Consider the following 138,644-nt stretch of genomic DNA (forward strand, 5'->3'; position numbering starts at 1 on the left):
TTTATTTTTTCTTTTCAGTAATGTTGCAGCAAACATCCCGTCACAGAATGAACAAATCCCTTGAAAAGAAAAAAGGGACGACAGGTTGAAGCCAAAGGCATATAAGAGACCCCTCCCCAAAACTTTGGACGCTTTTTCAATCAATTATATAAAAAAATATACTATATATATATATATTATATATATTTTAAATCATTATAACAATTATTTGTTAAAAATGATCACATTATTGAACCTTGATAAATACAATATTTTACAGTTTCTGAGAAATTATTCTTTTCACATCATTCTCTTTCTCACGCAAACAACATGTGTAAAACCTGTGACAAACACATTTTTAAAAAACAACAACAACAATTTGGGTGGGATTGGACGTGCACCAGGAGTGAGTCACAAGAGCCCGAACAGACCAGGTGAGCGCCCGCCCAGCGCCCCTTCTATCAATTTTTACAGCTCAGGCTGATCAAGGATAGTCTCCAGTGTTGTCTTTTCGGTCCGAACCAAGATGGCATCTCGGCGTAGCTCACACCAGAAGTCATCTCGGCGTTACTCACACCTCAGGCTGGACATCAGTATTGTACCTTCTAGGGAGGCCAGTTCAAGCTCAGCACAAAGCCTTCCAGGTGTTTTCAGTATTCATTTTAGTGCGATTTTTATTCTTGTAGACTTTTTGGCCATTTAATTCCGGACCGTGCTTCAAAATAGTATGCTTCTCCAAGGGTTTGGAAACCCGCAGCAGAACAGGGAATATTGCATTTATTCCATATGGAAGCTGATTGCAGAGATCAGCAAGGTTTTCATTCACTATTATGTTGAAATTTCGAGTTGAGAAATGACCCGTTGAACCACCGTCTCTGTGTTTTGGTGTGGGTTTGTATTTCTTGCGTGCGGCTGAACTTTTAGTCCAGGAATGATTCAATCATTGAGACGAGCACATTGTTCAAAATCATCTGCCTTATGTTGTGGTATTTGAATCTTCTCTTCTATTTCTTTGTGTATTTGTTGATTATCTTTGATATTCTGTTGCTATGGCTCGATTACCCCTGAAATGTCTCAAGTTTCTTCTGCAAGTCCCATGAAGTCTTTTTTGATTTCTGTCATTTCTTTTTGCACATCTTCCAAGTTTTTTATCAGTTCATTCAGCATTTTCTCATCTTTTTTCTCTATTTTGTAATCCATCATATCTGTCATGATTGCCCATTGCCCTCACCTGTGCCCGCTCGTTTGGCGCCAGCTGCTGCTCGTTGCCTGGTTCCCCTCCTATTTAAACTCAACGCATTCTTTCACTCCATGTCAGTCCGTCAGCGAACGTCCGCACATGCAAGACGAGCACTATTTAACTTTGGCTCCCGTCTGTCCTGTCCTGTGCTTGCCTGTATCCTGCTCGTATGCCCCTGGCTTCCCGATCGTCTCCGGGTCCCTCATTTTTTTTTTCCTTCCTTCGACCACGCTCCATTCTCCCGCCTCAGCTACTCAACCCGTATTTGCCCACCGACTACGCTCTGATCTCCCGGCTACTCGACTTGTTCCTGACCACGCTCCGATCCCGTGAGCTCCCTGCTCCTCCTGCCCAGCGATCACCAGATTGCTAGCGCTTGCTTTCCCGTACCTGATTTCTCAGCTTCCGCAATAAAGTTTGTTGTGAAACGTCACGCATTTGGGTCTACCATCTGTTCTGGTTTTGACAATATCAAAGAAATCCTGGCTTTTAAATCGCTTTTTCATATCTGTTTGCTTTCCTTGTTTTTATCTGTTGTAGGTTCGTAAGAATGATTCTCCCCACAAAAAAACACAAAAGCAGCAGAAAAAACAAAATTCAAAAGCGATTAAATAGTGAAAAGTAGAAAAAAATTACGGAGGAGTTTGAAGATGTGACCATTCCCGTGAGACTCCGGAAGAAGAATGAAGTACATAAAAATCACGCAGTTTATAGAACACGACAATCTGGAGCGCTTTTGAGTAATTATCAAATCCAAGAAAATTAATTGACCTCATATTTTGAACAAGCCATACAGATATAGACATGTACTGTAATTCTAGAATGACGCAGTCTCTTCTTATCAACTGAGAACAGCATCAAGGGTCACCATCTACCACAAATATTGAGGTTAAGGGGATTCAAATAACATACCAAGTTTTTTTGTTATGAGGGTTTTAGCCTTTGACAGTGACTTTTATATGGTTTTAGGTCATAAAACACATTGCAGCAGGATGAAAGTACAATAGTTCACATCAGTATACTGACTGTTGAATACTTTCAGTTTTTGTCGATACCAGAACAGAGACAGGACCCACTTGCGTTACGTTTCTCTCAGTTTTATTGGAAAAAGGAAAGGATTGCATCCACGATCCGGTGATCGCTGGGCTCGGGAAGCAGGTCGCTCTGAACGCGGAAGTGGGACTTCCGTGGCGAGCGATGGTGATGTCTGGAACGGAAAAACGGGTCAGTAGCCAGGACGGGAGAGCAAAAACGTGGTCGGGTCGAAAAAGGGCTTGCTTAGAGCAAACTGGGGTTCGCAAACGGACTGACAACAGGTGACAGAAAGGAGTGGGTTTAAATAGGGACAGGGAGCCAATCAGAGTCCGAGGCAGTTGGCACCAAAGGAGCGGGCACAGGAGCATCACATCAGTAATCATGACAGTTTTATCTCTCTTACAAGAGATGTTGTGACCTATTAAAAAATGGTGTGGTTTGTAAATAAATAACCCCTAAAATTAATTTTTTTTAAAAAACAACAACCAAAAAACGAGTTACTATTTAAATCAACTCATTTTTTCCAAACCCACCAAAAATAGTTTTTTGTTGACATCATTTGTAAAAATGTCTCATCTCATCTCATTAGCTGCACCGCTTATCCGCAGTAGGGTCGCGGGGGTGCTGGAGCCCATCCCAGCAATCATTGGGCAGTGGGCAGGGGACACCCTGAACTGTTTGCCAGCCAATCGCTGGGCACACAGGGACCCACAACTCGCTAGCTCATTAACACCTAGGGACAATTCGGACCGGCCAATCCACCTGAAATGCATGTTTTTGGAATGTGGGAGGAAACCGGAGTGCCCGGAGGAAACCCACGCAAGCACGGGGAGAACATACAAACTCCGCACAGGAAGTCCGGTAGCTGGATTTGAACCCACACAGGTGGTTCCCAAGACCTTAGAACTGGGCCGCACACGAGCTAACCACTGCGCTGCTGCGCTGCCCTTGTAAAAAATGTGTTGTTTGTAAATAAGCATTAAAAAACTACAACTAAAAGTGAAATGTTTGTCCCACATAACCCCTCAAAATCAAATTAATTTCTTGTGATGCTTAATGAAATTTGCTCAAAATAACTAACAAACATTTTTATAAAAAAATCCCTCAAATCTGAAACAATTGAAAAATTGTATTTTTTGCATATAAATAACTGAAAGAAAAAAAAAGTTTTTGGGCCAAAACATCGCACTAAAAACTGAATTACTGTTTGAAATAGTTTATGCCTTGTGATCCTTTTGTGACTGACCAGAAACGGACACAGGACCCAATAGCGCTCGTTTTCTCAGTTCTTATTGATAAAGAGGGAAAGTAAGGCTTGCTTCCACGATCCGATGGCCGTGTCTGGAGAAGAGGATCGGAAACAGGCGGGAATAGCAAGTCGTTGGCCGGGACTGGAGATCAAAGGCGGTGTCAAGTTCGTAAGCGAGGACGGTAGCAGGAGGCAGGCAAATAACGGGGCAAAACAGGTCAGGTAACAGGCAGGCAGAACGGGGCGAAGTCAGGTCCGGAAACAGGTTGGCAACAAAGATAAGGCAGAAAAAAGCAGGGCAGGAACGGAGTCAGACAAAAAGGCTTACTGAGCTGGAAGCAACAGTTTGCATAACTGGGGGTTTAAAAAGAGAGTATCAGCCAATCAGCTGTCCGGGCTAATAGCGCCAATTAAGCCGTCGCAGCTGCGCTCAATCGGCAATCATGACACCTTTATTTGAACAACCACCCCCTCCACCCCAAAACCTGAGTTAAATCTAATCAACCAAAATCCATGTTTATTTTTTCAAACCCATCACATTCAATCGTCGTTCGAGGAGAACAATTTCAAAATGATTTCTCATGTAAATGAATAACCAATAAAAAAACAAAAACAAAAACAAAACCCACGATCTGTCATGACACCACAGCCACGGGACCTGGACTCTTTTTAAACTCCCGTCTTCCGAACGGAACCCTTCAGACCGTCTGCGAATGTTCTCAGCTAGGCAAGCCTTTGTACCCTCCGACCCGATCCTGCCCTGTTTCCTGCCTGATACCCGTTGCCGACCTATTTACTGGACCTGTTTCTGTTTTTGCTCCTCTGCCCCGGCCATCAACCTGTTTTTCTCGCTGCCAACGACTACCCTCGCTCGACACGGAAGTGCCACTTCCGCGTTCCTGCCATCTGCTACCCGTGACCGACGATCATCGGATCGTGGATGCAAGTACTGTTCTCTTTCTTATTAAAAACGGAGTCAAACGAACGCTATTGGGTCCAGTGTCCGTTCCTGGTCTGTGACACGATCGTTTCAAAATAACCTCTCAAAACAGAATTACTGTTTAAAAATAATGATTCCTTTGTGATCCTTCAAGAAATATTTTTTGAACAATCAGTAGAAAAAAAAAATCTTGGAAAAAATTCCTCAAATATGAGGGTGAACATCCTCATTCCCTCATTAGCCGTACCGCTTATCCTCATTAGGGTCGCGGGGGGGCTGGAGCCCATCCCAGCCATCTCCGGGCAGTGGGCAGGGGACACCCTGAACTGGTTGCCAGCCGTTTGCAGGGCACACGGGGACAGACAACTCACTCGCTCAGTCACACCTAGGGACAATTTGGACCGGCCAATTCACCTGAAATGCATGTTTGTGGAATGTGGGAGGAAACCGGAGTGCCTGGAGGAAACCCACGCAAGCACGGGGAGAACATACAAACTCCGCACAGGAAGTCTGGAGCTGGATTTGAACCCACGCAGGAGGTTCCCATGACATGAACTGTGCCGCACAAGCGCTAACCACTGCGCCGCCGTGCTGCCCTTGAAGGTGAACAATTAAAAACAATTGTTGATTGTAAACAGATAACCCCCCCCCTCCAAATAAATAAATAAATGAATAAATAGATAAATAAACACACACACACACAAAAAAGATTCGTCCAAAAGAACTGGCTGGATTGGCATTGTTTAAAATATTATTTTTTGATCATTTTTAAAATAATTTTATTTTTAATGTTCAGAAACAAAAAGTTTTAAAACAATCTTCTGAAAATTAATAAAATTGTGAATATGTGATATTTTTTTTTTCATTTGTAAACAAATAACCGATAAAAAACGTTTTTTTTAAAAAGTAATTATTAGTCAAAAGCCACCCCCCAAAATTGAAATCTTGTTAAAATATGTAATATTTTGTGAGCCTTTATGAAATACATTTTGTTGACTATATCAAGCAAAAACATTCAGACAATCCCTCTATTTATTTACAGATAAAGGCAAAAAGGGTCTGGCAACTATCTAAACAAAGCCAATGTTTACACTTTGATAAAAAAGAAATACAATCTCATAACCCTTCAAGGGGAAGTCAACTTTGCCATCCGGATATGTGTCATGGCTCAATTCTCCTAAAAGTAAAGTCTCATGTTAAAGTGGAGTTGTGTTGGAAGCGTGAAGTGCATTCCAGTAGTCATGAGGCTGAGCTGAGTCACAAGCTGAGAGAGAGAGCAAAAAAGAGAAGCTGAATCCAAATTCGAAAGTCTGATCCAGCTGCTTTTAGGTATTGGCGTGACTTACGAGCCTCTTTTTTAGCAACACTAAAATTCATTTGACATGAAGAACTTTGCACAGGGGGGCAGGTAAGAGATCTCTTTTTCTCTAAATCTGTAAAGCTGATCTTTTTTTATCGTAGCTTTAATTCCCGATAGTGTTTAATGATCTAAACAGGGGTCAGCAACCTTTCTGAGGATGAGAACTACTTTTTTTTGTTACAGATTATCACAAAAGGCTACCAGTTGAATGTGAATTCCTAAAATCACAACTTATCACGTGACTATATTGTTACAATGTTATCGAGAGATTGTAATTATTAAAGGACGAGTAAAAATACGCCCAGTCAACAACTAAAACATGAAGCCGGTTATAAATCCAATTTCCTAGAAAATCACAATGACCCATTACTGATGAGGTATTTAAACAACTAATTCTCGGGCTACAGAGGTGTTCTTTTTTCTTTTTTGTATGATTATTTCGATACATCTAATAAAGGTGAACGTCGAAAGGGTGGGACTATCTCTATAAAAAATGCTTTTCTCCTTTTTAGTTTGTTTGCTCTTTTGTCTGTTGTTACACAGACATTGAGGTGGATATGTCGTGTATTCTATTGCCATGTCTTATGTAATTAAATACAATTTTAATAATAACAAATTAACCCCAAACATTAACAGAACACCAGACCCCAACATAACCTCCCCCTTGGATACCATACGGCCCAAAAAAAAGAAAAGAAAAAAAACTGACGGAGGCTGCAGTAACGGGACGTCTTAATGTCCTTACACCTCGTGGCCGAGAAAGGAAACCAGGCGCAGCCGAGGGGCTTTCTCTGTGCTGCCGAGATAGGAGCCAATAGACGCTGGGACAGGGATGTGGAAGCCTCCCACTGGGTCTTTTGGTGGTCGGGTCATTCTTTTGAGTTCCTGCTTCCCCCCACATGTGTCCATCACCCCATAAACTTAAGATTAATTCATGTATTTTTTTGTTCAAAGTCTTGTTAGTGTTTTTAACTCTGTAATGCCCGACCCCAGAAATATTGGTCAGAAAATTCAGATTTTTTGAAAATGAAAGCTTTAAAGAATTGGGAAAAAATATTTGTAATGTGTCTTCATATTGGTATCATATATGATACCAGAGGATTTGCCTATCATTCTAATTATAGAACAACAACCTTATCCTTTTTTAGTTTTCATACTGCCACCTTTAACAGTAGCTCTTGTTTTTTAATGAAAAATATTAAAGAAATTAACATTGTTCAACAAGAAACTTGGGCTTTGTTAAAGTGCTACCTTATTTTTCCATTTATTGTGTAACCAAGTCGTAACCATGAATGAAAACAGCAGTCCCGGCAAAAACATCAGCCTATATTTTTTCAAATTGCTAACTTCGCGTTTTTATGCCATGTGGTAAGCATGGAAACAGTTACTGTCCTTGTACAGGCAGAGATGGACATTGCATTTCCACAGCGCAAATACGAATAGTGACCTATCCAGTGCCTTCACCTTTGACTCTTTTCCACCATATCTCTTATGACATCTGGAGGCACTGTGGTCCATCGACACCTTTTCTTTGGTCGTTCGTGTGATGGTGTGGAATGTGGCTGAGAGGAAACTATTGGAGGGGAGAGTGGTCTGCCAACCCTGACTTCTCAATAGCATAAAGTTTTTCTCTCTGTCCAGTGCCTTCATGCCTCGTTAATACAGTGACCAAGAAGTGCACCTGTGACAGCATGCCATCTATTATACAAGTACCATCTTACGGTCTGAAGCTGTATTTGTACAGGGTGGACAACGTATCCAGAACATCCATACCACCCATGAATCTCTTGTATGTTTCCACAATGGATGGTCTAGGAAACATCAATTATGTGTTTTGTCTTCGGATCTCAGCGTCTCACATGGTCGAGGGGTGCAATGCCAACAAAAGAGGACACCAGTTGACAGACTTGTCTCAATACCGAACAACTATAGCATTGTTTTGGTTGATTTTATAATTCATTGACCCTCTTTCCAGTTGCTTCAGGTCCTATCCACCCATCATGGTGCAGTTTGGTGTCCTGTTAATTCTGATGGTGTAAATGAAGTATATCCCTCTGTAGCAGGTGCTCCAACAATGGAAGTGATGTAAAATAGTTATCTGCAAAAACTCAGCAGATAGTACACAAGGGTGTTTTGAAGAAAGTTTTTATCAATATGGTGATATGGCAATGTAGGGTCACCGGATAAAATGTTGACGTGCATGTCATTATTCTACTTTTTTTATTTTATCTAAATTAATTTCACTTTAATAATAATGAATCAATGGATATATTTTTTTCCAAGCCCTATTAGTTTCTGTTTTACTTTAACCTAATAAAATGTTTTGCTCTTAAAGATCTTCCGCTTTTTGTCCAGATTACATAATAATAGTTACAGTTTGTGGTTTGCCTCAATTCCGTTTTAAAAGTACATTATCCATCTAAAATAAAAAATGTTCTTCTCTTTTTTTGTAAAAGTGTATTTCTGTCATAACAGCGCAAGATACATATTTTTACACACATTTACATGATTGCTATATTATCATTATTTTTTAAACAAGTTCCCATATAACTTTTTTACATATTTTTATTGTTTTTGCCTGACAAATTACAATTTTGAAACGGTAAGAGGTAATCTTCTCAACTAAAATGTATCATGTAAGGACGTGAAAATAATACATTCATAAGTTTCAGTTGTATTTTTTAAATCCAAAAATTGTATAAACCTTAACAATAAACAGGAAACATTTAGTATTGTAATATTTATATTCAAAATGAAAAACCTTTAAAAAAATGTGAAATGGTGTAATAATGATCATTAAAATAAATTTGACACTCAATCATGTTAGGACACATATTCTGTGATTTGATTGTATAATTGTTAGATTTTTACTCATTTCTTACCAAAGTTTCCACACCACCTTGACACACTACATTGTTTTTACCTAACCAACTTAAAATTTGGACGTTGTAAGTAGTATTATGTAATTTCAAGTCAAAATCTTGTTTTCATTAGTTTCACATGTTTAATCTTTTAATCTTAAAGAATATACGGTTGAACAAAAACCAATCACTCAATCAATCGATCAAAACTTTTTTTTGTCCCCAGGGGGCGATTATAAAAGCACACAAGTAGCATACAACACCCACCCACATACATATAATAATGCAATGTTCCAATGTTCGACCGTAAAGTGCTGAAGTCCATACAATAAATAAGACTGAATAAAATGTTCAAAAGAGAATAAAATGTATTAAAGGTACCAAAATAAATGAGTTCCAATATAAACGAGTTAATGCATTGTCGTGAATAATGCAGGGGCAGAACACTACTGAAAACTAGGGGGCGGGGGCTGCGAGTTCAGGTGCTGAGCAGCCCTGGGGATGAAGCCAGTCTTCCTCCTTTGAGTCTTTCACCTAAGAAGTGAGGCTGCATGGTGTTGAATGCTGAAGAAAAGTCTGAATACAGAAGTCTGGCTGTGGTGCTGGGGGTATCCAAATGCCTGTGGATGGTATCAAGGATGAAAATCTTAGCATCATCAATCCCTCTACCAGCCCGATAAGCGAACTGAAGAGGATCCATCAACGGGTCGGTTGCTTTGGTGATGTGACCTTTTATGATCCTCTCCATGGCCTTCGTCACCAGGGAGGTGAGAGCCACAGGTCTCAAGTCGTTGAGCACATTGGTGATGCCCTTCTTCGGGATCGGGATCACTGTGGAGTGTTTCCATGACCCGGGGACTGTGCTGCTGGTCAATTGTGTGGTAATTTTGGTTCTCTTGAGGGCTCTCACCACCTCTTCTGTGCTGATGGCGAGGTCAGGATAAAGATGGTCGGATCTGAGTTTGGAGATGGCTGACTTGAGTTAGGTGGTGTTGTCTTTTTCAAATCTGGTGAAAAAAGAGTTGAGGTAAAAAAAACGTGCATTCATGTGAAAATGACCATGCAAAATGTGAGACATTTATAAAAAATGTGAATTCAATCTTATTTAAGTACACTTATCCTGTGTTGTTAATCCCCTTTACAATAAACGTTACCGTTTTTTTTATTTAAAGAAGAAGCTCTGGCATATGAATGTTTTTCGTGCCATATATTGCTGTCATACCTTTTCTGTGCTGATCAATACAAAATATTTCTACCTACCTTGGTCATATCCCTCAAGTGGGGTGACCGACAGCAAGACAAACACATACAATAACAAGAAAATAAAAATGGGAAAAAAATAGCAAAAAAAAAAACCCCACACACAAACATTTTTGGACCACAAGTTAGGCACCTCTGCACCTAAGTTGGTCATGCTTTCGTCCCTCCAGATGAAACGGGACACAAGAAAGCGGCCATGTCACTCGGGTCAGGGTGACACAACACACTCTTTTGTTCAACAGCAGGGCCCGACAGCTTTCACTGGTTTACCCCTGCCGCATCATACAGGTGCCCTGCCCATCCCTTAGAATGCGTCCAAATATCCCACTATCCTTTTACAACACCTCTCCACTCATTCCTATCCTAACAAGAGCTCTAGCTTCCACTAGATTTAGACCTCTTTCCTGCACTGCACTCATAACACCATCCATCCACGTCAACCGCGGTCTCCTTCCATTGACTTCTGCTCTGTAGATCCTCTTCAACATTCGCTCCTCATCCATCCTCTCAGTGAGTCCAAACCAACCGAGTACTCTCTTATCCACACGCTTGCTCAGATCCACTACTACTCCAGTCCTGTCTCTCACAATTTCATTTCACAATCTATCCAAACTTGTCACTCCTAACATGCTCCTCCAACACTTCATCTCAAAAACATTTAATTCCCTCTCAAATCTGCGTTCAGGCTCCAAGTCTCTGCACCATACAACACAGTCGGCACTATAGCACTCTCATACAGTCCCCTCTTAACATCCATACTCATACTCTTGTTGTTCATCACTCTCCACAGAGCACCCAAAACCTTGCTTCCTTGATTCACTTTGTGCAATACCTCGCACTCCATTCCACCAACTGCAACCACATCACAACCCTAGTACCTAAAAGCTTTCAACTTCTTCCAGCACCTGTTCATGCAACCTTATTTCTAACGCCATGCCCACTCCACCACGTGAACACTTCATCACCTTACTCTTCCCAACATTCACACATAACTTACGCCTATCACACACTCTTCCAAACTCCATTAAGAACCTTTTCAATGTTTCCTCAGAATCAGCCACAAGCGCTGTGTCATCTGCAAACAACTGACTTACCTGCCACACCGTTCCACTGTTATTGATCGTCTCTACACCTCTGCCAAATACTCTTGCATTCACCTCTTTCGCCACGCCATCCATGTACACATTAAACAGCCATGGTGACATCACACACCCCTGTCTCACACCAGTTAACACAGGGAACCACTCACTTGTCTCACTCCCTACTCTCACACAAGCTCTTCAATGCTTCCAACAACTTTCCACCCACTCCATACATTACTTGCCACAATGCCTCTCTATCAATTCTGTTATACGCCTTTTCCAAGTCCATGATAGCCAAATAAACATCATTACCTTTTGCAAAATATTTCTCACACACCTGTCGTACTGCAAACACCTGATCCACACATCCTCTTCCTTTCCTGAAACCACTCTGCTCCTCCATCACCACCTCATTTGTTCTTCCTCTCACTCTCTTAATCAAGACTCTTCTATACAGCTTACCCGGCACAGACAACAAACTGATACCTCTCGAATTGCTACATTCATAATAATCAACTTTACCCTTATACAATGACACAACACATGCACTACACCAATCAACAGGAACCACACCACTTAAAAAGCATACATTCAACAAGCGTACTAACCAGTCAATCATGGCTGTGCCACTTTTTTTCAAGCATTCAGCAGTACAACCATCCAACCCAGGTGCCTTCCCCCTTTTCATTTCTTTCATTGCCTCTTGCACTTCCCATGTTTCCACAGGCTTCACATTTGAGTCACCCAACACGGGCATTCTCTCCATACTATCGATTGCCTCGACTCTCACTTCTCTTCCATCCTCCACATTTAGCAACTCCTCAAAATACTCAGCCCATCTCGTCCTGACTGCACTACCGCTAACCAGCAATCTACCATCCCTATCATTCACTTTCTCTTCCTTTCCGGACTCGCTCTTTCTTACTCTTTTCACTTCTTTACAGAACACTTTTCTCTTTTCCTCAAAGTTCACTCCTATCTTTCAACACCATTCATCATTTGTTTTCCTTTTCACTGCTTCTATTGTCGCTTTTACCAACCTTTATACCTTTCATACGCATCACCACTCTTGTCTTGCAGCCACTCCTCAAAGGCACGTCTCTTTTTTGTCACAGCCTCTGATACCTCATCATTCCACCATTCACTTCCTTTCCTAATACCTCGACAGACTTTTCTCATTCCACACACCTCTTTTGCACTCCTCAACACTGCCTCTTTAAACCACTTCCATTCCATTTCCACACTCTCAATTTCTCTTCTACTAATCTGTTCATACTCTTCCCTTATCCTCTCTTTAAACTCTCTCCTTTTCTGCCTTATCCAACTCTGACATTTTCACCTCTTTCCTCACACTCTTCTTACAACTCGCCCTCCACGATCCATCTATTCTCAGTTTTCCTTCCACATAAAAATGATCAGACATACCACTCATTTCACCTCTGTAAACATGCACATCCAACAATCTTTTTAACATCCCTTTCCAAACGACCACAAACTCCATCAGTGCTCTGTCCACCATCTCACCACCATCCACTCTGACAAAGGTATACTTATTCACGTCCCTCTTTTTAGACAATTTATTTGCAATCACCAACTCATTTTCCACACATCACACACAATCACCACAATCAATTTCTTCCCACTCTCATTTCTTCCTGGTATTCCATATCTACCAATCACATTTTCAACCGTTTCATCACCCACTCTCGCATTCAGGTCACCTAGTATTACCACTTTCCACCCTTCTTTCGCACTTGCCACACATTCGGACAGGTCCTTCCAAAACTCCTCTCTCTCCTCAGCGCTTCTTTCTAAACCAGGTCCATATGCACTTATGAACGTCCATACTTCTAAACCCCACTTCAACCTCACCCACATCAATCTGGAAGATACCTCTTTCCACTCCACCAGTTTTTCTTTTGCTTTCTCACTCACAAGCACAGCCACTCCTTCTCTAGCATGTCCACCCTTAACTCTAGACTTTCTACCATACATACCTCCAAGCTGTAATTCACCCTTTCCTTTCATCTTTGTTTCACTCAAGGCTAACACATCAACCTTCCTTTTAGTCATCATCCTTTCGATTTCCTCTTTCTTCCACTCAGTCGCTTTACTTCTACATCCTCTCACATTTAGTGACCCTATACCTAGGGTTTGCGAGACCTTTCGGTCTCCCGCCCCCCTTTCTTTGCCTTGCTGTCTCTTAGGGAGTAGAGATAGAGAGGAGAGGATCCCCAGTCCCCTAGCTCCCTCCACTTTAGTTGCCTATTACGACATGCAGCGGACCACTGTGGGAGAATTCTCTTACCTCTCTTACCTCTCACGAGGAGAGGGCCCATCACCGCAGGGCACACATATAAAATATGGCTAGAATATCAATTTCCCTTTTTTATGTAGTCCCATGATAGCCATTGACACGCTAGCTAAGTGTGTCACACCTCTTTGTGTTCAACGGTCATCTGTTGACTCTTATTTTCTTTTCTTTTTTACAATGACTTGTTCTTCTTTTCATCAAATGAGGAATCAGTTTGTTGTCTTCCGAGCAGATGGTGAACAAGATTTGTGAAGATCACAGGATGGAAGAGAGCTACATTGATGAAACCCAATCACTAGTGAACAATCAACACAACTGGAAAAATGGTAATGTAAGATTAAAAAACAAAACAAAATATGCTTGTGCTATTAATCCCATTTTCTTTTCCCTAGGTCAGTGTGTCATGGTATTTCCGAGCCATTCTCTCCTAAACCCCACCTTTGATCTCTCCATATGCAGCTCCTCGTTGGCGAGGAAAGGCTTTCAGGTTCCCCACACAGATCAGGAAAAAAAAATCAATATCAGTGTGGGATCATCCTTAATATCGTTTGACTTTTGGTTTTGTGTTAGATTCCGATCTCAGATATCGAGGCTCCTCTGAAAACAGTCCTGGAAGTTCCTTCAGTCAGAAGGTTCCTGATTTTTAACTCGTCCCTCTTCCAGTTTGTAATGGCGCCGGTAAGGGAAATAAATAGGAAAACCTGTTTTTCTCCCAAAAAATTTTCTAATTGTAAGTATTATTCTTCACATTAGCAGCGATCTTTAAAAATGTTCGTTTTAAAGGTAAAACATATAGAAAAAATACTTAGAGTGAGCTAAATCGTCCAAAAAAGGAGGAACATTTACTTGTATTTCAAAATACTTTTTCCTCGTTTAACTAGTTCTGATTTAAAAGTTTTAAGATTCATCTCTGATTTGAAGTTTAAAAGAAAGATGCTTTAAATAGGCTTTCAATTTTTTAAAGTGGCCTTGAGTCAATTATACCTTTACAGAGGTTTTAACTTCTGAGCAAACTGCGTTAAATCTGCTCTTAAGTCTTAAAGTGGCATTGACTCGGAGTTAAAGCGTTAAAGTTTTCTCAACTCCTAAAAGACACAACTGCAAAACTAATTTAGTTTTCAAAGCTGATTTAACTTCATGGGTAGAACTGCTTTAAAGATTTACCGCTCACACTTTAGAAAGCATATTTAGGAAGATTTGACTTAAGCTCAAACTGCTTTAAAAAACTTTAAATCAAATAGATTACAAATCTTACTTTAAACTTTTAAAGGAGTTTTAACTCTGGAGTTAAAGCTGCTTTGAAGCTCAAGTCAGTTTTACAGGGGCTTTGACTAAGATTTAAAACTTTAGAGTCGTTTTAAGTGTAAATTTGAGCCATTATAAATCTGTTTTAAAGTTTGAAAACAGTTCTAACTTAAAGTCAAATCTTGAAAGCAGTACTAACTTGAGAGTAAAAGCAACTTAGAAGCAGCATTTAGTTTTAAAGTTAGACTCATGTTTTAAAACTTTAACACTGTGATCAAAGCTTTAAAAGTGGTTGAACTCCGAGTTTAAGCTTTAAAGCCGGAGTTAAACCAATTTAAATCTGCTTTCAAAATTTTATAGAGGCTTTGGACCAAAATTAAAGCTTTAAAACAATACCAACTCTTGAGTTAAAACACTTTGAAGATGCTCTCAAAGTTTTAAAGCGGTTTGACTCAGTTAAACCTTTAAAGCAGTTCTGCTTCCACAGTGGGTTTTAATGTGACTTTTATTGACGCTTCACCTTTATTTCGTGCTAGCATACTAGGTGATCGACGTTAACTTCCCTTGCAGTTTCTGTACGTGGTCTTGTGGTGCGCCATCTTTTCCATGCTGCGCCTCTTCATGACCTTGAGCGACCTCTGGGTCTTGTGCCTGAGCGTCAGTCTGATAGCCATCTTTCTCACCACGGCTATCATCTTCGTTCTCCACCACAACAAAAAGGAGGTAGCGTGAAACGCAATCTTGTTCAGAGTTTGTCGGGATTCAAACCTATTCTCATTGGCGTCAGATCAACATGAATGTGGACGTGCGGCTGATCCAGGCAAATGAGATGATGCTCAAGCACAAGCTGCTGGTGGGCGTGGCTGACTGGGTGTCTAACTGCAAAGGGAGCATGGAGGTTTGACAATCAATCTGTACATTCAGCATAAATCACTTTAAAGCCCCAGTGTGTAAAATTTGACCACTAGATGGCACAGTATTGTCTAATGCGTAGCAGGAAGATGGCAGGCAAACATGGCAGCGACTTCTCGGTAGGGATTCCACAAAAGAAAAAAGAAAAAAAGAAATTCAAATTTCCCGGGCTATGAATTCTAACAAAAATTATTTTCGGTATGATAGTTCAAACATGTTTGCCTACTATTCAAATTATTGTTTTTTTTATCTAAACAAATGTTTTTTTACCACTAGGTCCCTTTGAATAGGGGGGAAACAAAAACAATTCTCACCATGTATGTTTGCTATGTGATATTTGGAGTCATGTAGTTGGGAAGTAACAAATCATTCATTGAAAAAATGTGTGGAAAAAGCACCGACCTCTACATTTATTATATGAATATACTCTGCCTGGAGAGAGAAGGGCACCACCAGACTGTACTTGCACGTGACACACCACAGGAAATGGTGCCCTTACGACCAGTGTGGTTAAGGGATCCAACCATACTTTTTGTGAAATAAAAATATACTATAGATGTTAAACTAACTGCCAATTGGTTTTGAATTATCATCATTTAATATAATCAGTTTAATTTTTGCAGTGTCAAATGTATCATCAATACAAAATAAATGTCTCCTTGGGAGATTCAAATTTCGGATGATTTTTCTAATTTTACTGGAAAAATATGTAAAAGAATGGTAATATGAAATAAATATAACACGAAAGAAAAAAAGTCTACATTAAATATAATATTTCAAAATTAGAAAATAAAAAAGCAATGTTTTGCTTAAATATTACTGGTAGTAGGCCTACTGGACTTTGCACATGCAATACCTCTTTCATTTTACATATTTTTTAATTTTACGTAAGAAACCAAAACATTCAATATTTGTTTCCCTTTTTATTTTAATAGAAAATACTTGTATGTTAAAATTAGATAAATATTAAATAAACATTCAATGGAAGAAGAAATGGCAGCACGGCGGATGAGTGCTTAGCACATTTGCGGCCAGTTTTGAGGTCATGGGTTTAAATCCAGCTACCATGCAGCCTTCCTGTGCAGTTTGCATGATCTTCCCGTGCTTGCGTGGGTTTTCTCTGGGCACTCCGGTTTCCTCCCACATTCCAAAATGATGAATGTCAGGTTAATTGGCTGGTTCAAATTGTCCCTAGGAGTGAGTTTTCTGTCTCTATGTGTGCTCTGCGATTGGCTTGCAAACACTTCAGGGTGTCCTGGAGGTGGCTGGTATGAGCTCCAGCAACCCATGATCCTACTGAGGATAAGCGGTGCACATACAGGATGGATGGATGAAAGAAATAAAACTATCTGATATGGTATGATCTTTTTTGTAAGTTTTAAGATTTTTTTAAGAGGTGGAACATTTTTTTCAGCTGAAACAATAAGGCATGTTAGGCAAATTTGCTGACCAGGGCACTATTATTTATCTTGTGCCACTTATCCTCAGTAGGTTCGCGGGGGTGCTGGAGCCAATCCCATCCATTTTCGGCCAGTGGGCAGGGGATACCCTGAACTGGTTACCAGCCAGTCACAGGGCACACAGAGACAGACAACTCACTCGCTGATTTACACCTAGGGACAATTAGGACCAGCCAATTAACCTGACGAGCATGTTTGCAATGTGGGAGGAAACCGGAGTGCCCGGAGGAAACCCACGCAGGCACGTAGAGAACATGCAAACTCTGCACTGGGAGGCTGTAGTAGCTGTATTTTAACTGTGGGGCTGTGCGCTCGCCAACCAGCTGCTTAAAAAACAAACAAATAAATAAATGAATAAATACAAATAAGAAAAATCAAAAAAATAATACCAATCTTCTTTCCTACTAAAACAACATTACAGTATCTAAAAATAAGGCAAAATAATAAAAATGCTTGTCTTATTTATGAAGGAAAACAGAGCATATTAAAATTAAAAAAATACTCTTGATGTTTTTTTTTTAAAAGAAGAACTGACTGATCATATTTTGCCTTTTTTTAGCTGTATTTTCTGTACTGGGATATGGCTGGTTGTTTGCAAAGGCTGACTGAGACAATGGAGGAGCACAATTTAGCAGGCATTGACACTTGGGTGAGTTATCAAAAGAAAAAAAAGAAACATTTTACAAGATTTTTGTTTTCTGATTTGACTGTTTGATCAGAGCAAGCTTAAAAAGAAGATGTCCCATCTGGTCCTGGTGGCCGAAGTCCAGAGCGTTGACAAGGAAGGTGAAAGTCATCTGGGTGCAGAGCTAGATTTGGGGGAGACAAGACCTCTTATGAGAAACAAAAGCAGCACATCCTCGACTGCTAATTCTTCTAAAGTCACAAACAACTATAGTCTCATCCCAGATGCATCTTTGCCTGCTCAGGTGCAGTGAAAATTTAAATCCTGCTGCAGATAGCAAAAATAGACCTGCTTTTACATGGTAACAATTCAATTCAAAAGAAAAACAGGACTGTTTCATTTTTTGGTGCAAAACAACAAACATATATGCGCAATGGTTAGCGCGTCCGCGGCACAATTCTGAGGTCATTAGATCGAACCTCCTGTGTGGAGATTGCATGTTCTCCCCGTGCTTGTGCGGGTTTCCTCCCACATTCCCAAAAAAACCCATGCATTTCAGGTTAATTGGCTAGTTCAAATTGTCCCTAGGTGAGAATGAGCGAGTGAGTTGTTTGTCCCCGTGTGCCCTGCGACTGGCTGGCAACCAGTTCAGGGTGTCCCATGCCCACTGCCCGAAGATAGCTGGGATGGGCTCCAGCACCCCCGCGACCCTACTGAGGATAAGCAGTGCCGATAATGGATGCATGGATATGCCTAAAAAATGGAGAGCAGTACTCTAAATATGTTTTTAAATGTGCAATGCAAAACCATAAAATAACACATACATTAAGATAAAGAAATGTCAAATGTCTTTTAATAAATCAAAAAGCAAGATTATTTTTCCACATCAATTTACTGAATTTTTTTCATCTTTTTTACCTGAACTTTGTGCCGTACACCATGAAATGCTTAAGTCCAGTTCAAAATAAGGAAACGAGATTAGAAAAGAAGGGTGTCACGGCAGCTGCATGGTTAGTGCGCAGCCCATGGTGCAGAGGTCCAGGGTTCAAGTCCAGCCACCGCAGCCTCCCCGTGTGGAGTTTGCATGATCTCCTCATGCCTGCGTGGGTTTCCCCCAGGCACTCGAATTTTCTCCCACATTCCAAAAACATGCATGTCAGGTTAATTGGCCGGTCCAAATTGTCCCTTGGTGTGAATGAGCGACTGAGTTGTCTGTGTCTGTGTGCCCTGCGACTGGCTGGCAACCGGTTCAGGGTGTCCCCTGCCCACTGCCTGAAGATAGCTGGGATGGGCTCCAGCACCCCCCTACCCTTCTGAGGATAAGTGTTGCAAATAATGGATGGATGGATAAGAAATATATATAAATTTTAGAGATAAAAATATTTAAATTATTACCATAATACCTAAAATGAGCAAAATTATCTGCTAACAGAACTAAAAAAAAAAGTAGACTTGGAAAAATTGTTATGTCTAACTGACTGTTTTACTTACTCACCTCAAAAAGTCCCTTGAAACCATCCTCATCTCATCTCATCTCATCAGCTACACCGCTTATCCTCAGTAGGGTCGCGGGGTTGCTGGAGCCCATCCCAGCAATCATCGGGCAGTGGGCATGGGACACCCTGAACTGGTTGCCAGCCAATCGCAGGGCACACGGAGACAGACAACTCACTCGCTCATTCACACCTAGGGACAATTTGGACCGGCCAATTCACCTGAAATGCATGTTTTTGGAATGTGGGAGGAAACCGGAGTGCCCGGAGGAAACCCACGCAAGCACGGGGAGAACATACAAACTCCGCACAGGAAGTCTGGAGCTGGATTTGAACCCACGCAGGAGGTTCCCAAGACATGAACTGTGCCGCACATGCGCTAACCACTGCGCCGCCGTGCTGCCCTTGAAACCATCCTGTTGCCGGCAAAACACTATTTTGTCTCCCTGGAACTCTTTAACCAAACTCGACCTAGTTTCCTGACACCAAAATGTTGGAAAAACTTGTGCAAGTAGCAATTAACAGGATATGTTTGACATACAAAAATCTGCAAATATTCAATAATTTCTGCAAGGCTAATTCTGATAATATTACCTTTCTGATTTTGCTATAGGTTCGAGCCCACCAGCTTTTGATGACCTACAGCGCCGCCTACGTGAAGCTGCTGGTAACTGAAAGTCTACCTGTGACGTCGCAACATCGTCTCCGAGAACCAAGCGACCACTGCTACACTGCGCCTATCTGCCTCTGCCAATTCATCAAACATAACATTCTTGAATAGCACAAAATAACGGAGGAAAACATTAAGACGCAAAATCCAAGTGGTTAGAAAATTTCTAGGGATGTACAATAATGATCCGAACAATAACAGCCAATTATGATGTCACAGTTACCAGGCTGATTAGAAAAAAGACCAAGATAATTAGTCACTTGACGCACTTGACAATAATTCCTCATTCATCACCATCAATGAGGTCAAAAAAATCCGCTAAGTAGTCCTCGACCCATTTTGAAATCGCACTCTAATCCCACAAAAATAGTAAAACCAAGGATAATGGATCTCTGCTGTCCGGGAGCAGTTCATTTTAGGTGGACCACAATGGCACGCTTCAGCAGCCTGAACCCCCCAAAAATTCGTCCAGCCTGCCCCTGCTCTCGTCCATACTTGGGTCGAAATAATGGAATGTGGCCACAACCAAGCAGTTAAATTTAGGGTGTCAGAATGGAACATCTCTGGTCAAAAGTGCCTTCTGCCGTCCACTCTTGCAGCATTATGGGATTGGAGATAATGGATCAAGGCTGCACAAGTGCAATTCAATTTTTAGCGGAAATACAGTGGCAAAAAAAGAACTACCAGGCCCGACAGAACTGCGCTCTGCTGGTCCCTGCTCGCAGAAATATGCGATAGGAGATATTGGATCACAGCTTTTTGGTGGACTTAACGGCAAAAAAGAGCTGCTAGACCTGAGAAAAGTGTGCTCTGCCGGTCCCCGCATGCAGCAATATTGGTTTAGGGATAATGGATCGCGAAATATTGTTTAACTGGCGATGCACTGACTGTCCGAAAGTAGGAAGCAAGAGTTTGCAAAGGGTTACAATATAGTACCAAAAATGGATTGCAGCTGCACAAGTACAAACAGCAAAAAATAGACCCCACATCCAACAAAAATCCGCTCTAACAGCCCCTGCTCACACCAATCATGGATAATGGATAATTTTTTTTTTTCATTCCAAGTCCAGCATTCTGTTTTGAAAAAACTTCCTCAGTTATCGGTACTGGTCTTCAGAGGCAGGATTTTATCTGTGTTGGTGGGAAAAAACATTCATCGTGCATCCTTAAAAAGTTCTGTATTTTTCACCTGAGTTTGTTTTGATTTGTGATTTGTTTTGAACTCATATTCGTTTTGAAGGAAAACAAATGTTACATTTAGCAACTGAAATATTAGTCTGTATCAGTCTGGTTTCTTTTATTTAAGCGCTATATAAAGGAGCGAGGCGCAGGGCTAAGCAGCGTGAGGCCAAGCTGAACAATTTTAGAGACGCTGGTTTTCTTCGGGAGGCTAAACAACCATCTGTGATCCTGTACGTACAAGACTGGCTTGGCTTCGGTCTTTCAATTTCAAATTTCCTTTCCATATCTAACCATTTTGGAGTTTTTTCTGACTACGTAATACAATAACTGTACTTGTACTCGTGTATCAAGGCCAAGATACTGATACCAAGCGATTATGAGACTTGTTTCCGTAGTGCAGTGGTGAGCAAAATCACCGAACATGTGAAAAGTCCCCGGTCTGAGAATGGGTGGAAACCTTTGTTGGCCTGGAGAGGGATGGACTCCACCAGGCTGAGTTTGCTCAAGACACACCGCAGGAAATGGTGCCCCAACGACCCGAGTGGCTAAGGATCTTCCGCATAATTTAGCTGCTTTTTTTCTAAATACATTTATATGTTACTAACATCCATCCATCATCTGCACCAGTTATTCTCAGTAGGGTCACGGGGGTGGTGGGGCCAAGCCTATCCATTTTCTGGCAGTGGGCAGGGAACACCCTGAACCGGTTGCCAGCCAGTCACAGGGACAGATAATTTGCTCGCTCATTTACACCTAGGGACAATTTGGACCGGCCAATTAACCTGACATGCACGTTTTTGGAATGTGGGGGGAAACTGGAGTGCCAGGAGGAAACCCACGCAATCACAGGGAGAACATGCAAACTCCACACAGGAGGTTCAATCTCATGACCCCAGAACTGTGCCGCCGTGCTGCCCATGTTACTAACACTTAAAATAAAAAAATAAAATAAAGTAGGGTTCCAACCACTCATAAACGAGTTAAATTCAAGACATTTTAAGACTTTTTTTTAAATGCCTTTTGAAATCAAATTTAAAACCAAGTCGACAAAAAAAAAAACAATTAAACTAACAAAAGCAAAAAAACACAAACATTTCTTGCACATAATACATTTTGCTTCGTGCACATTACCTGGCACAGCTTTTAGCCATAGTGAAAAACAATTGTCGGACAGCCAAAATAAACACTTTTCCATGGTCCAAAGTATTTGTCCAAAATTGCTATGTGTATAGTGGGTAGACCTAAGACATGCGTCTACTATAAAGGCCTCATTGAAACCACATCACCGTTTTGATGGTTCTGTTGAAGTCACACCATGTTGCCACGAAAGTAAATCAGTGAATTATTCAAAAAGACAATTGATAAATGTTACATAATCATTTTGGTTTAAAATAATAAAAATCTTATTAATGTGTTCACATTTTAAAAATTGGATTAAAGACATTTTATTGCCAATTAAGGCTTTATTTTTAGAGTAGGACCCTAGTGTGGATAAGAGGCACAGAAAATGGATAGAAACAATTTAAGACTTGGGCGAAATAAAAAAAGAATAACAGTTTGACAAAATAAACACCAATACAACCTTGTTCCAAATAATTGATCAGAAAGAAAGTAAAATAATTATGTAGAAGCTATAACAATTTATTCCAATTCATTTTCATAATGCAACCCATTCACATCATATTTTAAATACAGTAAATGCATTCATATTTACTTTTTTTTTAATGTCACTTTTTGTATTGTAGGTCATATATTTTAATTATTAAACCGATATCAAAATGGAGAACTACTGTAATTATTACTACTGACTTTAAGTGCCTCATTGTCCTCCTTTACCATGTCTGTGTCACAGAAGGAAGGCTGAAAAGAGATTTTTTCTTCTGAATTACAACCCTAGCATTTGTTTTCTTGCTGCATTGGTAATTAATTAAAATGATTGGTTCTTTACCTAAGAGTTTTAGGCGAAAATAATTTATGAACGTGTTCAATAAAACGTTGATTATTTATACTGCAATATAGATTTTTTTTAGCACGAGGGTTTCCATTTCGTACTATTCATTGAATTCATCAGTTGTAAAATGGAAACAATTCTTAGACATCTATCAATATTGCATTTTCCACTCTCTGCTTTCCCATGAGAGCGGTGACTCAGCGTGACCGCGTCTCTCATTGGTGCTGAATGACAAATTTACACGATCAAGGACAAAAGCCTAAGAATAACGAAAACATGGACAAGATAAGGGAGACACAGTTGTGATAGCGAATGAGAGTGGGAAAAAGATATGTGCATGAAAACAGGTCAGCTAAAAATAGCTTTTTAGCGCAAGGTTGGCGAGAAACACACACAAAGGTGCAAGAAAAAACACACACACACCCGAAGAAAAAGACACCGTCCCCTGTAAGTTGTCATTCTAGGACCGCAATTCGTTTATTTTATTCATGACTCAAAACAGCCCGACACTTGTGCAACACATATGTTAATAAATAATTACAATTTAACAAAACAAACCAGTAACCTTCCTCAGTTCCATGACAAGGTAGAAAGAATAAATCAAGCAAACAATAATCTGGAGGAGAGCCTTGCATCAAAAAGCGAGGTACTAAAGAACCTGCAGCTGAGAATGACTTTAAACTAGATACCGTCGCTATCATGGGAATAAAACGACTGTAATCCCTTGCTTACCTCGAGTTTTGGGGACCAAAACCCCCTGCAATACTCGCAAATCCGTGAAGAAGCCCATACTATATTTAACATAAGCTCTGCTCGCAGCAATAGTCATCCGAGGATAACGGATCGCGGATGCACGGGAACTGTTCATTTTAGGCAAAAAGAAGAGAAAAAAAGCTGCCACGCACGACACACATTTGCTCTTTCTGCCCCCACTCTCAGCAAAAGTAGACAGAGGATAATGGATTGCGGCCAAAACTGCATTTCATTTAAGGCAAGCCACAATGGCACACTTTAGCAACCCAAAACAGCAGCCTCTGCTCTCAACAATAATTGACTGAGTATAAGAGATTGCTACCAAAATAGTGCAGTTCATTCGAGGCGGGCCACCATGGCACGCTCCCCACCAAAAAAGGGTGTCTGCACAAGTGCAGTTCATTTATGCGTAAATACAAGAACAGCAAAAAAACAAAACAAAGAAAAAACAGCCGGCAGGCCTGACAAGAGTGAGCTATGCTGGGTCCTGCTCGCAGCAATATGGAATTTGGGATCAAGGCTCGGGGCCCCACGAGTGGAGTTCACTTATTGGTGGACCGAATGGCAAAAAACAGACGCATGGTCTGAAAAAAATGTGTTCTGCTGCCCCTCTGCTCGCAGGCATATGCGATTGGAGATAATGATTTGACTAATATGCACAGAGGCCGTAAAGTATGAAGCGTGAGGTAGCGAGGGATTGCAGTACTTCTAACATTTTTTAAAACCTTTTTAAAGTCACATGACAGCGATGCTATGATAGTTATGAACCACTTTGTACGAGCACGCTTATATCTTCGCAACGTGGAGGCGCATTTCATGCTTCATACTGCCTGTTGACTTGATCATGGATTTAAATAAGTCCTTATCATGAAAAATACTTCCTGAAAGTACGTTTTCAACATACGTTCATATCATTTTTTACTTCAATACTATATGACACTAATTAGTGAAACCTCTAACAAATCTTGTCATATATTGCAGTCTTTCAATAATAATTTAACCGTTACATAATAACAACATTCCAACTCACATTCATACCTATGGATAATTAGCGTCTTTAACTAATTATCTATAGGCGCCCAATAATCCTAATAAGTAGCAAAAGATAGCCATATTGAAATTATTTCTCAATGTTTTCCCTGCAAGCAAAATTTATCATTAATCAATAATTTTTTGGGGGGAGATACCGTAAGCTTATAAATCCCAGCGATTCTTAATCATTGAACATTGCAGGCAAGATAATCATTATTTGTGTACAATGGTGCCCTGAAATACACCTTCCTGTAACTTAAACTTTTTTTAATTTACAAAAATCAAGGGAATCCATATTAATATGTTCCTGACTGCGATATCTATTTGGAAAAAAAATCAGTCTATAAAGTTGCATTCAATATAATAAAGACATTTGATTTAATGTAGTGGGCAGCACGGCGGCGCAGTGGTTAGCGCTTGTGCGGCACAGTTCATGTCATGGGAACCTGTCGTGGGTTCAAATCCAGCTCCAGACTTCCTGTGCGGAGTTTGTATGTTCTCCCCGTGCTTGCGTGGGTTTCCTCCGGGCACTCTGGTTTCCTCCCACATTCCAAAAACATGCATTTCAGGTAAATTGGCCGGTCCAAATTGTCCCTAGGTGTGAATGAGCGAATGAGTTGTCTGTCCCTGTGTGCCCTGCAATTGGCTGGCAACCAGTTCAGGGTGTCCCCTGCCCATTGCCCGGAGATGGCTGGGATGGGCTCCAGCCCCCCCGCGACCCTAATGAGGATAAGCGGTACGGATGATGAGATGAGATTTAATGTAGTCATTTTTTTCTCTATTTCATATAAGACAGATCAAATAGAAATATATTGAAACAGTAATGCATTGTTATTTGCAAACAATACAGAAGAAATTGTTATGTAATAACTTGTGAAGCCCTTAGAGACTAATTGTGATTAAGGGCTATACAAATAAAAATGACTTGACTTGACTTGACTTGCTGAATGTATTTTTCTTTAATAATCATCTTTCAACTTGTGTTGCCTGACTTTTTTTCTGTATTTACTTTTAAAATCGTCGATAAGATTTTGCCAAAATATGAACCAGTAACTAGCATCATGCTAACAGGACCAAAGGCTACGCTTCATCAATCCTTATCATCAGAAGGACGGTATATCAAAAAAAGAAATTATGTAATTTCATTTGTTTCTTGTCTTGTAACAAGTTCAATCCTCTTAAAGTAAATTCATTGTAAACTTTGAAAAGAATCAACCTAGCTTGTATCAAAAATCCAGCTCACTTGTATCTCAAGGCACCACAATACAGTTTTTAAATAGTAATGACTGTCTATTTTTACCTAAATTACTATAATATATCATACAGGGAATGTAGGATATGTGAAAGTTTAGAAAAAAATCTTTAGGTCGAAGGTGAGTGAACAAAATTTCAACAAAGTGCTCCAAAGCAGTATAGGCAACATGAGTATTATTGTTATGTTCGTCTCTCATATCATAAACATTCATTTCTATTTTTTCCTGGTCCGGCAATGGTGATCAAACAATTGCTACAGCTCACACGTGCACACCAAGGCTCCATATTTAAGTAACAAAACTGAGATCGGCATGCAAGTTTATGTTGTCCCAAATTGCTACCGATTTGCATGTGGTGGCGAGGCGCAACACATTTGAAAACAGATATATCGATATCTACTACATTGAAACATTCGTTTGATATGTTGTATGGGCCTCCACTAATCTAAATAAATATTGTGTTTGTATGATATTAGTGTAGAAGCAATATTTTTCTGTTTTTATCCAACTCTGGAGCTGTCTTTTTGAAAGAAAGTTGCCCGGGACTAACAGTTTACCTGCTTCCCTGAAGCCTGATTGGGCATTCACTGAAATCCTAATGGCTGTGATCTCATGATATTTTCAGAGAAATGTTCATGGGGCTGGATTAAAAACTTACACGAACACAGAATGCCAGGTTTTGACTGGTAGGAAAAAAAGAAATTAATAAATAAAAGAACTAAAAACAAAAGGGGGGCAATAATGCTATGAAAAATGAGCAACAATTGGACACACTGACTTTGAGGAAAAAAAAAAGATGACTAATAGGGGCCCATTCAACATAAATATGTCAATTCCAACCTTTAAAGGGACAAACTGTATTATTCGACCACTAAATGTCGTTGTATTGTGTAATGCAACTGAAAATGATTGCTAATTAGGAAAAGGAAAACTACAAACTCCAGAGACTAAGTGACCGAAACGCACCATTTCACCTCTGACCTTTTTGTCTCATCTAAATGACGATTTTGGCTACCCGTAGCAGCAAGATGGCAGTTAATTTTTTCTGCTCCCATTTGGTGAGGCTTTGAGTATTAAAAGTAAGCATGTTTATATGATAGATCATGTATTTTTTGCTTATTAATTCAATTCATATTTTTTTTAAATATAGGAATTTTTTTTAACACCTGGAGGTGCTAAATTCAACACTGTCCCTTTAAGTTCTTGTTTTAGTCAGCTCAAACCTATAAAAAGATGCATTTATTGTCATGAACAGATGAAAAAAGCAGCATAATAGCTTATTTAAATTTAAGCCGATTTCAACACAAAGTAAATACATGTTCAATAAATATTTGCAAAAAAGTCCCAAAAATGTTGCATTTTATATATATTTATATATTATAGACAAATATTTATTTTGGGCCCCTAGCCTCTGTTTGGTGTGTTCAATGCGTATAGCCTTCACACTTGAATGTTTACTCTTGTACAAGCGATCAACAATGCAATAGCAGCACAATTTGGCACGATTATCCAACTTCCCAAATACACACTGGAAATAGATACTGGGTTAAATATGCGACATTTTGTGTCACCTGCAGCTGAGCGCAAATAAATATTATCTGAGTTTGTATTTGACGATTGGAATCCAACATTTTTATTTGTTTTGGGTCTGAACTCGGTTGTGTGTGCGTGTGTCGCACTTGTGTTTCCATGTAATTATCGAAGCCGGTGTTGACTTCCCTCTGTTTTTCCCCCCTCTCCTCATTACGGCTCCCAGTCGTCGTCGTGATGCTGTGAGGCGATGATGACCACCACGGTGAGGATGGTGCAGAGCACGATGGAGGCGATGCCCACAGCCAGGCTGATGAAGGAGAAGTTGCGGGCCTCGCGGGAGGCGATTTCCGCCGTCACCATGTCCCCTCGGGCGATGGCCGTGCGGACCTAAGTGATAAAGGAAAGTCATTAGAGAGAAGTGTGATATCCTCAACAACTTAGCTAGCCTTAACAGCCAGCCTCACAATCAACTGGCAGGAGAGTAGACCCTAGGTATATGGCGACCCCGCCTTAAGACGTTTTCACTTCATTGTGTTAAGTAAGATGTTTTTCTGACCCTCTTTAAGGCAATTTCGTCAACAACAGGTTATTGTTTGTGCACAAAAAGGGATCCAATTTAAACTTTGTGGTTTGTGCACATGCCTGCCTGCTATCGGTGGATGTCATATATAGTACAGGACTGCCATTGGTTGGCGTCCTCACCGCATGAAAATTCATATACCGACTTACACTTGGGCCCTCGTAACTCACTCGTTGGTTCAGGTCCAATCCCATTTCAAAATTTTCACGAGAGAACGACTATTTTTTACGCATTATATTTTGGTCAGAGAGTATGGAGGCAAAAGATTGGTAAAAAAAACTCAGGAACTTTAAAATATATGCGATTCAAACAGTGTAATCGTTGCTAAATTGACGCACAAATTATTGTTATAATGATATCATAATTTGTTAAAATGATTTACAGGAGAAAGTTTCAAAGTTTTTTGGTGGACGGGTCTCTTATGAGCCTTTGACTTCAGTCTGTCATGCATTTGTGCTTTTCGGGTGATTTGTTCATTTTTCGATGTAATGTTTGTTGCAACATGACTGAAAAGGAAAAATAAACGATAAATACTAGATTTATTTGCTAATGGGTCCCAAAGCTTGCAGTGATGCTAAAGAAAAAAGCAAAATAAAAAATGATTGCCATGGAAACAAAGCTTGCGATTATCAAGAAATACAAAGGCATACGAATCACTACCCTTGCCAAGTGGTATGGCTGCAGCCAATCGACTATCAGGACTTTTAATAAAAATAAGGAGACAAATAAGCAAGAAAATCCAAGCAGAAATATAATTACGGAAACAAAGCGTACAATGATCAAGAAATAATTAATCAAACATTAATGGTGTACTTTTGTTATTTTCAGGCCCCAAAAATCTAGTCATTTTTATAATTGTCAGAGGGGCCGCTTGGTGGCTGACTTGTTAGCACGTCCGCCTCACAGTTTTGAGGTCCCTAGTTCAAGCTACTGGTCTCCCTGTGTGGAGTTTGGATAATCTCCCTGCACTCCTCCCACATCCCCCCTAAAATTCATGGCAGGTTAATTGGTGGCTCCAAATTATCTGTAAGAATGAATATGTAAGTATTTTGTTGTCTGTCTCCCCTGTGATTGGCTGGCAATCAGTCCAGGGTGTCCCCACCCCACTGCCCGGCTGGGATGGGCACCAGCACCCTTGTAACCCTCGTGAGAATGAAGGGTTTTAAAGATGTCTGGATGATTGTTTCATTATGATACCTAACCAACGACTTGCCTTTCAGTTTCCACTTTAGAATTAAGTATGGTAATCAATTAAAAAAAAACCTTCTTTGTTATACACCCTGAGATTAAACTTATACAATTTCCCAGATAAAAATACATTAGAATATTATGTAATGAGTGGGCTCAGGGTAAACACAAACGGATCGATGTCAACAAGCATGCAGAAGGGAAAATGAACGGGCGGCACTGCATCTACGCAGCAATGTCAAGCCAGACGCAGACCTTGTCAGCTTCACTCAACTCAGAGCCAACTGAGCCGAGTGAGCAGGGTCACTAGAGAGATAGAAAAAAAGGAACATATCCCCTCCAGTTGCTCCCTAAATGGTAATGTTATGTAATGGAACTGTTGGCTGCATGTGCAACTGCACAGTCAAATGATCTATTTATAGCTAGCTTTACGGGTGAACATGAAATAATTTGTCGAGCTACAAATTTTGAATGAAATGCCATTCAGCTATTTGGAGGTCATGATGAATTTTGTACGTCTAATGCTGTCAATGGCAATGACAATGGGTTATATACAAAAAAGGCATTTAAAATAAATAGTTTTACATTTTAAAAGTGGATTGTCTTATATGTGCATTCCTAACATGCCACTCTGAGTAAAACTCACCTCAATTAATACAAATAAATACATGCATTTGGATTTTTTTTGTGGTTAAAATCTTAAAGGAGCTGGACTGAGTTTGGAACTTTTTTTACTCTCTAACACTATCTCCTGATTTGTGTCATCATTGCAGCCTTTGTCAGATTGTTCATGATGGCATGTACGTGCATTTTTTTTTAGACGCACTTGAGGTTGGGGTTCTGGTTGGCATTTGGACAGTATTTGAAGCACGCCTCGTCTTACTTTCAGCATTTTCATGCTACATTAATAAATAGAAAGAAAAAAAACGAGCATGAAGTCACTCTCAAACACTGTCCCCGATCCTCCTACCAAACGTGTTCAGCCCTGAACAGTTTTGCTGAAAGTAAGATGAAAGCAATAGGGCGCTTTGGACTAAGTTGGACATTGTAAACATATACTCAAAAGAGAAAATGTTAAACTTTTCAACCTTTTTAAAAAAACGATTCACAACCGTGTCAAATCTGTAAAATATCTTGGTGTATTGATAGATAATTCTAAAGATTTTGTATTTATTTATTTATTTATTTATTCAGCCAGTATAAACCACAAATATGATATATACAAGAAATCATTTAAAGGTACAGTGTGTTTAATTGGCTACCAGACGTCGCTGGTAGCCAAACGAGTGCTAAAAAAAAGCACAAGGAAGAGTACAAACTAACAATTTTAAAGTAACAAAACAGCTGCATTTTTCTTCTCAGTTTTTGCCTAAAATAATATACATTGTTCCTTAAGGTATTAATACTAGCTAGGCTAACTTAACTGACCTGTACCGCCTTAATGATGGCGATGATGCCAGTGGGCCAAAAGCAGCATACTGTAGTGAGCACAGCGATGGGCAGATAGTCGTGGGGCGGCCTTCGGTCCATTAGTGTGATGTTGGGGGGCATTTGCATTGGGTGAATCTGACCCGGTGGCATGGCGGGTTGGCCTCCTGCTGCAGGTATGAAGGGATGCGCCTACAACAGAAATTGGAAAGTTGGCAGTGTTTTGATGATGTTTCGAAATCCAGTTACATGACTCACCGAAGCCATGGGGTACACAGGAACATAAGCGGTGCAGGGCTGCAGCTGCAGAGGATACCCAGGGTGGATGTACCCCACAGGAGGATGAGGCAAGGTTCCTCCGGGGCCCTGAGTCTGGACTGTGTAGCCTTGTGGGGGCCCCGGGGCACCCATTGTGTTGCAAGGGAAAGGAGTTTCTTGGAGGTATCCCTCTGAGCCGGGGGGTGGCGCGGGATAGCAGGGTTGGGTGCCGAGTGGCATGTTGGGGTGCTGCGGGACGTTCGGGTCCTGAGGGCCCGGGATGTACGGAGGGGGCTGCATTGTCTGACGGCTGGAGTCGTCCAGGCCTTGGAGAAGAGGGAAAAAAGAAAGAGGACGAGTACCTCCAGTGATTACTTTGAGCCTAAATTGGCTTTTCACGGGGGATAAAGAATATGTGCATGTAACTACATTAGAACCCCAGGATATGGCAACCCCGCCCTACGATGTTTTCACTTAACAGTGTGGAATAAGATGTACTTGGCCTCTTTTTACGTCATTTTCCCGGCTATACGACCAAAACAACAAATTTGTTGCTTGCCTAAAAACTGTGTATATAGTTACATTTCTAAGATGTCTGTCTGTTATTGGTCAACTTCATATAAAATGCTGGTGCTGGTTTGCATCATGATCTCACGAAAATGCTGATATGCTATTGGCTGAATTACCTCCTGCAATGACTTTCTCTTTATTCTGTTTAGAATCTCATGTGCTTTATTTGTATAGACTTTGCAGCTCGGCCATATACAGTGGGACCTCGCTACTTCGCGCTTCGACGTTCGCGGGTCCAGAGCTTTGCGGGCCTGAAAAATGATAAAATAATATTTTTTAAAAAAAATTTTCAAGCACTTTTGAAGGGGCGTCACTACTTTGCGGATTTTCACTTTTCGCAGGTGGTTTGTGTCCCCATTAACCGGGTCTAAAAAGTAATGATATTAAAATAAAATAATTAAGAATTATTTATTTTTTTAAAGCATTTTTGAAGGGGCGTCGCTACTTCGTGGTTCCACGTTCGCGGGTTCAGAGCTTCGCAGGTCTAAAAAAATGTTAATAATAGAATAAAATAATCAAAGAAAAACAAAACAAAATTTTTTAAGCAGTTTTTAAGGCGCGCCGCTACTTCGCGGATTTTCACTTATCGCAGGTAGTTTTGGTCCCCATTAACCGCGATAACCGAGGTCACACTGTAGTTCTGTAGTTTTTGTACTGTATTTATTTGATTTGGGTCCCGAGGCTTGCCGTCATTGATGCTTAAGGGAGAGGCAAAAACATGATAACCATGGGTACAAACCTTGTGATTATAAAGAAGTATGAAAAAGGCACACAAATTTCTACACTTGCGAATCGAAGAACGGGACTAATATAAGAATATAAAGAGGCAGTTAAGGCGAATTAATCTTGTAAGGGCATTACAATCCTAGCAAGTGGAAATATAAAAATCAGTTTCATTTTTGATTGCCCGTTACCATCTACTTTCCACCTCTGCATCCACCTGCTACTCCTTTCGACCATCTCAAGTCATGACACATCAAAAGAAATTACATTTTATTTATTATTGAGTATTTGTTTATGGTGTTATTTAATTAAAGACAGTACTCATGCAGTAAGTAGTACTTAATGTTTACGATTTTGTTATTTTATTTTTCAGAAGGCATTGGCTGATTACCGTAGGATTGGCTATATGTCAATTTCACTTCACGATCCCCATCTCAAAACAGAATAATGTTGTATCCGGTGGATCTACTGTATATGCTTGTCGTATTGTCATATCCGTGTCTACAAATAAAACGATTGTTGCGACAAAGACATTTTGGTATGCTTGGTTCCTTCACTCTACCTCCAAAAGAAAGCCATCAAATGAGAGCTATAAAGGGCACGCAGCGCTGTTATTTCCCTGCTGGAAAATGACACCATTGATTGACATTTCATTAAATTAGCCCCATCCCCACCCCACCCCCCATCAAACTTTATAAAACGACCTCCATTCGCATTTAGGCAGAATATTCTATCAAAACACACCAACATGTGACTTGTGTTTCCAAAGAGGCGATGGGATGCGATCAACGTGAAGAACAGAGGACATGAGAGACAGAATGGGGAAGACTTTAAGGGACAAAGGGCAGAACAGCTGAGAGATTGAGGATGACGAATCCTGTTCATAATAGAGCGCCGATGTCCCTCATGCACAGATGGAGGTTGGACTAGAACAAGAGATTGGGAACATGGGCAAGGTCTAAAACAAGGACTCTAATGATCGAGGAATGACTTTCAATTAAAAAAAAAAACGTGAGAAATTGTAGCTTTGAGTAATAGAAAATAAATGTGTCCTCTGATAATACTTTTAAACGTTACACGTCCACATTACATTGATGTTCTATAATATAAACGATTTCATTTTTGAAAGATAACAATTATTATTTTCGGTAAACTGGTGAGAGAGACAATATTTTAGCTAATTAAATTAGCTAACATCGGTTAGGCAAACGTCAAAAGCTAAAATTGATATACTGTTTCATCCAAAATTTATTAACATACTTACAGAAACCCACAATCTCCCAAAATAAGTCACTGAATTTTAACAAAAAATTAAAAGGAGGTGTACTAGTTGCTTTAAAGGAAAGTGCGCCTCTGTACACGGTTCGATTTACGAAAAGCAATTCATCGTTATTCCACTTGATAATAACAGTCAAGCAGCTGTAACGCACTTTTGTGAGCCATGGTATTGTTTAGCATTTTTTTATTAATAATATTAATGGCAATCAATACCCCATTCCTAAAAATAACTAATTCCTAGTAAAAACAAAACAATAATTACAATTCATTAATTTCACCGAATAAGACACCAATGGCAACGCACGCCTTCAATGCATGGTTGGAATATAAATGAAAATTACAATACGGAAAGTAAAAAACGTACTTAATGTCGGTAAAGAAAAAATACACGATGTTGGCCTTGAGATTTTAAACCGTACATATGCGACCACGCAATTCATTGCCAGCCGTGATGACATTCTTAAATAATCAATTCTCACGATTATCACAGCATCATTATGCAAGCCTGACTGAAGGGGAATCGATTGCAGCAATTGTAAGTAAAATGAAACGAAAACTATTATCCATGTTCGCGTTTAATGTTTCTGTGCTGGTTGCACGCACCCACGCAACTGAGTGGGCTACAGATACGCACGTCGGATGAAGATAAAGGTTTCTAAAACAAAATAAATAAATAAACGGCACGTGCTTTTGCAAAAAAATAACGCGCAAAAATGGCTCCAAATATATATTTACCGTGTTTTTCCGACATGCCTAACAATCCTCCTTCCTTTTGAGTGGGGTTGTCACCACAAATATGAATAAAAATCTTTTCCGAAGATGTTCGATGGTGCAGAAATTCTATTCCGAAGGTTTGCAGGTCATCCTCAAGATGCTACCATCTTCAAGAGCGCAGATAACCTGAGCTCTGCCTCCCTGTGCGTGTATCTCTGCGCACAAGCATATAACGAGGTTTTTCTCCACTAACACGTCGGTGAATATGAAATCAATCAGCCAGCACGAGATGCTTGTCTTAAAGCGACAGCGTCTGCAAAAAAAGCAAACAAATAAAAAATACAAAACGCAGGAAACGAGCTGGAACGTCCAATTAGAACTCTATAAAAGGGCAGGATTAACCCCTATAAGGCATCCACCAGACCACCACCACCACAGAACAGACAAGTAGGAATACAGTACATTTACAATTGTAAAAAAAACGACAATTTTATATGTAGACAATCAATTTTCTGTCCACATAATTATTAACATATTTGTTGCAGTTTGGTGTGATGGAAATGGCCACTAAGGGCAGGAGAATGCATGCGTACACACACACACACACACACACACACACACACGCACACACGCACACACGCACACGCACACACTCTTAGAAAAGTTTCAAAGCGTTTGTGTTGAAGTCAAGCGTTTCTGTTGTCCAGTGGTTAGCACATTCGCACTAAACGTGAATGGTCCCTGGTGCAAGGTCGTGTGGACACATATGTTGTCCTGGAGAGGGTTGGTTGCCACCAGGCTGCACTTGCCCTAGACACACCACAGGAAATGGTGCCCCTACAACACCAGGGGTTAAGGGATCCAACCAACCAATGCTTGATGCATCCGATTTTTTTGTTGAATGTAGACTCTTTCCCTCATTTTCCAATACAGACGAAGCCAGTTGCTAAAGTTAGTGGTACTAGCTGTTAATGCTTATGATTTAGCTGGTGGCAAGACAACTGTAGGGGCTGCTATAATCAGCAGTTAGTTGTATTTGGATTACGTCCAATTTTAATCAATAACAAAGACAGCTATGCCTGCTAGTATTGGCATCTTATAAAGCTTGATGAGAAAAAGGACTGCTTTTTGAAGCTGAGAGAGAGCTTTTGTTACTGATTGGCGCAAAGGGCTACCAGTGTGGAATGAATTTCTAAACAAACATTTTATCATGTTATTACTGTTATTAGCAGGTTGTAACTATTAGAGGTAGAGTTAAAATAGGCTTGGTCAATCACAAAAATATACCAGATAGAAATCAAATTTCAAAGAAAATCGCAATGACCCCTCACTAGTGAGCTATTTTCAGGACCTTTCCGCGGGCTACTCTGGTGTTTTTGGGGGCAACCTTGTGCCCGCGGGCACCAAGTTGGAGACACCTGCTTAAGTACTTAGCTCTCTTTGTATTGTGCCCAATGTTTTCTGTAAAGTTAGCATTACCAGTTCTAACACTTTTCAATAAAAATAATTGTAGGGGCTGCTAGTGTTAGCTGTTATCTCCAATGGTTTTGAACAAAGAAGGCGCTAGGGCTACTAGCAATAGTGTCTAACTCCACTGCTTTTAGATAACTAAAAAAGAGCTAGGCCTGCAAGCATTAGCAGCGCCAACGTATATAAGTAGAAATAAATCTAGGGTTGCTAGAATAAGCGGCTAGCTCCAGTGGTTTCGAATGGAAAAAGAGCTCTGACTGCTAGCAATAGTAGCTGGATCCAATGCTTTTAGATAAAAACAGATCTTGGGCTGCTAGAATTTGCAGCTCTAAGATAGTGAAGTAGAAATAAAGCTAGGGCTGCTAGAATTAGCAGCTAGCGCCGATAATTTTTTAAGAGAAATAGAGTCATGTCTATTAGTATGAGCAGCTTTTACGTTTTTATTGGGAAAAAAAAAGCTCGGAATACTAGAATTAGTGGCCTGCTCCAATGCTTTAAAAAAATAAAAAAAAAATTAAAAAAAAGAACAGGCTGCTAGCTTTAGCAGAGACTTTCATAACCTATTGGCAGTCACACAGAATTCGTAACGAACTTATGGGAATTCCTGATGATCACGACCGGCTATTTGACACATTCCAACGTTCTAAAAAACAGAAACAGGCCTACCAGTGCATCAAGTGCAAGGTGCCCCTCTTCAGCAACTGCTCCATGGCTCATCAGATCCTCCAGGTAAGAATAATAATTTTTAGAACAAATCATGATTTTTCTTTCACTAGAGCATCTCTGGAGTAATGGTCAGTACTAGGGGTGGAAGATATGACAAAACAACAGAGGTGGGCAAACTACGGCCCGAGGGCCACATGCACGGCCCCCCGAATATGTTAGGTCCCCAAACAGGGACCTAATATATTATTTTGCTTTCATCCTGAAATAACAACATAGAAATTCTACAACTACTACGATAATAATACTATGATGCAAAAATACAACTAAAGAAATAATACAAAATTAGGGAAATACTACAAAAATACTACTTTAAAGATAATACGAAAATATTAAATACTGGGCAGCTCAGGAGGTAGAGTGCTCCTCTTGGTCGCAGGTTCAATTCCCGGCTCCTCTGAGTTAAATGTCGAAATGTCATTGGGCTAGACACTGAACCCTTAATGCCCCCGATAAGCTTTTCATGGTCTTTACCGCTATGGCTGTGTGAGTGTGTGTGTCTGAATGGGTAGGTGAAATGTGCTTTGGGAGATCTTCAATGACTTGAAAAGCAATTTATAGATGCAAACCATTAGCCCTTTTAAAACAGTTATCTGTCGTTATTGACCATCATAATGTTTAATAATCAATATATTTAAATAAAACAAAAACCTAAAGACCATTTTTTTCGGGCAAGACCTTCAGCACCACCGAGTGTCTATCCGTGCACACTTGTATGCATGAAATGATCCGTGCGGCTAGCAGGAGCTATCCTTCAGTGGGTGTAGAGAGAGGCGGTGAAGACAATGTCTCTGCGGATGGCGAGGGAAGCTTTCTCCATCTTGCTCCCCAGCACCGAGTCCCCCACAATGCGAGCGGCTTGGCGCACCTCCTTTAGCACCTCGTCCAGTCGCTGGATGCAGCGCACAACAGTGCCTTCCTGGACGTCCGTCAGCTGGGCAATCTCGGCAAACGGCTGCAGTCAACAAAAGATGATAAAGTTTGAATCATGTTTCCAATAACAATAGAAAAAGGTGATTTTATGAGGTAAGGTGGGAAATGCGGCTAAATATAGTTGGCTACTGTCGTCATGGCAACGAGTCTGCATTTGCATGAACGAGCATCGGACTCTTGTAATGGAGCACACGCCATAATGAATTTCTATTTGATTGTCCTCGAATGATTCATTTTGGTCGTAGCTAGGCAACAGCGTCGCTTACCATTCACACAGTTTTGAAAGGAAATTCCGACAGCAACTTTTTACTGCTACAAAAAATGTACCGTATTTTCCGCACTATAAGGCGCACCTAAAAGCCTTTATTTTTTTCAAAAGCTGACCATGCGCCTTATAATACAGTGCGCCTTATTTATGGATCAATATTAATCCGCAAAGTCTTGCAACTAACTTACTGCCGCCAACTAGATTTTCCCGCCAAGTAGTCCGCGGTGTATGCTGGGATTTATTTACCGGCGTTTCATTGTCTAACCAATGTGTCAATCATCATTTGAATCGATCACTATTGGCTAAAGTTATTCGGAGGTCAAGGGGCAGGACCTTTTTATCATTTACAGGCTGGCATTGGCTTAAACGGCAAAACAAAGCCTGCAATTGGCCAAAAAAGATGTGTCAATCATCAGTTGAATCGATCACTATTGGCTAAAGTTATTCGGAGGTCAAGAGGCGGATCCTTTTTATCATTTACAGGCTGGCATTGGTTTAAACGGCAAAACAAAGCCTGCAATTGGCCGAAAAAGATGAATGTGTATAGCACGTGGCTGACGGCATACAGAAAGCATTTTTTACTATACTGTATTTGTAAATATTTTATTCTCCTGGATTTACTACACTCACGGATATAAGAGGACCACGGCTGCACATTATTATGAACACAACGACTTCGGTGAGCTACTCCGGCTATATATCTTGTTTTAGACTGAACTCGATGTTTCTGTGATAAGCGGTGCAGATAATGGATGGAACGGAGTGTCTATTTTTAAATTAAACTCAATTCCAAGTGTTTATTGTCATATGCACAGTAAAGTTGCGAGCGAAAAAGAAAATAGAAACTAAAGAATGGTTGGCATTTCTTGAATCCCAAGACTTTAACCTTCCGATTGATGGAACGATGCATTTGAGTGACATCGTACGGACACCGCATCCGCACGTGTTCTCGACACATATTTGCGTCTTTGCAAGCTTTGGGAATATTAAGGGGGTAATAAGTTGGACTGAACTATCTGACTGTTTTGTCCACGTTCCCATTGTAGCGCCTTATAATCCGGTGCGTCTTATGTATGTCAAAAATAGGACCAAAAACTATTTTTTCGGGGTGCGCCCTATAACCCGGTGCGCCTTATGGTGCGGAAAATACGGTAATTGCTAAAAAATTGCAAAAAAAAAACAATTTGCAAAAAAAGAGGACTTTTTGTAGCACAAACAATACCGAAACATAAATTCACATATTCATATATTTACTGTTAACATGAATTTGTTTTGTCCTTAAAGTGAAAGTGTATTATATTACTACAAGATGGCCACTAGAGAAAGCCCAAAGGATGCCACCTAGCTATTAAATGTAAAAAAAAAAATATATATATATATATATATATATATATATATATATATATATATATATATATAAAAAAGAGTGTTCATTTTACCTCTGAAAAGTGATGGGTCCCGAGGACTCGCATGCTCAAAAATCTATGGGCCTCAACAGAGATCTATGGGTCCCCAAAATTTAGTGTTATCGGGGTTGAAATTGTAAATCGGCGACAAATATATAATATAAATCCATATATTCATTCAGTTTTAATCAACACAGTTTATTGGTAATACAAATCAGTTATCACTTCAAAATTTTCCGTTCACAATATTGTACATTATACAAAATAATTTTGCTGAAATATGAATCTATATATTCATGCAGTTTTAATCATCACAGTTAATTGGTAATACAAAGCAAGTTATCACTTCTTATTTTGCAGTTCATATATTCTTCGTGGTTTGCTGTCCCGCCACAGTTGTAATGCCTTCTCATGGTCCAATCCATTATCATCCTCCTCATAGCGTAACCAGGAATATAATTTAGTCCATTTTGGCAGAAAAGTCCTTTTCTTGCTAGGAGTATTCTTTTGTTTATTTTCTTTCGTCGAATCGTTCACTTCAACACACGTGTTTTCCTGCCTCCGCGATCTTCCGAAGAATTTCTCCGCAGTTTTTTCAAGCCGGAATTATTACCGTTGTTATCACTTTCTGCATTATGTTTCGACTTATTACTAACACTGAAGAAATTACCAATTTTGTGTTGATTTTCACCTTCCCTCGACGACAAGCACAACAATGACGTCATCTCGAAGCAACGAGATCTTGTTTGCCAAGATCGGCGTGCAGACGAAAACTCAAACCGCGAGACCAAAACAATGATGGCGGATCTGCCTGACGAAAAGTTTGGAGTGCGGTAAATCTTTTAAAAAAAAGTAATTGGGTAATAATGAAAATTTGGTGTCAAAAAGGTTGCGTCCCGGGGACGCACGTTGATTTGAGACCATGCGTCCCCAGCAAAAATGATGCGTCTAGGACGCAGGGACGCGGGCAAACGAGAACACTGATTATATATATATATATATATATATATATGCCCTGCGATTGGCTGGCAACCAGTTGAGGGTGTCCCCTGCCCATTGCCCAGAGATGGCTGGGATGGGCTCCAGCCCCCCCGCGGCCCTAATGAGGATAAGCGGTACGGCTAATGAGATGAGATGTATATAAATATATATATATATATATATATATATATATATATATAGAAGGAAACAATTGAAAAAAGGGGGAAATGCCTGAATGTGGAGACCATCACGTGAAGGGCTCAGCTGTGTGTAGTAAGTGCCCATTAAGTGCTAAAAGCACCACCGGGACTTGCTGGCTTCGGAAAATGGCAGCCTCTTTAAGTTGTATTATATAATACCACATTTCAACAAGCCTTTAAAAAATACGGTTTCTATTATATATGCTTATTATTTGAGTTAATTGTGTTTTATATAAATTAATCAAGAATTTTTACACCACTAGGGTATCGCTATATAAAACACACTTTAATAAAATGGAATTCTAAACTCACCATGCCTCTTGCCCAGCAGTATACCACTTCCGTCAGGCCGAACTTGAACTGGTCCACAAACTCTTCTGCTGTTTGTGATAACCCACAATCCCTTTGTAACTCTCCAATACGCTGGGCCACGGACAAAACTCGATCGATACCCTGAATTAAACAAAAAAATAAGTCAAGGAAAGTGTACACCGTCACAACTGGGTATAAATTGCAGAAAAATGCATCATTTTGCTGCTTACCTGAGCGGGATAAAAAGACACAGATGGAGGTCATAATTAATTTAAGAGTCGGTAAAGCACTTTCATGTAGCAGGAAAGCAGCAAAAGATGTATTTTAAGAAAAACAGGAGTGAATAGCAAAAACACAAGTGAATCATGATGTCATGCACATGTCCAGATTTTTCTAGTCTCTTTACAGTTCATGTATTTATATTTACAAAAATTAGCGGATTGGCCTACCAGTTTGATATGTAAAACAACAAATATCATATTATTGCTATGTTTTCACTAAGTTACTTATGTTATAACTGTTAGAAGTGGGGTCAAATCACAAATTTAAATCACATTGACAGTGTCTGAAATAACATCTGTCCGGCCGCCCGGGGCGTGCATCTTTTACGTCGGGCGGACAACTTGTAAAGCGCCTGTCCGGGTGACAGAAAAGAAAAAAAAAACAAATCCAAAAGATTTTTTTTTTTCAAATCAAACGTTTGCTTTATTCTGATTTCGAAATCTTAGTTCGGTTTGGAAATTTCGGAATTTCAGTTCGTTTGGCAATTTCCATACTTGGCAGCCAATCAGAAGCCTGCATCGAATAACTTCGTACTTCCGGACTTTCCAGGCGTTATAAGGTCGTGCATTTGCATATAATTTTTCAAAGTAGACGCACAGAGAACACAAGAAAAATTGATAAGTGGTTAAGAATAAAGCCAAAACCTCAGCTGCAAAAGAAAAATTCAAAAGAAGCTAAACAAATTAATGACGCTGCAAAACGTAAACGTACATTAAAAACATCGTAGAAAGTTCACGTGGCTTGTAGCAAACGACGCAAGGCAAACATTGCATGACTGAAGATGAGTAAACATGCTGATGGCAGATGGAAAACAGCGATGTCATATACATGCAATGAATGTTATGAGTAGATTTATAATAAACTTAATTTTAAAGAGTTGTTCTGTTATGTATTCTGATTATCAATCGTTAATACTTTGCAACAGTGTTGTTTTTTTGCGATTAGTCGTCTTTTTGTGTTTCAAGTTGTGAAAAATGGGGCAGGCAACTTTATGGCTGGGCAGGCAACTTTTCAGAGTTGTCTGCCCTGGTGTCCGGTAACTTTTTGTCATGAGTTTCAGACACTGACATTGACCTGGTATATACTAGATCAGGGGTGGTGACCACGCGGCTCTAGAGCCGCATGCGGCTCTTGGCCAATAAGAATGCGGCTTTTTCAAACCATATTTTCTATATACTGTGGCTCTTTGCCTCGTTTCATGTTTAGTTTTTTTCCCCCTCTTAAAACACACTTGAATCCATCAGAGTTAATAATAATAAATTATATTTTGAAATTAATTTGGCAGATTTGTTGTTTTTATGCTGCTCCGGAAACATAACTGACTGCCACTCATCTGCGTAGGTTACGTCTAATGCCGGTCAGTGCGTGGGGTGGCTCTTTGACTCTCACGGTTGAAAATTTCGGCTCTTTGGGTCAAACTTGTCCGCCATCCCTGTACTAGATGGTGTTGTTAAAGTCTGAGAATCACAGCTGGGGCTTATCTAAGTTTGTGTTAAAGTTTATATATATTTTCTTAATCTGATTTAATATTAAAAGGGCTGTAAAGAATTTGGAACTTTTCTACTTGCTGACCCTAGCCTTTGGCTTGTGTCATCATTGCAGCCTATGTCAAGCTCCTTATGTTGAGCGTGCAAGTATCTGCATTTCCAAGATGCGCTCGAATAAACTCTTGTTTTTTCATCCCTCTTGGGGTTTAGGTTAGCTTTTGACTGTACTTGAAAAAAACCTTCTCTAACTTTCACCAATTTCATGCTACACTAACGAAAAACTGCGGTGACCAGCATAAAGTCACTATCAAACCCTCGCGTTTTCTTCCTACCTAATGTGTTTCACGGCCTGGGCAGTAGATAGGCTCTGTAAAGGGAGAAAATTCATCCCCAATTTAAAAAAAAATGTATATTCGATTTAGCCATAAGGGACCCAAGAAATAAAGTGAATTACTGTACAGCATACCTGCCAACAGCACCGCTTTACGCATCAGACTACCGCTTTCGCTCCATGAAAACTCTATTGATTTTTTAAAAAAATCTATCGCTTTTTCAAATGTAAACAAAAAAAAAAAACCTTTGACTTGACGAGACTAGTATTTTAGTCTACAGCTGCTTGATTTTTGAAACGAGACTAAGTCTACGTGCATGAGTAAACCACTCTAATGATTGAATTAGATGTATATTTTGGTAGGTTTTGCAACTTGCTGTTCTTTTTATATTCTGAAGACGGCTTGCTTTTGGCGCGGAAAAATAGAGTGCATGATGAAATCTACCGCTTTTTAATATCAAAATGTTGGCATGTACGGTACAGTATTTCTAATATTCATGTATCAAACGCACAGCCGGCCACTGGCTGAGTGAGTCACACAAAGCAAAGGCAGTCAACACTCGTGCCTCACCTCCTGTAAAGTGTTGGTAATATGCGGCTCCACTTGCGTTTTCTGCGTAAAGACCAGACAGGATAGGAGGGCGGCGCTCTCCTCGGGGACAAGCGGGCTCAGCGCGTTTTCAAACAGCAGCTCAGTGAGCAGCAACTCGTGGCTGCTGATTTGACAAGCCACGCGGCCTTTCAGCTGCACCGCGCCACTGCTGTCCACGTACTGGAGCGACTGCAGCACCTGTTCATAAAAAAATATATATATTGCATGATGTTTCTAAATGACTTCAAATTGATGAAGATAAATGGATGCATGGATGTCTCTAAATTGATCAACTGTCTCTCCCTCCTTTTTGACATAGTTTGCATGAGGAAATTTGCTCTGAAGAGAGTGACAATCCAAAAGTGATACAAGTTAACCATTTGCTAGTAATCATATTTCATATTTTCATATCTATATTAAAATTATTTTATATTTGCAGCTACAAGTTGATACAGTATTATGAAATGCTCTTATCCAATCAAAGGGGAAAATCCCCGAAAGATAATAACAATAACAATAACAAGAATCCTCATGATTGGCAAACAAGAGAAATAATTTACAGGACAGTCATTGATGGCAAATAAATGGTTATTCTGTACAGGTTTTTATATTACTTTGGTAAGTAATATGCTATTAATTAGGGTTGCTTGATATATTTTAGACTGATACACAAATCTCGAGTGGTCATCAATGGCAATGCCATATAACAATAGCAATAGTACATAAAATTCGCTCCCTTCTCCATAAAAATACAGATATTTTTCAAAGAAATAACTTTGATAATATTTTCCCTAATGTTGCAATTATTTAGTTGAAATTAACGTTTTTTTTAAATTCCAGATTGCTGATTGTCAAAGACGATAGTATCAGATAATATCGCAAATTAGACTTTAAAAAGCCAGTATCGTCCCCCATACCTTGTATAGGTACTCATATATGCCTACTATTTCTTTTAGAAAATAGTTTCATTAGTGCAAACAGTTTTCAAGAAGTGTTCAGTCTGTTGACCCCGGTGTATGGTAACCCTGGGTTACGTGGTTTTTCACAATGTCTTGTCAGCCCCTATTTTTCCCGCTATATGAGATCAACAAAAAATCGTTTTGAGTGCCCCAAAAATGTATAGAATCCAAACTTTGCGGTGTTTGTGCGTCTGTGACGAGTTACGTCTCTAAGATGCCTGTCTGCTAACGGTTGGCATCTTATTAAATGCCAATGCTATCGGTTTGCTTTACTACATCATAAAAATGACAATATGCTCTTGGCTGAACTACCTCGCACAATGTTTGTTTCCCTTCATTGGGTTCAGAATCGCGTGTGCTTCGTAAAGATTATGTATCTCCGATACAATACTTAATTTCTAGTACTGTTTTTGTTATAGATCCATAGCTTGCAGTTATGCTAAAGGGGAAGCAAGAACAGAAACAAAACTTATCAAGAAATACAAAGAAGGCACACTAATAGCCCTGCTAAGTTTTAAGTCATAATCAATCAATGATGAATCAATAGGGACGTCTCCTCCCCCTTCTCTAGTCAACCAATAACATATATATATATATATATATATATATATATATATATATATATATATATATATATTTTTTTTTTTTTAAATGTTGTTCAATCAATAAATAGATGTGACAGAGAGTGCTAAGCCACGCCACTATAGTTAGCGTATCAGTGTATCACATGCAGAGAAAACAGGGCGGCCAAAACAACAGTGGGCGACTTTGTAGTAGCTATTCCTGATAGTTTAGCCATGTCATTTCTTCTTCATTAAGTAAACCTATCTCAAAAAACAGTTATACAGTGGTTTGCGAAACTATTTAGCCCCTTGACCCCAAGCGACTTGCAGCTGTAATCGCAGCAAAAGGTGGCGCAACAAAGTATTAACTCAATGAGGCTGAATAATTTAGCACACCCACTTTTTCGTTTTTTTATTTGTTAAAGAAGTTTAAAATATCCAATAAAGTGTGTTTCACTTCATGATTGTGTACCACTTTCAAATTACAGTTTTATTTATTGATGTTTGAAGTCTGAAATGTGGCAAAAGGTCACAAAGTTCATGGGGGCCAAATAGTTTCGCAAGCCACGGTATACATTTATATATTATAATACACATAATTATATTCCTGGCATTAAGGTATCCAAAGACACTAATAACCTTGTAATGTTGGCGATCTATGAGGAAGTCTTTAGCCCTGTACCAACTTCACATAGAAATTGTTTCAGATTTGTCAGCTCTGACGGACTCTTACTGCAAACGTAAAGAAGGTTATGTATGTTTTATTGTTTTCCCTTTTAAAAGACCTTAATGCGTTTTAGATATGTCACCAGACTCTTATTTTTTGGCGTATCTAATGCTATAAAAGAAGCAGCGTTTTCTTTAGGCTGTCTTTACAGATAACTTTAGAAGTTCATAACCTATGACAGAACAAACTCATTCCAAATGTTTTAAGGGGTTCCTTGGTTTCTATTGCAAGGTAATATACCAAATTAACGTGGCAGGGAAGAGCTAAAAGTCATGCTGGGAGGCTGATAGGCTGCTGTGTTATTACTGACCCAACAGCAATGTAAACTTCGATTTAATAAAAACAAAGCACTTACTGTAGAACAAATAACTTTGTTCCTTTTTCCCATCAATCATCTTCACATTGAGCATGCCTTTATCCACTTTAAACACTTCTCCAATGTATTTTTTGGCTGAGGAAATTGGACGATCGATGTTACAAGTGCCCCAGACACATCGTCGAACCATTTTTGATCCAAAACACTGTACTTACAAATGTTTCAGGTTACAAAGCTACTCCCTGAACGAAATAAATGCGCAAGTATAGGTGCCACTGCGGTCATGCGCACGTTCTGATTGGCTGAGAACAAGCGCTGTCAGATCTATTCATAAACACTAATATTACACATAAGTAGTACTTATTATATACTATTTTGTTATTTTAATGTTTTTAACTGGAGGTTTGGAATAAATTAGCTAATTACAATAGCTTCCTATCCTAATTATATGGCATTTTAACTTTGCGATCCCCACTGCAGAACGGATTCATGTCGTATCCTGGGGGTTTACTGTATATGAAAAACATATCTTTGGGGCGGCAGTGGCTCAGGAGGTAGAGCGATCGTTTTAGGATTAAGGGATCCCAGTTCGAATCCCGGCTTGTCCGTGTTACATGCCGAAGTGTCCTTGGGTAAGACACTGAAACCCCTAATACCCCCAATAAGCAGGTTAGCGTCTTACATGGCTGCGATACAAGGCCGCTATTGGGAAATGTGAAGCACACTGTAAAGCGCTTTGGGAAGTCATTGACTTGAAAAGCGCTATATGAATGCAGATCATTTCATTTCATTTCATATCGAACAAAACTGGAAAAAAAAAACCTTGATCCTCTGATGATACTCAGGTAGCAAAGATAATGACTGATCTGAGACCAGGAAAAGCAGCTTATCCAGCTCCTCTTGCACACTCATCCGCTCTTTAACTTTTGTGAACTGGAAAACCCAAACATGATTTTGTTGGGTTGGCGACATTAAACAAGAAACTTTGAAATTATGTTATTACAACACACCTGCTGTGCGAAAGTCGGTGAGTGGATGCAGTTGAATTTTTTCAGGCTGTTTTGCAGGGCACGGAGACGCATGGAGGCCTCCACCACTTCCATACTCTTCAGCTGCAGGTCATTGACGGGGTCCAGCATGGCCAAGCCCCCCGGGTCAGCTTCGGCCAACCGCATGAGCTCTTGGGTTGCTGTGGAGATGGCTTGTCCGGGTGGTTCAGTTCTAGAAAGTGAGATCTCGTCGTAATTTTTTGACAAAAAAAAACAAACAAAAACAGATGTTCAGATTGTTGACTTCCCAAACCTGAATCGGGGCTGCTGTCTCTTGTGATAATTATCAATGATCCTGTCAGGTATGACTTTAAGGGTTTTGACTGTGATGCCCGTAATGTCTTGAGGTTTTAATTTCTGCACTGTGTGGCTACATGGACCTGGGAAGAAAAAGAAAAATGGAATCATATATAATACTGCCAACAAAACGTGGTATGATTTCAATACAAAGGGAAAAATATTACTATTGCACTCAAAATATTCAATTTGCAATTAAAAAAACGTAAAAAATGAACGAGAAAAAAATAACATTTTTGGGAGGGTTTAGTCTGAATCCAAATGTGCGAACTAGAAGCTCTGTTGAATCAATACGTAAAAAAATACATGAATTTAGCTAACTGGAAAAGTTTACATTTTATTCTGAAAAAAGTGTCACACAAAAGGAAAAAAAATATGAAGTTGTGAGAGGGCTTTTAACTGTTACAATAAGAAAAAAAGGAGTTTTTAAAATGGAAATATAAAAAAAGGATTTAGGGATAAATGGAATCATATCTTATTTTTTAAACATTTATTTATGCTAAATATACATGCAGACATTTATATGTAATGCTACATTAAATCTATATTTGTTTTTATCACTTGACCATTTCATTAAATCGGTTTTGAAGCACTCAAAATAAAGAAGAGTAATATGCTATGCCCATTTAAAGCATTACATTTGACAATATTTAAATGTGATATTTTGCAATGAAAAATTCCAAACATGAGTGTATTTTCTTTAAGATATTTGATAATCAGCCTGATAGATAAGATAAATACATGATAAGTAAAATGTAAATACATAAAAATGCACAGATAAAAATGAGATAGTTAAAATGTAATTTACATTATTTGACTGTAAAATTGCAGTACACAATGTTTTATGAAAAATATATTTTTATGAAGGACTGGGCCACTAAAAGGAAACAGGGGACAAGAGGGGCCTCCAAGAAACAATTTGTATTTGTAGTACTTTAAAGAAAAAGAAACAAAATCTTTGAAATTCTTTTGCTGTGATGTTTTCAGTCACATGTTGCTAGGCAGGATTCTTAAGAGTTTAAATATTTGTTATTAAAAAAAAAAAAAAAAAAAAAACTGGAAATGTTTAAAAAAAAAAAAAAAAAAAAAAAAAAAAAAGGATATCTTTCATACATAAAATATGAAATGCCAGCAAAAGATATATTATGAGTTAGTTTCAGAACGATACAGATGCCCAAATCTGGAGTAGTCCAATACCACATACCAATACAATTAATATTATGTAGAGTTAAGCACTCGGCGCTCAATTCAAATCCATTTGACTGACCTTCAGGGATAAAGAGCGCCGGATTGTAGAGGTGAGGCAGAGCTTGAGTGTCGCCACTACTCCCTTCTTCCTCGTTGCCTTTGTCGCACATGATGAGTGTGGTGTAGGTGCGATTCACAGCATCACTGGACACCTGAAATAGAGGCAGGTGTGAATCTGGTGGATGCTCAAGCCACCACTTATGCTAAGTGAGACATATTAACACTGAAGCAGCTTTAAGTGTGAATTACAGCCAAGATCAGCCAAGCATAATTTCTCTAGCCAAGACCAAGAAAGTCAATATTTATGTGAATTTGGGGTGATTATATCATATACAAACACATACACATATACAGTGGAACCTCGCTAGTTCGCGGTTCCACTTTTGCGGGTTCAGAGCTTCGCGGATCTAAAAAATATACCTTACCTTCTCAACAAAAGCATTTATTGACTTGACGCCATTGAGCACGAGCTTATGTCAACTGAGGACACGGTGTGGACACTCTTATTGTGAAGGGGAGGCCCTGACACAATGCTTAGTCATGGTGAGTTACCGCTTCGCTCACCCCCCCCTCAACTCCTCCCACCTTACCCCCTTCTTATGTGGCGCTCAGTTTATCATGTAGGAATTCAGCGACGCGACGTAAGTATATTCTCTTCTGTCACATTTCATCTCAAGTTTGACTTTATTATACCAAAAGCGAGCAGTTGTTTGTTACACCCTAAACACGGCTAATTGTGTGTGGTTTCGTGTATTTGTTGTAAAAGCCGTTCGATGCCGCTAGCTAAAGTATGTTGTCATTGTCAGAAGGTAGCTCTTTCACTTTCATTAAAATGAACACAGACCATTTTTTTAACTGTTGTTTCCCAAAACGCTTCACAAACACTCATCAAATATCACATTATCACTGTTTTTATTTTCAATATGTAACCGGTAGTATTAACAAGCGAAATAAACTGCGATGGCTGCATGTGGTTGAGAGCGGTTAATACAATCATACTGAATGGTTCGTAGTGGTTTTGCCGCAGTCCTATTCCGTGTAAATTGATTATGTAAGACATGGCTACACTTAAGGGTCATGTTTTGGTACATTCAGTTCCAGTGTGAAGAGTTCTGGATGAGTCACCCAATAACTCCTTGCCATCATGCCAGCGATCACTTCGGTTTAATGGCGGGGGGTATACTGTATACAGTTTTTTAAGCATTTTTGAAGGGGCGCCGCTACTTAGCGGATTTTCAGTTTTCGCTTGTGGTCTCGATCCCCATTAACTGCGATAACCGAGGGATGACTGTATTTGTAAAAAAACAAAAACAAAGAAAGAAACTGTTACGTTCTACTAAATTATCCCCCCATCCCCCAAACTGGATCAATATATTAAAAAACATCCATATACAAATAGTCACTCTGTAAAAATAGCCTAAAACTGGATAGTTTAAAAAAAACAAACTGAATAATCAGTTTGTTATCAATACCTGCCTCATACAACTCTCCCAAAAGGTGGGCCCTCAAAACAATTTAGCTTTGCATAGAGCTACCTCTAACAAATTCTGTTACAAGAATCTCAACAAACCGCTGGCCTGAGGGGGGACTGCCCCCCTGACCGGTCTGAATGAAAGTTTTTGTACCACTGGAGGGCACTAAATATTAGACACTGTCCCTTTAAAAAACACATTGTATTTAGAATTTTTTTTTTGTTCTGGACCAACCCCGGGACACCCCCCAGCCACAATAACTGTATTGTCGGCTCCGGCTGGTGGCGACCTATCTACCTCGTCGTGCCCGAGGGGAGTGCGATCGTGGTGTGCCCGCCCCCCGCACCGCCGTCGACCCATATTATTCCATGTAAGTAAAGAAAAAAATATAAGGTGTGTTTATTCAAAAATACCCAAAAATCTGGTCGCCTCATACAAAAAACAGAATTTAGGATCAAACTGATCCAAGTACAGAATTGATCCATTTTTTTTGACCCAATGACTTTGAAAGCTTACTTGCAGAATAACACCCAATGCGTTGAGATGTTGCCTGTTGTTGACCACCACCACTCTGCCTACTGACAGAGCTTTTAACCCATTCATCGACTCCAGCGTAGCCCGCTGGAAAAAGCAGACATGAGGGTGGACTCGTGGTTATAGGAGTATCTGTAAAAAAATCAAGTTGAGTTGTGTGTTTGTAGCACCTGGAGGATGTCTCTTGTGGTCTGTAGCTCGGTGACTGTACGGTAGTAAGGTAACAAATCTGACAGCTGGCCCTCGCTGGCCACAGTGGGCAGAGTAGATAATGTCTCCTTTAGCTGGCTAATTTTTTTTTCATGTGCCTAGAGGAGCACAGAACGATAATTCTGCTATCAGCCACAGCTCATACCGGAAAACTCACACCCAAAAACTTTTGTATAATTAGTAAGCTTGTGAGCCCCCCATTTATTCATTCATTTTTTAATTTATCTGTTTTTATTACAGACAATTTACCGGTGGTAATAATGAAAACTATCGTTTACACCAGTATTTTTATTTTTTTTTGCACCAGACTAAGACGCTACACCAGGGGTAACTAACGTGGTGCTCACGAGCATCAGGTAGAACCCTCAGAGGCGCTGAGTAACCCGCAGTTCGGTTCTGTGAATAGCTCAGATGTTTTAATAGTTGACTGTGCCTATTTTTACCCTACTTCTAATAATTACAACCTGGTAATAACATAATAATAACAAAGTAACAACACGATAAGGTGTTATTTTAAGAATACATATCCGATTGGCGGGCCTGCATGCTAATCAGTAACAAATAAGTGGCTCTTAGCTTTGAATAGGTTGGTGACCCTTAATCTAGGGTTTCCTCTAGTAATTTATATGTCTGAGGGGCCACCAGGCTTTTCTTTCACCAGGCTAAAATGCTATACACATTAGAGAGAAATTTGGCTGCTAGCATTAGCGGCTAGTTTACCCAACATTTCAGCAAGCATTAGCAGTTAGCTTCCCACGTGGTACTACCAGCATTAGCAGCAAGCTCATTTATGAGAAAAATGTTGATGATCTAAAGAAGCAAACCATTTAAGTGCTGCTAATCAGGTACAATCTTTTTTTTTTGCCCATTTCAATTCAGTTTGTTGAGTTGCAACCTGAGTGTCTCTGTGGCTTTCAGAAAAACTTCTTTTCATCATGTCCGTCACATGGAGCGCTTCAACCCGTAGCAAGTTAAGGATCATGGTGTAAGTCAGTCTGAATTGCGAGTGAAGCGTGGTGGGTTTACCCTGGAAATAAAAGAAACAGTTTTTTTATGTTTTCTTGTGCATTACAACCCAAATTTTAACTCACCAACATCATAACATGCAATTCAGACATCTCATGAACGCCAGCTTTACAGAGAATGATGACGGTGCCGGTTGGGTCAAGTCCTCTCCTGCCTGCTCTTCCTGCCATTTGAATATATTCACCTATAAACAAAAAAAAATAAACAAAAAAATAATGGAAAATCCAATTCGTATGCTTGTGTAAAAACTGGACTAGGTGGCACACCAGGTAGAAGATTTCTAAAGCCAGTTCCGTCATGTTTCCGGATGCTGTCGAACACAACAGTCCTTGCAGGCATGTTTACTCCCATTGCAAACGTCTCAGTCGCAAATAACACCTAAATTAAAAACATGCAGAGGTATCTAGAAAACAAACAACATTAAAATATAATAAATATTAAAAAAAGGTCACTCACTTTCACAAGACCTCTTGAAAAAAGCATTTCAATAATTTCCTTCAATATGGGCAGGATTCCACTGTGATGGACGGCGACTCCTCTTTTCAACAGGTCCCGCATGAGCACAATCTAAACAATAAGCAAAAAAAAAAACCTTTAAAAAAATGAAAGGAGCAACGTTGGATACTGCTTGACTTCAAGCCCAAACACCGTAATTTTAAAAATAAATGCATACAGGGGCATACCAAAATAAAAGAGTTTCTTAACTAATTCACTGCCATTGACGGCTAAAATCAATGGCATTAAGTTATTCATTGACGTTGACATCATTGGCAGTGAACGATGGCAGTAGCAATATCTTATCATTTTCATTTCTAATTCCTAATTGAAAAACAGACATAAAAGCTGGAATTGTGATAGTAGTGTTTGCAAAAACAATGCATATTCATTTTCTGTTTTTTTTTTCTTTTAAATATTCAATTTCCTGGTAAATTTGCTTATTTTAAGTCAAATCAAGTCAAGAAATGTTTGTTGTTAAAAAAAATTAAATTGACCTGCCTGTGGCTTTTTTATTTATTTTATGATTTACTTGCTCATTTCATTATTGTCTAATTTACTTAGAAAAAAATGACTGAAATTATAATTTTCTTTTTTTTTTATCAAGTTGTACCACACATTAAAATAATCTGGATCCAAAGAGATATAATAGGTAATTTAGGTATTACTTTCAAAAAAATACAGCAATCCCTCAGTTATCGCAGTTAATGGGGACCAAAACCACCCGCGAAAAGTGTAAATCTGCGAAGTAGCGACGCCCCTTCAAAAATGGTTAAAAAAAAAGATAATATATATTTTTTATTTTTTTACTTTTTATTTTATTGTTATTATTTTTTTAGACCCGGTTAATGGGGACCAAAACCACCCGCGAAAAGTGAAAATCCGTGAAGTAGCGACGCCCCTTCAAAAATGGTTGAAAATAATATTTATTTTTTTTTATTATTATTTTTTAGACCCGGTAAATAGGAACCAAAACCACCCGCGAAAAGAGAAAATCTGCGAGGTAGCGACGCCCCTTCAAAAATGCTTTAAAAAAAGAAATTTTTTTTTTTATTATTTTATCTTATTATTATTATTTTTTTAGACCCGCGAAGCTCTGAACCCGCGAACGTGGAACCGCGAAGTAGCGAGTTCCCACTGTACTTGAGTTTAAACATGTATATTTGTGCAAACACTTAAAAGTACATTGAGTTATGTTTGACCACTAGACGGCAGTGTATTGTCTAATGGGAAGAAAAAACAGTGCCAAATTATCACAGCTTAATCACATGGTGGCGGCGGCTAGGGATGGAAAGAGAAATACAAATTTCTCAAGCTATGAATATTTATAAAAATTTAAATTGGTTGGATTGTTCAAGTTTTTTGCCCATTATTTAAATTAATGTTTTTTCTTTTTACTAAATTAAGATTTTTTTTTGTAAAACTACAACGCACTAAATATTGCACACTTTTCTTTTAAAGAAATAAAACTGACAATGTTTTGCTAAAAAAAAAGTTAAATAATAGTAAATTAGAATAGAATAGAATAGAATATGCCTTTATTGTCATTGTTACAACATGGGATATATTGTAACAACGAAATTGGACGACTCCAGTTCCACATTTTACAGTGAGGATAAGGAAACAAAGAGATAAAGGAACAAAGAACATGCTTTAACTGTCTTTGTTGTAAATAGGCTCTGCTTCCTCCGGAGAGGGGGTGATGAGGGGGGTGAGGGACAAACAGAAATGGTGGATCCAACTGGATGTTTGATCTTACAGTACACACAGTCCAGTGTTTTTTCCCGAATTGCTCAGTCCACGTATTGAATGGATTTGGGAAGTACAGTCCATAAACATGCCCGATTAAAGTCGCCGGCGACGATAAAAGCTCCGTTGGGGTGTGCAAGCTGCTGTTTATTGATAGAAAATTACTAAATTTTGTGCAGGCTTGGGGAGTAACGGAATACATGGAACGGCAAAAATGATGTTGGCAAGCTGTTTGGAATTATTATCATTTTGTTTCTGTCGCATTTTATGTTAGTTTTGCCGAAGATCAAAGAGATCAAAGCCAGGAGAGAAAGCTTACCACGTGTTGTGAGTCATAATTTTATTCATATTTAGTTTCTTTTGTCTTTTATTAGCAGATTTGGTATTGGAGTAATCCAAAAGTAATTGAAAGTACCGGTAATCAAGTTAAAGTAACCCTACCCAACCCTGTATATTATATCGTTAATTAATATAAAATAGTAAATTATAGTTTCTAAAAATGTTAAAATTAAAAATAAATGTATTTAAAACAAACAGTATTTTTTGGTTGTTGACGATCTACAGAGCAGAAGTAAATGGAAGGAGACCAAGAGGAAGGCCGCGATTGACGTGGATGGATGGTGTTATGAGTGCACTGCAGGAAAGAGGTCTAAATATAGTGGGAGCTAGAGCTCTTTTTGGTGATAGGAATGAGTGGTGTTGTAAAAGGATAGTGGGATTTTTAGACATGTTCTAAGGGATGGGCAGGGTACCCATATGATGCGGCAGGGGTAAACCAGTGAAAGCTGTCGGGCCCTGCTGTTGGACAGTAGAGTGTGTTGTGTCACCCAGACCCGAGTGACATGGCCGCTTTGTTGTGTCCCGTTTAATCTGGGGGGACGAAAGCATGACCAACTTGGGTGCAGAGGTGTTTAACTTGTTTGGGTGTTTGGGCATTTGGGTTGGCCATGGTCCAAAAACATTTTTGTGTGTATTTTTTGCTACTTTTCCCCTTTTTCATTTTCGTTGTTTTTGTGTATGCGTTTGTCTTGCTGTCGGTCACCCCTCTCGAGGGATATGACCAGGGTGGATAGACAGATAGGAACAGGAAAGATTAAGTAATAGATACATTTTGTGCAAACACTTAAGGAAATACAAACAAAATAAATAGACATTTTTTAATATAAAAAAGTTTAAATTAAAATATAGCATAAGTAACTAATAGTTTAAATAAATAGTTAAAAATATTTAAAATGAACAGAATTATCAAATAGTGGAAAAAGAAAGATTTACACATGTATGTTTTTGTGAAAACACTTACTATACGAAAAGGTTTTAATAAGAATATAGTAAAAAAAGATTGGTATTCACTGGACTATAACTTTTTTTTCATACTTTGGCCAGGGGAGTGATTAATACTCACTTCGGTGAGACTAATCAGTGAAATTATTGACAAATTATTACCGGGTTTATCATTTCACATGTTATTTTCTTAGTAAACTGCAAGAGGGTGCTTTAAGCCTTTGTTAAAAATGTCAACCTTGCCTTGTCGTGCCAAAAAATGTACATCATATGTCACTCAAGCAAACTTCAATAAAATGAAATTATATCTTATTTTGGGTGAAATGTAATAGACCGTTAAAGCGCAGAGACTTTGAATCTTGTATTGAAATCACTTTTGAGCAAGCTGAAAATATTTACTTTTTGAAATGACTCCACCTTTACTTACTAATCGAGACACGAACGTTCCGAAATTAAGACGTGATTCCGCCAAAGTAAATATTTTTAACTTGTTAAAAAGGTATTTCAATTTTCTAAAGACAACTGAACAAAAATGGCACCAAAATGACAATCAAATTCAGCAGATTACAAGCTACAAATAGTAAAAACCATAAAGTGGAGGTGACGATGAGTCTGACGTAAGTGACGTAGAACCAGAAGACGGAAGTCTCGGGTTGTTTACTGAGACAGTGACACAGAGTATGAAAATTGCTTTGGATTTAGTAATTTGGAGAGAAAATGAGAAAAGTTTGGTAAGCATGTTATTCATGCTAGAGTTATCTGCCAGGTTTATTTGGAAAGATGTAGATAAAAGTACATCATCCCAGCTACCTGAGGCAGCTGTTTGTCTCCACCTCTCAGGCGACTCAGGCTCTTCTGGAAGACGGAGTGGATCTCGGCCTTCTCGATGGAGGTGGTCAGGTCCATGGAGTCCAGTGAGCGGGCGTTCTCGTCGCAGCGAGTGCGCGAGAAGGTGAACGCCACCACAGGAGTCTGCTGCCGCTGGGACAGGAAGTGCAAGAGTGTGAGCCACACAGCTCGGTCCTAAAATGAGGACCAGGACGTTAATATGAGAGAAAAAAATGTCAAATTACAGTGACAGAGAAATTATTACTTGACTTGCTGTGGTGTACTGGGAATTATTTTTTGCACCAAATGATTGAGCATATTTGCTAGTGCGTTCCTTCTTGGCATCTACAGCTGCATAGTAACTGAAAACACAGTATAGTACTCTTGTCATTAATCTTGGACTTTCTGTACTCTTCTGTGATCTTCAGATTAGATAACAAATTGTACCCTTTGGTGAGGAAGTTTCCCGTAGCATCCAACAATAAAAACATCTCTTTCTGGGTCTTGGTGTTGTTTCCAGTGTATAAATAATGCTCCAATGGTACTGGCCTCTTCAACGTGCTGATCACATAAATGTGCTTCTTCTTGATGCGTCTGGAAAATATGAGAGTAGAAATATAAGTTGCATCAAGTTTACTTTATACAAATAATTTACTGACTTGATTTTCCGAGTACAGCCCTGACTATGTAAGGTTGAGTTGAAATACATTAGCTGCTTGCATAAGCGCTCCAGTGATCACTTTCGTCACGCTAGCTGCTAGCATAAATTACTAAACTGCTAATGCGGGCATGTCAAACACACCACCCGCGGGTCGGATCCGGCCCGTTGCATTTTTTAGTACGTCAAAAAAGAAGCGAATTCTAGGTCATTTCTGCCAAAAGCTATATTTTTTTTAATGAATGCAAACCAAAGGTTCTCTTTCTAGAGGGCAGTGTTCACTTTGTAAAGCAAGGTGATTTGGTTCAGGTGTAAAACTGTGTTCACTAAATTGTTAAAATAGAGAAGGAGGATGGCTCTGTAGCCTAGATGGTAAGGCGCCCGCTCTGAGACTGGGAGGTCGCTGGTTCAAGCCTCGGCCGAGTCATACCTAAGACTTACAACATTGGTACTCATTGCCTCCCTGCTTGGCATTAAGGGTTGGAATTGGGGAGTTTGGTCACCTAATGACTAAAATGGCTGCGTCCTGTTTGGCTGCGGCTGCATCGGCTCGCTACAGTTTAATTGTACGGGTCAGGTGTATCGACATTTCGTTCTGTGAGCATGGTTACAAAGAATGACAATGAAAGTAAATTCTATTCTTTCTAAGCTGTCATCCATGACTAGGAACATCTCCAATCTCCCTGCAGAACACCGTATCAGCTCTGGAGAACTCCTTCAGTGACAGGCTGCTTCACCCCAAGTGTGTGAAGCAGCGGGTCCGCAGGTCCCCCCTTCCTGCAGCTGTCAGACTATATGAAGAGCAGTGCTCCCGATAGACTGCACACCCTCCATGACTTTGCATAGTTGCACATTACTAGCCACTTTACTCTAACTATTTTGCACACCTGTCATTGGAAATATTCTGTTTGTTATTTTTTATATTTCTAAATACTTGTTTATACTGTTCATGTGCTTAGCTGTTATTCATTATTCACTGTCTTACTGCTGTAACCAAAGAAATTTCCCCACTGCGGGACGAACAAAAGATTATCTTATGTTATAAACAAGTTAACACATACAATGCCAAAAATAAAATAAAAACAAATTCCCTATTGTTTGTGACTACATGTGTTGTATTTAGAAAAGATCCCTTGTCCCCCCATGATTAGAATATGGAAGGTAGGTTAAGGCAGTAGCTCAGGAGGTAGAGCGCTCGTCTTGGGATCAAGGGATCCCAGTTTGAATCCCGGCTCATCTGTGTTACATGTGGAAGTGTCCTTGGGTAAGACACTGAACCCCTAATACCCCCAATTAGCAGGTTAGCGCCTTACATGGCTGCAAGGCCGCTATTGGGAAATGTGGAGCACATTGTAGAGCGCTTTGGGAAGTCATTGACTTAAAAAGCGCTATATAAATGCAAATCATTTCATTTCATTTCATTTAACAAATTATAGAAAAATACTGAAAAACAGAGCTTAAAATTTGTAGTTGATATTTTTTCACTGATCCGTTCCAGCTTAGAATAGAAAGTCTGGATTTGGCCCCAAAGCCAAACAGTTTGACATCCCTGTGCTAACACTAGAACCTAGGTCGCCAATGTTAATTCCTGCGTTTGTAACACTAGCAGGTAAAACAGAAGAGGACACACAATGGCTCGTGGGCCACATACAGCCGATCAAGCTGATCAAAAACAAAACTACTACAAAAAATGTCTTTCTTTTGGTGCCACTTTTGTCTCCGGTGTCCCTTTGTGGCACCTTCCTCTGTAAGAACAAATATTTTTCATTAAACATTGTTTTCTTTATATACCGGAGCCATATCCCCATAGTGATATTTCTGACTCTTTCTGGGAGATTGATACAGAGGAAGGGATTCCCAGCCCCCTCGCTAAACCCAACTGATGTGTTTGGAGTTATTAGGTGACCAAACCCCCCAATTCCATCCCCTAATGTCGAGCGGCAAGCAGGGAGGCAATGAGTACCAATGTTGTAAGTCTTAGGTATGACTCGGCCGAGGCTTGAACCAGCGACCTCCCAGTCTCAGGGGCCACCGAGCTAGTTGTTTTTTTTTCAAATAGTGTAAATGTATTTGTCATTTTATCAATCATGCATTTTATTTATCAAGATATTCAGCAGATTTTTGAATAAAAATATCTTGCATTTTGAGTTTCTAATACATATTATAAAATTTAGTGCTTGAATAAAAAGGGCATACTACATTATTTTCCTTTAATTCGGAGTGTTACACATCAAATTAGATTACATTAGGTAATTAATAAACAAATCTAAAGTGAAATATAAGTCTGCATTTATATTTATGCATAAAAACTAATTAGAAAAATAAGATGTCTTTTTTTCCTCATCCATTGCTAAAGTATCAGATCGAGACTCAGATTAAAAAAAAAATGTTTTTTTTTTTTACGTCAATGATGCCCGCGGCTTAAAATGTTTGCCCAACCCTGAAATAGCTGCTAGCATAAGTGACTGGAGTGCTAACAAAGAGAAAGCTAAGTAACTAATAGTAATATTTTCCATTAGAGCAGGTGTGCGGATGCTTTGTTTTAAGCAGAAAACTAACCAATTAACCAAATTGGTGCTACCGGAGATATAAAAATAACACCTCAAAAACAGTCATACCACTTAAATAAAAACTTGCTAAATACGAGTATGATGGCTGTTGTTGAGCACTTACCCAATCCACTCGCTAAATTCCAGCGCATTTGGCACCGTAGCACTGAGGAGAATGATGCTTACGTGATCAGGCAACATAATAAGAACCTCTTCCCAAACGACACCTCTCTGTGCAAGTAAATAATAAAATTGAAAAGGGTACTAGAGAATCAGCATAAAAAAACTGGGGCAAATCTCATCACCTCAGCATCATTGATATAGTGGACCTCGTCAAAAATGACCCACTCCAAATCTCTGATCACCTCAGAGCCATTGTAAAGCATTGATCTGAAAGTGAAGATTGCACATGGAAAAACAAATTCTATGATTACTACGATAACTACGATTAGGTAAGCATACCTGAGGATCTCGGTGGTCATGATGAGACATGAAGACTCGGGACTAAGCTGGACATCGCCTGTTAGGAGGCCAACATCTCCAAAAGTGGTTTTGAAGTCTCGAAACTTCTGATTGGACAAGGCCTTGATTGGGGAAGTGTAGATGGTCCTATCAGAAGACAAATAGGACACATAATAAAACATGAATTTATTGAAACAATGTGTAATATTTTCAACTAAATTACAGCATTTTCTTAATTATATTTTTGTCTTCGAGTTTTATTTTAATCCATTTTTTAAAATTTCTTTGAAACATTTTGGTTATTCTAATTTTCACGTTTTTAATATTTCTTAAAAGAAACCTTCCTTTTTTTTAACTTTTTGTGATGATATAAATTATTTTAGCTCTACTGTTTCCATTGTGTAACAGTAAGCAACTGCAAAAAATTCCAGAAAAAAATGAGAAAAAATACACAATAAGAAAAATAAAGCTATGATTAAAAGTGAAAAGATAGCTTTGCTAATTTTAAGTAATTTTTTTTCCTGCATTTATTTATTCATTTTAGTGGACTATTTGGAGTGTGGGGCTGCAAATGTTGTCATTTGGTGTATTTTTATTTTTTCGTCATTATTTATAAATATTGTTGTTCCACTTTTTTTCAAATTATTTAACTGGACTTTATGAAGTGTGGAGCTGAAAAGCACAAAGCAGAAAAATAAAATAGAAAAGTAAGAGATAAAAATATTATAAAATAATATTCCAATGCATATTTTTAAAAATAATCTCCAGTATTTGTGTTTTTCAAGTTTTTTTTTTTACTTTTTGGAATGTTGGGCTGAAAATGCCCGCGACCCTACTGAGGATAAGCGGTGCGGATAATGGATGAACAGATGGGCTGCAAATGTTTCTTTTTGATACATCAATATTTTCAGGCTTATAATCAGTATTTTATTCTTAATATTTTTCTTCATTAGTTTTTAAAGATCCCTTTTAAATTTAATCATTTTATTTATATTTTTTATTTAGTCACATAAAAAAAAAAAAACAAGAATAAAATATATTATAATAGAATATTCTTTGAATCTATATAATTTTTTTCATTAAAGTGCAAAACATGATGCAAACTTGATCCGTGCATAAAGACCTCGTCATGTGCTTCTGCGAAAGGGCTATGGCGTATTCAGCCACGACAGTTTTGCCAGCCGACGTATGCGCTGCCACAAACACGGACTCATGGGCCTCAAGTCGTAATATGGCTTGTTTTTGGAATACGTCGAGCTCAAATGGCCACTAAAGGAAAAGAGAAAGAAGCACCAATCTAAGAAAAAAACAGCATGGAGACACCGGAATGTCCAAAAACAATGACCCCAGAAGAACCTTGAAAGCTGGATGGGGAATACGTTTGTGGAAATCATCACAAGGTGAACTTATGTCAACAGGTATAGCCCATTTTTTTGCTTCTTCAAACTTGTCGCTCTTGTTTGAGTACTTTTTGACGTGGGAAAAAGATGTAGCAACCTGAAAGTGGAAAAAAAAAATAGAATTATACAAAATATTATCTGGAAAAACTTTACATAGAGTCATTAACACAGCACATAAAATCATCAACTGCTCTCTGATAGGCTCGGAGACAGTTTTTTCCTGGGACGAACAACCCCCTCTAGTCAAGCACAACAAACTAAAAATTTATAATAATAATAAAAATATGTCAATGTACAGAAAAATGTAAATTCATATTTTATTCCTTTACTTCTGTTTTTAGCTTACTGGGTTTCATTGGGCCGTTTTGAGACTGGGAGGTCGGTGGTTCGCGCCCCGGCCGAGTCATTCCTAAGACTTAAAAAGTGGTCGGCGGCGCCCTCTGTTGGCTGCGGCTGCATCGGCTCGCTACAACGGGTCAGGTGCAATCGACATTTCGTTCTGTGTACATTGTTACACAGAATGACAATACAAGGAAATTATTATTATTATTATTATTATTATTGGCTTGCTTGTTCGGTTGTGTCACATACGATCCCGTTTCACAAGGGAGGGACAGAATGGCTAGCTCATCTTCAAAATAGCATGTGAATTGGAGGGGCCACATAGGGCCATTGTGGCATGCACATTCTGTTGTACAGTATCACGTACGATCCAGTTTCCTGAATGGACATGTGAAAATGCCTATTTGTCATAGGTTTTATGGAGTGTAATGTTGATAGAAAGTGAGTAAAAGAATGAGATCCTCAGAAAATATAAATCGAGATCCAAACCGTGTCATTATTTCTAAATGGATGAAAAAATGACTGTTATAATGAAGGAAGACATGATCATGAGGTGAAATGGAAGCTAGAAGAAGCATCTTAAGTTATGGGTCTCCTTTGAGCCTTTGGCTTCAATTTGTCATCCCTTTTTTTTCGGGTGATTCGTTTATCTAGGGATCTGATTTTGGTTGCACCGTGTCTAAAAAGAAAAATAAGTGTAAAAAAAAAAACCAAAAAACACCAAATATCTTACATTAATGCCGAGGTCTTCAAGGCTGTTTGTCCTTGGAAGTTTGGTTGCCTGTTCACGTCCTTGCTCATCCTCATTCACTTGTGCCTCAAAATCGAACACCGCTCCCTCTTCAAGAGCCGAGAGCAGCGACATGAGGTTGACCTCTGGTTTTACTACTTTAGCTTCTTTAATATGTAAGAAAAAGAAAAGTCACTAAGGAGGAACATTTCGAGGGAAATTAATACATTTTTAGAAGCATCAGTTAAAATATCAGACCTCCTTCTGTTAAGTTCATTCCAACTTTGAAACCAGGAGGCACCTGAAGCAAATCTGGTGGAAAAGCAAAGTGAAAGTTAACAAACAGTCCTACATTGAAATTTGAGTTTTCCCTTTTTCCTTAAAACTTTAAAGCTCATTTATTGAAAATTCACTCTGTCACGTACAAATTTGTGACATATTTTCTAATAGATTTCTTTTTAGGATATGCCTTAGAATGATGAAAATTGCATTTATTATTTACACGGGTGAATGAGACAGGTGTTGGGTTTAGAACAACATAAAGACAACATTGAATTTTACCATTTTCGAAGTCCATGTCCTTTTCCAGCTCAGATTTATTCTTAATTTGGTCCAGAGTGAGTTTCTCCATGCCCCCTATAAAACAAAAATAAATGTTGTAAATATAAATGCAGTTATCACAAGGTTTGTCAATGTCTCAAATATGACTGAAGGCAATTATTTCACCAGGCAGAAAGGGGTAGTTTGCGTTGCTTCCTCGTAGGCTCTCGGAAGGAGGTCCGGGTTTGCGTTGTAACGAGAGCGAATTCTTTGCCGAAAGGCCGGTGTTCCCCAATGGCACCTAAATACAATAGTAAAAATCAGTTCGTATCCTAGGAGTAATGATTACTGTTTTTTTTCACTCGATTAAATATGCAATGCAAAACATAACAATAGAGTAAAAATATGGTGACATAAGAAATCAAATATTTCCCATATAAAATTGATTTGTTTGCCAGAAGATCAAGCTAATTATCTTTTCTTAATTAAAATCCATTTTCTTTCATTTTACTTCATTCCAAAACTGTATTTTTTGTGTGTATATGCTGCTTAAAGTTTCTGCAAAAACATAGGTTAAATGAAAATCAAGTCAAGTCATGTTTATTTGTATAGCCCTTAATCACAAAGAGTCTCAAAGGGCTGCACAGATCAAAGACTATTGCAAACTATTATTATAGACTATTTTGACACCATCTCCTCATCTAAAACCCACATGAGGGCAAATAATACATACATTATCAACATAAAATATAGGTTATTCATATGCTATAGAGTAGAATTGTGTTTTAAGCTTAGATTTAAACATTTCCACTGAGGTTGCAGATCGAATCTCAGGGAGAAGAGCATTCCACAGCACCGGGGCCCGGATGGAGAACGCTCTTGAATCTGCGGATTTCTTTTTGGCTCTTGGGATCACTAGTAGACCAGCAACCCTATTGTTTTTACTTTACTCGATATTTTGTCATATACCGTAAATTCCGGACTATAAGCCGCTACTTTTTTCCCAAATCTTCAACCCTGCAGCTTATTCAGTGATGCGGCCAATTTATGTATTTTTTCTAACAGCCGCCAGCGGCGCTCGAGTACAAAAGGTAAGATTTAGACCGGTGGAATATATGCGAGTGAGTTGCTAGCGTGTTTTTGAATTAATGAGCGTAGGACGACGTCTATATGACAAAGTCTCTTTCCAATACTTACATGACAAAGTCTCTTTCCCAAACTTGGAAAGACAACTTTAATGACGTCAGTTATAAGGAGGAAGATGAGCACGGTTTACCATGATTTTTACAAGTACCATATTTTTTTTTAACTTACCCGTTTCCTCGTGTTGCGAGCGTGTTCCTAGTAGCTTTTTGCTACCCTTCACAGACACGGTTTGGGATGAAAGTTATAATATTATTGTTAAAGCTTTGAAAACTCTCTCGGTGTACCGTTTTTCTTTGTAAATATGTGTAACCATGTATAATATGTATTTGCAGCTGTATATTTTTGTAATGTATTTATTTTAGAGACTTATTCTGATATGTTTTCCACGGGCGAATCAAAAAGAAGGGGCGAATACAACGGGGGCTGATGGGAAGTGGAGTAAAGATGAGACGTGTTTGTGGACGCAGCGGACAATAGTGGATATATATTTTTCCCACCCTAACCTCTGGAAATATACATTTTTTTCCCTTGGATTATTTTCAACGGGACCCAGACTCTGCAGGTCTGCATCATATCTTAACTACCGGTATCATTTAGCGTTCAATTTGCCGGCTGTTGTTTTTGGACTGTGTACTTCATATTTAGTTACAATTGCGGGACTCAAAGTCGGGTTTGGGTTAATTTCATGATTGTGTTACATGTTTGAATGTGGGCGCATGCGGCTTATATACAGATGCGGCTTGTGTAAATACAAAAGCAGTTATCCTCTTAAAATGTGGTGGGTACGGCTTATAATCAGGTGTGCTCTATAGTCTGGAATTTATGGTATAAATCCTTTTCTTTCAATTTAACATTTTTTTCTTATTTCTAAAAGCTTTGAAATTTGAGAAATAATTGAAAAAAAAATTCAATTGTAAAAAATTATTTGAACGAGATCATCTGCCAACAGACAGATAATATATTGATTTGAAATTATATATTACTTTGTTTTCAAATTTAATTTCATGCAATGTAGTACATATTTCAGACTACCTCTGTAAAATCTAGCAGCATCCCTGTAGTCGGATCTCTGATTACAGACAGACCAGTATTGAGTGGAGATGGAGTGCAATTGAGCAGGGAGTCGGCGTCTACATTTCTCTGTGTCACTCTGGAAAACACAACAACACAGCTGAGCTTTAAATATCCATTTCTTCTACACTTTAACATCCTGGCAATTTAAAGGACGAGATCATCAATATGAATTGTTTGGAGGGAGTCCACTCATTGGGTGTGCCATGCCTAATCTCCTTGAAAACAAGTTGTACTCAATGAAAATAAAGATTTGTAGGAGAATGTAGGATTTCTTTCAGAATACGCACTTGAGAAACTTCTGGAAGGCGAAGTCAGTTTCGTGTATCGGAAGCCAACCGGGATCCTGCAAGAACTGTTTCTTGACTTCGGCCTCCAAGCCCAGACTGGTGGGGGGGAGCCCGTTGGGGAGCTGATGAAAGGAAATGTTATGACAAGGTAGTGCACTTACTGAAGAAAATACATTCGGCTTGGCATTTGGACATAAAAGCAGTATATACCGTGCTCAGTGGAAGAAAATGATGGTCAGGGGAAGGTTGTGTGATCAGTTCAAATCTGCCTGCGCATCCCATTTCAAGGAGGGACAGTGGAAGGCCCATAGGACCTGGGGGAGGCACATCTAAAAAGGGGACAGGAGTAAGAAAACACAAAAAAATCACCCCGACAACGTACGCAAATTATGAAATGCATTTATGAAAGAAAGGGACAACAATAAGTCGTAATTTTATTGGGTTAAATCAAAAAACAATGGTGCTGCTAAATAAAGCAATGACTAGTTGTTCAAAATAGCTCTTTAACTCAAATTAACAGAAAATAAATCATTTTAATAAGCAGAAAACCTGTCAAAATTATTGTAACTTAATTAAAAAAGTGGAACTACTGAAAGTATACATTTTAAACTTACTTATTCGGTCCATGTTGCCTGTAAACATTGCTGACTTGTCGCATTTGGTTGGACCGGAAGTGGGTTTGTGAAGAAACGGAAAGTCGTTCAAGCCAAAATATGACTAAATATAATTTAGGATTTGGATCCAAACTAAATTTAGAATGAATGAATAATAATTTGTGTTAGAAATAAGTAAAAATAAAAATGGCTTGATTCATTTAAATTTGTATTTTTCGTTTGAATCCAGTAAAAACCGTCGATGTTGGTGATGTCATACACACGCGACTATACTTTTTTCAGAGCTCGGTAAATTTGTTGAGCAGACAATTAAAATTCAAAATTCGTAAAAAAATGTGTCTTTGGTTAAAAATAATTAAAAATAAATCAGGTATGATATGATTAACTGTGTTTTTCTTTTCACCCCAGAAACTCGTCGTGGTTGACGACGTCAAAAATACGCGATCACATTTTGTTCGACGCGCTGTGAATTTGGTGAGTAGACAATTCGAATTGTTAAGGATACTGTACTTAAGTTTATTTAAATGTATTTCAAAAAATATTTCAATAAAATCAATTTTTATTTTGTAATTTCGGGTACATAGTTTATTTGTATTTTTATTTTGGTCTGCGTGGTTGCACCCTTCTCAAATGACATTTTTTGTGTCGTTAAGCCACACAATCATGGTTGCGTTTCCATCTTCGCTAACGGAGGAAGAAGAGGCTTTGCAAAAAAAGTATGCAAAACTAAAAAAAAAGGTATGGAATTACGTGTTTATGGAAAAACGCCTACTCCTCACCTAGATGGTTTATGAATCCCTCTTCTGCATATAATTCCCTCCATTGATGATATTCACTATAATTAATTTTAATGTGTTTCAGAAAAAGGCACTCCTTGCTCTTAAAAAGCAGAATACGACCAACCAGACTAACACGGGTGGATTAAAACGAAGTAAGTAAATGTTGCCGTTAGAATATCTCAGAGCCCTAATGTTATTTATTAATTTTATAACTTAATCATAGCACTGTCGGACCAGCCTGTAGTCGACACGGCGACAGCGACCGAACAAGCGAAAATGTTGATCAAGTCGGGTGCCATCAGTGCCATCAAGTCAGAGAATAAGAACTCTGGTTTCAAACGTTCTCGTATGCTGGAGATTAAACTCAAGGTGAAGTACTCTCCTGACTATTGCATTTTTATGGCTATCTTTTGCATTTCTTTGGTTACTGATCATTTTGTCTAACACACCAGGACCCAGAAAAGGGACCAGTTCCAGCTTTCTTACCTTTCCAAAGGAGCGTTTCAACAGATGAAGAGCAACATGAGGTAATTTGCAACATGTTCATAATTTTTCACATAAACTAGATTATGATACAGGTTTTGTTTTGTCTTTTTAATGTTACTTTTTAGTCTGGAAGGAGGTCTCACAGGAAGTCACTGTATGAGAGGTAGTAGCTCATCTTTTTAAGAAAAAAAGGTCACAAAAACGTGCACCTCCACTAAAAAATATGTCCCCTCTACTTTCTCTACAGCTTTGTTAGTTCAAGCGACAGATACCGCGATGAAGATGACAGGGGTGGAATGTCCTCCGTCCGAGAGATGGACAGGGACAGAGACCGAGAAAGGGACGGGGACCGCGAAAGAGAGCGCGAACGGGACCGAGAGCGTGACCGGGACCGTGAGCAGGAAAGAGATCGAGAGTGGGACAGGGACCGAGAACGGCCTAGGGGTCGAGAGCGGGACAGGGACAGAGACCAAGCAAGGGACCGTGACAGAGATAAAGACATGGAGAGGGACCGGAGCAGAGACCGAAGCAGTGAGATGGATCGGGACCGCGAGGCAGATAAAGAACGTGATGGGACATTCAGACGTAAGTTAAAAAATAACAACTCTTTATTGCTTTATTTGTAAGTCTTTTGCTTCCTTTCTTAGGCTCTGATTCCTATCCCGAACGCAGAGTGAGAAAAGGGAATACAGTGTATGTTTATGGGTCGGGGCTTTCTGAAGACAGCATGCGCTCAGCTTTCTCTCAACACGGCAACATCATTGACCTCTCCATGGACAACCCACGCAAGTAGGAAGAATTTTCTTTTTTTCTCAAGCTTTCATTAATCTCATTTTTGGGTGCAATATTCCCTGTTATTTTTTATTTTATTTTTTTTAGTTGCGCATTCATTACATTTGAGAAGATGGAGTCTGCAGACCAGGCTGTAGCTGAGGTTGGTAGAAGATGATCAAAAGTATGATTTCCGTTTAGCATGACAAATATCTATAAGAGGGGTGTCTTGAGATTTCCTTTTTAAAAAACAAACTTCAATCCTCTTGAACTATAAGACAATGCAGAAAGTGTAGGTAAGCATATTAGGTTAAATATGTTCACTTTATTAAAGAAAAACAAAAACAATTTCAAATAGTCAGTTTGCATCTTTTTGTATTAAAAAAAAGTAAATGGCCTATAAATAAATAGTAAGTATAATTTTTGAGTACTGTGGGCTGCTGGATTTTTGTTTGCGGGCCACAAATCTCCCGCTGGCCATAGTTTGACACCTGATTTGTTATCTTTAAGGCTGCAACAGGAATATCAGAATTTTTTAATGAATAGTTTATGATTATATATGTCTTCATTTATTATTCTTAGTTCGGTTGCCCATTTGATACAATACAAAACAGTTGGATAGTCAAGGATACTGATACCAGGTATACCTGGAACTACTTTGAAATCCTAGCTGATTTTTACATAATATTATTCATAATAGAAAACAAATTATCAGTCAGATATATTTTTCCCTTATATTAAATGTATAATAATTTTAATTTATCAATCATTTTGTTTCTAATCCTTTTTCTATCTATCTACCTACCTACCTACCTTGGTCATATCCCTCAAGAGGGGTGACCGACAGCAAGACAAACACATACAGTAACAAAGAAAATAAAAAGGGGGAAAAAATAGCAAAAAACACACACAAAATTTGGCCAGTTGCCCAAACACTCAAACAAGTTAGGCACCTAAGTTGGTCATGCTTTCGTCCCTCCAGGTGAAATGGGACACCAGAAAGCGGCCATGTCACTCGGGTCAGGGTGACACAACACACTCTTTTGTTCAACAGCAGGGCCCGACAGCTTTCACTGGTTTACCCCTGCTGCATCATACGGGTGCCCAGCCCATCCTTAAGAACGCGTCCACAATCCCACTATCCTTTCACAACACCTCTCCACTCCTTACTATCACCAACAATAGCTCTAGCTTCCATTATATTTGGACCTCTTTCAGATTCAGATTCAGATCTACTTTATTGTCATTCTAGTACACGTGTATACAGAACGAAATGTCGATACATCTGACCCGCCCAGTTTCCTTGAATGTACAGATATAAGTAAAAGTTGTATTGTATTATGGCTACGTATAGTATTTTACCATAGTGCCGATAGTGCAAGAGGAGTAGCTAACCAGATGTGCAAAATGGGCAGTCAGGTTAACAAGTCAGGTAAACAGTAACATTAACACTGTAACAATAACGCTGTAAGTACAATAGTGCAGAGAGCAATTGTGCAAGAAGTGGCAAGCTATAAAGAACTGCCAGTAGTGCAAAAAGTCAAATTAGCAGCCGTTTAGATTTAGGTTAACTACCAGTATATGTTAGATTGACCATTTAACAGTCTAATGGCCAGGGGGACTAGACTACTGCGGAACCTGGTGGTCCTGCACCGCACACTGCAGTACCTCTTCCCAGAGGCTAGCAGAGTGAACAGTCCATGATGGGGGTGAGAGGGGTCCCCGATAATGTTCTTAGCATGGGATAGGCAGCGCTTCTGGCCAATGTCCTGAATGGAGGGAAGTGTAGTCCCGATTATTTTCTCTGCTGTCCTCGTTACCCTCCTCACACTACCCCAGTCCTGCAGTGCACTCAAAACACCATCCATCCACGTCAATCGCGGCCTTCCTCTTGGTCTCCTTCCATTGACTTCTGCTCTGTAGATCCTCTTCAACATTCGCTCCTCATCCATCCTCTCCATGTGTCCAAACCAACCGAGTACTCTCTTATCAACACGCTTGCTCAGTTCCACGACTACTCCAGTTTTGTCTCTCACAATTTAATTTCTCAATTTATCCAATCTTGTCACTCCTAAAATACTACTCTAACACTTCATCTCTGTGGTGAGGGGCCCCCTCTTCGTGAGAGGTAAGAGAATTCTCCTACCGTGATCCGCTGTGTGTCATAAGAGGCGACTAAAGTGGAGGGAGCGAGAGGACTGGGGATCCTCTCCTCTCTATCTCTACTCCCTAAGAGACAGCAAGGCAAAGAAAGGGGGGCGGGAGACCGAAAGGTCTCGCAAACCCTAGTTATATGGTCACTAAATGTGAGAGGATGTGGAAGTAAAGCGACTGAGTGGGAGAAAGAGGAGATTGGAAGGATGATGACTAAAAGGAAGGTTGATGTGTTAGCCTTGAGTGAAACAAAGATGAAAAGAAAGGGTGAATTACAGCTTGGAGGTATGTATGGTAGAAGGTCTGGAGTTACGGGTGGACATGCTAGAGAAGGAGTAGCTGTGCTTGTGAGTGAGAAAGCAAAGGAAAAACTGGTGGAGTGGAAAGAGGTATCTTCCAGATTGATGTGGGTGAGGTTGAAGTGGGGTTTAGAAGTATGGACGTTCATAAGTGCATATGGACCTGGTTTAGAAAGAAGCGCTGAGGAGAGAGAGGAGTTTTGGAAGGACCTGTCCGAATGTGTGGCAAGTGCGAAAGAAGGGTGGAAAGTGGTAATACTAGGTGACCTGAATGCGAGAGTGGGTGATGAAACGGTTGAAAATGTGATTGGTAGATATGGAGTACCAGGAAGAAATGAGAGTGGGAAGAAATTGATTGAGTTATGTGTGGAAATGGTGATTGGAAATACATTGTTTTAAAAGAGGGACGTGAATAAGTATACCTTTGTCAGAGTGGATAGTTGCAAGATGGTGGACAAAGCACTGATGGATTATGTAGTGGTTAGGAAAGGTATTTTAAGTAGATTGTTGGATGTGCATGTTTACAGAGGTGAAATGAGTGGTATGTCTGTTCATTTTTATGTGGAAGGAAAACTGAGAATAGATGGATCGTGGAGGGCTAGTTATAAGAGTGTGAGGGAAGAGGTGAAAATGTCAGAGTTGAATAAGGCAGAAAGGGAAAGAGAGTTTAAAGAGAGGATAAGGGAAGAGTATGAACGGATTAGTAGAAGAGAAATGGAGAGTGTGGAAATGGAATGGAAGTGGTTTAAAGAGGCAGTGTTGAGGAGTGCAAAAGAAGTGTGTGGAATGAGAAAAGTTGGTCGAGGTATTTGGAAAGGAAGTGAATGGTGGAATGATGAGGTATCAGAGGCTGTGACTAATCCTTTTTATTAATGGAAACTTGTGAATGTTGGTTTTGGACACTGAAAAAGTTACCGGTTGGGTACTTTCAAAATATGTTTTTTTTTTTCAACCATTAAAAATAATAATTTGCAAAAATAACCCCTATATGTTTTGAATCCGTTGACTTCCTATTATTTATGTTTGAAAATTGTACCGTATTTTCTGGAAAATAAACCCCCGAATCTGCCTGAAGTTTGAAAGTGTGCTTAATAATCCGCTGTGCCTTGGAAAATACAGTCCATAAAATTGGGATGCATAAATGTAATGCAATAATACTGCATTTGATACTCATTTATGAATTGATTTATTTTTAATTTGTTGTTATTGCAACCATAGCTCTTACAGTAGTTTTATTTTAATTGTGTGTGCCATATCGTCCGGTGTGCCCGATATGTGACATTTTTTTTTACAATACTGTTTTTGGAGGTGCGCCCATTTAATACGGTGCACCTTATAGTGCAGGAATAAGGTAATCCGTTAAAATGAATTGTGTACACAGACATCGTCAACATGACATTCATAAGCTATAGAATGTGTGTTTTAAGCCTCAATTTAAGCAGTTCCACCAAGGTTGCAGATCAAATCTTAAAAAAAATAGTTGAAAAGACGTTCAAAAAGGGTTGTTTTTTTGTTTAATGTAAATTTGAGATTTTTTTTTCTCTTTTAAGGTTTAGTTTGTAGTTTGCTGGAAAATTGTCTTAGTGTATTTAATTGTGTTGCAAGAGAAAGGTATTTGAGGTTTTACCACAATCTTCTTTTTAGTTTCCTATAAAGTTCAAGATTTTCAGAAACAGAATATATATATATATATATATATACGTATATATGATTTAGTCATAGCCCTTAAAGGCTATACAAATAAACATAACTTGACTTGACTTAAGATGGCAAACAGCGCTTTACCAGTCGCTAAAGACTTTCAAAGCGCTTTCACACACACAGAAAGTCAGTACTTAATTGGATAATGAATCAGGGAACGATCAATAGTTTTGTTCTACTTTAAAATTGCTTTTTTTATTCATGTGTTACTCACCTACAGCTAAACGGGAGCACGGTGGGGGACATTCACATCAAAGTCAGCATCGCCAGGAAGCAACCCATGTTGGACGCAGCCACCGGCAAGTCCGTGTGGGCTTCTCTCGGTAAAAGCTCACTTGTAACAACTTCTGGTTTCGACTTGTATTTTGAGTTTAAGGTGCATATTTATTGTTATGTATTTACAGCTGTGCACAACAGCACCAAAGGCTCTTACCGGGACAAGAGGAACCAGGTTGTGTACAGTGAAGATTTCCTGGAATGAAAAAAAGGCTTTTCTTACTTTTTTTCCGTTAGTTGTCTATTTTTGCTGTTGGCCAGATGACAGATTCATTTTTATGTTTTATGTTTCACTTTTTGTCAACACTCGTCTTAGTTATTCTTACAGTGGCTCAGTAAAGGTAATCATGTTTGTCTGCTTGATTGCAATAAAGTGTAGTGCACAGATCAGATCCAATGAAGACTATTCCAAATATTTTCCCAACTTTGTAAAATTTAGTTTTTATGAAATTGATGTTTGAAACGTCCTAATGAAATAATGTATATTTACCAACAAAACATTTTATGTAGGGACGTTAAAGACTGACAAGCACCTCGAGTATCATCGATACCAGGTACGATAGCTATATAATAAATTCTCCTCAATGTGCTTGAAAAAGCCATTTCAGGAAATCCTTTAAACCCAAATAAATGCCTCCTATCGTTGCATTTAATCAAATGCAAATAATTGTATTACTAATTAAATTTTTAGTTTGAAATCTAGAGCAATGTAAAAAAATGTTCTGTAAATGAAGTGGGAGATCAAAACGTTTTTTATCAGTCAATATTTTTAATAACAATATTGAACACCTGAAACAAACTCTTGAGAGTGTGTGCTGTACAAATGTAAATAAATGACCCAAAATATTGATTCTTTTTACAATTATAATAAACAAAATTCCAAGTTTTTTATCCCAGAATCGCACCTTAAAGATGATCCAATAATATATTCTATGGGCGCTTACTAATTTAAATAAACCAATTTGTGTATGGAAAATATCCATCCATTATCTGTACCGCTTATCCTCAGTAGGGTTGCGGGGGGTGCTGGAGCCCTTCCCAGCTATCTCCGGGCAGTGGGCAGGGGACACCCTGAACTGGTTGCCAGATGGTCGCAGGGCACACAGGGGCAGACTATGGAAAATATATTCGCTTGTTTTATGGGGCAGCCATTTTGAGAGTGGCAGTCGAGGGATGGTGACATAACAAAGGCTTAGCATTTAGCTGATAACTAACGATGGCTCTGTTTCAGAAGCAGGTCAACTTTGATTGGTTATAAGAGAAGCGTGATTTCATCACTCCTACAACAGAAACTTCTACAATATGAATCATAATGAAGTTTTTGAACTAGTGGTGGCCTTTGAAACATACGAGAAATAATTCCGCATTAAAATGAGTCACAAAACAAAATTTCCATTTAAGGCAGTGGACCGATTAAGACTTTAAATCTTCATCAAAATAGTTTTAGCAACAGATAACACTGACAGTCTTGAATAAAACAGACATTTTTTCTTTTTGCGGCAAAAACCACCAACACACAAAAGACATAATCACAGTATTAAAAAAACAAAAAAGACCTCACAGCAGAATTGCCTAAGTTGGATTAACACTAGAAAAGGTTGTTTAATGGGTTCAAAACAAATCTTCCTATCATAATTCCCTAAGATAAGGATAATTATTGTATTAAAATGTAATTTATTTTTCTGATTTTGGTGAAAAATATTTTTTTAATTTGGAAATAAAACTCACCCTTGGATTTATCAATTCCATTATTTTAAGAAACATTTTTCTTGATTTACTAAAAAGACGAGTTTTTACAATTTTTATGAAAACAAATACTTGCAATGGGCAAAATTGTCTTTATTTGCAGTGTGTGAAGGTATTGTATTCATATAAAATGTTCTTCAAATGAGAACAAATATCTATCTTTTGCCCTAGCTGCTAGCGTCTAGTAGATAGTGGTACTCATTTTAAGGATTCCTTTTCATAATTGACAAAAGAAACACATTTGAAATGTCTTTAAAAAGACAAAATACATTAGAAAATGGACAAATTAAACCCCCGGGATACGGCGACTCCGCTATAAGACAAGTTTCACTCAACATGTCATGTGTCTTTGGCCCTTTTTATGGCATTCTCCCCACTGTACGACATCAGACATTTACTCTGCATATCTAAAAACGTGAAAATTCAAAATTTGGGGTGTTTTACTGTATATGTAGTTACATCTCTATACCTTCTCATTATTGGTCTGTCTAATAAAATGTTTGTCTGCTATTGGTTTGCATCACTAAGATGCAGAGATGCCATTGGATGAATTACCTCCCACAATGCCTTTCCCTTGATTCAGTTCAGAATCTAGTATGCTTTTTAAAGACTTTGCACGTTGGCTTTACAACACTATTTTTTAAACTCAATATATTAGCTCTGGGTCCCAAGGCTTACAGTTATGCTAAAGGGAGATGCAAAAGCATTGAAACAAAGCTTGTGATTATAAAGAAAGATGAATAAGGCACACAAATCACTACCTTCGCTGAATGGCGTGGTTGTAACAAGTCGACGATCGGGACTTCTGAAAAAATGAGGTGATTAAAGCGAGAAAATCTTTTAAGAGCATTGCAATCTTTGCAAGTGGAAGTTTTAGAATCTGAATTAAAATCAGCCGTGCGCCCAGTATCCCACTCTACCAGCTTAAGTCACATCAAATGTGAAATAAATATCAATCCTCCGCTACATGACAATTTTTTAGAAAGGATTCATGACATATACCAGGGGTCTACTGTATACTACAGTAAAATGAATACAGGCTATTTTGCTGTGTCCTTTTTATAATTATTTAACTAGTTCTGCCGACAATTCTTTGGTTTTTAGGCCGTTTCCCCGGCAACTAGACATTCCTGCGCTTCATCCCGTATTCCCCCGAGCGATCGCTCTCGCTCCTCCTGCTCGTGGATGGAATTTTGCACGGTGGTTTTGCCGTGCTGCTCCTTCAAGTGGCGCCGAAGCGCCGGCTTGTGGGCGAAACGGGCGTGGCAGTAGGCGCATCGGTGCGGTCGCTCGCCGCTGTGGAGGTTCATGTGGTCGATGAGCGTGGACCTGAATGAATGAATGGATAAACAAATGAATGGCCAATATTGTCATTATACAGCACAGGTGTCAAAGAGGCGGCCCGCGGGCCAGATCAGGCCCGCTAAGGGATTGAATCCGGCCCGCGAGACAACACTCAGAGAAGCGCAAGAGAAAAACAAGCTGCAGGTTGAAAAATGTCAACTTGATGTTGCCAAAGCCAGATGCCTCTCATAAAGACACTGTACTTGTATTTATTTCTCTTTCTCTCTCTCTCTCGATCTTTCTTTTCCACCCCTTTTCTCCCACTCTGTCTCTTTCACTCTCTGTATCTCTCTTTTGCTCTTCCTTTGTTGCTCTTTGTCTCTTTCCCTCTCTGTGTCTTTTAACCTCTTTTGCTCTAACTTCCTTTTTTCCTTCTCCTCTTTTCTCTCTTCATACCCTTTGCGCTTTCTTTTCTCTTTTCTCTCCTTCTTTCTTTCTATTTCTCTTTGGATTTCTTTCTTCCTCTCCCTTTCTTTTCCCCCTCTCTCACAACTTTTTATCTTTTGTTTCACACGCTCTCTCCCACTTTTTCTTTCTTTGTCCCACCCTCTCTCCTTTTCCCTCCCTCTTTCTCTTATTTCTTTATCTCTCTTTTTCTTTCTCTTTAATCTACTAGTCCGGCCCATGACAGAATGTTTGTTCTATCGTGTGGCCCCCGAGTTAAAATGAGTTTGACGCCCCTGTAGGGATGGGCAAACTATGGCCTTTAGGCCACATGGAGCCAGTGAGGCCCGCCGAAAGAAAATGGTCAAAATATAACAATATATAATAGTAAATAAAGTACTATTAAAAAAAAAGGTTTGGTCCCCATTGTCCATTTGTGTCTACAACAAAAACACTACTGCATAAATACTACAAAATTACTACAAAACTATATATCACATTTAGTGCTTAAAACAGGGACCCGATTAATTATTTTGCTTACATTTTATAAAGAAAAATATACAACAGAAATACCACAATACAAAAATACTACTTCATAAATATTAGAAAAAATCAACTTCAGAAATATTATGACAGAAATACTACAAAAAAATCAACTGCAGAAATATTACAAAAATATAACTGCAATACTACAAGACTTGATATTAAATTTAGCGCTTTAAACAGGAAATACATTAATTCATTATTTATTTATTTATTATTATTCAGCCAGTATCAACCATCAACATGATATCTACCGGAAATCATTTTGTCACGCGAAGCTATCGACGTGACTCGTCGCCTTCGATCGGCGCCGTGTTTTTAGACCCACCTGCTGTGTTGGGAGTCATTAGGTGACCAAACCCCCCAATTCCAACCCTTAATGCCGAGCGCCAAGCAGGGAGGCAATGGGTACCAATGTTGTAAGTCTTAGGTATGACTCGGCTGAAGCTTGAACCAGCGTCCTCCCAGTCTCTAAGCAGGCGTCCTACCATCTAGGCTACCGAGCTGGTAATAGTGAGTGCTTCAAAACCAATTTGATGAACAAATTCATTGGAAAAACAAACAAATATCAAAATCTAATCCGTCTAAATCTATTTTATCTAAATCTAATCCATCTAAATCAAAACTAAATCTATTTTATTCAAGTTTAATCCAAATCTATCTAAACTACTTTATAAATCCAGATGTGTGCGTGTGTGTGTTCATATGTAGCTTAGGGTCCAAAAGGGCTGAGCTGAATTTGGGGAAAATTTTAATCGTTGTACTTTAGGCCTCTGGGAGTGTCTTTAGCTAGTTTTCATGTCAACGCAACCCTAAAAAATACCAACAAATGTATCTGCTTTTATGCACATGCGGCCATGTGGCTTTTTGGCGCCCAGTGGCTTTCTGGTGCTTTTTCAACAAACCATGGCCCGACAACCTTGCTCAAATAGGGCCATAATGCCAAATCCCAATTCATGTGTTTAGTATGTGACCAATAGGCTCAGAAACAACTGAACCGCTTTTCATAAAAATTTACAGTTGCACAATAGGCCTCCACAAGTTTCTTTAGCCAGGTTCCGTGTCAAGTCACGCCCAAATAAATACCGCTAAAATCGATGGAAATCTGCTTTTGTCTTGTATGCTTTTATGGATATATTAATGACAATATATTAATGATATATAATGACCTTTGGGTGAAGCCTTTGGAACAAAGCGGGCACTGGTGCGGCTTGCCGTTGCCTCGGTGTAAGGCCATGTGGCGATTCAAGTTATACGAGTGGTGGAATTGTTTATCGCAGAAGGGGCAAGCGTAAACCTGGTGTGCAGAGCAATAGTGCATGGCCAGCGTATGCGTGGAGGCGCACGTTATCCCACAGTGCCCGCAGATAACCGGCCCGGTCACGTTGGATGTGGATCCCACCACGGCTACCGACTCGTCCCCGCCTTCACTGGTTCCGGCGTTCAACCGGCAACCTCCTTCGTTGGCGTCACCCGATTCGAAATGGGTCAAACTATTAGCGACCGGTGGCAAGGATTTATCCCCTTCGTCTAGACTCAACCGGGGGAGATCGACCGGGAAAAAACTTCCCGTCTTTTGCCCTTCGCTGAAGTCCATCCCGAAGCCGCCGCCGGACGTCCCTGCAAGGTATAACAAATCCTGGGATGCTAATCTAGAAGATTTCCTCTCATGAGGTGACGCCCACCCCTTCCTCTTTAAGGAACAGTGCTGGGGCACCGTTCCTCGGCCTCGACCACGCCCAGGTTGAGGTAACCTTAGTCTCAGTGTCAGCTCTCCTTCCGTTGTCAAGTCGTCAGTTCCAGGAACTGTCGGATTTGAGTCAAAGTCGACGTTTTCTCCTCCGACTTCATCCCCCACTCTGGGGGAATGCCTATCTTCATGTGCATCAGGAAGAGCTCTAGATTCTTCCCCCTTAACACTCTGTTGCTCCTCATCAGAGATGTAAACACTGAAAACATCATGATGGTCATCTCCTTGGTCTGATGCATTATCCTGTGGATACATCAGAGGTAAAAAAAAACACATTTCAGTTTGAAATTACTTCAGCAGGTGTCGGATTTTATAAAGATATAAACTCATTGCTGACAAAAATATTCAAGTAGAGGCATTTAATTAGTTTTACTACAGCGCGTGTAGGAAAGTCGACCCGGCGGCCATCTTGTTTGGCTAGCTGGATCGCTCTGACGACATCCGGTTTCAGACGTATTTATTGAAAGGTCACGCATGCGCAGTGAGTCGCGCAATCATATTACATTACATACAATAGAAAAACATTGAAAAAAAACGTGGATCTTTGAAATGTGACTATGTGTGTGTGTGTGTGTGTGAATGATTACTTGTGTATCAAAAATAGAAAAACTGGTTAAACAAGTTAATTTCATAGCATGGGAGTCTGAGAAATACACAACTAAAAATAGCTTACTTTACAGCAGGTCAAAGTGGAATTTGAGATTTTCAAATTTAAAAAAATCCCTCGCTACTTAGTGCTTGCGGCCTCAGTGCATCATGGTTTGAAAAAGATTTACATTTCCATTATCCGTGATCACATATAGCCTGCAGAGCAAATTATTGTTGGGCCTGACGGCTCTTTTTTGACAATCTGTCCAGTGACCAGATGATGAAGGTGCTGTTTCAGAGTCAGATCAGGAGGATTCTCTGCCTGCTCTGGAAACCAATACCATCTGTTTCATGTAGGGAGCACATGAAGAACAGCCTGGAGAGGGAAGGGCACCACCAGCTACTTGCCCAAGACACACCGCGAGAAGTGGTCCCAGTTACAATGTATGTGTTTTACCCGGTGCGGTTATAGAGGGGCACCAATTTGATATGTACACACTAAAGTTTCCGGTAAAGCTGATGAACATACATCTGTGTGCAAGTCTTCAATTAATTGTAATATCTAACGTAAAACAGTCCCCGTACAACCGTAAACCACCAGAAAATGAACAGCACTCGTGCAGCCACAATCAGTTATCCCCAATCCCATATTGCAGAGCGGGGACCGACAGAAGGTACTTTTGCTGGGAGGAGTGCGGTTCTGGCCCACCTAAAATGAACTGCACTGTTTTGGCCATGATCCATTATCCCCAGTCAATTATTGCTGAGAGCGGCGACCAAGATAGCGAATTTGAGTCATGCATGGTGGGTCTTTTTTCAGTTCTTTCCACCTAAAACTAACAGCAGGTGTCTGGCCGCAATATATTATCCCCTGTAGACAATTGCAGCGAGCGGAGACCGGCAGAGCACATGTTAAAAATTGGGGAGGGGAAACACTTTGTTCTGGTGCCCATTAACCGTGATAAACTTACAATATCTAAAAATCAGAGTACCTAATATTGCTGTCTCGTCCCATTTGAACAATTGTTTAATCTTTTACCTAACTTAAATGTATTATATATATATATATATATATATATAAATACAATCTAAATTAATTCATCATGATTCTGCTTATTTTACCTTGTTTTTCTAGTAAAATGTCACAATTTAAAATAAGTACACTATGGCCGGTCCAAATTGTCCCTAGGTGTGAATGAGTGAATGAGTTGTCTGTCCCTGTGTGCCCTGCGATTGGCTGGCAACCAGTTCAGGGTGTCCCCTGCCCACTGCCTGGAGATGGCTGGGATGGGCTCCAGCCCCCCCGCGACCCTAATGAGGATAAGCGGTACGGCTGATGAGATGAGATGAGATGAGATGAGATGATAAACAAATATTTTTTTCCTAGTGAAATATTTTATTAGAATATCAAAAGGTTCTCATTGGCAGGTAACACGTGGAATAAAGAAAACATTTTTGAAATATAAAGGGAATTTTTTGACTTCTTAAGCGTAATAAGAAACAATACTTGAAATTGATTTTATTATGTTTAGTTTATTTTGAGGAGTATAAAATACAGGAAAAAAACAAAATATAGTCCTTAAATAAAATAATTTGAAGAAAACGTTTTATTTAAATAAACATATACAAAAGTAGAAGTAAAAAATATATATTTCCCATTTAAGAATAATTTACACATTCTAAGTATTATTTTCAGGTAAAATATTCTATTGTTGGAGTAAAATCGGTTCAAGAATAAAGATAAATTGTTCAATTCCATACATTTTTTTACCTTTTCTCAAGAATGATAAAGATAACACTTATCATTGGTTTTATCTGACTGGGAAAATCCATTTTTAAAAATGTTAAAAAAAAAGACTTAAAATGATCAAACATTTATTAAAATAAACAATTAACATGTTTTATTTACATTAAAAAGTATTCAAATCTACAGAAAAAACGGAATGTCTCACTGTCATAGTGTCTCATTTAAAAATTAGTTTTGCAAATTATGAGTTGATACAATTCACACTTTATTTCACCTCCAAATTTAAAAACATAGTAAAAAAGGAAAAATAATCAATAAAATTAGCCTAAAAACTAAATTTTAATCATAATAAAATAATACTATGATCCCAGAAAAAGTGTTCTACTTTTGTATATTTAATAAATACTCAAAATGAGCAGAATTATCAGTCACCGTGAAAATATTGTAAATTGAAAATGTAAAAATATAAAGCAATGAAAAAAGGTACTCCAATAAATCCAGTATATGAAGTACTGTCCATCTGCAATACATATCGGATGCATTTCCTAATTAGAATAATGATACTTTACTAAATCGTGTGGTCTGAAAATATTTTTGATCTTTATTTACAGATAAAAACTATTGAGATTAGAATCTCTATTTCAAGGGTGAATGGAGATTCGGGATGGATGTATTTAATCTTCATAAGGTTATTTTGAAACCCCAATGATGAAAAATCACAGACCTTCAAATGAGGTTTTTCCGTCAGAGTGCTGGCATCATTATGCTGACCATTTTCCTGCGTGCAGTTTCTTTCCACTAAGTGCGCTTCCGTGCTCCGAGCGGGGGAATGGCGGCTGCCGGGGAGTGATGCGATGGAATGGATGCTGCCGCTTACAATCACAGGCTGGGGCGGTCCGTCCTCTGCTGTTATCTGCAAAAAAAAAAATGTATAGTACAGTAGACCCTGGGATACGGCGTCCCCACCATACAATGTTTTCATGTATTTTTGTATACTTTACTTATTGGATATATGTCCCAAAGGTTGCAGTGATGTTATTGGAAGAAGCAAAAGAAATGAAATGAAATTATCTGCATTTGACTTTTCAAGTCAAGACTTCCCAAAGTGCTTTACAGTGTGCTTCACATTTCCCAATAGCGGCCGTGCAGCCATGTACGGCGCTAACCTGCTTATTGGGGGTATTAGGGGTTCAGTGTCTTACCCAAGGACACTTCGACATGTAACACGGGGGAGCCGGGATTCGAACTGCGATCTCTTGATCCCAAGACGGGTGCTCTACCTCCTGAGCCACTGCCGCCACAAAAGCAATTTTTTTTTCATTTACATGTATGTTTTTTTCTAATATCATTTTATTTTATCGTGCAGCATGGCAGCGCAGTGGTAAGTGCATGTGCGGCACCATTCTGAGGTCATGGCATTAAACCTTCCTGTGTGGAGTTTGCATGTTCTCCCCGTGCTTGCATGGATTTTATTTTATACATGTTTATAACACGAAATGGTCCATGGTATCATTGATTGCATATTGCTTTGAATAAAGACCAGCATTGTCTATTTTTGTCAAGACTTGCAGCTCTTTTTTGCTGTGAAGTTCACCAAGACGTGAACTACAATCGAGCGGTTGTGATCCATTATTTCAATCGGCTCTTTTTGCCGTTACTGTGTTTCCAGCTAAAATGAACTGCACCGTTGTGGCCCGCGATCCAATTATCCCCAATCCTATACTGCTGCAAGCAAGCACTGGCAGAAGGCACTGTCGTTGGGATTCGTACCATTTTGGCCTGTCTAAAATGAACTGCACTGGTATGGCTGTGATCCATTATCCCCGGGTCAACTATTGCTGAGAGCATGGGCTGGCAGAGAACATTTTTATTCCATTTCGGGAAGCTTGAGAGTATACTATTGTGGCTGCCCTAAATAAACAGCTCTGTTTTGGCAGCAATCAATTATCCCTTGTTGGCTATTGATGAGAGTGGGGATCAAGAGAGCAAATTTGTGTCATGTCGGGATCAATTATTCCCAGTCCACTATTGCTGCAAGAGCAAATTTATCTCATGCAAGGTGGCTAGTTTTTCACGCTCTTTCCGCCTAAACTGAACAGCATCCATGCGGCTGTGATCCCTGCAGACTATCGCTGCAAGCTAGAGTGCATGTTAAGAATGGAGATGGGGCTACTTTGGGAGTTTTCACATATAGCTTTTCGCAGGGGGTTCTGAGCCCCATGAACCACGATTACTGAGGGATTACAGTAATCGGGGGGGGGAACTATCTTGCAAAATTGCTCGGTTACGTTGTAGTCAAAGCGACTATCGACTGACCTTCATTGGATTGGGGGTTTTCAGCTGCATGTACTTCTTCAGAGCATCTCTGCATCGCTCAACGATGTACTCCATCTGCAAATAACTTGCGGCAGTCAAGTAATTGACTATCTCCTCTGGGTTGAATTGTAGCACACCGGTGTAGCAGGAATGTAGCAGGTCACACATGACTGACGAGCTGTGCAGCATTGACACCTGAACATTTGCGGGAAAGAGAAAAATGATTTTAGTACAGGGCAACAGGCACAATAACAGTGATCATATTGCCGTTCTTTATTAACCTGAAGTTTTGGAGAAGGGTTGAGGAGGAACTGGTCCCTTAAGAAAGGCGAACAAGCAGCCAGCACCACTTTGTGTCCCCTAAATATTTGGTTGTTGCTGGTCAATATGGTGACGTCGCAAAAATGCTGGTGGGATCGCAAAGAATTCATGTGTTTGAGGGTCATATCCCCATGGCCGGGCAATCGGAAACACACCGCATTCATTGTATCTGAAGAAACAAAGCATTCAAGTGTCACTGTTTTCTTTGAATTCCTTTTGCAGATGACAGATATTTCTTCCTGGTATTAACTTAATGCTTATCAAGTATGTGACATTCCAAATAAAACTAGAAAATAATATTCATCATAAAATTAGTAAAAGAAAATGTTGTCATTATTTCAAGAACATTCAGAAAGCTAGTTATTTGGTTATATAAATAACTAATTTAGTTCTGAAAACTGGAGTTAACTATGATCCCTAATGTTGATAATTTCATGTTACACTGTAATAAAATTCATCTTGTATTGGCAGAATATTTTACTATATTATGGGATTCATTTTTTAGTTTTAGCATATATATATATATATATATATATATATATATATATATTAGCTTTTTTCTGGAACAGGAAGGAAAATAAATCTTAAAATGGACAGAATTATCCGATATGGAAATTAAAATATGAGTACATGTATGTCTATTTTTGCACATTAAAAATATTCTTGAATAAATTCATAAACAAAAATGATGTTTTTCTTCCAATACTATCATATTTTTACCAGCAGGTATTAAAGGAACATTTCAATGTTGTAAGAAAAATATCAAAAGGAGCTAAATTGTCTTGCAGCAGAACAACGAAGTTTTTCTTGGAAAGATAATACATTTGTTTTTTCTATTGTTTTAATTCACTTTATTTTTCCAGCATTAGTATTTCATTAGTTTGTATTTATTGGATAATTTCTAAGTAGAACTTTCTTAATTTATTATATTAGTTTTGTTGTTTTTTATTTACAGTAGCGGTGTGAATCTGTAAAAAACAACAATGAAAAATAGATTTATTTAGCAACAAAATATTTTACTTGGTAAAATGTTTATTAATCTCATTTTAAAAACATTTTCACTCATATTTCTACATAGCCTTTTCTTGTGTACATTTCGCTAACCAAGCATACAAATTGGAAAAGAATATGTTCACAATGTAGAAACATCTATTTATTCATACTTATTATTTATAGTTATTTTTGTATAATATTGCTGCTAGATTTCCATGCACTATTTTACTTGCACTATTTTAAGAGGAATTTAGGCCCGTCTATAAGCACTAGCTTTTATATATTCAGGTATTCTTCTTTCATCCTATTTCTTTCAGTAAATGCTGTAGTTTAATATGTATCTAGGAGTGGTACATTTAATCTCGTAAAGCGCTTTGGGAGGTCTTCATTGACTTGTAAAGCGCTGTATACATGCAGAACATTTACCATTTAAAACAATGTACGCTACGTTTTAATCAATGACAATAAAGATAATTCTAATCCGTTTTTCGATTTAATCATGCGTTTTATTGTGGGATGAATATTTTAATATAGATATTAAAATAGGATTAACATAAAAAACAAAGATGCCAAGTCGTATACAGTAGATTAATAATGTCCTAAGAATAGTTATATTTACAAAACGTTATAATAGCCCAAACACAAAGCAGATAAATGGATTGCAGTAGCTAGTAAATAATGTTTTTATTTATAACAAGCTCATTCGGACAAAATTAATGACGCCAATAGATGAATGAGATTGATAAATTGAATATATCGTTCACAATTTCCATTTGCAGCTGATGTGCGCAGCGGATATAGCAGCTAGCATTAGCAAACAGGTTAGCACAAACAAAACAACCCCATTTAACCATTGGCAGTTTATAACTTTGATGCACTCACCAATCACTTTTATTCCGTAGAATGCACCGAATAATAATGCAAACGCTGTTTTTCCAAACCGCCCGTGATGACCCAATTTTTTGACTCAAGTTAGTCTTCTTCCCTCTTTCCTTTCGCCGATGTGTTTACTTTACGACCTCTGCCTGAGGAGTATCCCGTGACAACGGCGCCCTAACTGACCTAAAGTCAGTTGTAATTTCGCTTTACAAGATCGTTGACATCAAAAGCGCGGGTACCAACTGAATTCCGGTCAGCGGTTTCCGATCGCGAAAGTCTATTACTGGAGGCGGGGCTTAACCCGTGACGGAAACACGCTTGCCTACGTTTATGCTCTTTGGGAAAACATGTCGGCTTCCGAGCCTCCGACAAAGGTAGCAAAGAAAATAATTTGAGTCATTGAATGTTATTTATACAGTATAATTAAAAATGTAATTTCATGCAAAGAAAATTGAGGTTTAAAACGTGCAGTAGGGTATTACAGTTTCTATTTGGTATCGAAACCGTTAGCGTTTAAGTTGTGCTAAAGTGCTAGCATTGTGGTTCTTAGCTTGCTACAATGCTGGCAAAGATTGACTTTGTTCTTTGTAATTCATTAGATCTTTTATGTTTGTTATTTTCTTTGTTGTTGGTTAATCTTAATCACTATGTCTTTCATATTTACATCACTTTCACCTTTCAACTAAATATTTTCGAACCACTGCTTCGCTGAGTGATGGTCTTTGATAAAAAAGATTAGACAATTAACTGCTTTATTCAATTCAATATTCATTGCGTTTTTATTTATTTTTTTAAATTGATTTTTTTCGATCAACAAATTTAGTCGTTCAAGCATTTTTTTCTTATACAATATATGTAACACATTTTGGGGGCAAAATAAAATACTGTTTTTACTGTGTTTTTTTTTTTATATTATATTAATTAAAAAAAAAATTAAAATGATGATTTTTTTCGGGAAAATAAGTATAGCAAAATAAAAAATAAAAGATATATATTTTCGAACAAAACAATAAAAATACCTAAAATTGACACCCCCCCAAAAAATATATATGTATGTATGTATATATATATATATATATATATATATATATATATATAGAGCGCATTTCAAGTCAATGTGCTTCACACTTACCCATTCACACACACTCAGACACCAATAGCAGCCATGCAAGGCGCCAACCTGCTTATTGGGGGCATTAGGGATTCATAAACCGGGAATCAAACCTGCGATCTCTTGATCCCAAGACGAGCGATCTACCTCCTGAGCTAATGCCGCCCCATTGTGTGTGTGTGTGTGTGTGTGTGTGTGTGTGTGTGTATATGTATATATATGTATATATATGTATGCATATATATATGTATATATATGTATGCATATATATATGTATATATATGTATGCATATATGTATGTATATATATGTATGCATATATGTATGTATATATATGTATGCATATATATATATATATATATACATATATATGTATGTATGTATAAAAGATGAGTGGTTAACCCCATTATCCATTATAATTAATTTGAAAAATCAGTTTAGAAATATGGTAAAATATTGTTAAATGAGATATATAATATGTCTACATGGCCTTTTGTTTTATATTTGTACCAATAAATTCCAATAGAGTAATATCATTAATTTCTTGATGAGGCAGATTTACAAATACTGTGGTGGGTGGCTGTTTTGGATCCCTTAACCGCACGGGCCGTAGCACCATTTCCGGTGGTGTGTCTTGTGCAAGTACAGCCTCTCCAGGCACAAATACTGTACTTGATTTTTAAAATTGTGAACTAATCAAATTAATTGCCCATCCTTACAAAATAACAATCAGGCGTTTGTGTATGTAGAACTATTTTAAAATATTTAAAACAACTATATTAAAATTTATACATTTTTTCTTCTAATATTATCATTATTTTTATTATTGTTGGTAGTAGAAGTAGATTTTGTGCACTGCAAAAATAAAGTTCTTAATTTTTATTAGCAGAAAATGTTCCTCATTTTAACAGTTTATTGTTTTGAGATATTTTATCTTTTTTTTTACAATGAAGATATTTATATGATGTGTTATTTACTTCTTTATTTCCCAGGAGTCTCTGCAAGCAAGTATCACAGAGTCTACAGCTGGTCCAGGTCAATTAAAGCAAGGTAAGTATGGTTTTATTTTCACTCGACAGGTTGATACATATCTTTGTTTGTATGTCAATAAAACACTCTTTCCCTTCAGATAATGGAGACGACACTGCAGATGCTACTGTGGATAAACCAGAGCAAGCGGGTGGTGTAACAGAGTTGTTGAGCTCTCAGCAGCCTGGAAAGGATGGCCCTAAAGAGAGAGATGATGGGGCGTCCTCCCCACCTACCAAACCACCACCAGGTGACATTTTGCTCCCAAAGTCACAATTTTCTTCATTATCTTTTTTTATTTACTATATTTTTCCTCTCCCTTAAAGGATATGCAGCCAAATCCCTGCCCCTAACCTCCTCTTCCTCCTTGTTGTCATCCTCCCCTTCCACGTCATTGACGTTGTCCCCAGGCCGGGCGAAGATGAGTGTTTCTGGACCTGTCAGTAGTAAACCGGTCCTGCCATTAGCACCTGCGGCTTCCTCCTCTCCCAATAATCTATCGGATTCCCCAAAGGTCCATCGGGCACGTAAGACGATGACCCGCCTGCTACCAATGCAGGTAAATCTACATTAATGAACGTGTCATAATATGGTTATCATGTTTTTGCATTTCTCTTTGACATGACTGAAAGCCTTAGGCCCTATAGAGAATGAATACAGTACAAAAAAATACAGAAGTGTATCACTGACTTGCAAGGTCTTTACGAAGGATGCGAGATTTGGAACTAAATAAATAAAGAAAAAGGCATTGTGGTGAAAGAAAGTTTAGCCAATTGCATATCGGAATTTGCATGATGCAGTGAGGCAGACCAGTAGCAGGTACGCATTTTATATAATTTTGAGCAATAGACCGGCTTCTTACAGACCTGACTTATTGTAAGCACGAACATGCAAACTAAGAATTTTATACTATTTTGGCCATGCAAAATAATTTGTTTTTGATGTGGTATAGTGGGTAAAATGCTGTAAAAAAAGACCAAAAAAACATCTTATTCCACGCCATGAAGTGAAAATGGAGTCTTTGAATGTGCTGGCCTACTGTATAAGAACAAGAGATTGCATACCTGTCAACCTGTACGTTTTTGCCGTACAAAGTACGTTTATTATGCATTTTAACACGTGTACGACGTGCAGGAAAATCAGTACGCGAATTTGTCAATTATGGGTACCATCCGGTATACACCGACTATCACGAAACCGCAAATCAATCAAGTCAAACGAGTTCGCTGCGGTAGCCTCTATCTCGGTATCGTTTTATTTTTTGTTGCAAAAAAAGCGAGCGGTTTGATGCTACTGTGCGCATGCGTCTAAGTCATTCTGATCTGTAAACAATAGGCGGGGTTGATTGAGCAAATTTGATATACCGTATTTTCCGCACTATAAGGCGCACCGGGTTATAGGGCGCACCCCGAAAAAATAGTTTTTGGTCCTATTTTTGACATATATAAGACGCACCGGATTATAAGGCGCTACAATGGGAACGTGGACAAAACAGTCAGATAGTTCAGTCCAACTTATTACCCCCTTAACATTCCGAAAGCTTGCAAAGACGCAAATACGTGTCGAGAACACGTGCGAATGCGGTGTCCGTAAGATGTCACTCAAATGCATCGTTCCATCATTCGGAAGGTTAAAGTCTTGGGATTCAAGAAATGATAACCATTCCTTCGTATCTATTTTCTTTTTCGCTCGCAACTTTACTGTGCATATGACAATAAACACTTGGAATTGAGTTTAATTTAAAAATAGACGCTCCATTCCATCCATTATCTGCACCGCTTATCACAGAAACATCGAGTTCAGTCTGAAACAAGACAATATAAAACCGGGAATAGCTCACCGAAGTCGTTGTGTTCATAATAATGTGCAGGCAATGTCCTCTTATATCCGTGAGGGTAGTAAATCCAGGAGAATACAATATTTACAAATACAGAATAGAAAAAAATGCTTTCTCTATGCCATCGGCCACATGCCATACGCATTCATCTTTTTCGGCCAATTGCAGGCTTTGTTTCGCTGTTTAAGCCAATGGCAGCCTGTACATTAAAAAAAGGTTTCGCCTCTTGACCTCCGAATAACTTTAGCCAATAGTGATCGATTCAACTGATGATTGACACATCTTTTTCGGCCAATGGCAGGCTTTGTTTGCCGTTTTAGCCAATGGCAGTCTGTAAATGATAAAAAGGATCCGCCTCTTGACCTCCGAAAAACTTTAGCCAATAGTGATCAATTCAACTGATGATTGACACATCTTTTTCGGCCAATTGCAGGCGTTGTTTGCCGTTTGAGCCAATGGCAGTCTGTAAATGATAAGAAGGATCCGCCTCTTGACCTCCGAATAACTTTAGCCAATAGTGATCGATTCACTTGATGATTGACACATTGGTTAGCCAATGAAACGCCGGTAAATAAATCCCACCATCCACCGCGTACTACTTGGCGTTCGGGGGAAAATCGAGTCGGCGGCTGCAAGTTAGTTGGAAAACTTAATGTTGATCCATAAATAAGGCGCATTGTATTATAAGGCGCATGGTCAGCTTTTGAAAAAAATAAAGGCTTTTAGGTGCGCCTTATAGTGCGGAAAATACGGTACATGTGGTCTTAAAAAGCATCGGGTTTCATGTGGTAGTTGTGTAGTGAAAGGAAGTCCGTCTCTTTTAAGAGAACCGGCTTTTTTCGGCTCAACTCATTAAAAAGAGCCTGCTCTCAAACGGCTCACTTGCTTTGATGCATTAAATTACGAATTATTATGTTGTATAAAGAGGTTATTAAAGGAGAAAATGAATAAAACAGGTTTGTGGTTATCCCTTTAATATTACCAACAATAATTTAATGCAGAAAATAAATTAATAATTTGTATAAGAAAATGTATTATTCTACTTAATTATATTTGCATGTATTTTTTCCCTCTACAGTGAACGTCCAAGCTACTTAATTTTTGAACTTTTTTAATAATATACCTCATTCATGTCGAGCAACTCAGTATCTCACAACAAAATGTTAATTAACAATATATATAATATAACGAAACATGTACAATATAACATGTTAAACTACATAAATAAACACGTTTGAAAAAAAAATAATGTGTAAGATTATTTTGTAAGGGAAAATACGGCAGTTTGTAAGGGTATGGAGCCGTAGAGGTTGACAGGTATGAGATTGTCTCTCATTTTTTTTCATCAGCATTTCTCTAACTACTTTAAATTACAGAGGATCCAATTTGACGGACCAACTGGAACAGTGCCACTATCAGAGTCATCATCTGACACCGAAACTGGTGAGTTAGTTGCTACAGAAATCAACATAAATTGCAGCCTCACAGACAAAGCCTAATGACCATAATGTCCCTTTTAAAAAACAACGTGTCTTTGATTTGATTTGTCATTGTGAAAGAACATTATTAAACTATATATATTTTTCCTTATAGGTGCCAAAAAAAGAAAACTTACCCATTTGTCTTCCAGCTTCCCTGACAGGTCAGATAGCTTTGCAAACGATAAACCCAAAATGGTAAGTCCAAGATGGAAGTTGAAATTCAAAAATGAATTTGAGTGAGTTGTATGAGTCCACTGAATGAAAAAAATGCTTATCAGTAATCACTGATTTTGTTCCTAGTTCGAAGCAGGAGCAGAAAGGCATCACGCGAAAGACACAGGAGACTTAGTTAATATGTTAGACCATGTAAGTGATTTTTGTTTTGTTTGAATACTTCTGCAAAGTATATATCAGATTGAATGCTCTCTTCAGGAATCATATTCAGAGTCAGAAAGAGACACACTGATTAAGAGGAAATCAGGAGAATTTCCATGGAAACAGGGGGATCAGGTGATGGATGAAATCAGTTCTGATGTTCTGGAGACAGCGGGAGGTGAGTGGCTGAATTTTACAATGTAAAAACAGGCATTTAATTTTGTTTTATTTTTTACATGTAACATAGCAGCAACTGTAATATGTGCAATTATGTCGTGTGCATGTGTGTGTTAGATGAAAGGACCACTGAGTATACAGAAGTTCCTTTAGATGCACTTGACATTGCTGCTGCTGATAGCCTGACACTCTCCCCTCATCATGGTAAGTTTTATTGATGATTTGATCATTTGTTTTTTATAATATGCGTACTCCTTGGCATTTTTTTCAAGCCAAGTACCTCTATCTCGTCAAAAATAACTAAAATAATAATCATAATATTATTTTTTAGAAAATTATTATATCGGTATTCTCAAATCTTGTACCTTTGTTTTTTTTCAGACATTTGAAAAAAATGGATGTAAAAAATATATATTTTCAAGTAAAATATTCTAAAATATTTTGCTGTCATTTATTTTTCTTTTTTTTTTTTAAATTACACTAGTGATAAAATTTTGATTTTGGGTAAATCCATCCATTATCCATCCATTATCTGCACCGCTTATCCTTAGTAGGGTCGCGGGGGTGCTGGAGCCCATCCCAGCTATCTTTGGGCAGTGGGCAGGGGACACCCTGAACTGGTTACCGGCCAATCGCAGGGCGCATAGAGACAACGATTCACCCGCTCATTCACACCTAGGGACAATTTGGACCGGCCAACCTGACATGCATGTTTTTGGTAATGTGGGAGGAAAACCGGAGTGCCCGGAGGAAACCCACCCAAGCTCGGGGAGAACATGCAAACTCCCCACAGGAAGGCTGGTAGCTGGATTTGAACCCATGACGGGTAGATCTAAATAAAAATTATAATATTTTTTAGACAATTGTTTGATTTCTCAAACTGTGAAGCTTTTTTTCCCAACCTTTTGCAAATAAAACTGAATATACTGTATATAATATATAAAGTGAGACACAGAAAAAAAATCTACTACTTTTTCAATTCACTGTCGTTTTGATGCACTTAGGACTCAGCCCAGTCTCTAAGCACTACCGTCTAAATATTTTTGCCTATTTATCCTAACATTCCTTTAATTTTATTTTTGCTTCTAAGTCTTTATTACATGTTTATCCTGGAGTGCCTTATGCAATGTTCACTACGTTTTTATCAATATCAATAAAGACAATTCTAATTCTAAGTTTTTCTAATATGATACTGAATATTTATAAAACTGAGCAAAATTATCTACCGTCTGCTCGTCTATATTCATTTGCATACTATCTGGAGGAATTTTCCCGTTATCATATTTCTGCTAAATGGGGTAAGAATATATTTTTTTTTAAGGCAAAAATAAAATGGTTTTGATGCAGCTAATTGCAATTGGTTAAGGCCTAAAATTACAGTTTCTCCTTGTGGCAGAGGGAAGCGATGGGGGGGATGCGGAACGCCTGGAGGAGCTTCCCCTTTGCAGCTGCAGGATGGAAGCGCCTCGTGTTGACAACACCAACTATCGTGTCAGCAGGCAGTGTATGGCAACTGAAAGCAGTAATCTAGAGGTGGGTGGCATGGTAATCAGTACAAACTCCCACATGTGTACATAACAGAAATGTTCTCATTTTTATTTTTCAGATAAGGGCCTGCACTAATATGACAAGTAAAGGAGAGACGATGCGGCCTTCGAGCCGGGTCCCCTTTATGGTGCTTTGTGAGACGCATCGCTCCCACATGGTTAAACATCACTGCTGCCCTGGCTGTGGTTTCTTTTGTGTAGCAGTGAGTATTTGACTCTTGTCATCATTAAGTCGAAACATCTGTTTATTTGTGTATATTTATCAGCATTTCTTACCTCCAAGGGAACCTTCCTTGAGTGCTGCCCAGACCAGCGCATCGCTCACAGATTCCACCGTGGTTGCGTGACAGTTCTTGGGAGTGGCAGGAGCAGAGCGAATGGAGGAATGCTCTTCTGTCCCCACTGCGGTGAAGATGCAACTGAAGCCCAAGAGGTCACCCTGCCCGCCTTTAGCTCGGCACAAGCTTCCGCCACAATGGTTGTCACCATGTCGGCGTCCTCCACCACCATGCCATCCTTGCCTCCGTCCGTCCCTTCGGCGCTCTCTCTCACAGCCTCCACGGGAGGGATGAAAGAAGGGACAATGCCGGAAAGGCCTGTCAGGTAACATTACCAGTGGGCTTATTGGTTATCTTGTTTTTAGACATTTTCTTTCCATTTTAAAGTGGTTGGGAAGACAAAACACACCACAAAATAGTAGCCGGATTGCCGTCGGACTGTTACGCAGCAAATGCGTGTCTATGTGAAGTCACCAGTCACTGATTTACGTCAAGCCAACTCGTAGAATTTAAGATTTGCTAACCATTAAAGATATACCAATCACAGAAACATCTGGTTCAGTCTAAAACAAGATACCAGAAAACTAAAACTACGTCGTCTTGCAGCCATCACATTCGATGATAGTACGCAACCATGGTCTCCTTACATCAGCGTGAGTCAAGTCAATATAACTGTGTACAATATTTCAAAACACACGATAATGCCGACAGATAAAAATAAATCTGCCATAAACTTTAGCCAATAGTTACCTATTCAAATTACGGTTGATACTTTGGTTAGCCAATACAATTCTGAATACATCGATATTAAGATGTACCTATTGTAAATAAGACCGTGAAATAAGTGTGCATAATGCCACTAGTAATTTATTTTTACACACCATTTTTACCTGCAAGTGTGCACAATCGTGATCGAGATGCCGAAAGGAAATTCTAACGTTTAATCTTTCACAATGTATAAAAAAAATAGCCAAAGTTAAATACAGACGCTGCCCTAATTACGAACGAGGTTCTGGACGATCGTTAAGTTGAATTCGTTCATAAGTTACTCCAGTGCTATATTTTGGAATGTATGTTTAAGGTTTATAAAAGTATGTTTACGGCTTATAAGTAACATGTATTGTTTTGAAACTGAAAAATAAACGTTAAATCAAATAATATGCTCTATAAAGTAACAAAGAAGGCTGAATGATAAAGCATACTACTGAAAAACAAAGCGACCAATTAGGCGATGTAATTCTGTGGTCTGTGAAACCCTTTGAGAACCCTTGTGATTAAGGGCATCACAAATAAGCATGACTTGACTATAAAGATAAATAAAGTAAAGTTTTAACTTACTTTTGAAAGATTTAGGCGACTTTCTCCTCCGTGGTAAAAAGTGGACGAAAAAAAGTAATCCAACCATTTTCACTACCGCATCATTCTTTCTTATTCCACTTTCATTTAAAAAGAAATGGCTCTCCTCTTCTTTAAGCTTTACACCAACCGTATTGAATGGATGCATGAGATATTAAACAATAAAAAAGTTCTTAGCGTGCTAGAGATACAGTGCAATGTGTATACACACAAACCGGGAAGTAGAAGCCTGATTTCTTCTTCGCGGTGGATGCTGGGTGAGCTCTCACAGCGCCACGCGGCGGAAAGAAGCACTAGAGTACTGTCCCCTACTCGGAAAAAGGTTCACACAATACAAAATCTAACCTACAGCCATGCTGGGAAGTTTTTCGACATCCCAAAAAAATGTTCATATCTACCGTTTTGCGTAAGGCGAATCTTCGTCAGTAGGGGAACGTCTATACACAATTTAAATGGTTTTGAGTATTGAATACTGGTCGGCTCCAAATGGCCACTTTTGGAAACGCTTAAATCTACCCTCAGAAAAATGTGTATAATACAATGTTTACTTTCTCGGATTGTGATTTAATTTGACAACGTACCAGGTAAGGCTTTAAGCTACTGTCTCACCTGTTTTCCTGCCAAGATGCTCATGCTACGCTTATCTGCAGGCATTTAATTGCAAAATAAAATTCAGGCAAAAATAAAAAACTTTTTTTCGGTGTGCTCTAATTCAGATTACTCAATGTTAGTAGAACTTGCATTGAATATTTCTGTTTGGCACAAAACTTCAGAGTGTAACCTTTCAAAAGGGACCAAACCCTCCATATTCTCCGAATGGTACAATGAAATGAAATGATCTGCATTTATATAGCGCTTTTCAAGTCAATGACTTCCCAAAGCATTCAATTTTAATTTGGGTGCGTCTTGGACTGGGATTTTAGGCAAATTATACAGGGAACCTTAAGGGGTTAATGGTCGCAATTCCCCTTATTAAGTGATGATAAACCTTACAAACACAACACGGAACCTATTTACTCACAGCAAGGCGGACTATGTATACCAGGCTTGTCAAAAGTCAGTGATCAAATTTTTACTGGCCTGCGGCCTCTGTCATAAAATCAATAATATGTGGCTCTGCAGGAATGTTGACCGCAGTATAAAATCAATTTGTTCAAAAAAATAAACAAATCACAATTTCACCTGGTAATGGCAATAGCCCACCCATTTCCACCATGGTGACTGTAAATAAAAAAAGGAAAGTTGACTGTGAGGGCCGCCGCTTTCGGAATAAGTGAAAATTGGAGGGTTTTTTTCACTGAAATCCAGAACAACTGCGTTTTCCTAATTTGCCAAGAGACTGTGGATGTTTTCAAATAATATAATATCAAGAGGCACTGCCAGACAAAACACCCTGACTACAAAAAGCTAACTGGAAATGAATGCTTTAAAAAGGTGAAACATCATCTTATCTTATTTCTCTTTTTTGTATGTTTAATTACTATTTCAATATGTTTTCAGTGATCAGGAAAATGTGTTCTATAGCAATTTGGGTTCACATGGATTTTTTTGGGGAGGATGAGAACAGACCAACTGATTATAAATTTCTTCATAACAGGAAAATTCGTTACACAAGCAATCCCAGTTACGAGCGTAATCCTGGATTGAATTAAGCTCGCAAGAAGTTGTACCACTGTACTTTTTTGAGAATGAAGTCTTACATTTTAAAGATAAGCAAAACAATGACAGGAAAAACTGTGACCAAAGGGGAAAAAATAAAATATTATGAAACGTGTCTGCACTTTTCAAAATAAAAGAGTAATCATTTAACAATTCATACTCAATCTTAAATGCTATTGAATAGTATAAATCGTGTCTTGAACATCTGCCGTCTCCAGTGCACGTATGCGCAGCCACGGAACGCTTTTAATGGTGGACAAACAGCAGCCGCCTCAGCCCGTGCCTTCGACACCATCCACCAGCATCGTGCCCCCAGCTGAGGAGGGAGTGGACAGCGTGGGGCCGTCTGTCTGTATGCCCAATGGAAAATCTGTGTGCCCTAGTGCTCTTCCTCCGGGGCCAAGCAGGGCGGCGCTTCAAAAAGCAATTCTCACACAGGACACTGAAAGGTTTGCACTCAAAATTGGTTTTGTTTTATTTATCATTCCGACTTATATGGAAAAAAAGATGACATTTTTTCCTTTTTAGGAGGAAAAAGCTGAGATTCCATCCACGGCAGCTCTACCCTGCTGCAAAACAAGGCGAAGTTCAACGAGTCCTCCTCATGCTAAGTATGCTGAATCATGTCTTTGTAGTATGTTTTAGTGTATCCTTTGTAAAAATGAATCTTATGCGTTTATTCAAGTGGAGGGCATTGATCCTTCATACCAGCCTGACTCTCAGAACGGACGCTCGGCTCTGCACGCTGCCGCTCAAAGAGGTCTCTTGGAAGTCTGCTACATACTTCTACAAGTGTGTGAGGCCATCTATCTAGCTAACTAAAGTAGACCCCCAAGATACGACATTAATTGGTTGTGAGGTTAGGATTGTGAAATGAAATTGCTGTGTAACGGGGGATAGAAACCTGTGGTAAGGTGTAGCTAATGCGTTTGAACCTTCAGTGACAGATACGAAAACATTAAAATAGCAAAATAGTGTATAATAAGTACTAATTATGTGTGATTTACATGTATATGATTAAATAACATTATACATTTATACATGTAAAGAAAAAATAAAATATATTGCTTTGGTGTGATGTGACTTGAGCTGGTCGAGTTGAGTAAGGTGGATGCAGAAGTGGGAGGTGACGGTTGCTTTAAACTAAACTGGTTTTAAAACTTGCAAGGAGTGTCATGCCCCTAGAATATTTCTTTGCTTTTTATTGCTTACTTATTTTAAAAAATGGTCCCTATCAGTGATTTGTTACAGCCTTGCAACATAGCAGGAATATTGATTTTTGTGCCTTCTTTGTATTTATTAACAATTGCAACTTTTGTTCACATGGTTATCATGCTTCTCCCTTTAGCATCACTGCAATCCCTGTGATCCATAGCGCATAAATACATTATATAAAATATAGTAACGTAACGTAGACTCACGAAGCGCAAGAGATTCTGAACTAACTAAAGAGAAAGGTGGGAGGCAGTTCAGCCAAATCCATATTGACATTATTATAATTCTGTGATGGAAACCAATAGCAGACCAGCTTTTTATGTCGACCAATAGCAGACAGGCATCTTAAAGATGTAACTACATAAGTCTTTTGCACTCAAAAAAGTGTTTGGTGACGTCGTTCAGTGGCGAAAATCCTGTAAAGAGGGTCAGAAAACATCTTATTGGACACCCAAAATGTCAAGGCATCGTTCTCGTATCCTGGGAGTGCATTTTATATACATTACAATATCCCTAACTATGCCTAGTTTTTGATGTATGAACTAAATGAACATCTTTTCTCCTTAGGCGGGTGCTAACATCGATGCTCAAGACAAAGAACTGAGAACGCCACTCATAGAAGCCATTGTCAACAATCATGTAGAGGTTGCTCGATACCTGATTCAAAACGGGGCATGCGTCTACCATGTGGTGAGGGTTTTTTGCTCCTCAAAGTCATGCATTGTTGGAGATTTATTTTTTATTTTTTTTTCATAGGAGGAGGATGGTTATACTGGTCTCCACCATGCAGCCAAACAGGGAAACCTTGAAATTGTCAACATACTGCTGGAGACTGGACAGGTGGATGTAAATTCACAGGTCGGAAAAAATTAAATGCTTCAGGCTTGGAAAATATTTAAAACGGATTAGGATGTTTAATTATACCGGGAAGTAATCTTCCCTCCCTTCTCACAGGATAATGGTGGTTGGACGCCAATCATCTGGGCTGCAGAGCACAAACATGTGGAGGTGATCAAAGTGCTGCTGAATCGAGGCGCTGACGTTACAATAATTGATAAGGTGATCATTTCCAGTAAATGCCACGAATGGGGACTTTCCAAGAAGTAATTTTAAAAATAATATTCAGTTTGCATAATTATACTCGTACAAAAACTGCAAAGGGTACATCTTACCACGTTGACAGAAATGTTTCCTCATCTTTATGTTTTTTTAAAATTAAGATGCTTTTTTTTTTTTACTATTTCTTCTGGTAAAAGAACATTCATACGTAAAATAAGCACATTTATTTTGCAGAAGTTGGATTGTTTTGCTCAATTTTAGACTATTTTTGGAATGAAAGGTAGAAACTATTTTTACCAGATGTGCAAAATAATCTCTGCTATATGACATTTTTTATTTTAAGCAAGATTTTTCTTGATTTGAGAAACAAAATATCTTAAAGTAAAAATGTATACTTGAAAATATTTCTGTATTTTTTTTATCCTCCACTGGGGTGCACAGAGAGACACTAAGTGGTTATGTACATTTCCGAGCTATGTCTTAAAAAGTGCTCTTTGGAAAAGTTAAAAAAAAAATCTTTCTTGTATAGCAGACTGTCTCAGAAAAGTTGCATATTGTGATATAATTATTTTCTGTAATGCAATTACAAAAATAGTCTGGATTCATGACTGATAAGATAAAACATTTCTAGCCTTTCACTATTTAAATATTACTGTTATCCATCAGCCTACTAGTATACATTTTCATGATATTCTAAAATTCTGCGATGGGATAATTGAGTTTTTGCCAAAATCAGTAATATTTTAGTCAATTTATAATGAATCCAGAACTGATGACAATTCTTTCAATGCATCTCAGAAAATAACTCTCATTACAGTCCAGTATTCTAATAGTCCTCTACCTGTATATTTAATAACATTTAAAGTGCCTTTTAGTTGGGTGTTGTAGGATACTTGTATTATTAAGATTTAACCATTTGGTAAAAAGATCCTTTTCACTGATGCATCTTGAGATATCGTGGAGAAAACGCTGAAATAAAAATAAATATTAATATTTATTGAATCCATAATCTAATCTTTTTCCCTTAGGAGTTGAATTTATGTCTCCACTGGGCAGCCTATGCAGGAAATGTGGATATTGCAGAGATGGTTTTAAACGCAGGTTGTTCCCTCTCCTCGGTAAACATTCACGGCGACACGCCGCTCCACATTGCCGCAAGAGAAGGATACTTGGACTGTGTTACGTGAGTCATCACTCAGTCTTTCGTTTATGTCTGAATTGCCTTCTAACATGAATTTTAAAAATACATTATTGTAATATTTCTGTGATTTGATGTTAGGTTGTTTCTTTCAAGAGGCGCAGAGATTGACACTATCAACAGAGAAGGCGACACTCCTCTCACTCTTGCACGCCCCGACACCCCGGTATGGGTTGCACTCCAGATCAACAGGAAGATCCGAAGGGGAATAACCAATCGTGTGATAAGGACGGAACGAATCATATGCAGGTTGGTCAGGTGACATTTTGCAAATGTCTTATTTTACTAGTGTGTATATTATTTAAGTTTCAGTGAACCACTGTAAGTGACAATATATTTGTATAAGATTATCATTATCTTTTTATGTAATCGTTGTTAAATTAACTGATATTAAAGTTTTCAATTAGCAATAATCGCGCCTCGGATAAACCTCATAGGCTACGATACTCCCACTTGTTTATTGAATTATCAAAAAATTTACTTCACACTGCAAACCTTCCAGTTAAAGCATTGAAGAACAAAAAACTGTGAAATAAGAAACATAATAATTTTCCATGTACAATTTTTCCCCTTTTCAGGAAGGTACTTTTTCTGTAAATTCTTAACGGATTCAACCCTAGAATCTTTTTACTAAACAACTGAAATTTACAATGAATCTGTGTCCGAATATTGTTTTTTTTTTTAAATTTTATTTTTTTATGATTGTTATTATTGATCCATCCATTATCTGCACCGCTTATTCTCATTGGGGTCGCGGGGGTGCTGGAGCCCATCCCAGCTGTCATCAGGCAGTGTGCAGGGGATAGACACCCTTGACTAGTTGCCAGCCAGTCGCAGGGCACATAGAGACAGACAACTCACTCGCCCATTCACACCAAGGGACAATTTGAACCGGCCAATTAACCTGACACGCTTGTTTTTGGAATGTGGGAGGAAACCCACGCAAGCACGGGGAGAACATGCAAACTCCACACAGGAAGGTTCGATCTCATGACCTCAAAACTTTGCCGCACACGTGCTAACCACTGCACTGTCATGCTGCCTGTAATTATTGAATTTGTCAATATTGGTTTATTTATTGATCTTTGTAAGTTTTTTTTTTTAGATTCACACTACAAAAAAATCATTTAAAATATTCAAGAAAAACAAACTAAGAAACATTTTTTTTTCCACTTCCTTTTTTTTCTTTTTCAGCTGGATATTTTTCTTGCATTTTTTTCAGATTTAACTAGACATTTTTCAGTTTTTGCACACACACAAAAAACTGAAGGGACAATTTATGTATCTGTTGGTATTTTTTGAACATATATATGTGTGTATGTGTATTAATATTCTAAATTCTGGACTATAAGCCGTGACCTTTGTCACAAGCTTATAACCCTGCGGCTTATGCAACGATGGGGCTAATTTATACCGTTTTTCTAATGCCCGCCTGGGGCGCCCGAGCAGAAAAGGTAAGAATGAGACAGGTGGAATATACAGTGTGTGTTTAGGAAGACTTAAGTTTAATGTAACTTTGCGCTATGTGAATGAATAAAACTAGCAAAAACAGACTCTTATAACGAAAAAGGTGTCAATCAAAAGGGGAGGGCTAACTACCGTATTTGAAATAATTTTACGAGTCTGTTTATTTGTAAACCGAAATAATGTGGTGAAATAACCGCATTACAAGAAGCAACGTCCAACAAAGCATAATTGTTTAAGGCTGATTCCTAATTATCTGTTGGCATTATTGCGTGTTTTGGGGTAAATATTTTACACTGTTGAATTCTATGAATTGTCCTTGATGTAGCTGAGCCATTTTCACAGACATTCAATGAAGTTTAATACGGCCAGGGGACGTAATGGTGAGTTATGTCGGCTTTATAGTTTAGCCCTTTTTAGAGTATCAGCATTCGCAATAAATTGCCATTACACTAATGTCATCTCATCTCAGATGAGATGAGATGAGGTCCTATTATATAGCAATAGTGTCTTTATCTTGTCTCAAAAAAAGTGCTATCATATGTTCCCAGTGACATTGCCCAAGGCTACGAGAACGCGCCCATCCCATGCATAAACGCGGTCGATGACGAAGGCTGCCCTTCAGACTACAAGTATGTTTCGGAAAACTGTGAAACGTCAGCGATGAACATAGATCGGAACATTACACATTTACAGGTAGAAATCCTTGAAAATGAATTTGCTCCCAAGCTACTTTGTAACAAAACGTTCCACGTTTGTCGTTAGCATTGTAGCTGCACTGACGACTGCTCCTCAAGTAACTGCCTCTGTGGGCAGCTCAGTATCCGCTGTTGGTATGACAAGGTAGGAAAAAATAACAGTTTTGTTTTGAAATTCAAAATTATAACTATCTATATTTTTTCCAGGATCAGAGGTTACTTCCAGAATTTAATAAGATTGAACCTCCTCTTATATTTGAATGCAATATGGCCTGTGCTTGTCACCGTTCGTGTAAGAATAGGGTGGTACAGGCTGGAATCAAGTAGGTATTAAATATTTCAGGGGGGTTTTGTACTTTCTCTCATTTGATCTAAATACTCAAATGTTTTGTCAGAGTTCGCCTTCAACTGTACAGGACAGCAAAGATGGGTTGGGGTGTTAGAGCGTTGCAGGACATTCCGCAAGGAAGCTTCATCTGCGAGTAAGAGAGCTTAATTCACTTTATGTATTTGCCACTGGAAGTTTGATATTTAACAATCTGTATTTGACAAAGATATGTAGGGGAGCTGATCTCTGATGCCGAAGCAGATGTAAGAGAGGATGACTCCTACCTTTTTGACCTGGACAATAAGGTAATCATTGGGTATCTTTACATACAGGCAATAATCAGATTGGAAATTGAATATTGCCAGTATTCTGATCATGTGAAGCATTGTAAACCTGCACAAAATCCAATTAAGGTCTTAATCTGACAGTATTGTGATTGCAATGGGTTAGTCCTTTTATTTTCTGATGTATATCCATTAGATTAATCAGATCGCTCCCCAATCTGGGACTTTTTCAATCCCACAAGACCTGCAGGACTAGCAAATAAAAGAGGAAAGATACCTGCAAACTTGTGCAAACTATAAAATAGCTTTATCTTATGATTGTTTTTTTCTTAGACATTTCAATTGTATTTTCTGCCCTCTCAGCAAAATTGCAACATAGTGGATGTTACTGTTGTATCCATCCATTTATTGTGTAAATCCATGCTTTTGGCTTGCCATATACAAGCAGATCTTGTAAACCTTATGATACACTTACGGTGTATCATCCAGCTCATTTTTGAAGCAAACAAGCTCGGTACTGTTGGATTTGGTGAGTGTCAAATGAAATCTTTGTTACACTTAAATGTTGAAACAATGCATATTTTTGAGAATTTCGCAGAAAATTCAATATTCCATTTCCAATCAGATTATTACCTGCATGTAAATAGAGACATTGATTTAATTTTTTAAAATGTATTTTTCAAGTGAAATTGTATGTTTTTTTAAAAGATGTTTTAATTTCTAATATTAATGTAATTTGTTTTTTAATTATGATGTATTCATTTTTACTGTCTCTGAAGGATGGGGAGGTGTACTGTATTGACGCCCGTTACTACGGGAACATCAGCCGCTTCATTAACCACCTTTGTGACCCCAACTTGATCCCAGTGCGGGTCTTCATGCTGCACCAGGACCTGAGATTCCCTCGCATTGCCTTTTTCAGCTCCAGAGACATCCTCAGTGGTCAAGAGCTGGGGTGAGATTTCTTGCCATGGATGTCACTATTCTTTATCTATTTATGCCAAGATTCTCATATTTGTCCTATAGAGAGATTTCATAATTTAGCAGTAGACAAATAGTTTTCCAATGTAATAACATAACCAATGTGTTATCCCCTTTTAGATTTGACTATGGTGATCGATTTTGGGATATTAAAAGCAAATACTTTACCTGCCAGTGCGGCTCAGAGAAATGCAAACACTCCGCTGAGGCCATTGCTTTGGAGCAGAGCCGATTGGCTCCGCTGGAGGCCACTCCCGAGTCATCAGCCGACTGTGGGATTACTATTGCCAGCGTCTAACAGTAGAAATATATACTTTCTTTTGTTTTTTGTATGTTGAGTTTGAATGTATGGTGCTTTTTACTTTAGTGTTTCTGCAGCCAAATAATGATATCAGTAATACAATTCATCCATATTTAGAAAAGTTTTTGTTTACATGTTGTACTACACTTAACATTTATCTGCCCGTCCTACAACTAACTGCATTTTTGTACAATCCGACAGGCTAGTGTATATGGAAAAATAGAATATCCATTTGCGTTTGTTTCTTTGTTTGTACTTTTTTATTAAAATTATTACATTTGACAACATGTTTTTCACAGATTGTTACAACCATCATGATTGTTTTATACGGTGAAATTCCCACAATGTACTAGAGCAGGGGTGGCGAACAGTGTCAATAATGCGGCTCTTTGCCTCGTCATATTTTCTATATACTGTGGCTCTTTGCCTGTTTAGTTTTCTTCCCCTCTTAAAACACACTTGAATCCATCAGAGTTAATAACAAATAACAAATAATATTTTGAAATTAATTTGGCAGATTTGTTGTTTTAATGCTGCTCCGGAACACATAACTGACTGCCAATCATCTGTGTAGGTTACGTCTAATGCCGGGAAATTAAGTAAACATTTCATGAGCGTGCAGATTGTTACCCTCATGGTCAAAATGGCAAAATGCATAGCAAAACGGAAATATGAAGATGAACACAGGGCATTTCAGAAAGAATGGGAAAATGCTTACTTTTTTGTTGAACGGAATGGCAAATCACTCTGTTTATTATGCAGTACCAAGATATCCCATTTCAAGACTTCAGCGTCATTTTAGCACAGCCCATACTCATATTGACACGGAATTCCCCAAAGGTACTGAACTACGTGAGCAAAATTGAGCACCTTGAAAAGCCAGGTAAAAAGACAGTCTCAAATGTTCAATGCGTGGTGTGGCTCTTTGACTCTCGCAGTTAAAAATTTCGGCTCTGTGTGTCAAACTTGTTCGCCACCCCTGTACTAGAGAATGCTGGTGAGGCTTTATTGTGGTTTAGTCGATTATGATTGGTTAATTTCTCAACCAAAACATGTACACAGCAGAATAAATACAAACTAAGCACTGGTATATTTTTAAAATAATTCTTATTTTTCTTGTTTTTTAAATGATTGATTCCTAGGCTAGAGCAACGGTTGGCAACCCAAAATGTTGAAAGAGCCACATTGGACCAATCTGCAAAATTAAAAGCTTTATACAAGTTTTATTAAGAAGGCAACACGTAGTGCAATACTTTTATATTCAATATAAAACATTCAGAATGTTTGTGTCATGTTTGTTCTTCTACAGAGCCAAAAGTATTTTCCATTATCAAACGTTTATGAATAAGCACCAGGGAGCCATTAAGAAGTGCCACATGCGGCTCCAGAGCCGCTGTCGCTGACCCTCGGTCTAGATGTTGGTGATGTGCTTAACACGGTTTAGTTAATCAGATGATGTTTGGGGATACACTTGGTTATAAGGTTTTTTCAAAAGGTTGTTTATTTTAGAATCGTATTTGTCCTCGATAAAAATGTAGTGAACATTGTTTACAATGAATTTGATATGGCACTCAAGGATAAACATGGAATAGAATACTTAAGAGAAAAATAGGCCAAAGGGTTTTAGGATAGATACTGTTGTAATTGATATAATCATATCAAGGCCATAATGCAATAAGGCTTTTAATACCATAGCACAGCCATCAACGTTATAACACCCTTACACCCCTGGCCACCACCTCCTTGAACTGTTACCCTTCGGTAGGTGCTACAAGTCCCTCAAAACAAGGACAAACTGCCACAATGTGTCTGAAAGGCCCAAACCCAGGATAAGAAGACGGGATACAAGGCACAACCAAAACCCCAATCGCAGGGCGTTCATTAAACAGAAACCCAAAAAACTTTTACTAGGGAGAGGAATCGAAACCAGAAATCTTGGGTAGAAGAAAACCTTGATGGTATAAAAGTTGGGAAATCCTTTAACAATAGCTAGAGTGGACCTACTTGGGGAGCTGGAGAGGGCAAAAGAAGTTGCAGGTCGAGAAATTCTTGAAGTGACAAATTAAGGAATACCTTTAAGAATGGTTAAAGTATGAACTTAGGGAGCTGAAGATGTGAAGAATTGCTGGTCGAGGAGGAGCTGGATGAGAAAGTCTTGACATGTGAATTAAGTCAAGTCACATTTATTTGTGAAGCCCTTAATCACAAAGGACTGCACAGGTTACAATTACACCGTCCCCTGATTTGCGTGCAAGGAAAAACTTAAAACCAGCACGAAGAAAGTAAGAAACCTTGGGAAGGGGCCTCACAAGTGGTAATTTCCCTTCCAGGATGACCAGGGTGCAATAGATTTAGCATTGGGTAACAATACACAAAGCCTAGTGAACATCAATAAAAAGAAAACAGGTAAAATGTAGAAATTTGTCCAGAAAGTGCATGACAGCAACGACGCCTCGAGCTGGTAAAATTGTCCAAAAAGACAATGACAGCCATGACTCATGCAGTCATAATGATTCAGCAGATAGGTGTGGGAGGCTTGATTATTCATAGAGGAAGTGGCTGATTGTTGAAGTCAAGAACACTTGGGGAAGGCGGGAAATTCATGGGGACTGAAAAATGTGACAGTGCTGTCATCTGTTGGAGAAGAACCGCTTGCGCAAAATATGACGCAAACAGGCTCAGAGATAGCTTCTTCCCCAGGGCCATCACCACCCTAGACTAGCGCACAAAACTAAAAGCATCTTACGACTTATTATTTATTTATTTTTTTGCTGCTACATGTTATTGCACGAAAGTCTTTTTTTTAATTGACAAAGGAATTGGTTAAATAGAGTAAAGTGCCCTACAACTGGCTGGCAACCAGTTCAGGGTTCCCCCCGTCCATTGTCCGAGGATGGCTGGGATGGGGTCCAACTTAGTGAGCATACGCAGCGCAGAAAATTGATGGATTTAAAGAAACAAAAACAATCTGAAAAAGTCGTTTGGGCTCTGAAAAAGGTGACTCTTTTAGTGAGATGAACTGAAAGATCCAGTTTTCTAAAAAGATCCGGACTTCCCATTACTACTCATTCCGCGTGTACAGCCCTTTCTCGACCTGTGTTATACATCACCAAGAGCCAGCGATTGGTCGAGCCTGGCACAAAATGAGGTTTCATTTTCCTGGTCACGTGAGCATACATAACCGACACACGCTATGAGACAGGTGTTGTGCCCAAATTCGACTCCCGTACAAAATCCTCCCCCCCTCGCGTGAACGCGCATTCTGCTGCGCTTCCGACAAAAGCGATCGTATTCTATATAATACACCTATTGAAACAATAAAGCGAGCTGATTAAAATAATTGGGCGATCGTAGTCTATATGACGCGTTTATTTAAACTATAAAGAGCGATCGTATTCTACAAAATGCATTTGTTAACGCGAAAGAAAAAGTCACCAACGTCAATGTACGCTTCGACAAAAGCGATCGTATTCTATATAATAAGCTTATTAAAACAATAAAGCGAGCTAATTAAAACAATTGGGCGATCGTAGTCTATATACCGGTAACTCGTTTATTTAAACAATAAAGCGTGATCGTATTCTACAAAATGCGTTTGTTAACGCGGATGAAAAAGTCACCAACGTCATGGTACGCTATGATTTCCGCGATCACAACTAATTGTACACAAATAGCCTTTATTTGATGTACTATAATAGCTTTATGTAATGTCTTTTTTATTGTGAATGAAACCCTGGTTGCATTGGATCCCGCGGAGTAAACAAATTGTTGTTTTTTTTTTTTTCATTTCAAATCGGACTTCCTGCCTATACTGTTTGCAAAGTAAGACACGCTTTAAACCTATTATGTTTTTTGGTCTTGGGATCAAACTACAGAGGAATACCTCCACTTTGTGATGTGTTACTGAATAGGTGTTCGACATCTAGTTCGTTTTTATTACTACTATTAATAATAATAATAGTAATATTATGAGAAACGTCTGAAAGTTTTCGAATTCACTGTGCTGACTTATTTATGCCACAGAAGGTTACTCTAGAAGTTACAAGTCTGTATCTCAAACAGTCTATTTTAACAGGGGAGTCTGATTTTGGCAGGTAAAATGCCTGCCCAAATCCTCCCCCTGCTAACTCCTGAATAAAAACTCCAAGTAACCCCAAATTCACTGTGCTGACTTATTTATGCCACAGAAGGTTACTCTAGAAGTTACAAGTCTGTATCTCCAACAGGATCTATTTTAGCAGGGGAGTCTGATTTTGGCACGTAAAATGCCTGCCCAAATCCTCCCCCCCCTGCTAACTCCTGAATAAAAACTCCAAATAACCCTAAATTCACTGTGCTGACTTATTTATGCCATTTATGAAGGTGCGCCGCTACTTCGCGGATTTTCACTTATCGCGGGTGGTTTTGGTCCCCATTAACCGCGATAACCGAGGTCTTACTGTATGCAATGTAGGGGGTGTGGTTTAATGTGGGCCTGTACTCCACCGGGTGCAGTTAAAGAGCCTCATGGCATGAGGAAGAAAAGATCTCTTCAGTCTGTCCGTGGTACAAGACAGTGACAGCAGTCTGTCGCTGAAGCTGCTCTTCTGTCTGGATATAATGCTGTGTAGTGAATGTGATGAATTGTCCATGATTGACCGCAGCTTTTTCAGTGCCCGTCTCTCTGCTACTGTTGTCAGGCTGTCGAGCTCTGTGCCCACAACAGAGCTCGCTTTCCTCGCCAGTTTATTGAGACGAGAGGCATCCTTCTTCATGACGCTGCCTCCCCAACACGCTGCCGCATAGAAGAGGGCGCTTGCCACAACAATCTCATAGAATATTTTCAGGAGCTTTTTGCAGATGTTGAAGGAGGCCAGCCTTCTGAGGAAGTAAAGTCGGCTTTGACCTTTCCTACATAGAGCTTCTGTGTTGGCAGTCCAGTCCAGTTTGTTGTCCAGCTGCACACCCAGGTATTTGTAGGTCTGGACAAATTCTACACCTTCTCCTTTGATGGTTACAGGAACCGGGTGAGTTGTGGTGAAGTCCACCACCATCTCCCTGGTCTTGGTGGTGTTCGGGTGCAGGTGGTTTGCGTCGCTTCATTGGACAAAGTCCTAAATCAACTTCCTGTACTCCTCCTCCTTCCCACTTCTGATACATCCCACGATCGCAGTGTCATCAGCAAACTTTTGCACGTAGCAGGACTCAGAGTTGTACTGAAAGTCCGATGTATACAGAGTGAATAGGAACGGAGAGAGCACGGTCCCCTGCGGAGATCCTGTGCTGCTAACCACAGTGTCCGATGTACAGCCCCCCCTGTTTCACATACTGGGGTCTGCCTGTCACGTAGTCCGTAATCCATTCTACAAGGTGTGCGCTAACTCCCATCTCTGTCAGTTTCCTACTCAGTAGCAGAGGCTGTATGATATTGAAGGCACTGGAGAAGTCCAAAAATGTAATCCTCACAGCCCCCTTAGCCCTATCCAGGTGAGAGAGGGATCGGTGTAGCATGTAGATTATAGCATCCTCCTCTCCCACCTTCTGGTAAGCAAATTGCAGAGGGTCGATGGCGTGACGGACCTGTAGCCTCAGGTGGTGTAGCAGTAACCGTTCCATGGTTTTCATCACATGTGATGTCAGGGCGACCGGCCTGAAGTCGTTGAGTTCCTCAGGTCTTGATTTCTTTGGGACTGGGATGATGCAGGATGTTTTCCACAGTTGAGGGACCCTCCCCTGTTCAAGGCTCAGGTTGAAGATGCGCTGTAGAGGGTCTCCCAGCTCCAACGCACAGGCCTTCAGCAGTCGGGGGGATACTCCATCTGGACCAGCTGCCTTGCTGGTTCGCTGCCTCCTCAGCTCTCCACACACCTGGGCTGCAGTCATCTTGAGTGGGGGGAGGTCCTCCGTGCTAGTGTCCAGAGGGGGAGGGACAGCTGCAGTACTAATATTGCACAAATCTTAAAATATATACCTTGTGACTTATGTTGGGGGTTTGTTGCTACTAAATGTCTTAGCACTTATTTTCATTGCACAGTTTTGTTATAATGCACTATCCTTTTTCATTCACATTTCATCATTATTTTTCTAATTTAGGCCTGTTTCCAAGCACTACGTTGTAAATATTTTTTTCTGCCTATTCATCATTAATTTTTTTTCTCTTTTTTTTTCCCGCTTTAAAGTCTTCATTATATGTTTACCCCGGCGTGCCATGTCCATCCTCGTTTACCACGTTATCACTGGCAATAAAGACAATTTGTATTTGGCTACCTAACAAGGCACATTAAATCTGATAATTTCTGGATTAAATGAAGTTGTAATCTTGCCTACATTTAACATTTTAATTGTTGCTGAATAAGAAATGATAATTGTAGTTAGATTTGAATATACTCTAAAAGTGTCAAGGTAGACTCCAGCAACATCATGCAAGAAATAATAATAGAGAAAATATGGAAATTTATTTGTCCTTTGTTAGCATATTCCCCATTTCACGTTAAAGGTCCCCGGTTCGAGACATGTTGTCCTGGAGAGGAATGGGTGCCACTAAGCTGTATTTGCCCAAAACACCATAGGAATGGTGCCCCTTCAATCCTAGTGGCTAAGGGATTTAACAAACAGGGGCAATATGTTTTTGCACATGTGTCTATGTTTATAAATTCATTGGAAGCATTGAAAAACGTGTAAACTAGTAAGAATGGCGTCATCACAGCCTGGAAAAGTATGTTCCGTTTTTTTTTATATACCAGTACACCTTTAAGTTCCATATTGACAGAAACACACAATTATGATTATTTTCACTGCTTTGTATTTTAAATTTAAAAAAATAATCACTGTCAAAAGATTTATTTTCTTGCTTCCCAGGGTGCGTGCACCTGCCGACTTCCGGTGCACGTCCTAAAGCAGGTGCGTTATTGTCGTCACTGCTTAGTTACAAGTGAATGCGGGAAGGGTGAAAAGATTTTTCCCGACGGTGGCCACTTTTGAAAATACTTTTTGCTCCTATTTTTTACCTTTATTCGAAAGGCAGTTAAGGGACAAGGCCAAGGATCAGGAGGCGAAGGGTTGGAGGAGGAAAATGGGGAAGAGAAATGAGAAAAATCCTGACTCCGAGTACGGTGAGTCGCTATGTCGCCATCGTCCGTTACCTCGGGGGACCTATTTTCATTCTCTTTCAAATACAAATTCAAGGTTTAAAAAATGTAAAGTTGTTTTAACTTTTAACTTCGAAGAAGGTCCTTGTTCAATATGTGTGCCGTTTACTATGGTAACCGTTTTCACCAGTGAAGAAAAAAATAGCTGTAATGACTTTATAGTCTTGACAATCTTGAGTAGTTCTTGATACCGATACCACATACATATACCACTAGAACATACACGTCCCTTCTCGCTTCACAATGGCTGATATTTTATAGAAATACTTTTCAATCCCAACAATTATATCATATCTTGTTATTTTCTTCATTTTATTTCATTATGTGTTTATTTTGGCATGCCACAGCTAATCTCATTCTGAACGAAATACACTATGATGTAATTTATAACAATAAGGTCATTTGTTATTTTACAAGAATAAATAATGCATTTAATCAATCACAAATTAGTATTCATTTTATTTTAGATACCTGTTTGTCAAATGGCGAATAGAAGGCAGCCGATACTGGTACGCGTATCGGCCACCAACACGAGTCCCAGAGTCCTTAACCGATACTGAGGTTGTTAGGTGTTTGCTCCCCCAATGAAAGACAGTACTGGTTCCAATGGTTACCAGTGGCAGGTGGAGCGTCCTGATCTGACTTGGATACAGCATCTTCATTATTTGTTTGCCATTGTTTTTCCGTATAAAGCGTCTTCCATCTTTTCAGAGATGAGCTGGACCTCAGCATTGTCGGCGTGTGACATTACTGATGCTGGGAAAATACTTCTTTTTTTTTTTTTGTATTACTTACTAACACAGGAAACATTGTGATTGGCAAAATTACCCCCCATATCTTATTTGATCTTACTAAATAAAAGTTACAAACATGATGAATTCATGTTCAGGAAACAAAAAGTATTTATTTATTTTTTTTGAGAATTTTGCAATTCTATTACAGTGTAAGGAAGATATCTAAGAGTAACATTTACTAAATCAGTTTAAATGTATATAATTTTAATATAACAACTATGGTTACCGTATTTTCCGCACTATAAGGCACACCTAAAAGCCTTTATTTTTTTCAAAAACTGACCATGCGCCTTATAATACAGTGCGCTTTATATATGGATCAATATTAAGTCGCAAAGTCTTTAAACTAAGGCAAGCAGCCGCCGACTAAATTTTCCCCCGAAGGCGAAGTCGTCCGCGGTGTATGCTGGGATACATATGCCGGCGTTTCATTTCCCAGCCAATGTGTCAATCATCATTTGAATCGATCACTATTGGCTAAAGTTATTCGGAGGTAAAGGAGGCGGATCCTTTTTATCATTTACAGGCTAAAGGGGCAAAACAAAGCCTGCAATTGGCCGAAAAAGATGAATGTCAATAGCAAATTTGGTTGTCTACGGCATAGATAAAACATGTTTTACTATTCTGTATTTGTAAATATTTTACTCTCCTGGATTTACTACACTCACGGATATAAGAGGACCATGGTTGCACATTATTATTGAACGCAACGACTTCGGTGAGCTACTCCGGCTATATATTTTCCCAGTATCTTGTTTCAGAGTGATATTGATGTTTCTGTGATGGGTCTTTTTTAAATTAAACTCAATTCCAAGTGTTTATTGTCATATGCACAGTAAAGTTGCGAGGGAAAAATAAAATAGAAACTAAGGAATGGTTTGCATTTCTTGAATCCCAAGACTTTAACCATTTGAGCATTTGAGTGACATCGTACAGACCATGTTTCCATATATGCCTGAGACACGTATTTGGTTCTTTGAAATGAAATGATCTGCATTTATATAGCGCTTTTCAAGTCAATGACTTCCCAAAGCTCTTTACAATGTGCTCCACATTTCCCAATAGCGGCCTTGCTGCCATGTAAGGCGCTAACCTGATTATTGGGGGTATTAGGGGTTCAGTGTCTTACCCAAGGACACTTCGACATGTAACACGGACGAGCCGGGACTCGAACTGGGATCCCTTGATCCCAAGACGAGCGCTCTACCTCCTGAGCTACTGCAGCCCCGAATTACCTTTGCAAGCTTTCAGAATGTTAAGGGGGTAATAAGTTTGACTGAACTATCTGACTCTTTTGTCGACGTTCCCATTGTAGCGCCTTATAATCCGTTGCGCCTTATGTATGGAAAATATAGGACCAAAAACTATTTTTTGGGGGTGCGCCCTATAACCCAGTGCGCCCTGTAGTGCGGAAAATACGGTAATTACTTTTATTTTTGTCATATCGCCTACAAAAATATTTTACGCTGTTATATGGTACTTGTGTGAAAAAAATATTTAAGTGGGGGTAGATAAAACCTAAATAAAGTTATCTACAATACACCCGAAGCAAGCAATATTGTTGATATCAAAATTACAAATCAGAGTTGTTTTTATGGGTCCTAATTATGGAGCGTTTTGAACGACTAAAGGGAACATTCCTTCCTACGGGCAATGCAGATGTAACAGAGGTTTGTTTGACACTTTGGATTCCTCTTCTCGGGATTTGTTCTATTGACAGAATGGGAGGTTTAACAAAGCAACAGTAAATGAACCCTCCCTAGAAGTAAATCCAGACTGGAGTTAAGGCTTCAAATAAAGACAAAAAACCAGAGGAAGATGTTAGGGTGAATAATCGCACCGAAAAATTATACAATAAGGTATTAAGATTCCAGTGAGAACTCAGTGGAGAAAAACTCAAAAGGATAACTGCAAAAATCGTATTTATTTTTACAACAGAGCTCTTGTGTATATCATACTAAATTCAAGATTCAGGATAAGCAAATGGTAAACAGTATCACAAGTTGCCACTGTCTTTTGTCATGATTACCGATGTGAATCACCTGTGCCCGCTCCTTTGGCGCCAACTGCCTCGGACCCTGATTGGCTCCCTATCCCTATTTAAACCCACTCCTATCTGTCCCCGTTTGTCAGTCCGTCTGCAAACCTCAGTTAACACTAGGCAAGCCTTTTTCGACCCTAACTCCCACCTGTTTTTTGCTCCTGTCTGTCCCCCGGCTTCGACCCGTTTTTGATCCTGAGCACGTCTACACTCCCGTCCCAGCTTTCGACCTCTTTTGTCCCCCGACCACGTCTCCTCTCCTCTCCTTTCCTGGCTTACGACTCTCTTCCGACCCCTGTCTCTCCTGCTCTCCTGTCCCGGCTTCTGACCCGTTTTTCCGTTCGGGACACTGCCCTCGCTCGCCACGGAAGATCCACTTCCGCGTTCAGAGCGATCTTCTTCCTGTGTCCAGCAATCACTGATGGTGGGCGCAACCCTTTTTCTTCCAATAAAACTTGTGAGAAACGCATCGCAAGTGGGTCCTGTCTCCGTTTTGGTCCTGACAGTTTTTCACCTTTCTTATTATAAGCTCATTTTTTGTTGAATAATAAAGAGTACACTTTTTTCTGTGGTACTCTATGAATCAGTGGTAGCGATAAAGCAAAATACAGGACTGTCTCAGAAAATTTAAATATTGTGATTGTAGTTCTATTAAAAAACATCACAAACAAAATGTCACACATTGTGGATTCATTAGAGATCAGCTTAAATTTTGCTAGTCTTTTATTATCTTAATATTGGCGAGTATGGCTTACAGCGTATTATTATACTTTTTCATGCTACTCTTACATTCTGAGATGGGATGTTTTTGCCATAATCAGCATTATTAAAACTATAAAAGACATGTGATGAATCCAGAATGTATAATACTTTTGTTTTTTTTTAATTGCATTACAGAAATTGAAGAGCTTTCTCAAACTATACAGTATCCTTAAATAAAATCAATTCTGGATTTGTCACGAGGACCGGACCAGAACGGAGGCAGGAAGGGAGAACTCATCTGCGTTGACGATCAAAACTTTTATTTAGCCAAATAAAAGTCGTCCAAAACTCAGGGACAAAACAGAACAAAAACAGGCTTTTACTCAAAACGTGAAAACACAGGTTTCCTCCGAATCAAACAAAACAGGACAGAGCAAAACAGAACCGAAAATGCAGACAGAAAATGCAGTGAGCCAGCACCCGCAAAACCCAAAACCCCCCTTAAGATGCAAACGCGCAAATTAGGCGATCTGCTTCAGCTGGTGACCAGGGTGCGGGGCCAGCCGGTCACCACGGCGACCATGCTGGACACGACAGGATTATTACAAATTGTAATCACTTTATAACAAAACTCACCCGAAACATTTATTTAAAGACAGACTCTTAAGATCATTTTGAGGTTTGTACAAATTTCAACAGCTAAACGAGGCACATGTTTCGAATGCTGACCCTTCCTTTTTGCTGATAATCAAACCATCCATCCCTCCATCCATTATCTGCACCGCTTATCCTCAGTAGGGTTGCGGGGGTGCTGGAGCCCATCCCAGCTATGTTCGGGCAGTGGGCAGGGGACACCCTCAACTGGTTGCCAGTCAGTCGCAGGGCACACAGGGACCGACAACTCGCTTGCTCATTCACACCTAGGGACAAGTTGGATTGGTCAATTAACCTAACATTCATGTTTTTGGAATGTGGGAGGAAACCGAAGTGCCCGGAGGAAATCCACGCAAGCACGGGGAGAACATGCAAACTCCACACAGGATGTTCGATCTCATGACCTCAGAACTGTGCCGCACACGCGCTAACCACTGCGCCGCCGTGCTGCCCATAATCAAACAAATCATATATCAATTGACGTTGGACAAGTGACCTGTTTATCCTTTTTAGTATGATGTTGCTCGGACATAAAGATGAGTCATGAGATACAGTAACTCTGAAGGCTACTGCCCCTGATCCACAACACCCAGCTTCTTTTCTATATGAGCCAAAGCTGTAAGAGCGCTATAAAGCTGAAAAACAATTAAATTGTGTCATTGTGCGGTTTTTTTTTTTTTTTAAGACTCAATGCTTACTGCAAACAGTGTTGTGAAATGTGACACTGGCATCACAGAAAGAGGCAGAGGAACAGGTTCTGGTGTTGTGGGCGATTCATGAGGCGTCTTTTGTCATTTATTCTGTGAAGATGAGCTCTCTAGCAATATGATATATTCACCAATTGGATGCCCAAACCGTTACTAAAAGAAAAAGTATTATCTATGATTTATGTCAAGGGGAATTTAATAATAATTTGATGTAATTATGTATAGGAAATAACTTTTAAACTCGTTGAAATAGGAACACAACAATTTAAAGTTTCAAAGAGTTACTGTAAAGTAACAAAATAATCTGTTCAATTAATTTAAAAGAAAAAAAATTACTGGAGCTGTACGGAATTGAGAACTTTATTGCTCTATGCCACCATCTCCAGGCTTAAAGTCGTAATCACAGCCTCATGTAGCTCATTCATGATGCTTGTGTAAGTATATGCATTTCTTAGACACGCCGAATAAACTCTTTTCTTTTGTCATCCTTTTTGGGGTTTGGGTTGGCATTTGGACTCTACTATAGCAGGCCTTTTCCCACACCATGTTCATGCTTCACTTACAAATATGTATAATATGTATATATATATATATATATATATATATATATATATATATATATATATATATATATATAAATAAACTAAAACAGCGGGGATAAGAATGACCTCTCTCCAGCACTCCCGCTGGTCCCCATTCCTCAAACCTAATGCTTTCTCCCCCGCAAAGTTAAAAATAAGATACGGACAATAATGCATAAGGGTTTTATTTTAATTCTATTTACATTGTTGCCACACACTTAATAGAGATTTTTTTAATATGCATACATGATAAATAACCTTAAAATGATAAAAAAATCTTGTTTAAAGGCGTTGTCCGTAACCTCAAAATATTTTACTTGCTGACGCCATCTTTTGGCTGAAATCATCTTTGCAGCCTTTATCAAGCTGCTTGTTTTGAGTGTGCAAGTACTTGACCCTTAGTTGCGCTCAAATAAACTCCTCTTTTTTCAACTATATGAGGGTTTTTGTGCGGCAGACAGCTGTGTGGTTAGCGAGCAGCCCCATGGTATGGCGGTCCAGGGTTCGATTCCAGGTACCACAGTCTCCGTGTGGAGTAGGCATGTCTCTCTGGAGTATGCATGTTCTCTCTGTGCCTGCGTGAGTTTCTGACGGGCACTCTGGTTTCCTCCCACTATCCAAAAACATGCATGTCAGGTAAATTGGGCAATCCAAGTTGTCACTAGGGGTAACTGGGCGAGTGAGTTGTCTGTGTGTGCTCTGCAACTGGCTGGAAACCTGTTCAGGGTGTCCCCTGCCTACTGCCCAAATATGGCTGGGATAGGCTCCAGCCCCCCCTGCGACCCTAGTGAGAATAAGCGGTGCAGAAAACAGATGGATGAGGGTTTGGGTTTGCATTTGGACTGTATTTGAAACAGTCCTTTCTTACTTTCACTCTTTTCATCCTAGAATAAAAGAAAACATCTGGGTTTTATTTCAGTTCAAAAGATTCTTGTTAGAGTCCTTCCCAGTCAACAATCAAGCAACACCCTAGAACAGTTTGCAGAGAAGTTGTTCTTTTGTAACAGGAAAAAATTATGCCCCCCCCCCAGCAGCACCATCACCCTATCCAAATCATAATTTGCTGCCCACGTTAACGAGTCACTTATAAATACATCCGTCCTTTTCATCCGGCAAACTAATTAATGAAATGAAATAGAACGTATTTTGCATAAGTGCCTCCCTAGTCAGGGTTATTTTGTGTGTGTAATTAGTCTCTGCATGAAATATTTTTGTTTCTTTTCATGTTCCTAGGTGAACCCATCCAGTTTGATCCCTCTTTTAAAGGACCCATAAGGAAGAGGTGATTTTTCAATTCACTTCCTTCTGTGTTATTTTGCATGACTTTTGAGTTGACTGACTGACTTACATTGCTGTGCAAAGTCCAGTCAGCACAGTTACCAGTTTGACTCTCCCATTCCCCCCCCCCAGAGGCTGCACTGATATCATTTGCTGCGGGTTTTTTTTTGCCGTCATTCTTGGCTACATTGCAGTTGGGGTTTTAGGTAAGCGCAATCATTTTCCGACACTTGACCTCCAGGTAACCTTCCAGGCCATTTCTTCTTTCTTTTTTTATATTCAACATCCTTAAAGTATACAGGTCAAATTTAATTAGTGAGGCACATACATGTTGACTTTCGCATCAAATTCAAACATAGCAATATAAAAGTAACAGTGCCTTGGGAAGGATATGTGACTTGCATAACGGAACTTAACATATACATAGTTTTCTTTTTTTTCTCTACTTGTTCCACGACCCCTGCCCATTATTTTTTTTTATTGTGAAGCTAATTTGGCCTCCCCAAAATTGTCTGTAACATCATTAAACACATTTTAAAATAACGGGAAAAAAATAAAAACCACACTAGATTTAAAGTTGTTTGTGTATTTGAGATCATGTAAATAATAAATAAATGTAAATACAATATTATTTATGAAAGAAAACTAATTTACAAAGTATAAATATGTGCCTTTTCTAAATTAATTGGGGAAAAAAGTGGCAGACGCTAAATAAGCACATCACTGAAAATGTGTCAAAATATTGTGCAAGATCGATCATTTTTGTGTACTTTGTCTTTCCCAAATTTTGATAAAAAAATTTGCAGTGAAAGGCAATATTATGATATAAAAATGAAATTAAAAATTGGGAAATACTTTAAATTTGGTATAATTTTAATATTTCAAATCAAAACTTCTCGTCACTATAACTCAAGAGTTGAGTGGTCGTACAGGTATCGGTCTGAGGAAAAAAAGATTTGAATTAGGCATACATATTAGGAGGAGAAACATATAGTACAAGGACATTTTCGATCCTCTAAACGAACAGTTTGGTCTTCAAACGTGTTTTAACACAGAACACACGCTCTGTTATCTTGAGTCAACACAAAGTCTGTAATAAAACCTCATTAAGTTGCGTCATTAGAATTCTTAGCATTCTGAATGTAGACATCAGGGTCCAATGCTTCTTTAGTAGTTCTTAATGTCATTTTTATTTGAATGTCTGTGTATTCCCCCCTCTCCTAACAGCCTGGTTTTACGGTGATCCCCGGCAAGTTCTCTATCCGAGGAACTCGACTGGATGGTTCTGTGGAGTTGGACCAAATAAGTGAAGTGAACACATACAATATAATTAGCCATCAATGTTAATGAATATGTTCCCTGTCCTGTGTGCTCTCTTAGAGACCGACCGTCGCTTTTCTACTTTGACATTGTCAAATGTGCGACAGGATTCAATGTGATGGCAACTGCTCTCAATGGGTTTCAGTGTCCAACCACACAGGTAAAACAATAAAATAAATACGTGACCATTTTCCCCACCTGCTGTAATCTTGCTTCTCTCATCATAAGGTATGCGTGGAAAAGTGTCCCACTGAATTCTCTGCCGTAGGGCCGCTTGACTATGCTCCAAATGTAAAGCCGGCCAATGTTTTCAACCAAAGTCTCTGTGTTCCATCTTTGAACCTGTTAAGCACTGATATGGTAAATTTAAAAAATGGTATTTGTTCAACAATCTGGTTATTAAAGGCACGAAATTATGTATGAAATGTATGTTTTTTCATTTAGACTGTTAAAGAGATTGTGGAAAAGGAGTTGTGCCCTTTCTACACAATTTCCACAAGCTCAGGTAAGGGGAAATTTTGTTTGAATCCAGATTTCCTCGTCTCGATTCTGTGGAATAAAAAGTAAAAACGAATGACAAATAGCTGAAAGGTGTGTTTTATTGTGTATCCTGTCTATAGTTGTTAGAAGATGTTTGCCAGATCTCCAAGTGCTTGAAAATGGGAATATACCACCTGATTTTTCCAACGTAGCGGGCTTGCCACCGTCTGTCAACGAAACCGCCGAGCTTTTGAAGAACGGCACTGGGTAGTTCCTTCTTTTAATCATTAAATGCCTTAGTGAGGGAGACAAATTGTAGTAATCCTCCATTTTGTCCTCATCACCAGCTCATGGTCGGTTGCCTCGAAAGTTTGTCAAGCTTTTAAAGTAGTGCTGTGCTGTAGTTACTCATGTTCAGTCTTAGTTTGGATGCTATAAGTCAGTGGTCACCAACCTTTATGAAATTAAGAACTACTTATTGCTACTGATTCCCACAAAGGGTTAACAATCTGATATACACTTTTAAAGTAACAACTTTTTCTCTTATTACCGCATGTTTTAATTATTAAAAGTAGGGTTACATTGGCTTCGTCAACCATTAAAACTTACTTGTCAGTCAGAAGTCAAACTTTCTAGAAAATCGCAATGAACCACCTCTGGTGAGGTTTTGTCAGAACCGGTTTGCGGGCTACTCAGGTGTAATACCTTCTAAGGAGCCTACCTGGTGCTCGTGGGCACCATGTTGGTAACCTCTGTTGTAAATGAAGCAGTGGAAAGAAAGTCAATTGTAAATAAGAACAATTTACGATTTTACAATCGCATATTTTTCTTTACCACAGCATCAATTTTAGTTGGTCAATGCATGCATTTATTCATTTTATTATTATTATTATTACTATTACAGTTATTATTATTATCATATTATTATATCAGTATGTATAATTGGCATTCTTTTGTATTTTTCAGGGACATTTTGAATGGCTTCGGTGCCAGGGACATAAGTGTCAGGATCTTTGAGGATTTTGCGTCGTCTTGGCCCTGGATCCTTGCGTTAGTTGATGTTTCACACCTTCCACTAATTTGCTATGCAGTACATGGCACGAAAAAAAATCTGTATTAATATTCATATTTATTTATTTATTTTTATTTCCCACAACAGTGGTCTGGCAATCGCCATGGCGCTCAGCATGTTGTTCCTGTTGCTGCTGAGATTCCTTGCACACATTGTGGTGTGGCTCCTTATTGTCTCTGTCCTGGCTGTTGGGGCGTATGGTGAATACAATTAATTAATTCAAATTAGTTAATAAAATGAGTAGCACTCATCATACAAAATAAATAAGTTCAATCAGCATTCAAAACAACTCTTCTTACTCAAGAACCTAGACACAAGCACATAAAGATTGTGAAGAAATCAAAACTAACTATAGTACAGCTAAAACAAATATTTATAACTCCAACTCACACCATGTAAAATTTATTTCATCGTAGGATTGTGGTCTTGTTTATTTATTTCCTGTCTACACTTTATTTTTGTGATTTATTTTCAGGGATTTGGCACTGCTACTGGGAGTACGTTAACTATAAGAAACTATCAGCTTCTATTACCGACATCGGATTCACCACTAACTTCAGTTTTTACTTCAAAGTGCAAGAGACCTGGTTAGCTTTCTGTGAGTTGGAATGAGATTTTTCCCAACTTTCTTTTTGGCTGTCATTTTCAATTCTCTTTTGCTTCTTCAGTGATCATCATCTCTGTAGTGGAGGCCATCCTGATTTTAGTCCTGATCTTCCTTCGAGTCAGAATCCTCATTGCCATTGCAATTATTCGAGAGTCCAGCAAGTGGGTTGTGCTGTGACTATTTAATACTCGTACAATATGCCTAGCGTCTTAATTATTTGATATGTTTCCACAGGGCTATCAGTTATATGATGAGCACTCTGTTTTACCCTTTGTTGACATTTGTTCTTGTCTTGGCGTGCGTGGCCTACTGGGGTAGCACCGCCTTGTATCCTTTTGTTGTTAGAGACGGCTGGCGAAAGACACATAAGCATCCTGAATGTCTTTCCTGAGCTAATAAATAAAGGTATTTGGCCACTTCGGGAGAGGCCGTCTACAAAGTGGTGGCTCTAAACTCCAGTTTGAATGAGTGTCAAAGCATCAACGGCACTTTGGACTGTGATCCTCAGGTAATAGCCACTTAAATTTCTGTCCCTTGCAAGTTTTTTGAGGTTACTTCACGCACAACAACTTCATAATAACTGTTCCTCCTGCTTTAGACCTTCAATGCAACTGATTATCCAACCTGCCCCTCCGCTGCGTGCATATTTATCAAATACAACACAGAGGGGCTCTTCCAGAGGAACCTGTTCAACCTTCAGATCTACAACGTGGTGGCCTTTCTCTGGTGCGTCAACTTTGTCATCGCCCTGGGCCAGTGCACGCTGGCCGGGGCCTTTTCCTCTTACTACTGGGCTTTCCAAAAACCGGATGATATCCCCACCTTTCCTCTCTTCGGTGCCTTTGTGCGCACACTGAGGTAGGTCCGTGTTCGTGCAATGTGCTGAAAATGTAATGTAGGACAAGTTTAAAAAAGAAAAATTATGTACATACTGTACATAATACATATATAGATCAAAATAGATCAATTACTCATTTTTATTTTTGTTGAATAAGCAATACTTAAAAATAGCAAAATTGTCTGAGGTGGATTTTTTTCTATCTATCTACCCTTGTCATATCCCTTGAGAGGGGTGACCGACAGCAAGAAAAACACATACTAAAACAAAGAAAAATAAATAAATAAACAAATAAAAAGGGAAAAAGTAGCAAAAAATACAACATTTTTGGGACCATGGCCAACCCAAATGCCCAAACACCCAAACAAGTTAAGCACCTCGGGACCCAAGTTGGTCATGCTTTCGTCCCTCCAGATCAGGGGTCGGCAACCTATGACACGTGTGCCAGCAGTGGCACGCGAGGAGTTAACCAGTGGCACACGAGCGCATGGCAAAATAATAATGAACATATTTTAAAAATGCGCATTATTACCTGGAATTTAGACATTTTCAGTTGAGCGCTGTGTTATTTAAAGGCTTTACGTTAGCGGCCCTCCTCCTCTGCTTCGTGTGTCAGTGTGTGTTTGCGCGGCGCCTCGCAGAGGAGAGATCAGTGTTTTAACCCAGCCAACGAAACACACACGCGCGATAAATCAACGAATCATGACGGCTCCTCGAGCTAAAACATCTCGTTCTTTCCAGCCAGCGTGGACAGACGAATGAGGCTTTGTGCAAAAAATGACTGTGCTGTTTTGTGCATTACGCCTCGAGAGCGTTGTACCTCGCACAGCAAGTGTTAAACATCATTACGAGCCAAAACATGAAAATGAATTCAAGGATGAGTCAGACATGCCGGAGACAATAAAACGTGCAGTGTCCATGTACGGCAAACAAACACAGACCCTGAAGACCTTTTTCACTGCTAAAAACACCACCACTGAAGCAAGCTATCACATTGCTCACTGCATAGCAAAGCACAGAAAGCCATTTACTGATGTCGAATATTTTAAAGAAGTGTACGTATTTGCGTGTGTGCGCGCGCGTGCTTTCTGCTTTGCTGCTGTTATTTCAAGTTTTGATATTTTCTGCAACAAGATTTCATTGATGAATTGTATGGTAGCTGTCCATAGCACTTGTTTTTCTATTGTAGTTCATTGTTGATGAAGAATGCTTGATTCTGGTGGATTCTTGTGGCAAAAAGTCATGGATGGCTACAGGCCTTTCCACTTGTTATTCACATTCATTTTTTAGTTGATTGATGAACAAGAATAGTGGAAGATAAATTGGTCAGTTATACCAGTATTTTTCAACCAGTGTGCCAGGGCACAGTAGTGTGCAGTGAGACCTTGTCTAGTTTGCCGCTGGAATTTGCCCAATTTTATCTTTCCAAAAAATGAGGCCATTATTCAGTATTTTTGCAATCTTCAGATGAGGAACTCTAATAGTCAATCATATCAGTAGGTGGCAGTAGATTTTTATATAATTTTTATGTACTAATTATCTGCTCTTGAGGTTTGTTTAACAAAGCGGTTTAAGATTGCATTGTTAAAAAATTAAAAACATAAAGCACATCATTCTTTTTTTATTTTAAGTATTATTTTCTTCTTTTTATATACTAATTTTCTGCTTATGAGGTAGTACAGCAAAATATTTGACATAACTTCATTTTCAAACATTTTCGAAGCACGGTGTGCCTCGGAACTTTTTCATAAATCAAAGTGTTCCTTGGTTCAAAAAGGGTTGAAAAACAGAATTATACGATTAAAATGTATATCCATGTTGTATATTTAGACTGGTGTAAAATTACAGCTCTGTTGGCTATTAAAAAAAATGTTGTGCGAGTCATTAATCTTGGTGTGGCACACTGATTTACAAGGAAATTTGAAGGTGGCACTCCACACCGAAAAGGTTGCTGACCCCAGCTCCAGATGAAACGGGACACAAGAAAGCGGCCATGTCACTCGGGTCAGGGGGACACAACATACTCTTCTGTTCAACAGCAGGGCCCGACAGCTTTCACTGGTTTACCCCTGCCGTATCATACTGGTGCCCTGCCCATCCCTTAGAACGCGTACAAACATCTCACTATCCTTTCACAACACCTCTCCACTCATCCCTATCACCATTCCTATAACTGTTGTTGGAATTTTTCTCGTTTTAGTAAAACAATAAAAAAACGAAAATAATGAATTGAAAAAATATATATTTTTTTTTTACTAAAAAGAAATGATCTAATCAGCCTTAAAATTGTGAAAATTCTCTGCCAATTTGACAAGCGTTTTTATGCAGTGTACGCAAAAGGGAAACTGATTTGTTTTGATGCTAATTTTTAAATACATTAAAACATGTCAAGTATCCCTTGACGTGTATACAGATACCCCGAGGGGGAACATTTCCCACATTTGGGAAAAGAAAAATGCTTTTTGAAAGGTTCTTCCCATTTTTAACGTACTTGTGAATAATTCAGGTACCATGTTGGCTCATTGGCATTCGGTGCTCTGATCCTCACCTTGGTGCAGGTTGTGAGGGTTCTCTTAGAATATATTGACCACAAAACAAGAGGTGAGGTCCGCCACTTCATCATCTATGGGTTTTTATTTTATTATCATTATTTTTTTTCAATGGTCATCCATGTGTTTGTCTGCTTAACCCCGCCTCCTAGCGGCACAAAACCCATGTGCACGTTTCATACTGTGCTGCATGAAGTGCTGCTTCTGGTGCCTGGAGAAGTTTTTGAAGTTCCTCAATAGAAATGCATACATCATGGTAAGCTGTGAGTCACCCGGGCATTAGATTGTAATATGTATATTTATTTTTATTTTATTCTCAACAGATTGCCGTTTATGGAAAAAACTTCTGTACATCAGCCAAGAACGCTTTCTCATTAATCATGAGAAACATACTTAGGTAAGTGTTTGTTTGTTTTTACTTCATTTTTAAAGGGATGGATATATAAATCAGAAACATGCGATATGTAAGGCAAGGTTATCAAACTAAATTTTCCTGGGGGTCAGTGGTCGTCATTGGGCCACAACAGGTTTTCCGGGGGAAAAAATGATAAAAAGGCATTCCCGTGTTCCTAAATACATGGAAAAATAAATAAACAAATGTAGAGCTACAGTAAATGAGTTGTTATTTAGAGTAGGAAACTACGCCAACTATTCAATAACAAATTAAAACTACCGTAAATTCTGGACTATAGAGCGCACCTGATTTTAAGCCGCACCCACCACATTTTAAGAAGAAAACCGATTTTGTACTTACACAAGCCGCACCTGTATATAAGCCGCATACGCCCACTTTAAACAAATGTAAAATGCAAAATAAACCCAGCCCCGACTTGAAGTCCCGCGATTCAAACTGAATGTCTTTCATTAAAGTACACAGTCCAAGAATCACAGCCGGCAAAATTAACGGAAAATGGTACCAGTACTTAAGGTTTGATGCAGACCGGCAGAGTCCGGGTCCCGCTAAAGTAATCCAAAGAAAAAAGTGTATATTTCCAAAGGTAAGGGTGGGGAAAATACATATCCACTATTGTCCGCCGTGTCCACAATCACTTACCTTTACCGGTCCCGACTTCCTATCAGCCCGTGTTTGTTACGCCCCTTCTTTTTAATTCGCCCGTCCAAAACATATCAGAATAAGTGTCCAAAATAAATACAAATAAATACATTACAAAAATATACAGTTGCAAATACATATACATGGTTACACATAATTACAAAGAAAGAGGGTACACCGAGAGAGTTTTCAAAGCTTTAATAATAATAATATAACTTTCATCTGGGCAGTTAATGGTAGCAACACGCTAGCAACACGCTAGCAACACGCTCGCAACACAGTAAACGGGTCTGTTAAAAAAAACATACAGTACTTGTAAAAATCACGGTAAACCGTCCTCATCTTCCTCCTTAGAACTGAAGCCATCAAAGTAGTCTTCCTCAGTGTCGGAAAGAAACTTTGTCGTATAGACGTCGTCCCACGCTCCCGCGGCCGGTGTTATGCCGAGAAATGCATCCCTGCCGAGAATTGCATCCCCTGTCACTGGAGCGCGCACACGTCACTCCCGCTACAACAACCACTTTTACGTACCTCGTTTTATCTCACTTTTATATCTGTTGATGATTTGACAGTTCGTTTCAGCATAATGAGCTTTATGGTAGAGTGCATAACAGTTTAAATACGAGCGATTTGAGTCGAAAAAGGCAAAATAAACACGTTACCTCCTCAAAAGTGGTTTATATACAGTGTGCATTACCGTTCGATTACATTCACAACAAATACAAGACAGAATGGTTTAAGTTGTATTACATTCCCAACAAATGCAAGACGAAGTGGTCTTGGATATATGTTCGCCATTACAATCCCGAAAAGTGATATAAAAGTGAGATAAAACGAGGTAAAAGTAGTTGTAGTAGCGGGAGTGACGTGTGTGCGCTCCAGCGACAGGGGATGCAATTCTCAGCAGGGATGCATTTCTCGTCATAACACCGGCTTTTCGGAACCCGTTGGTGATGTTGGATTTTTTTATGCTGCCCCACGCTGTCAGGATCCACTGGCAGACTTGCGAAAAAGTTGCCTTTGCCATGCGGCCAGTTTTAGTGAAGTTGCCGTCTTCCTCGGCGCATATATTCCACCGGTCTAAATCGTACCTTTTGTACTCGAGCGCCGCTGGCGGCCGTTAGAAAAACAACATAAATTGGCCGCATCACTGAATAAGCCGCAGGGTTAAAAGTTTGGGGGAAAAGTAGCGGCTTATAGTCCGGAATTTACGGTAATAAGACGAAGAAACCATTTACAGTTGGCGAGTAGAGAAGTTTAATAATTATTAATCAGATTTAAATATTTGCATAGCAACACTGATATTTAACACAGAATGTCGAATACTCATTAGTACAGACGGAACTCGGAAATACCAGTGTGGTACTGGTATTTTATATTAAGGTGGGGGCCAAAATAAGTTTCTTTATGAGGACCATCACCACCCTAAAGAAGCTTGCAAAACTGTGAAAAATATATACATTTTTACTTGTAAACTTGCGTTGTAAATATTTTCTACTATTTATCCTGATATTCTTGTATCTTATTTTTCTCTTTTGTGTCTTTTTACTCTGTTAATCCTGGAAAGCCTTGTTCAATTCTGTTGCAAACAATGTTCACTACGTTGTTAACAATGACAATTACAATTGAATAATACTATCATTCTGGCTGCAAGTTTTAGACCCATGATAAGGTGAACAAGTGTTTTTCAGAACTGTAATCCTGGATAAAGTTGCAGACCTGTTGCTTTTCTTCGGGAAGCTCCTCGTAGTGGGTGGAGTTGGTATGTGGTCTGATATTTTTGACTGCACATTTTAAATGAGAAATCCTTTGAATGCGCAAAACTGTGATGTTTTTTCCCGCAGGCGTGCTGTCCTTTTACTTCTTCTCTGGCCGAATCCCTCTCCCACACAGCACTGCGCAGTCAGAGACCCTCAACTACTACTGGATGCCAATTATTGTATGACTAAGTGTTTTTGTTTTCTTTATGAAGCAATTAAAACATTTCATGTATTGTTTTGATTTCAAATATTCATCATAGACGGTGGTGTTTGGCAGCTACCTCATCTCTCACGGGTTCTTCAGCGTGTACAGCATGTGTGTGGACACGCTCTTCCTCTGCTTCTGTAAGTACACACACTTTTTAGGTCCCAGTTTGAATCTAATCCAGAGAGTGGACAAGCCGGCACGATCATTTTACACGAAATGTTTGCAGTGGACGACTTGGAACGCAACGACGGTTCTCTACAGAAGCCGTACTTCATGTCCAAAAACCTCATGAAGATTTTGAACAAATCCAACAAGAAAATGCCCAAAAAGAAGTGACTTTATTAGTATGATTCCTGACTATTCCCTAGTCGTGTTTACCAAAAACAAATTGCTGATTTTGCACGTTCTGATTATTTTTCAAAGCTTATATATTCATGTTAATGACTAAAGTGTACATAAGAGTGAGCCTCGTTTTTGTTTTGTAGGCAAGGTAGCTCAGAAACGTTTTCCCTGTGAATACAACTTGCACATAAAGGAACTCGGCGTAAGTCTTTTGATGGAAACATTTTAGTTTTTGATTTGCTAGATATTTTTTACTGCAATAAAAAATCAGTTGCATCAAAAATGTTACAATTTTTTTTTTATAACAGATTTCTTAACTATATTTATGGAGTGTTAGGAGAGTATAACTTATCAAAAGGAAAATCATGTTTGAAAGGGATTATGGACAGCTTTAAGAATCATTTACCCTCTCTCTCTAACAAGATTTGTGATTTGTTTTGATTAAGCAACAAATTATTTTATTTGCGATTTTCAAAAGTATTAAACATCATGCATCATTAACTCATTTAGTGCCATTGATGGCAATGGACGTCAACAATCTATCACTGGGCCTGCAGTAAATGAGTACTATAGGTCAGTTTTTAAAGTTGGGTATAATTTTTCTGCACATGATTAAAACAAAGCTTTGAAAAGAGTTCTTAAAATTACAAACCTGAGCCCCTTTATTTTAAACATTCAATTAAAACACAAAAATATGCCGGCTGCTGTAATGGAAATTTTAATGTCTTGCTTAGTCTCACATTAATTGCACAGAAAATAAACAAGATAAATATGCAACCCGAGTTTAGTGCTCAACATCACATAGAGCATCTGGAATTAGGCAAAATGTACATAAAGCCTCCTGGTTATCAGCGCCATTGCAATTGCTATTGCTATAAATGATTATAAAATGAAAAAAATTTTTTTTTTACATTATATACAAATCCACTTGTTCGGACACCGGACCTGGTTCAAATTTTAGAAGCCATTTCACTTAACTTCCGGCAAGTCTGCCAGGTTTTCCTCGAAATCATTCTTCCAATATGGTTTACTGAGATTTCGTTTTTTTTTTACTCTCCAAATCCTCTTATCTTTTTCATGGAAACCAGGGACAGATTCACATGATATCACAGTGCACTGTCAGTCATTGAAAAACAACAAAAAAAAACATAGACACAACAACCCAAGCACTCTTAACCAAACTGCTACTCTTTGGCCTTTTTGAGGAAGGGGAACGGTTGTCATGGTGAGCTCTCATTTTCCTCCACCTCTGCATGAGTAAGTGTAATTTATAACACACATGGAAAGGCCATTGAAGATAGGCCTGCTCCCCCAGACTACAAAATACAGTTTCTCATCTGACCTCTTTCAGACTGATTATTATTACTATGATTTCAGTTAAGTGCTGCCTTAATTTTGGATGTAGAGTAGGGGGTCTGATGCCAGCTCTTACTCATTTTACTAACAAAAGGCAGGTTGGTGGAGCACCCACTCTGTCCAATTTCCCGATTCCCCCCATTGTCACACGCTCAGCAGCCAGAAAAAAAAGAAAACGGCCACAATAAGGAAGAGACAGTCCTGCCAATTGTGATTTCCGTTCGCAGCATTGCCGTCGCCAGCGTATTGGTCTGAGAAAAGACAATAAGACGGGTTATTGCGCAATCAATTGAACAGAAATTCAGCAGATTTTCCTACCTGGTCGATGAAAAAGGTCGTTGCCGTTGAAAACGGTCGTGAAGAACCCGAAAGGGAAGGCGCCGATGCCGAACGACATGTGAAAACTAGTGTCGCTGAAACCCTGGAACATCTGAAATGCAGCAATAAGTTAGGATTGATAAATTATGCACTAGTGGATAGTGTGGCACTCAGTAATTGGTTTTGCCCAATTTCAAACTACAGACGCTACCCGACTTACGAATCAGATTCGTAAGTTGAATTTGTTTGCAAGTTGCTGCCGTGCTGTATTTTGTATGTTTAAGGTTTATATAAATATGTTTAAGGCTTGTTTAAGTAACCTGTATTGTTTTGTACTAAAAAATAAACATTTCATAAAATAATATGCTCTATAACCATAAGTTAAGTGTAACTTACTCTTGAAAGATGTGCTTCCAGATTTAGGCAACTTCCTCCTGCGTGGTAAAAAGTGGCCAAAAAAAAGCGTTCCGACTATTTTCTCAACCGCATCAAGCTTTCTTATCCCTCTTTTGTTTCAAAAGAAACGGCTCGCCTCTTCTTTACACCAACGATATTGAATGGATGCATAAGATATTAAACAATAAAAACGTTGAAATTCTGTGCGCGATGGAGATTCAGTACACGTAGCATTTTATGTTTGCAAACGAACTAGAAAGAGGAAGTGGATTTTTATTTACTTCCGGGTGGATGCTGGGTGACCTCTTACAGCACTACACGCCAGTAGCGGCGGAAAGAAGCACGGCAGTATCGTCCTTTACTCTGACAAAGGTGCACACAATAAAAAATCCAACTAACAAAAGTCCTGATATTTTTCAATATTCGTATCTACCGTTTTACGTAGGTCGAATGGTCGTAAGTAGGGGAGCGTCTGTAATTGCCCTTCTGTTCTGAAATTGAGGGGAACAAATCCAAATAAGAAAAACAATGATTTATCTTTTAAACATTTTTTATTATGGTAGCAAATATCTTTTTGCTCATATTACACATTAGTTTTCATATTTTCTGTTGTTGTTTTTTTAAGTAGACTTTTGCGATGTTGACTTTGTAAGAACACAATTTCTCCTAAAAATCGGAGATAAATCATCCTTACTTATGTAACATGTCCAAAACATGTATTCAAATCAAAGACAAAAAAAATTGTAGCAAAAAGAAAACTTAAAATATGCAAAATACAAACCTCTAAGTATAAGTATCTGTTTTCCCGACTTTAACTTATATTTAATTTTATTGTAATTTTCTTCAATTTTTTTCAAACTTGCCATTATGCTTGCAGTTCCACGATGCCCAAAAAGTTATTTCAAAAATAATTTTAAAAAAAAATTGTGAAATAAAAAAAGATCTTTAAAAATTGCATAAAATTGCAGTGATGCTAAATGTATTTTTTTATATATTGTAAGTAATTTACATGTAAAATACTTGAAGATATAAATAACACTTAAAGAAAAATCTAAATCATTAAAGGAAAGAGTCCAAAGAAATGCAAAAAAGACAAGAAAATATTGGCATCACATTAATCTATAAGTTGATTTGATTATATATTGTAAATTGTTTAAATAGAAAATAATATTTAAATGTAACTTATCTGCAAAGAGAACAAGAATGTTTTTATTAGAAAGACTAATATTTTTCTCAGTTTAACTAACCCGATTTGATTTCTGCATGTTTATTGTAAAAATAAGGCTTTTGGATTATAGATAGATAGATAGATAGATACTTTATTCATCCCCGTAGGGAAATTCACACTTCCAGCAGTCTACCCTGTTGTTTATTAACAGATGAACATGATGCCCTAGGGGTGCTTGTAGCGAAGTGGATGACGTCACGCCAGTCCAAAAATTCGACATCCCTGCGGCAGATGGAAAACTTTTCTTTGTGAAAATCCAGGGATACACCACCTCGTGTTAGCAAGTCCGCCTCCTCTCCGATTCTCCCCGGCTTTCGTGTCTCTGTTTAGCGGCGTTGAAGCCGGATTGCTCCGGGTAGCTCCACGTTAGCGTCCGGAATGCTAAACGTGAGCCACGTTTCCGCAAAACACAGCAACTGCGCTCCCTGTGCGCTTCGATGTTTTCCACCAGCACTCGATCTTATTTGGTCGTGAGTTCGCATTTACCATGATCACGTTTATGGCAACAAGACTATTCTATCATTTTCACTACTCACCACTAGTCTTATGCTGGCTAACCGTATAACATTTCCTCTTCCCGCATTACTGAAAATGTCAACATAGTCAAAACAGACTTACCCCTCCTCTGCTTTCTGGCTCGGTTCTCTGTCCCTGAGGCCGCGGGGGAGTTTTCAACCTGCATCGAATACAAACGAGTCATTCTAACGGACACCTTAATGCCATCATACTCATATATGGTACGAGAGGTATTTGGGGACGCACCGGGGGTCTTCTTGACTGGAGCTTCCCCGCCCATACAGCGGGATAACCTTGTCTCTGCTGATGCCAGCTTTACATACGGGACACTGTGGCCTGCTTGGCCTCGTTTCCAACCACTGAAAGATAAAGATAACTATTAAATTGTGCTGTACGCATATCTTGGCCACATGGGAGCAGTACAAGAGAACAGAAGGGGTCTTCAGGTAGGGCGTCCCACCTCATGATATTTTCACTATACGGTGTGGAACAAGATGTTTTTTCAGCCACTCTTTAGGACATTTTACCCACTGTGAGACGACAATAACAAATTATTTTGCGTACCTAAAACGTATAACATTTTAAATTTGTGGTGTCCGTGTGTTGTAGTAACCTCTTTAAGGTGCTAGTGTGCTAGTAGTTTGCGACATAAATATGCCGACATGCTCTAGCTGAACTCCCTCCCTAAATGCCTTACTGTCTCCTTATTCAGTTCAGAATCTTGTGTGCTTCGTAAAGACTAAACAATACTGTTTTTGTGTACTGAATTTATCACTATAGGTCAAAGGCTTGCAGTGAGACTAAAGGGAGAGGCAAAAACGTGATGACCAAGGAAAAGAATTTCGCAATTATCAAGAAATACTATGACGACACATATATCCCTACGCTTGCTAAGTTGCCTGGCAGTTACCAATTGACATTCAGGACTTATTTAAAATAAGGAGGCATTTAAGGCAGGGAAGTCATGGGCATCACAATCCTTGTAAGTGGAAGTTTTTAAATCAGTTTAATTTTTAATCCGCCATCTCATTGTCGCTCTGCATCAACCCGCTACCAAACTGTACCAGCTTGGTTCACGTCACACCAAAAGGTAATTCAATTGCATTTTTCATTTACAAGTTTATTTTTTTTAATGTTATTTCATCATATGCTTGTAAATTACATGTATTTACAGTAAGTAGTACTTAGTACATACGGTTTTGTTAATCATATGCGTGTTCTGTGGTTTGGCACCAATTACCATATGTTCCAATCACCCGCCATACAGCGATTTCCCTTTGTGATCCCCACCACAGAACCGATTCATGTCACACTTTGGAGATCTACTGTAATAGACGAAGTTCTTTGCAGAATATGTGCTGGAAATATTGGGGGAACGTGCTCCAAAAAAAACTTAAGCCATTAATAGCAAATCCAGATAAACTGTTCCACTGATAAAGAAAGAGTAAACAGAAGCATTAAAGGCATTAGTATGTTTAATCTGCGCTAAGTCATCTTACGTGTGCCCATTTCCAAGTTGCATTACACGCAGTAGTAATGAGCATTAAGCGGTTATTTTAACGTTCATTTGCAAATTCTTGATCCCGTTTTTAAAATATTTTGCTTGTCGAAGGCAACTTACTTGATGAAGGCACGGCCAGCTAGAAAGAAAGAAAGAAAAAAAAGATTATTTTACTTCCTCCATTAAAATAATTCATTTTTTTTTTTACAAGTGATGAAATATTTGTGAATATCTCTGTGACATAATTGAAACCCAACTGAGTAAAATGTCAACAATGTCGCGTGTGTTATCAGATGTTTGACATTCCTTTGGAACCTGAACGCAACTGAACACAATGTCCCACTCCTTTAACCAGACACCTAAGTGTCTCTCTAATTTATAGTTTCCCCCATTTTTGAGCGATAAGAGAGGCTTCCCATCTGATGACAGCGACTATGCAAAGTTGCAACAGGGGAACTGATGACACTTTTCAGCAGCCTTGCCGATTGTTGCATCACATTACAAAGTCTGGGGTGTCAGGGGAGGCCAGAAGAAGGCTCCTAGGAGATTAAGCAAGTCAAATAACACAAAATAAAATGACACAAAACAAAAGTCAGCCACTAAATAAGAGTCTACTTCGAAATCATAGCGCTGTACTCTGTAGTTATTTACATACTGCAGCTTGGTATTTAAACTTAAACACAGAAATGGCGTCAAGGGGATGTGCATTATTGTGTGATGTTTATCAAATACGGAAGATGGCCTCACCAGAATAAATGTCCACACATACTGATGACAGCGTCCTTGGCGGTGTCGAAACAAATATTGCACTCGAAGCTGCCTCTCTCCCGATCGTCTTCCCCGCTGCCGCCACCCGAAGCGTCGCGGTCTTTGCGGCTCTCTCCGCCCGGGTTGCCTCCTCCTCTGCAGCCCGGTCCGCTGTCACTCGACGCCCGGGGGTCGGTGGCCTCCATGCTTGCTTCCGTGCACGAGAAAAGGGGATTCGAGTAGCAAACTGTCACACGAAATGAGACTGCTAACGTTCGTTTGACTCTGAGTCACAAGCGACGACAACAGCGCTAACACGAAACTAAAGCTGGGGGTGTGACACACTTCCGGCAAACGCTGATAGCGTTTCCGGTTAAAACGGAAACTGGTTCCTGGGTTCAAAAATAGAAACTAAAAATAAGACAGATTTCTAAAAAGAAAATTCCCTCCGATCGTTATGATAAAAAATTAAATTAATGTCAAAACCCGCGATGGGTAGTGACGAGTTATATTTACTCCGTTATATTTACTTGCGTACGGTTTGTGAATTTTTGTATTTCAGGGAGACTTTTTAAATCACTGTACGTTTTACTTTTACTTGAGTAGATTTGTAAAGAAGAAACTGTACTCTTACTTCGCTACATTAGGCTACATTGAAACCGTTACTAATACTTATTAACGGTCTTATTTATATATGACATATATATGTGTTGTATGGTGCAGAGACTTGGAGCCTGAATGCAGATTTAAGAAGGAAATTGAATTTTTTGAGGTTGAAGTGTTTGAGGACTATGTTAGGAGTGACAAGATTGGATAAATTGAGAAATGAAATTGTGAGAGACAGAACTGGAGTAGTCGTGGAACTGAGCAAGCGTGTTGATAAGAGAGTACTCGGTTGGTTTGGACACATGGAGAGAATGGATGAGGAGCGAATGTTGAAGAGGATCTACAGAGCAGAAGTCAATGGAAGGAGTCCAAGAGGAAGGCCGCGATTGACATGGATGGATGGTGTTATGAGTGCACTGCAGGAAAGAGGTCTAAATATAATGGAAGCTAGAGCTCTTGTTGGTGTTAGAAAGGAGTGGAGAGGTGTTGTGAAAGGATAGTGGGATTGTGGACGCGTTCTTAATGATGGGCTGGGCACCCGTATGATGCGGCAGGGGTAAACCAGTGAAAGCTGTCGGGCCCCGCTGTTGAACAAAAGAGTGTGTTGTGTCACCCTGACTCGAGTGACATGGCCGCTTTCTGGTGTCTCGTTTCATCTGGAGGAACGAAAGCCTGACCAACTTAGGTGGCGAGGTGCCTAACTTGTTTGGGTGTTTGGGCAATTGGGTTGGCCATGGTCCAAAAATTTTTGTGTGTGTTTTTTTGCTATTTTTTTTCCCTTTTATTTTCTTTGTTATTGTATGTGTTTGTCCTGCTGTCGGTCACCCCTCTTGAGGGATATGACCATGGTAGATAGATAGATAAATAGATAGAAAGATAGATAGATATATGACCAGTGAACCCAAAAACAACCAGGTGGCACTTGTGAGGAGGTTTATAATCGATTTTTTTTCACCGTACTGCATACGCAGTGTATATAGCTGTAGCATCACATATTGACCATACGATCTCTTGTTAAAAGTATCTTGTGTAAAATGTAAAGATGTAAAAATGTATTGTGATATTCTAAAATGTATTTTATGTAAAGTGAAAAGAAAGCTCTTTGATATGCTTTGTTGGCAGTCTTACCAGAGAGAACTGCAATGAGATCAAAGCCAGCAGAAAAGCTAATGTTGTGACTCATCCATTTGCAGAAACTGTAATAATAAAAACCTCATCATCCAGTCCAGCGTGAATGTGGATCTTTGGTGGGACAGGTACACCGCGGTGACATTGGGTTTTTGCTTTCTTTTTTGGACACATGCATGGCCAAAAATACTTACAGAAGGGACGAACTTATTCGGGTGGGCGTCTAAATTTCGACTTTTCGGGCACTTTTTACACCACCTATGATATACCGAGCGAACCTCAAAGAGATCCGGCATCCTTGTGGACAACTATTCCTCCTAATAAACGACGACAACGGCGCCGTACAGACAGAAAACAGAAGCGTGGTTGCCGTGCGGGTAGATGTGTGAAGCGTGCGAAGTCAAAGGAGCAAGAAGGACGCGAGGATGTGACTAATTCCACCATTCATTCCTCGCCGGACAACCGACGCTTTAAACGCAACGCTCACGAACGGCGACATCTTTTGACGATCTCTACAAAGACTACAAAGACTTCAGCTAAGTCAAATGATTCAGCAAAGCTAAAATTTGGTCTTTTAAATATTAGATCGCTTGCTCCTAAAGCTTTACTTGTTGATAACATTATTCGTGATTATAAACCTAACTGTATCGGTCTTTGTGAAACTTGGTTACGCCCGGATGAGTATTTAGCGCTAAATTATGCTTCACCCCCTGACTACGCGAGTAGCCATGTAGCACGCACGTTGAAAAAGGGTGGCGGTGTCGCGCTCATTTCTGAAAAAACGCTCACATTTAATCCTCGTACCTCTAATAATTACAAGGCGTTTGAGGCTCTTGTGATGCGGTCCTCTCTATTGTCAATTTATGTAATAACTATCGCGCACCTGGGCCATACACAACTTTCTTGGACGAATTTGCTGAACTTTTGTCTGAACTAGTAACCTATGCAGACAAAATTATAATTATGGGGGACATTAAATCAGTTTTTCTTTGGTCCGAAAAGTGGCAACTGCAATTGTCATCTCATAAATGCTTAGCACAGTCGTTTTTACATGGTTCTGTTCCGCTGTATAACACTAATGATCATGATTTGCATGTTGTTACTGAACATAAGGATCTGGGTGTCACTCTTACTTCAAACTTAAAGTTTATCACGCATATCGCCAAAATTACCAACAAAGCCAATAACATAGCATCAAACATTTACAGAAACTTTTACAACAAGAACCCAGCATTCTTAGTTCGAATGTTTTGCGTTTATGTTAGACCCGGGTTAGAATATAACAGCGTTGTGTGGAACCCTTACTTACTCAAGGACATTAACCTACTGGAAGGAGTTCAACGACGGTATACGAAGCGGATACCTGGGATGCACAGCTTGTCATATCCTGAAAGACTACAAAGACTGAACTTGGACTTTTTGGAGCTCCGTAGAATTCGATTTGATTTAATTTATGTGTTCAAAGTACTGCATGGAATGATCGATGTGCCTTTTGATCATTTTTTTAAATTCTGTCGTGTTGATGGTTTACGTGGTCACAGATATAAGTTACGGGTGCCTAGACCTACCAGCAACTTGCATGGAAACTTTATCTCTTTCAGGATACCAAAAATTTGGAATTTTTTGCCTGACCGGGTTATTAGTGCAAATACAGTGCAAACCTTTAAGCAAAGGTTGGCAGAAACAGATCTGTCAAATTTCCTTAGGGGAGGGGGCGTAAGGTGACCATATTTGGCCATGCTCACTCTCAGCACTAGTTTTTCTTTTTGTGTCATGTTTTGATTAATGTATCCAACAATACCTTCAATAAACATTTCATTTCATATTTCATATGAACTCCCCACTCAGTTCACTTACTATTGCGTTTAGGTCTCTAATTGATGCATTTGGTTTTAATCAACTGGTTGATTTGCCAACCCATAAAGATGGAAACACGCTGGACTTGGTTCTGACTCGAGGAGTTTTAACCTCAAACATTATGGTGTTACCGTGTACTACCGTTATCTCGGATCATTATTTAGTTACATTTGAGGTGCTAGCTAAATGTAGTATTAAAAAAGCTGAAGGATTTAGCGGACGCAATATAAGCACTGGCACAGTTTCTGAGCTCTTTGAACTCCTTCCTGGAGCAGTTGCGTCCTTTCCCTCATACAATGGCTCGATTGACTCACTCATGAATGAGTTCAATACTACCCTGACTAGTGTCCTGGATTCAATAGCGCCCATAAAGCTAAAATCACGTCCTAAAAGACGCACGCCTTGGTTTACTGATGAAACTAGAACCCTTAAACAAGAATGCAGGAAATTGGAAAGAAAATGGCGCGCTACCAAGCTTGAGGTTTTCCATCAAACCTGGTGTGACAGCTTGTTAAAGTATAAAGCGGCCCTTGCCTCTGCAAAATCGGCCTACCTTTCGAAGGTGATTGCGTCTCAAAAGAACAATCCCAAAGTCCTTTTTGACACTGTAGCATCGCTTACAAGGCAACAGACTATCGGAGATAGTTCGACGCACTCTGCTCATGACTTAATGGTCTTCTTTACTAAGAAGATTCAATGCATACAGGAAGAAATTCCTAAAGACATTATTAATACCACACATATTAAAGGGCTGAAATCTACAGATGCACAACAGGGTGGCTGTCCAGGGAAATTGTCCAGTTTTAGTGAACTGTCACTTGATGATCTCAAACAGGTGGTGAATGTGGCCAAACCGACAACTTGCCAGTTTGACCCGCTCCCAGGTTCTCTTATTAAAAGTCTTTTTGGCGTCCTTGGACCTTCAGTTCTAAATATTATAAACACATCACTCTCCTCAGGTGTAGTTCCAGCAGGTTTTAAGTCCGCCGTTATTAATGAAATGAAATGAAATGATCTGCATTTATATAGCGCTTTTCAAGTCAATGACTTCCCAAAGCGCTTTACAGTGTGCTTCACATTTCCCAATAGCGGCCGTGATCTGTGCAGCCATGTAAGGCGCTAACCTGCTTATTGGGGGTATTGGGGTTTTAGTGTCTTACCCAAGGACACTTCGACATGTAACACGGACAAGCCGGGATTCGAACTGGGATCCCTTAATCCTAAAACGATCGCTCTACCTCCTGAGCTACTGCCCACACTGAAACGACCCAACCTTGATCCAGAAATCTTAAGTAATTATAGACCTGTGTCAAACCTACCTTTCCTTTCTAAAGTACTTGAAAAAGTAGTGGCACAGCATCTGAATGATTTCATATCCGAGAATAACCTTTTTGAATCTATGCAATCAGGATTCAGGGCTTACCACTCTACTGAGACAGCTCTGATCAAGGTAACAAATGATCTCCTACTGGCAATGGATTCTGGGGCTTCATCACTTTTGCTGCTGCTGGATCTTAGTGCTGCTTTTGACACAGTGCACCACAATTTCCTAATAGAACGGTTGGAAAAATGGATTGGTCTTTCAGGAACCGTCCTCTCGTGGTTCAGATCCTACCTCTCAGATAGGACGCACTGTGTTAAATATGGTGAAATGACATCTGAGCCCTTTAGTGTTGTTACCTGTGGTGTTCCGCAGGGTTCAGTGCTTGGCCCC

General features: G+C 39.0%; 8 protein-coding genes, 1 long non-coding RNA gene and 1 pseudogene across 15 annotated transcripts; 4 read left to right on the plus strand and 6 right to left on the minus strand.

Moving 5' to 3' along the window:
• The first annotated feature begins 5,660 nt into the window (after positions 1-5,660).
• On the plus strand, positions 5,661-20,917 carry tmem268 (transmembrane protein 268). 3 transcript variants are annotated; one of them, XM_088328834.1, is made up of 9 exons: positions 5,661-5,851; positions 13,527-13,646; positions 13,713-13,807; positions 13,891-13,998; positions 15,136-15,288; positions 15,353-15,463; positions 17,497-17,586; positions 17,657-17,866; positions 19,669-20,917. In XM_088328834.1, exons 2-9 carry the CDS (start codon positions 13,553-13,555, stop codon positions 19,834-19,836), a joined length of 1,029 nt encoding a protein of 342 aa, XP_088184960.1. In that variant the 5' UTR covers positions 5,661-5,851; positions 13,527-13,552; the 3' UTR covers positions 19,837-20,917. The 3 variants fall into 3 exon arrangements, with proteins under 3 accessions (XP_088184960.1, XP_088184958.1, XP_088184959.1); XM_088328832.1 differs by having other exon boundaries at positions 13,553-13,646; XM_088328833.1 differs by lacking the exon at positions 5,661-5,851 and adding an exon at positions 12,166-12,550 and having other exon boundaries at positions 13,553-13,646.
• LOC148370984 (uncharacterized) lies at positions 8,864-13,095 on the minus strand. Its single transcript, XR_015849743.1, has 2 exons — positions 9,394-13,095; positions 8,864-9,284 (listed from the first exon to the last, which is right to left on the minus strand). It is a non-coding gene; the product is annotated as an uncharacterized LOC148370984 (long non-coding RNA).
• A 2,393-nt stretch (positions 20,918-23,310) lies between the features above and the next one.
• Positions 23,311-34,764, minus strand: prrt1 (proline-rich transmembrane protein 1). The gene is made up of 4 exons (XM_088328835.1): positions 34,190-34,764; positions 30,884-31,209; positions 30,626-30,817; positions 23,311-27,816 (listed from the first exon to the last, which is right to left on the minus strand). Exons 1-4 carry the CDS (start codon positions 34,203-34,205, stop codon positions 27,640-27,642), a joined length of 711 nt encoding a protein of 236 aa, XP_088184961.1. The 5' UTR covers positions 34,206-34,764; the 3' UTR covers positions 23,311-27,639.
• A 1,290-nt stretch (positions 34,765-36,054) lies between these two features.
• On the minus strand, positions 36,055-65,879 carry skic2 (SKI2 subunit of superkiller complex). 2 transcript variants are annotated; one of them, XR_015849741.1, is made up of 30 exons: positions 65,710-65,879; positions 65,306-65,424; positions 65,096-65,217; positions 64,767-64,884; positions 62,775-62,889; positions 62,610-62,684; positions 62,307-62,360; positions 62,052-62,215; positions 60,933-61,073; positions 60,700-60,845; positions 59,577-59,723; positions 59,420-59,504; positions 59,239-59,345; positions 56,355-56,501; positions 56,173-56,269; positions 55,890-56,102; positions 52,011-52,121; positions 51,821-51,932; positions 51,620-51,738; positions 51,424-51,555; positions 50,489-50,626; positions 50,301-50,405; positions 48,332-48,464; positions 47,021-47,147; positions 46,729-46,939; positions 46,541-46,651; positions 43,133-43,351; positions 40,462-40,602; positions 36,938-37,316; positions 36,055-36,119 (listed from the first exon to the last, which is right to left on the minus strand). XR_015849741.1 is itself a non-coding variant. In XM_088328824.1 (29 exons), the coding sequence occupies exons 1-29, from the start codon at positions 65,735-65,737 to the stop codon at positions 37,116-37,118; spliced, it is 3,738 nt and encodes a 1,245-aa protein (XP_088184950.1). In that variant the 5' UTR covers positions 65,738-65,879; the 3' UTR covers positions 36,055-37,115. The 2 variants fall into 2 exon arrangements, 1 of the variants encoding a protein (XP_088184950.1); XM_088328824.1 differs by having other exon boundaries at positions 36,055-37,316.
• nelfe (negative elongation factor complex member E) lies at positions 65,875-72,572 on the plus strand. 2 transcript variants are annotated; one of them, XM_088328830.1, is made up of 12 exons: positions 65,875-65,997; positions 66,118-66,183; positions 66,363-66,447; positions 66,571-66,640; positions 66,712-66,857; positions 66,941-67,015; positions 67,100-67,137; positions 67,222-67,559; positions 67,622-67,763; positions 67,854-67,908; positions 72,120-72,222; positions 72,304-72,572. In XM_088328830.1, the coding sequence occupies exons 3-12, from the start codon at positions 66,373-66,375 to the stop codon at positions 72,378-72,380; spliced, it is 1,119 nt and encodes a 372-aa protein (XP_088184956.1). In that variant the 5' UTR covers positions 65,875-65,997; positions 66,118-66,183; positions 66,363-66,372; the 3' UTR covers positions 72,381-72,572. The 2 variants fall into 2 exon arrangements, with proteins under 2 accessions (XP_088184956.1, XP_088184957.1); XM_088328831.1 differs by lacking the exons at positions 65,875-65,997; positions 66,118-66,183 and having other exon boundaries at positions 66,369-66,446; positions 66,569-66,640.
• Positions 72,573-72,932: 360 nt separating this feature from the next.
• On the minus strand, positions 72,933-85,071 carry LOC148370988 (uncharacterized). Of its 2 annotated transcripts, none has more exons than XM_088328829.1 (6): positions 84,790-85,071; positions 82,875-83,000; positions 82,594-82,788; positions 81,002-81,190; positions 77,362-78,185; positions 72,933-75,250 (listed from the first exon to the last, which is right to left on the minus strand). In XM_088328829.1, the coding sequence occupies exons 3-6, from the start codon at positions 82,780-82,782 to the stop codon at positions 75,022-75,024; spliced, it is 1,431 nt and encodes a 476-aa protein (XP_088184955.1). In that variant the 5' UTR covers positions 82,783-82,788; positions 82,875-83,000; positions 84,790-85,071; the 3' UTR covers positions 72,933-75,021. The 2 variants fall into 2 exon arrangements, with proteins under 2 accessions (XP_088184955.1, XP_088184954.1); XM_088328828.1 differs by having other exon boundaries at positions 82,875-83,083.
• Positions 85,045-103,448, plus strand: ehmt2 (euchromatic histone-lysine N-methyltransferase 2). Of its 2 annotated transcripts, none has more exons than XM_088328825.1 (27): positions 85,045-85,160; positions 86,889-86,946; positions 87,026-87,175; positions 87,252-87,484; positions 90,139-90,205; positions 90,356-90,438; positions 90,544-90,609; positions 90,658-90,796; positions 90,913-90,999; positions 92,192-92,328; positions 92,402-92,545; positions 92,626-92,945; positions 95,854-96,084; positions 96,164-96,246; positions 96,321-96,427; positions 97,418-97,540; positions 97,607-97,708; positions 97,805-97,909; positions 98,938-99,092; positions 99,189-99,356; positions 101,123-101,267; positions 101,337-101,414; positions 101,477-101,592; positions 101,665-101,751; positions 101,824-101,902; positions 102,661-102,836; positions 102,983-103,448. In XM_088328825.1, the coding sequence occupies exons 1-27, from the start codon at positions 85,134-85,136 to the stop codon at positions 103,158-103,160; spliced, it is 3,444 nt and encodes a 1,147-aa protein (XP_088184951.1). In that variant the 5' UTR covers positions 85,045-85,133; the 3' UTR covers positions 103,161-103,448. The 2 variants fall into 2 exon arrangements, with proteins under 2 accessions (XP_088184951.1, XP_088184952.1); XM_088328826.1 differs by having other exon boundaries at positions 90,676-90,796.
• On the minus strand, positions 99,493-99,572 carry LOC148370990 (U4 spliceosomal RNA; annotated as a pseudogene).
• Positions 103,449-110,040: 6,592 nt separating the features above from the next.
• slc44a4 (solute carrier family 44 member 4) lies at positions 110,041-127,554 on the plus strand. Its single transcript, XM_088328836.1, has 22 exons — positions 110,041-110,254; positions 117,003-117,051; positions 117,180-117,253; positions 118,275-118,353; positions 118,428-118,527; positions 118,596-118,727; positions 118,812-118,872; positions 118,988-119,114; positions 119,814-119,897; positions 120,007-120,119; positions 120,395-120,517; positions 120,588-120,687; positions 120,761-120,853; positions 120,932-121,034; positions 121,125-121,384; positions 123,871-123,965; positions 124,066-124,169; positions 124,237-124,310; positions 126,659-126,729; positions 126,812-126,906; positions 126,988-127,072; positions 127,162-127,554. The coding sequence occupies exons 1-22, from the start codon at positions 110,215-110,217 to the stop codon at positions 127,269-127,271; spliced, it is 2,172 nt and encodes a 723-aa protein (XP_088184962.1). The 5' UTR covers positions 110,041-110,214; the 3' UTR covers positions 127,272-127,554.
• A 425-nt stretch (positions 127,555-127,979) lies between these two features.
• Positions 127,980-133,702, minus strand: rnf5 (ring finger protein 5). Its single transcript, XM_088328837.1, has 6 exons — positions 133,340-133,702; positions 132,713-132,731; positions 131,338-131,450; positions 131,194-131,251; positions 128,952-129,063; positions 127,980-128,884 (listed from the first exon to the last, which is right to left on the minus strand). Exons 1-6 carry the CDS (start codon positions 133,543-133,545, stop codon positions 128,778-128,780), a joined length of 615 nt encoding a protein of 204 aa, XP_088184963.1. The 5' UTR covers positions 133,546-133,702; the 3' UTR covers positions 127,980-128,777.
• Positions 133,703-138,644: the final 4,942 nt, after the last annotated feature.

This window comes from Urocampus carinirostris, chromosome 2, assembly GCF_059441175.1.
Source record: "Urocampus carinirostris isolate Australia breed hairy pipefish chromosome 2, RoL_Ucar_1.0, whole genome shotgun sequence".
Taxonomy (NCBI): domain Eukaryota; kingdom Metazoa; phylum Chordata; class Actinopteri; order Syngnathiformes; family Syngnathidae; genus Urocampus; species Urocampus carinirostris.

Bases quoted from the DNA above. Each gene is read 5' to 3' on its own strand.
- LOC148370988 (XM_088328828.1), bottom strand. From the start codon at position 83,078: ATGAATGCGGTGTGTTTCCGATTGCCCGGCCATGGGGATATGACCCTC. The intron at 78,186-81,001 runs GTCTGTGATTTT...ATGTATCCACAG, and splicing joins CGGAAAAACCTCATTTGAAG to GATAATGCATCAGACCAAGG. The intron at 75,251-77,361 runs GTCATTATATAT...TCATTCATTCAG, and splicing joins TCCAAAGGCTTCACCCAAAG to GTCCACGCTCATCGACCACA.
- ehmt2 (XM_088328825.1), top strand. From the start codon at position 85,134: ATGTCGGCTTCCGAGCCTCCGACAAAG. The intron at 86,947-87,025 runs GTAAGTATGGTT...CTTTCCCTTCAG, and splicing joins TCCAGGTCAATTAAAGCAAG to ATAATGGAGACGACACTGCA. The intron at 101,903-102,660 runs GTAATCATTGGG...CTGTCTCTGAAG, and splicing joins TTTTTGACCTGGACAATAAG to GATGGGGAGGTGTACTGTAT.
- rnf5 (XM_088328837.1), bottom strand. From the start codon at position 133,545: ATGGAGGCCACCGACCCCCGGGCGTCGAGTGACAGCGGACCGGGCTGC. The intron at 131,252-131,337 runs GTGCGTCCCCAA...TATTCGATGCAG, and splicing joins TCCAGTCAAGAAGACCCCCG to GTTGAAAACTCCCCCGCGGC. The intron at 128,885-128,951 runs GTAGGAAAATCT...GTCTTTTCTCAG, and splicing joins CGACCTTTTTCATCGACCAG to ACCAATACGCTGGCGACGGC.
- slc44a4 (XM_088328836.1), top strand. From the start codon at position 110,215: ATGGGGAAGAGAAATGAGAAAAATCCTGACTCCGAGTACG. The intron at 118,873-118,987 runs GTAAGGGGAAAT...TCCTGTCTATAG, and splicing joins CACAATTTCCACAAGCTCAG to TTGTTAGAAGATGTTTGCCA. The intron at 124,311-126,658 runs GTAAGTGTTTGT...AGTGTTTTTCAG, and splicing joins ATCATGAGAAACATACTTAG to AACTGTAATCCTGGATAAAG.
- prrt1 (XM_088328835.1), bottom strand. The intron at 30,818-30,883 runs GTGAGTCATGTA...TTTCTGTTGTAG, and splicing joins CTGTGTACCCCATGGCTTCG to GCGCATCCCTTCATACCTGC. The intron at 27,817-30,625 runs GTCAGTTAAGTT...TTTATCACTTAG, and splicing joins CCATCATTAAGGCGGTACAG to GTCCGCACGGCCATCGCCCG.
- nelfe (XM_088328830.1), top strand. From the start codon at position 66,373: ATGGTTGCGTTTCCATCTTCGCTAACGGAGGAAGAAGAGGCTTTGCAA. The intron at 66,858-66,940 runs GTGAAGTACTCT...CTAACACACCAG, and splicing joins TGCTGGAGATTAAACTCAAG to GACCCAGAAAAGGGACCAGT. The intron at 67,016-67,099 runs GTAATTTGCAAC...GTTACTTTTTAG, and splicing joins CAGATGAAGAGCAACATGAG to TCTGGAAGGAGGTCTCACAG.
- tmem268 (XM_088328834.1), top strand. From the start codon at position 13,553: ATGGTGAACAAGATTTGTGAAGATCACAGGATGGAAGAGAGCTACATT. The intron at 15,464-17,496 runs GTTTGACAATCA...GCCTTTTTTTAG, and splicing joins ACTGCAAAGGGAGCATGGAG to CTGTATTTTCTGTACTGGGA. The intron at 17,587-17,656 runs GTGAGTTATCAA...CTGTTTGATCAG, and splicing joins TAGCAGGCATTGACACTTGG to AGCAAGCTTAAAAAGAAGAT.
- skic2 (XM_088328824.1), bottom strand. From the start codon at position 65,737: ATGTTTACAGGCAACATGGACCGAATAA. The intron at 56,270-56,354 runs GTACAATTTGTT...CTGTGTTTTCAG, and splicing joins GGAAACTTCCTCACCAAAGG to TTACTATGCAGCTGTAGATG. The intron at 46,940-47,020 runs GTTTGGGAAGTC...CTCACTTTCTAG, and splicing joins AGACAGCAGCCCCGATTCAG to AACTGAACCACCCGGACAAG.